The 144,179-nt window shown below is 45.7% G+C and overlaps 1 protein-coding gene, 1 long non-coding RNA gene and 1 pseudogene across 12 annotated transcripts in view; 2 read left to right on the top strand and 1 right to left on the bottom strand.

The window, feature by feature from the left end:
* The window catches only part of LOC121833763, a 5,993-nt gene extending 3,034 nt beyond the window's left edge, over window positions 1–2,959 (top strand). The window contains exons 4-5 of one of the 2 annotated variants that reach the window (XR_006076854.1): window positions 610–714; window positions 2,922–2,959. This is a non-coding gene — a long non-coding RNA (uncharacterized LOC121833763). Of the gene's footprint in view, window positions 1–609; window positions 715–2,918 lie in introns of both variants that reach the window. The other variant, XR_006076852.1, reaches the window with a different exon arrangement.
* A 12,508-nt stretch (window positions 2,960–15,467) lies between these two features.
* Window positions 15,468–19,864, top strand: LOC120836133 (annotated as a pseudogene).
* A 5,518-nt stretch (window positions 19,865–25,382) lies between these two features.
* Window positions 25,383–129,782, bottom strand: LOC8023850. 10 transcript variants are annotated; one of them, XM_040205442.3, is made up of 21 exons: window positions 129,610–129,782; window positions 114,817–115,897; window positions 112,354–112,408; window positions 99,813–100,352; window positions 97,940–98,021; window positions 86,785–86,862; window positions 85,069–85,170; window positions 84,588–84,988; window positions 80,320–80,401; window positions 69,093–69,170; window positions 67,217–67,318; window positions 66,736–67,136; window positions 58,003–58,084; window positions 56,381–56,468; window positions 55,903–56,281; window positions 51,861–51,942; window positions 49,581–49,673; window positions 37,620–37,856; window positions 34,096–34,234; window positions 31,647–31,726; window positions 25,383–25,843 (listed from the first exon to the last, which is right to left on the bottom strand). In XM_040205442.3, the coding sequence occupies exons 3-21, from the start codon at window positions 112,392–112,394 to the stop codon at window positions 25,583–25,585; spliced, it is 3,348 nt and encodes a 1,115-aa protein (XP_040061376.2). In that variant the 5' UTR covers window positions 112,395–112,408; window positions 114,817–115,897; window positions 129,610–129,782; the 3' UTR covers window positions 25,383–25,582. The 10 variants fall into 10 exon arrangements, with proteins under 10 accessions (XP_040061376.2, XP_040061379.2, XP_040061382.2 ...); XM_040205445.2 differs by lacking the exon at window positions 129,610–129,782 and having other exon boundaries at window positions 114,817–114,925; window positions 115,778–116,447; XM_040205448.3 differs by lacking the exon at window positions 129,610–129,782 and having other exon boundaries at window positions 114,853–114,925; window positions 115,778–116,447.
* Window positions 129,783–144,179: the final 14,397 nt, after the last annotated feature.

Here is a 144,179-nt window from a genome sequence, read left to right as displayed (position 1 = left end):
CACAAAACTGAAGCACTATTTTTGAAACAAATTTAGCAAAAATATGCAGAAAACTGATGGATTCCGGTGCCATAGTTATCTCAGATTTTATCTTTTGAGAGTCTTAACCTCTTTTCTGATTGGACTTTTATTGTACTGGCAATGTGGCAGAAAAAAAAAGAAGAAAACCGATTGTGTTAGCATACCTCCTAAGTTAATGTTGGGCGACGCAAGCTACCGCCTATGTGGAGCGCAAGTTTGTCTGCTTCTTGCAAAGGGGTTGCACTGCTGTAAGAATGCCAAGTTCTCATTGACTGATGGAGGTATAAGAGGCAGACCTCAATGCTAGCTGCTTTGAGGTCTAACCACCATCTTTCCAATTAGAGCCAATCGGAGCTCGGTGTTCTGACGTCACCCCTGCTCAAGGAGCAGACGAACTTGCTGTCCGCATTGCTAGGCTCACAAGCATTCCATTTCCCCATCCATTCATCATTGTTATCTCGAAATAGCAAAGTTCTGGGTGTGTCTCGTTTGTGTTGTCTTCATAGTTGTCTGGCTAGCTTCATGTGCTTGGAGGGCATGCTCACTTTCTTCTTAATTAATAAAATTGCTCTTTGCGTTTGGTCCTAGTCATCTCAAATGGTCCCATGCATCTTTCATTCGTGACCTGACAAGCCTACTTCCAAATCTGACCACATTCAGCGTTTGGAATGGAACCGACCCAGTCCTCAAGTTGTAAGTTTTTCATTTCAACCTCTTTCATTAAAAAAAAAAAAATGGGATGTGTGTATGTTTATACAGCCTAAAACTTAGTCTGCCTCAACAGGCGACTTGTCTCCCAGCTGTAGATGAGCAATTTAGCCAGTGCAGTACAACTGCTAGCCTGGGGTCTTTAACGTGCATCACACAGTAGTGATACACGACCGCACGCCGGTACGATGCTCATCCAGATTGAAACGGGCAAAGGTGGGGGATTGAACCCAGGATCCCTGCGTTCAGCAGCGCGAGCTTTCGCTCCACGTGCTCCGAGCTGGTGTGCGCTAGCGCACTCGGCCACCGATCCCCCCCTCTTTCATTAACGGAGGACAATGGCAGTGTCTAGAGTATAAGCGGTTATAGTTTAGAGCAATGCTTCTTGTTCAGCTCTCTGCGGACTCCTAGGGGTTTGTGCGGGTTCGTTGATCCTCCACCAGGGACGCGTCCTCACTCGAGCCCTGATGAAGATGTGCATGGTAATGTGGGTTGGGCTTCAAGGGAAGGAAGACTTGGAGCACAATTGAATTTTCGGGGAAGTTCATGGCAGTGGGGAACGAGTATTGGGCAATCTAAATTTTTGGGTTCCTATACATGTGAAGGTGAAGATAAGCTAGAGGAAGAGGCTTTCTGCCAGGCTCTGGGCTAATGTTGGCAACAAAGGAACAGTATAGAAGGTTAGTCATGGCATCCTCACTTTTTTTTTCCTTCATAAATAGTGTTAAAAAGTTTGATTGAAAATTTGCATTTTACACGAGCATTAGAGAAAACGTTCACTTCTCCTCCAGATGTTGTTTGTTACTTGCACAATATATTCCTGGCCATACTGTTGAAAACATTCAGGAAGGTGGAGAGCAGGAAGATCTGGAGGCCAAGTAAATGTTTCCTCTCATTTTCATACAAACTGCCAGTTTTCAATAAAGTGTTTGAGGCGTCATAGAGGTTGTTGAACGCGCTTGGGGATTTGTAGGGTTTATGTCGTTCCCGCATATATGGACCAGGCTAGTCGAACAGGCAGTCCTAAAGATGTGCCTACAATACCTTCTGCAGATTGTCATTTGTTAAAGAAACGAGTGCTCTTTTCTCCCAAGGGATCAGGAAGGCATGTCGATTCCATGTAATAAAATTTTAGGAGGTACCGCAGTTAGCACTCGACGGTGAGACTTTTAAAGTACTTGCCACTCACTGCGTGTCCTCAAAAACAAGGAAATACAATAGCCAACCGGAAATAACATAGTCCCAGCTTGGAATTTTCGCCATTATTTGTTTTTGTTTACCTCCGCACACCCTGTATATGGTATTTGGGCCACTTCCAACCGTTGTGACAGGAAGCCGAAAACACTTCCGATTCGGGTATTGTTAGTGTGCTTTTAAAGAGCGACATCACTGCTGTGTCTTGCCTGTTCTAAAATTAAATTAGTCTTTTGTCATGTTTTCCACGTCCACTGGCTCCTTTAATTTTTTGCAATGTTTTGTAATTGACTTGGCAACTTTGCTGTGGCAGATCTTCTCAAAATAAGAAGTGCAATCAGTTGCGACTCCACGGCCGTCAAGCACAAACAGTAGCTGTCATGCTCACGTCGATTTAAAACTGAGCACTAGAATCGCTTAATTTTGAAATGAAAGATGTACATACTTGACTCTTCCAGACAGCAAAGAGACTTATGGAGCAAGTCACACTTAAGTTCATAAACAAATAAAGAAATTATTGATATAATAATATTATTCGCCCAAATATAATTTTATAATTTAGCCTGAACCTAGGTTTTTATAACACGGACCACTGACAGTGACCGACTTGTTACTTTTTATTTACTTTATTCATGGTACCTCAAAAGCCCAATTAAGGGCATTACATGAGGGAGGGTTCATTCAGGGTAAACATAAATCAGAATGCAAAGAGAAAAAGAAATGCAAGTACAGAAAATAAAAATAATAATAAAAAAAAAAATTGAAAAAAAAAAATTTGGAATATAACAGGAAAAGTAAAGCAAATGCAAAGTGAAAAGATGTAGATTAAAGGTACCATGAAATGACCTTTTTACTTTTGCCAGATAACTTTTACATTAATCCGTCAATGTTCACTGAATGCCGAACAGGCATCCGTTTTCGTCTCGGTTTATTAACTTCTACACAAAACATTTATGAAATATCGACTTTTTCTTTCTCTTCAACGGACCACAAAGCAGGCTGCGGCGTAATTTTGACGGTCGTGACGTACCCCGTTTCCGGAACCGGAAGTTCTCTCGGCAGTAGAAGAATGGCAGTTTGCGGCGGCGAGTTGGCGGTGTGCCGGTAGGTTTTACTGCGCTATTGGCGCAGATGTCACCGATGTATTTTCTGAATCGGCGCCTCTCATCGCCGCGATAGCCATGGACACATCGCAGCTGAGCTAGATTCAATTAGATATGTTGCGCTACAGCGACAGCATGGGACTAGTCCCATACGCCGGCATCCCTGTTGGGAAGTGCGGCAAGTCTTCCGGTGAAGACTCCAGAAGTCAACCCAACTGTGATTGTTGGTAAAAGGCGGCCCGTGTCAGTCGTTTGCAAAGCGACGTAGATGGAAACAAATTGCCGCAGCGTTTTTTGCGGCCTCGGAGATGCAGGAGCGAGCCGACGTTAAAAAAGACACGTTTGAACTACGACAGTGTCAGCAAGAGCCACGTAAATACCTGTTCACACCCGGAGCGGACGCGTGCGTTTGGTGGAAAAGCGCTGTTGGTAAGCGCTTCGGGACCGATCTTTTACAATTGCAACTCTATACTGACGCGACACTCGGCAAAGGAAGGTTGGACCGGCATTGCACGTAGCTCCCACGAACTGTTATAGCTCGACAGTGACGTGCAGCCTGTCAATAAAAATGGCATACTAATAACAAAGTGTGCATACCGTGTGATAAAGGTAATCCATACGGCGTTTATTTGAGCTCTATTATCACACAAAACAAGAAGATAGAATCGACGAGAGTCCCTTTTCGACGACAGTGTTCGTTAACACTGCCTCGGAAACCAAGGGGAAGCGATTGACCTCACCCCTTAATCTAAAATTGAGGTCAGTGATCAAAATACGGGAAGGGTCCACAAGGGTTGCGCGGGCATATTCCATTCAGCACGCCAGCCGGTCGTGGGCAGGCGGTCTTGGCCAAGTACCGTCGAAGCAACGCTGCGCCAGAGTCGGAGTGCCTGCTTCGAAGTGCCTGCTAGGCCTATCTGCCGAGTTTGCTTATTCATGGGTCGGTGAATTCGTGGCCGTTCTGGCTTTTCTCGGGTGTTTGTGGCTCCAGCGTTCTTGTTCGTCGTGGTCTGTTTCAAGTACTTTTTTTCTTGCTGCTCTAAGTCTGGACGTGCGAGAAAAGCACGTCGCGGCCAAGTAACTGAGCCCAACGCTGTTGGCCCGTCAGCCCTACCTAGCTTTGTTTACCTCACGATAGATGGCGCTTGGCTCTCAGCATTATCGAATTTGGCAATTTTCGTCATTATGCTACAAAATGTGGATTTGAATATTATATAACAAAACTTTTAGGAAACATTCGCCGGCTATCTATTGTTTACGATCGCGGTGCTGGCTCTTACCCAATAGGTGACGTGGATTCGGCTGACGTGCTGCGTTTCCGCGGATGCATCGCAGTGAAAAGGCAGAGCTTTCGAAGGAAAGAAGTCGCAAAAGAGTCCACTTTTCTTTTAAAAGTTCTATAGCGAATAATATTTTTTTGTCTCCCTATTTTTGTGCATTTGTGTTTCTTTTCACACCTTTTACGACGTACGATGGAGGAAATTCGATTTTAAAATCATTTAATGGTCCCTTTAAAGGAAACTCATTTGGAAATGGAGTTGTTATGCTAGCATGCGCGACAAGAACCCAAGAAGTCATGATTCAAAATAAATTATTAAAAATCAAATATAAGGAAAATAACAATATGCACTTTGACGGAAAAATGGCAGTGGAGTATAAAAAGCGTCAGAACAACAAAATAGCAAAATTGGATGCAGTGGGCAATCATGGTGGAAAGAAGTGATTGGGAAGGGCATTACGAAACATTTTCTGATCAGATATGCTGACAATGGCTTCGGTAAGACCGTTCCAGTTTTTGATTGTGTTAGGAAGTGCTGAGCAATTAAATAAGGCTGTGGAACCAAAGATGTGTTTGGAGCTTTTGCTGTTATTGTGACGATGAGATATTCTATTCCGCGGTTCAAAAAGTAAAAAACCTGATTGACTGGGATTAAAATGGAACCGATGAAGTAGACAAAGTAGTGAGATTAGACGGCGAGTTTCGACGGCGTGAATGGAGTTACGCCGTTTAATGAGAGAGACACTAAAAAAATCGAGAATAAGACAATGATGTGAACCGAGCGACACGGTTTTGGACAGATTCTAGTTTATTAATTAGGTGCTTCTGATGCAGGTTAAAAAAAGGCGAAGCATACTCCAGTTTAGGGTGAACATAAGTATTATAAGCTAGGCGGCATAAATGGGCAGATGTGTGCACACTAAGGTACTTGTAAGAAGGAACAGGGGGGAGGGGAACATCATTTAAGGAAAATGTAAAAGACGAGACTGAACGCCTTCTCGTGAAAGAAAGGAGGTTACATTTAGAGAAGTCGCATTTGCCATGTGGTGCACCACTCAAAAACCCTATTAATATCGTTCTGGAGAATGTCGGGGCCATTTGAATTGTTAATGTTTGTGTACAGCACACAGTCGTCAGCAAAAAGTCGTATGGTAGATGACAGAGTAGTTGGAAGATTGTTAATATAGATAAGAAAAAGAAGGTGGCCAAAAACTGTTCCCTGTGGGACTCCAGAGGTCACTTCAGTAGTGGAAGATAGAAAGTCCCCAGTTACGGTAAATTGTTGTCTAAAAGTTAAGAAGTTGCGGATCCAGGAAAGTGTTAACGAATCTAAACAAAGCGGAGAGTTTGGATATTAGGCGACAGTGGGGAACGTCATCTAATGCTTTTGAGAAATCTAAAAAAAACGGCGTCGGTTTTAGGGACAGAGTCCACATTAGTGTGAAGGTCATGCATGGGTGAATTCAAGTAGCTGTGCCTCACATGAGTACCCTTTGTGAGATCCATACTGATATTTATAGAAAAAGTTACTTTCAAGATGACACACGGAATGGGAGAACTGTTTTTTTATTTTTTAGAAGAGAGGGCAAGCCGCAACTGAAGTACTTTTGCTTTGCTAGGGGAATGGAAGAATTGTATTCCTTTTCCCATTCTGCATATTTTACCCAGGCACGGCAGCATTAGAATTTTGGGCGAGGTGAAAAAGTCTTTTTTTTTTTTATTGTTTAATGTTTTTAGCATTTTGTTAAACCATGGTTGATCACTGTTGAAGTGAATCTGGACTAGTGGAACAAAAGTGTCAATAAGTTTGAATACTTTAGACTTAAAGAGGTGCCAATTTTCTTTGACCGTTCTAGTATGACGTCCATCAACGTAAAATCAATAAAATAGGGGAAGAGCACTGTTTATTGAATCAAAGTTGGCCTTGTTAAAATAAAGTTGCAGATTATCTTTGTCGTAACTTGTTTTTTTTCTTTTCTGTTTGAATGGCGATGGTTTGAATGGATGTAATGAGCTCTGGGATAGACGTAAGGACTAAATCCAAAATGTTATCCCCTCGTGTGGGATTACGTATTTGTACAAAGTCAGTGTTCTGACAGACATCCAAGAAGTGTTCAATCTTGCGAAGCAAGTATGGACCAATCTATTAGCGAAAAGTCACCAAATAAAAATATGTTCTCTTTAGGGAAATCTTTGCGTATGGAATAAAGTTGATCATGAAAAGTGTTAATGAACTTCGAAGTACTGTCAGGAGGGTGATAACAAACCCCCAGGATGTTTCTTTTTTCCAGAATGAGGAATAAAGACCAACCCAAGTTGTTTCTATATTGCCATCAGCTAAAGTGACTTATGACAATTTTTTTTTTTGACACAATTTGTAACATTTTTTTTATCTATTCTTTCAAGTAGGTACAAGTTAGTGAGAACTGTTAGTCAGCATTTCTTTATTTTGAATTTCTGGTTTGGGTTATGTCTCCGTATGGATCAGATCAGAATCATTATCGCAAAGGAACGATGATAATATATCGCATTTTGGAATGACACCTCATAGAATTGTGAATGATATTAAAAGTGAAAGGGTGTTAGTGACAATGCAAGAACTGGCCGATTTATTGCATGGCAGTTTTGCTGGATTGTTTACCTTTTGCTATCTTAGCAATGGCTAAACAGAGTTCAAATGACAGTTGACGACATAGGTAGTGTTATCAATCTTCAGTTTGTCGAAGCTTAGTTTAAAAGCGTACTCGATTAGTTTGCTTCTTGCATTACGGACAGGGATAGAAAAGTCCTTCTACAGAGAAGAGCTTGCCTTTCAAATTGGGACCGGAAGAAAGGATGCTCTCTTTGTCCTTAAACCTAGAGAACGTAACAATGATGGGGTGTTTTTCTCGGTGGTGTGCCACCCAATGCAATGGGCTCTTTCGATGTTATCGGGGTTAGTGCTGATACCGAAATTGCGACTACAGAGCTAAGAACCTTTCTTTCTGATAAAGCCTAGTTTCATTTGGTCCGTCTATGATTCCATAAAAGAGCAAGTTAAAACAGTGTGATCGGTTTTTGGCATCATTACATTTAGAAGCCACATTATTCAGTTTTGACGATAAAGTGACAAAATTTTCGCTGGAAGTGGGGACAATGTGCAAGGTTTCGTGTTTTGTAAGTTCAGCCTCCAGCGCGGTCACTTTTACAGATAGTTTATCTGCTTGTCTGCATTCCTTTGTTGCTCTTTCATGGTTTTCATATCTGAAAGAATTCCCCTTTGCCCTTCCTCTATTCTATTGCCAATAGTAAGTATTTGCGCTTGTACGTCATCAGAACCATCAGGCCAGGGGTCAGGGTTGGATTCAACGTCGCCTGCTACCAGCAGTCGTGAACATGACAAGCAAAAGACGAAGAATGATTCAAACAGCAAACAAGCACGCTTACAAAAAGCTAGAGTGTCGAAGAGGGATGACACTATCACTACAGAGGAACGGCTACAAAAGCGGGTGCTCATATAATTAACCTGGCACAGTAGAAGTGGTGAGCATCCCGTCTTGCCGGTGTCATGCCCCAAGAAGAAATCGTTGATGGCCTCCTTATATAGGGTCCTGCCGATTGTAGGCGATCCAGGTTGCCAGGGCATTGTTATTCATTGGTCCAGAACTGGCTGCTGTGTTGTGGCATTGGTGAAAAAGACAAAGGAAGAAGTTGTTCCATGGGCGCCAAGATGTGGCCGCTTGGTATTCTGAAAAAGAGCAGCACCTGGAACAGTAGAAGTGGTCAGTATTCCATCTTGCCGGTGTCACGCATAAAATATTTAATAATTATAATAATTGTATTGATCATTTCTATCTTAATCTTGGAGCAGAATCCTTTTTGACGTTCATTATCTGGTGCATGCAAGCTTGTACAAATTCCAGTGAAAACCGACAGATAAACTAAAAAAAAGAAAGAACAATACATTAATTTTTGGAGTTTGTGCCAGCAGAGGACTTCAGACCTTTTCACATCGAACCGAACCTAAGGTTCTGTTTCACGTCAATTTCGAAAAATTTCGCATTAGAGTTTCGAGAGCCAGGTTTTTCTTTTCAGCATGCAATAAAGCGTCTTTTTGTTATACAATTAAAGCAAGAGGGGAAACATAGCATAAAACCACTGGCACTATTTTTTCGACTTTATTACTCACCCATGCCGTCAAACACAACTGCGCTTCTGTGCGTCAGCCCAAACAGAAAAGCTTGAAAAAATTGGTATACAGTCGAACCTCGATATAACGAACTTCAATGTAACGAAATCCTCGATTTAACGAAGTATTTTATTTTTCATAATTTTTTGCCCATAGACCCCATGTATTTTTAGTCTCTATATAACGAAGTCCATTTTGCTGCTATTTCAATATAACGAAGCGCCATTGCCATAGAAGGCAATAAATAAATAAACTCTAAAAAACAACTTCGCAAAAAAAATTGTGGTTAAAAAAAAAAAAATTATGCGCAAACGCGAGCGCTTTGATAGGTTACTTCACGGGGACAGGCCTTCCAACGTTCGTAGGCTGCCCGAGGATGCGGCGCCGGTAGCGCCGGCGAGGCATGCGGCAAAGCGGATTCCGCGGGGCTGGCCAGAAAATGCCGAGCAGAAAGTTTACACGGCATAACAGCATCACCACTGACATTCACTGATCATAGTCCACTGTACCGCGGGTAGCGCGGGAGCCAACTTCAGCGGGGGAGCGACATGATGGCGCGACCCTGGCGCGACCGCACGGGCAGTGCCATCTAGGAGAAGACCGAGAGGACCAATTATCGTCTTGCGACCGTGATGTAAAGCAAAGGCGCAAGCACACTGTGGGCGCAAGGGGGCAAGTAAACTGTGCGGGCAAGAGTGCTGTGTAGGTTGGAAACATTGGCACCGCCTAAACTAAACAGCTTTATTTTTCAACCGGGCGGTTCACTCACGTGCTTGCTGCCATAAGGAAACGTAAAGTTCTTTCTTTGGATGAGAAAGCAAACGTTTTGGACGCCATCCTGAAGAAAGTGCTGAGATCACGAGCACTCGGGAAGTGCTCGACGCAATGGACGTACTGAGGAGGTACACGGCGTCGCATAGGCAGCAAGATGCCGTGCAAGCGCTCCGGGCGCTCGAACGCCGCATGACGCCGCTGCTACTGTCGGGCAAGGTGCAAGCAAAACTCGCGGACTACTTTGCCCCTAAATAAATGTCATTTTCGGTGAGTTTTCATACCCGTAAAATGTTTCAGAATTTTTTTTTTTTTTTTTGCATGCTAGAGCCAAATTTTGATTTAGCGAAATTTCAATGTAACGAAGTAAATTGCGAATTTTACCGACTTCGTTACATCGAGGTTTAACTGTATGTCCCGAGGAGTGTCACGTGATCCTGACAAGTCGGACGTGAAACTAGTTTCCTTACCGTATTACCAGGATTCTAGAATCTAAAACAGCCTCTTGATGTCTGCGACTGCAACTATATCCACGTGAATATCATTCACGGAATCGCCACGGTAGGTTGACGTCACAATCATGAGATCTCCACACGTCCTCGAAAACGCTCCGCTCGCTTTTTCTGGGGCACGATCGAGCACGAGCGGCCCAATCCTTTACACCCTCCTTCATCTACGTCTGTTAGGCGTAGTGTAGTTTAGCTTTGGTCAGCTCAAACACTTACGGCGACGACAAGGCAGTTTACAAAGCGATCTTGTGCTCGCACATGCTCTCCCGGGCACGAAAAGCACAAAACAATTACATGTCTTGGTTGATTTGTGAGCTACTAACTTCGTTGAATATCTCACGTGTACACACACAATTATCTACTAAGACATCAGGTAGAGTCACATAGCTTTTGCGAAGGAGACCAAATAAAACGAGGTGCGGTGCTTTCTCTTTCTGCCGTATGGTCCAGAAACACACATTGATCTATTCTACGTCCGGTTTTCAATATACCTTTTCTGATTTTCTGCCGGGACAAACTTAAAAGACGTGCCGCTAATTCTTGCTCATTGAAACATACACAAGAAGCTGGTCAACCGGAAGCCATCTCGGCCACAGGAAGTTCCGCTATTGCTTGTTTATGCTTATATTGGAATACTATGTGTACACCCCAACCCTCCTGGGTTAAAGTATATCAATACTTCAAACTCCTAGCAGTCCTGCTATAGGTCATTTCACTCGGACTTGTCCCTATCTAAAATACTGTTCTCAAGATAACGTAATCAAAATACTTTGGTAGTATTCTGTTTTCTTGCAAATATGTTTCATTGAGGGTATTTGCTACTTTTTCTTAATTACACTTCTCACTATCTTTTATTATCGCGAACAGTATGGGCACGAATCCTGGAGCGCGTGGCCTTCGATGTATATTCTGAACTACCTGGAGGCTGATAATACAGTATATTGGAGAAGGGAAGCTGTGAGAGTGCAATATAGATTTTCCGATTTTCTGCCGAGACAAACTTAACCCTTTGCCTACCGCAAAAATTTTGCAAAAAAACAATTTGAAAATACCAAATTTGATGTGCCCTATAAATTTAATATGCAATACAAAGGCCAAAAACAAAGGCCAAAATATTTATTATATAAGAAATCTGTGAACAGACCGCAAAAGAAAAAGGGACTAAAGTTCCGCTTCACTGCATTACCGCAGACAGGCAATGTCACCTTGCACATGGACGTTCAGGCCGGGCGTAGCAGTACTGCAGACAGTTCCCATCACCTTGCACGCAAAGTGAACGCAAAACGTGGAGGGGCTGGAGGGGGATTTTCTACATTGATTGTAGTCCAATGCCGACACGTCGTCACAATGTCCTCCTCGAAATCTGAGTCGTCTGAGCTCAAATTCAATAACTCAGTTGCATCGCTCTCGCTGTTCGATAAAAGATTCGTTTCCTCGTCTTCTGAATCTGAAGAGGCGTCACAATATCTTTGTTTTCGCCCCAATTTTGAGGCAAGATCATCACTACGAATGCAGCGACCAGGAGTTGACTGCGCCATTTTTAAATCCCCTGTTGTCTGTGTTGGAACAATTTTCTTGCAAATTGAGAAATTTGCCAGGTTTTTTTTTCCGTGAAGCGCCATCTACTTACGGCAAAGCTTACCAGAAACACGTGGACTAGCCCAGTTCGTCCATGGTAGGTATTGGAGCCCGAATCAATGTGGACGAGCCCAGCTCGTCTTCGGGAGGAGTGGTACAAACAGTGTGGACGAACCCAGGTCGCCCATGGTAGGAAAAGGGTTAAGACGCGCTGCTCATTCTTGCTCATTGAAACATACATAAGAAACTGGTCAACCGGAAGCTATCTCAGCCACAGGACGTTCCGCCATTGCTTGTTTATGTTTACCTTGGAATACCATGTATTCCAAGGTATCCCCCCCCCCCCCCCCCCCCCCCCCGTGTTAAATAAAGAGTATCAATACCAATTCTTCAAACTCCTAGCAGTCGTGCTATAGGTCGCTTCACTCAGACTTGTGCCTGTCTCAAATGCTGTTCTCAAGATAATGTAATCTAAATACTTTGGTAGTATTCTGGTTTCTTGCAAATACGTTTCATTGAGAGTATTTGCTACTCTCTCTTAATTACACTTCTCACTATCTTTTACTATTGTGAACAGTATGAACACGAATGCTGGAGCGCGCGTGTGGCCGTTGATGTATTTTGCATTACCTGGAGTTTGATAAAAGAGTATATTGGAGAGGGGACGCTGTGAGGGTGTGCACACCAGGGTAAGTGCACGTTCTTGCTGCCCCCTCTCCACTCCACAGTTTTATCAGCCCCGAGGTTGTGCAGCTTGCACTGAAGGCCACACACTCCAGGAACTCCAGCTCGTACTCTTTGCGATAGTAGTCATCTTGTAGCATTTCTGATCAACTTGCACTGGAACTGCCTCGAAACAATGTGCAGTGCTCCTCGGTGGTGGCGCGCGGAGTCTGTGCAGTTTGAAGACAAAATGCACTGTGCCGTGACGCCTTTCTTGGCATGCCGGTATGGGCAGTTGCATAATAAAAGATCATGTGACCATCCACCTAGCCCCTTCCTCAGTTTTTGAATTTATTTTCATTGTGTTCTCTCTCTTACTCCAGCATTTGTCCTCATGTTTTTAGAGCGCAGCTCTTAGGGGCCCGTTTCCAGTCTGAGCGGCGTCGCCGTCAGCGTAACCGGGGGGGGTGACATGACCCTTGGGGTCACGTGCCCCCCCCCCGAGGTCACGTGACCCCCCCTCCCCCGAGATCACGTGACCCCCTCAGTACCCTTCCCTACTCCTCCTCAAGAGCTGCGCTCCAATTCGGCGTTACAGGGATTTGTAAACGGCTTTCATTTTTAGAGCGCAGCTCTTAGGGGCCCGTTCCCGGCTTGAGCGGCGTCGGCATAACCAAGGTCACCCCAAAGTCACGCGACTCCCAAGGTCACGTGGCCCTCAGAGGTCACGTGACCTCTCGCCCAGGGTCACGTGACCCCCAAGGTCATGTGACACCCAAAGTCACGTGACCCCCGAGGTCACATGACCACCCCCCCAGGGTCATGTGACCCCCCCGCCGAAATCACGTGACCTCCCCGATGACGTCATCGTCACTGATGACGTCACCGGCATCCGCATCGTCATCGTCATCATCACTGATGACGTCATCAGTGACGTCACTGATGACCTCACCGGCATCCGCATCGTCATCATCATTGATGACGTCATCAGTGACGTCACTGATGACCTCACCGGCATCCGCATCGTCATCACCACTGATGACGTCATCAGTGACGTCACTGACATCCGCATCGTCATCATCGCTGATGACGTCATCGGAGTCCGCATCGTCATCGTCACTGATGACGTCATCGGCATCGTCACGTGACCCCCCAAGGTCACTTCACCCCCCCTCCAGTACCCTTCCCTCCTCCTCCTCAAGAGCTGCGCTCTAATTCGGTGTTACAGGGAGTTGTAAACGGCTTTCACTTTTTTGTTTGATTTTTATTTATTCTTTTTCTGGCATCTGGGCGCTGCGTGCAAATGAAGTGCATCATGTTCTTGTGCTAAAGCGCAGTTCGAACAGACACATATTTGTCTTACCTGCTTCGGATCACATAAAAAGTACAACTTCCGGCGCACATATACGGAGCAAAATTTTACGTTTTCGTTTGGACGGCCATGTTGAAAACTTGAGCGTATTCATAATACGGGCGAAGGAGGGAGAGGGTTGCAGCGTGGTGGAACCTGGCAGAGGTGCTTCAGCCACGGGTGTAGTGTGGCCGCTACTAGTGACTCAGCTGTCAAGAGGAAAATAGCACATCGTCTGCTTCGCGACATGGCCAACATGCGACATCGGCAACATTGACCGGTTTAGGCGCAAGATCTGTCGTACCATGTGTGAATAGGAGTGTCAGCCAGACAGTTTGCTTCTGTTTTCCTCCTGTGCACAGAGATTAGCAAGGTTTTCTTTTCTTACATTTTTTTCCCGGAAACCCACACTCTCAAAATTTGAGTATAAAATTCTGAGGACACCTAAGCACTCCTTACGAGTTGTGAATGCGGAAGCATAAATGTCGTTCTTTGTGCTGCGGCCGCTTCTGAACCTCGGTGCCACGGCCGCTTCTGATCCTCTCGGCGCCGTGGCCGCTTCTGATCTTTTTGGCACCTCGGGCGTTTCTGCTCCTCTCGGCGGGGGCTGCAGCGCCATGGAGTGTGGGGTGGCGTTCCTTGGAACTATGCCGCGTGAGCCAATGGGGGTTTATTTGTCAATTCGTTTTACAGACCACAGGCATCACCCCATAAGATAGGAATATTGGTGCTGCTTGGCACGGCTTCAAAAGCTGATAACGCCAGTTCGCTCCATGCGACAGTTAATGTTTTCGCATTAATAAATGAACCGCCTAAAACCCCTTTGTGATAAGTTTCACTGCATTGCGTTCATTGGCTTATTTATAAGGCATTTTCGATGTCTGCATAGCCTTTGGGAACACACTGTAATCAAGGTGTACAGTGGCCCAATTTTTTAATAATATCAAGCGAGCGTTGACTGCTGGGACGCCAGTGCTGTGCCGCGGAGTCTTGCGGCGATACGGGAGAGATTAGGCACGTGCGCACAAAGCCCTTTCTGGTGGGAGCGTCGTCTGCTAGGCTAATCCGTTGATCGCACACAGCCCCTGCTCCGTAGCGAATGACTCATGAGGGCAGGGCGCTTTCAATGTCGAAGTGCATCGCCGATACGCCAATCCTCTTGGAATGTGAATGCGTTCACTATCCTAGTTACGGTAGCCTGTATAACCCCGACTGTTGTTGCTCTATTTCTTTGAGTCATGCCGCCCATCGACATTCTCGGAACACGTTCCCGTGTTTCTCTAGGCACTCGAGGAGGCATAAAAATGTCCGTGCACCCGCTGGTCAAAGAAAAGTGTGATCACCCGGCTACATAGCTAGATGACGACAGCAACAACGCAGTTGATAACACAAAACACCAAGCGGAAACCCTATCTATGCTCCCTTTCACTTTGTGTTGTACCGCAGCTGACGCTACAAGCCATCTTGGCCAGTCCAAAGTGTGTCACGTGGCCTTCCCATTGGGTACAACTGCACAGGGAAGCACGATGTCCCGTGGATTGGTGAAAGCACTGGATTGGTTTTGATGGCTCGTAGCATTGTCTGTGGTATATAGTTTAATGATGCATTGTTGCATTCAGTTTGTCGCGTCACCATATTTTTCAATTTTTGTTGGTTCACCAAAGTAAATGCAAACATAAAATTAAAAAAAAAAGTAAATTAACTCCGAGATGACATGCGGGTGTGTCAGCTGTATCAAAAAAAAAGAGAAAGAAAGCAAGTGCTGTCCTATGCTAGCAGATAATGAACAGGGGGTGTGCGGTCAACGTAAAAATTTAGCAGACGACGCTCGCAACGGAAAGAGTTTTGTTCACACGTGCCTATTCTCTCCCGTGACACCGCATTTCTTCGCGGCACAGCGCTGGCCGTCCGGCGGTCGACGCTTGCTTGATATTATAAAAAAATAGGGCCACTGTACAGACACATGACTGTGAACTTGTATTCATCAACAGTCTTCGACACAATGCTCAGTTGATATGATGTGACATACGTGATGTAATCAGCGCTCTGTTTGTGTACATCTTCCCTGTCCATGTCTCTTTGCAATGTTTTTACCCTTTTAAAATACACATGGCCTATTTAGGTTCTTCAGGTTTCTCATCCATGGTTGTGACACATGGGAAGAGAGGGGCTGGTGACCCAGTTGACTGGAAAGCCCCATAAAATTAAACCATTGTTCGGTGCCCAGGTCTTTTTTCTTTTCGAAAGAAGGGTAACCAACAGCAGACAGTAGTGAAACCCTCGGCACGTATTTACCCATTTTTGTTCCTAAAACTAGCTGCCCATAGTCTGGACTACGAGTTTCTACATTAGTGAAGCAGATTTGAATGGAGAGGGATTAGTCCCCCCAACTTTTATCTGTATAGTAGAAAATCCATGTTAGCAGGACATCACTGCATCGCATGCTGGAATTCTTTTACTGATAACTAGAAGGAAGTCACGAAGTTATTGCCAATTAGAAAACCTCATATCTAACAGTCTCCCGAAACCTTGTTCTTGTTTCACTCTCTGATTAATGAGTTATCCAACTCTTAAAAAGTATTTATATCCAGATTCTCGACCCAAAAATACCACGTAAAAATGTTTTGTTGTCAGGAAAGAAAAATAATTCTAAAGTACAGAACTTCAAAATGAGCTTCTAAGCACCATGGGTATCAAACTTTTGATAGACCTAACTAAATAATTGTGCACACTCTGAGTGTAGTAAATAGAAGATGTGTAAACTGCATTAAAGTATATTTTTTCTTAAGATTTTCGCTTTTAAAGACTAGGGACTCCCCTTGATTAATGGTGTCAGTTCTGTTTGAAAGCTATGGCGAATTGAATTCAAAAGGGCAGCAACATACTGCATAGGTTCAGCAAGACTGCATTAGTGGCTACTCTTTTCTAAACTAATTGGCTATCTTAGTTGGGCGTAATAATGGGTGTTTGTTACAGGCCGCCGGATAATAAAAGAGATTTTGTTATTGAGCTGTATTAATGCCTTTCTGAACTCGCATGTAAATATCCTAACGCTTTAGTTACCCTTTTTGGTGATTTCAATTATCCAAATATTGACTGGTCTACTATTTGTTCTAGCTGTGCATTTTCTCAAGAGTTTATTGACCTTTGTTTAGATTTTAACCTATCTAATGTTATCACTCAACCCACTAGAATTACCAATCGCTGCAGCAACATACTCGACCTATGTTTAAGCAATGACCTTTCTCTCTTCAGCAGCGTCACATACTTACCCAGCATTAGCGACCACCTCGTCATTGAGCTAACATTCTCCATCACTACTCCTAAGAAATCACGTTATTGCAAATTCATTCACGATTATGCGAGAGCCGACTACGCATCTATCAACACCAACCTCGAAGAATTTTATCACATATTCTCAGTAAACTTCGCAGAAAGGACGGTCATTGAAAACTGGATTCTTTTCAAAGATAGACTAACATCCCTAATCAAACGTTTCGTTCCACTCACTCGAATTATATCCGATAACACTAACCCTTGGTACGATAAAACAGTTCATTGTCACTCCAACAGGAAAAAAAGAGCTTATACGAGGGCAAAGGCTCATAACACTAACGCATCTTGGAACGCCTATCACGAATGCGCTAGGGCCTACAAATCCGCGATTCATGATGCCAAATCCAAATTTTATACTCATGACCTCCCCAACATTTTAACCAATAAACCTAAAAAGTTTTGGAAAGTAATTAACCCAGCACTCTCTTCCATTACAATTCGTTGACGAGTACGGCCTTCCACTTTTTGACGAACATAGTGCTCTTGAAACTAACACCCCCTTCATCCTCCTATGAATCCTATCATGATCGATTGCTCTGGTGTACTGAAGGCCATTGATCAGCTGAAGGTGTCTTCTAGCTCTGGCGACGACCAAATAAACTCGAAAATATTAATAAATACTAAACACGTCTCTTCAACTTTCCTCTGCGACATTTTCTCGCAGTCTCTTCAGCTTTCTGAAATTCCATGCGATTGGAAAATCGCTAACGTCATCCCCGTTTACAAAGCAGGTGATCGCCAACTAATCAACAACTATCGCCCGATCTCGCTCACCAGTGTGTCGTCTAAACTCTTAGAGCATATACTCTATTCTAACATAATAAACTTTCTAGACTCCCACAGCCTTCTTTTCGAGCATCAGCACGACTTTCGCAAGTCATACTCATGCGAAACGCAACTAACAGCTTTTCTTACTGACGTTTACTCAAACTTTGATTCTAATAAGCAAACTGACGCCATATTTATTGATTTCTCCAAGGCATTTGACAGGGTCCCTCATCAACGTCTCTTACTGAAACTTAGAAATATTAATATCCATCCCTCAGTCGTCAAATGGATCTCCGAATTCCTCACAAATCGCACCCAGTACTCATCTATTAACAACACCAAATCTACCACCTGCACTGTAACCTCCGGCGTCCCCCAGGGAACCGTTCTTGGCCCCCTTCTATTTTTAATATACATTAATGATCTCTACCTCAACATCTCTTCAATACGTCTCTTCGTTGACGACTGTGTAATTTATAGACCTATTAATTCAAACCACGATAATCAAATTTTGCAGAATGACCTCGCACTTATAACTCAGTGGTGCCACAAATGGCAAATGACTTTAAACTTTAATAAATGTAAATCTCTATCATTCACCCGCAGTTCACATGTTTCATCCTTTTCTTATCACCTTTCCACTATCCCAGTAGCTACCTGTTCCTCATATAAATACCTAGGCGTTCACCTGACCTCTGATCTGTCATGGACTACTCACATAAATGCTGTCACTGCCGATGCTAACCGTACTCTCGGATTTCTTCGCCGTAACCTCAGACTAGCTACACCTTCAGTAAAACTACTAGCTTATACGACCTTGGTCAGATCTAAACTTGAATTTGCTTCATCTATATGGTCACCATGGCAATCATATCTAACTAACAACCTTGAATCCGTTCAAAACAGAGGTCTTCGTTTTATTTACTCTGACTACTCCCCATACACTAGCATATCAGGATTACGCAAATCGGCTAACCTTGACTTACTTTCTTTACGTCGAAGGGTGTCACGTCTCACTCTTCTTCACAAAATCTTTTACCACAACTACCATCTAAAAGATTCTCTACTATCACCTCCCTACCGTATTTTCCCTCGTTTTGACCACTCATGTAAACTGCGCTCAATTACTTCGTCATCTGTCTCCTATAAAATGTCGACTTTACCATCTGCTATTGACGATTGGAACTCATTACCTGACCTCATTGTAAACATGACTGATACTAACAAGTTTGCTGCAGCCATTAACCTCTTTCTTTCTGAAATACAAGTATAGATTACAGCGTGTTTTTTTATTAACTATTTTTGTTGATGTTTTTAGTGTGTTCACTCCCTTGTATAATGCCCCCTGGGGCCCTCAAGGAAAATAAATGATGATGATGATGATGATTTCTTGAGTGTGCTAATACACATGAGCTTCTTTCTTGTAGGTGATGGAGCTGCACCGTGGGGGAAAACAAGCAGACCATTGAAATTCACCAAGGTTGTCTCATTCAGTTGCTGTTCCTGCACCCATGTCACCAGAGATCAGCGTGGAATCGTGAGCCACCTGGTTGCCCATGGCGATGAACAATTTAAGAGCCAGCATCCTCCTGTGTCTTCTGGATCCAGGTCCGAAGTGCCAAGCAACACTCAAAAGCTCAAAAGTGGTCCTCGAGCCTTTGATCGGAATTCGGATCTGAGAAGGCATAACCAAACACGCACTCGTGAGAAGCCATTTAAGTGCAACCTTTGCCCAAAGTCATTTGCTCTGAATTCGAATCTGAGAATCGATAGTCAAACACACACTGGTGAGAAGCCATTTAAGTGCAGGCTTTGCCAAAAAGCCTTTGCTCGGAATGCAAATCTGAAAGTCCATAATCGGACACATACTGGTGAAAAGCCATTTAAGTGCCAGCTTTGTTTCCAAGCCTTTGTTCAGAATTCACATCTGAGAGGCCATAATCAAAGACACACTGGTGAAAAGCCATTCAAGTGCAAGCTTTGTTCCCAAGCCTTTGCTCAGAATTCACATCTGAGAGACCATAATCAAACACACACTGGTGAAAAGCCATTTAAGTGCAAGCTTTGTTCCCAAGCCTTTGCTCGGAATTCACATCTGAGAGACCATAATCAAACACACACTGGTGAAAAGCCATTTAAGTGCAAGCTTTGCCCAAAATCATTTGCTCTGAATTCAGCTCTGAGAAGGCATAATAATACACACACAGGTGAAAAACCATATAAGTGCAAGCTTTGCCCCCAAGCCTTTGCTCAGAATCATCATCTGAGAGACCATAATCAAACACACACTGGTGAAAAGCCATTCAAGTGCAAGTTTTGCCCAAAATCATTTGCCCGGAATTCGCATCTAAGAGTCCATAATGGAACACACACTGGTGAAAAGCCATTTATGTGCAAGCTTTGCCCAAAAGCCTTTGCTCGGAATTCAGATCTGAAAAGGCATAAGCCAACACACACTTGTTAAAAAAACAATTGGGCAGCACACTTTGCCCAAAAGCCTTTGCTCTGTATTCAGCTCTGAGAAAGCATAACCCAACACACACTGGTGAAATGCCATTTAAGTGCAAGCTTTGCCCTAAGCCTTTGCTTGGAATGCACATCTGAAAGACCATAGTCAAGCACACACTGGTGAAAAGCCTTTCAAGTGCAAGCTTTACCCCCAGGCCTTTTCTCGAAATTCCTATCTGACCCGCCATAGTCGAACAGGTGGAAAAACCATTTGTGCAAGCACAGCTTTCAAGCATTTTTTTCATAATTCCAGTCTGAACTGCCATATCAAACAGTGCTCAAAAACCTTACAGATGCACACATTCTGAATGCCTTTGGGCTGACCTGTAAGTTGAGCCTGCCATGCTTTATAATGTGTGTAATATTTTCACTTGTGCAGAATTATGTGCCATTTTCATTTGTCTGAGTGCAAGATAAATCTCAAGACATTGCTCAGATTAATGGTTAAAGCTCACCACACTGAAGCGCTTATGTGCACTAAGCCATACAAAGGCCAGCAGCATCCAATGTCATTTTCTAATCTGTCTTTGCTCATCAGGCAATGCCAAAAGTTGAGGTTGACAAACTCTAAGAGCATTTTTATAAATACAAAATAAAAGTAAAAGGCAGTAAATAGCCCCTTCGAATGCCAGCAATATATGGGAAGGTTCTGTTTGAAGTCCGGTGTGGTGGGTCACAGACATTGTGCATGCAGCCACATTGTCTGGAATAATGCTCCCAATTCTTTTGTCCAAATGCCATTGTTTGTCATCACATAAAGGTATTGGGGAGTAGGGAATGATTCCCTGTCGGCTGCATTCTTGAGGCTGGGCAATGTAATGTGATACTTTGTTTAACATGTTTTTCGTTCAGCTACTCGCTATGTTCTGCATCTGAATGCATATTGGGTCATGTTTAGGCGTTGTTTCGAGTCCCTTTGCACTCGCTTGAGGTATACTCCTTTGAGGTGTGGTCCATTATGTTGGAAAAAGTTTTTCTTTTGATGGAACTCTTTTTTATGTGGAAGAAACAATCCTGCACAAAGTAATTGTGATTGAATGTAAAATTCAGTTTTCTTGTAAAAAAAAAATAAAAGGTTGGCTGTTTTTAATTTTGACACTGTTGTTGCTTCTATCCTTTGTAGCTTTGAGTAAGTGTGATGGAGCTTTTTCTAAGATTTTCTTGTTTTGGTGTCTTGCACCGTGCGAAAGCAGTTTTGTTGCATTTACCTTGCTGGGGACCGATTTCCGAGTGTGCGATGCCCCGCTGCGCTTTCTTTTGCCGATTTGGACATTGCTAGTTGAATAGACATTATGCGAAATTGCTTGGTCATATGACAACACTGAGAGCGTCGCCATTTGAATGTTAACAAGCGTCGTCGGTATTGAAGCATGGTGGAGTCATCAGAGGCAACCGTACTGGCACCGTGCGATGTCGCAGAAGTTGTGTTTTTCGCCTTACGACCATGGCATGTGGACAAACAGTTTAAACAACCTACCACAACTGTCTGACGAAACTCGAAGGCCTGTGCACGCTTGCGACTACAGTGGAGCGAGTCGTACGCCTTCACTGTGGAAATCAGTGGTGGAAGCTCACACACTGCCTTCTTCGGTGCGGACGAACATCTGTGATTCAAGATACATAAACCGTGGCCTTTTTGTTTAACATTGTAGATAGGCACGGTGCTTAAAGTTTGTAATCGATTCGGTGCGGGTGTATTGTAGGTGTGTTGGACGAGCACTCTGCATGCATTTCGTAGCGCCCTCAGATGAGTTGCCTCCAAGAGTTTCATCAGACAGTTTCGGTATGTTGTTTAGACTGTTCGTCCACATTCCATGGTTGAAAGGTGGAAAACACAGCTGCCGCACCTTTGCACATTGCCTGTATGGCTGTCTCCGATGCCCCCATCGTGCTTCGGCACCGACAACGCTTGCCATCCATAAAATGGCAACGCTCTCAGTGTTCTCAGACCACCGAGCAATTTCGCATCAGGTCGATTCTTGCACTGCCAAGCAGGTTTTGCTATAACTCGACATTGTACCCATTTTCGATATTGGGCACATAAGTCCGCGCTCCTTTACTCCTACTCCGACGCTCTGAGCTTCATACTCCAAGTGCCGCAACAAAATGGAGCATGGAGTACAGGAGCGGAACACACCGAAACTGTTGACGAGCCGCCTAAGCCACTTCCAACAGCACGGTTGCGACAAACTCGGCATCCTCTGGATGCGGGTGGCAGAAGTCGGAATTATTTCTCAGGTAAATCAACTAAGGCCTCCTCAAAGCGGGAAAGTGTAAATAAAAATAATAAATAAAAACCAAAACAAAGACGACATTAGGAAGTTTTAACTAACGTTTTAATTATCATGAATGGTTTGAAGACTCGCGTCCAGTACATATGCTTAAAGGGGCCCTGCAATCATATTTAAGCGTCTACCTTTTTTGCGGTTTCCACGTCTCCTTGGGTTCGGGCAAGCCAGCGGGCACGGAGAGAGTAACTAAATATAAGTGCGTCATATTTTAACTGGACGACGCGGAAATCTCCTCCACCTACGAGGGCGACCCGTGGTACCGAAAGCGCGCAATAAGTGACATCTTTGGTCCTGAGGTCACATATTGCGCGTCAAAACTATCAAGTTTTGAAAAAAAAATTTCTAGAACGCTCGCAGAAATTAGGATTGCTTGCGTACGACACGTCCAATTGCATTGCTGAAGCTTCGGACACCGAGGCCGTCAAATCATCGTATACTCTCCAGGCTGAAGATGCTTACCGTCTCTCGGAAATGCATGCAGTGTGATCTCTTTTTCAGTTGCTGAAATACCGGGACAGTCCCTCACACAGCACCTTCTAGGCATTGTAGTTGATCACGTCAATTCACTGACTCTTCTTCTACCTTTACAGCAACATTAAGCGATGAAAAGCAAATAAAAGAAACCTTGTCTGTTTGGATATCACTCGTGGAGGTGCGGAGAATAACAAAAAATATTAAAAAAATATTACACGCGCTCGCGGTAAGCACGAGGAGGGATACAACTCACGTGACTTCCGGTGATGCCTCCCTTCTGACCGCCCCGACACCTTGCGGTACACTGTTACGTCACAGTGCACTGGCGGGAACTTTGAATTGGGCCTCGTATTTCTATTTTTTATAAAAAAAACTATGCACCTCTATAGTGGAACAATTTTTTTGTAATGTCCTAACATGCCATTTCAATGCCAAGCCAAAAAATTTTTTTTTTCTTTTTTTTTTTGCGTGTCAGAGGTTTTTTAAGAGGTGAATTTCGGTCTCCGGACTTACGGATAGGGATGACGGGGGAGATTTTCCAGTCAAGGAAAATATGACCAGAAGCAAGGGATTCACGGAAAATGTCAGACAGGAAGAGAGATGATATGCGTTTCGTGTTGAATAAAATCTTGGGATTAATGAGGTCATCCCTTGTACTTGAGGTAGGTTTCTCATTTTCAATGATTTTTAAGACACCAAACGGGTTGATAGGAATCGCCTCCGTTTGTGGGTAAATCGTCGCAACCAAGAACTTCGACAGGTTGTAAGTTGGTGAACCAACAAAAGACACGATAGGACGGAGAGGGCAACTCTTTTTATGCAGCTTAAGTAACCCATAGATCGTTGGAGTAGCCCCGTCCATAGAGTTGTTACAATAAACGCTAGAGGCTCAGCTGGCGCTAGTGTCTACGGGACTTCCGGCTGCAAATTGAAGCAGACAGCATGCAGTCTACATTTCCTGCCTCCCTGTGTATTCCTATGGGAAAACGCGCATGAATTTTGTCTCTTCGCCGGAAAATAACATGAATAACTTTTGTCATTTCGGTTGTACCGGATAGTATGCGCCTTTATTGGTATTTTGAAAGTGTAATTGCTTTAGTTACAGCATTTTTCTCTACCGCTGAACGATGTTAAACTTTGCTCTATCTCAGGTCCAAACCTCTGTTTCAAGGAAGGTATGTGAAAACGAGCCACGATTATAAGCAAACTAACGATCGAAAGGAATGTAGCGTGTTTTCAAGGTTTGCTAGCATTTCGGTGGTGCTTATATATTGTTAATATGCCCGTCCTGTCATTGGATGAAAATGACTCCGTCGTGGACCTTTACGATCGGTTAAAGAAATATTCGCATGCATTATCAGGCACCTGCACTCTGGCTCCCCCTATTTGCAAAGATTTGGAGAGTGCGGGTGACGATTTGAACCCAGAACAAATATCTTCGCAGATATTCATGAGCAGAAAGAATAAAGCAGTACTTATTTATTGCAAATCTGACTATATTACGTGGCTTTCAATTTATTTTGATCGTCTGCGTGCACAAGGAATTACTTATCCAGTGTTACTGCATAGGTCTTGCCGTCTGTCTTGGTTTTCTACATGTCCTTCAATCGTTTGGCACGTATATCCCCCATGCTGGAAAGCGTCGACGTTGTGTTCGCGCTAACAGTGTCCGACAGTGCACATAAATACACGTACAAAGCGGTTTTAACACCGTTTTTCATACCATGAATTTCAAATAAAAACACTGTAACTGACCAACTATTTCGTCTGCGTGACTGAGAAATGTTACAATGTGCCTAGTACGTACAAATTATTAGTGATATTTGCTCTAATAATCGAGTGCAGGGAGAAAATGCACTCGCTTTTTCCCATAGAAATGCATTACCGGAAGTCAATTTCTGACTGCTTGCTGTCTGCTTCAAAATGCAACAGCACACTAGCGCCAGCTGAGCCCTAGCCAGGGGTACGATAGACAGGTGGGGAAACGGCCCATAGAAGTTTACCGCAGCGCCGTGACCGGATTGCGTACTCGTCTGCTTGTGGGTACCCCCGACTTGCGACAGATGGCGCTGCGGCGAGAGGAAAAAAATCGGAATCGGATTTGCGTGGAACTCTATGGGATACTGCGCAAAATAAACCGAGAGCACGACAGTGTTTTATTTAACATCCACAAAAAACCATCTCCCTCGGTTTAGCCGGTCGCCATCGGTCGCCCACCCGGAGTGAGAGTTCGCGGTGCTCCACATAGATGGCGCCACAGAAAAAGAGAAAACCATGGGGGACACAATGCGGTCACTCATTTGGCTCTCGTTTCCCCACCTGTCTATCTTACACCCTGTCCTAGCGTTTATTGTAATATGTAACTCTATGGCTGCTATGGCCCCGTCCGAAGAAAACAGTTGGCGGTACAACGTTTCATGATAAAGGCGTCCTTCGTTACCTAGAAAAGGACTTCGAGGGTTTTCAGCATACTCTGACACCACAGTCTTAGTGCTTTTATATGTCGGTGAAAGGCGAAGATGCCATCAAATACTAATCATAGAAACTTATGTTCAGCCCTTAAGGAATGGTGTACTTTTGATATACAACAATGGATCAAAGAATGCTCCACCACTGTCTTGTCAGCAGAAAATGTAAATCGAGGTGCTGCAGGCGACATATAAAACATTTTTTTTTTATTTAGGAAGAAAACAGGAAGCTATTACAATTTTTGCGTCCTTCCCCAGCAGTAGGAAGGCCATGGCCCCCTTGGTTGCCCCCCTCTTGCCTCTTCGGGACCACTTTCGATTCGTGGGAAGGATGGGACGGTAAGCGTGCAGTCGAACATGCGTTCTAGGCACTGCAGGTCCGACCGCGTGCGTCACTCCTTCAGGAAACATGCTAACCGCTCCACCGGCTCCGTGACGTTTCCGCCGCCGAGGTCACAAAAGAAGTGTTCGATAAACTCCATGGTGCGCGCCAGGTCGGCCGGGTATTCAATGTTGAACAGGTGGTAGGCGGCCATCAGCGTCCCCACCGCCTCCGCCGTCGTTTCGATGTCGCACACAGCCTCCACGCCGTCAACGAAGATGGAAAAACAGCTTTCCTTGACTTGGATTATCGGTGTCCTTGCCGTCACCTCCTGCGAAAATGGCCAATGGGAGCAGTCGCCCAGTGAATGTCACCTCTCGGCGAGCGCGGGCATGGTGCTGGAAGCATGCTCAACGGAGTTTACTCGAATGCGTGGAGAGACTTTGAAAAATATAAAAGAGCGTGACATGTTCCAGTACTATAGTCACTTGACTGAGTGAAAATGGCAGGATGCACTTCCAGCGCACACTCTATGCCTTCTTTTATGCTTTGACTGCGCGCATGCGCATTCGGAGTGTACGAGGCGCTGAAGCTCTGTCGAGAGCAGGCAGCTTGCGCTGCAGGCGGACAACTGAAGCTTTTCCCAGCTCTACTCACCTTTTCAATACATGGCGTGCACATAACTCAGTCCGCCCCTCTTTCTGGTGGCAAGAAGTGCCTCGTTAAAGGAGCTGTGCAACGATTTCAACGTTGAAAGAATTGGCATTTTCTGCTTTTGATATTGTTCACTGTGTCACAAATGGCAGAAAACACACCTCCTTTCATCGAAATGTTGCAATTCTGCCGCATAATAGCGAGGCAAAACTTAGAATATTTCCCGACCTGCAGCCACGAGCGGCGGCCATGAGAAACAAGCGGCGTGACGTCACTAGGGTAGTTGTAAAAAAGATAGCAAGTTGTGCGAATACCTGCTCGATAAAAGGTAACTTTTCTATAAATCTTGTCGTTCCAACATATATATAAGTGCATCAAAACCCTGGTATCATCGACAAAACTTTTATTATACGGTGTTTTAGTGGCGCCATCTATCCTAGGTCCACAAAACCGCGAATAGCCGTCAGAAGCTGGAGGGGGAGGGGGACAGCGCTGGACGGGCAAGGATGGGTATGGCTGGACCCGGATGAGACTTTTCTCCTTTCACCGTATATTTCGCGGGGCGCCCGCCAGCACGTGGTCACGCGGTCGCGAGCGGATGAGTTCTCGCTGCTCGCTGATGGCTCTAAAAACATAACTTTTCCAGAACCCCGCGCCTACTCAAGTGACTTCACTGCGCACGTGACCCGAAAGACGATGTACGAAATGAGAAGCGGCAAAAACCTCAATCTTTTTCATTTTTATTAAATAAAAGCTAGGGTATCCAGGCGAAATCTGTTTTCTGTAGTTCACTGAAGAAGTGTCAGGCATCAACTTCCACAATTATTTAAGCAAAGCCCTGAAATTGTGGCACAGCTCCTTTAACGCAGCGGAATCTACCCTCTCGTGCGCCCTTTCCCCCCCTCATGTCCGACGAAGTGATGTTGGTGTAAGCTACGTAGAGTTGATGCAATTCAAATAGAAACAAAAGAAGCTTGGAATGTTCTCAAAATGTCTGATGTCACTCCAATTTAAAACAAAAAAGTTTGAAAGAAATGTTCTCAAAATGCCAAGTATTAAAGTAGGGCCAAAGCTTCAGTTTTTGTTTTGAGAAAAGAAAATTAGCTGTTGGTTTAAAGCAGCAATGTGGATGAGATAATTCATGCTCACAAAAGAAGTGCAGTGTGTCAAAAAGCTAACCTGAGGAGGAGGTAGACAAATGCATTAGTCAGACATCTGTACATCTATGTAAGACAGATATAGCATTTATCTGCACTAAATTATGTTAAATTGAATCTGTTAAAATCTGTTAAACGTCTAGGAGCTGCAATGGGACCCCCCCTCGAGCAGCTTTGGAGAAGAAAAAAAAAAATCTTCTTTAGAGCAGCTCAGGAGCCACAAAAGTAGGGTTTTGTAGCAGTCTAAGTAAATGTTGGAACTAGTCACCCAGGTCCAACATGGGGCTCTAAGTGCGGGCATGCTTTTCCAAATACAAAAATAGCACAATGCTATTCAAGTCTGCATGTGACGTCCCAGAACCATTTCCCAACATATAATTTCCTTAAAATATGATTTAGCATTTAGCATCAAAAGCGAGAGCATAATTACAATTTATGCGAAAGAAACTGTCCTGGTAGCAGGCTGGTTCCTCTGATGAACTGTCAAAGTAAGGCATAGACAACAAAAGAACACAACTTAAGCCTCACGAGGACAACATGTTTAAGAATCCAAATCTTAAACAATTCCACAAGTCTGCTAAAAACAAAAATATTTCAAGATGCAATAGTATGGATTGAAATAAACTCTAACCCTTCCTGACTACAGTTTTCATTATTAGAAAACACAATAAATTGCAATACTCCAGTTGGCAAAGTACAAATCTTCTTTATCTGATGAAACTACAAATGCAAAATACTAAAGCTTCAAGATCCCACCACTGCCCATACATACGCTGCTTAAGAGACCATGAAACTTTTTTCTAACAACAGGCAAAACTATGAGAATAGAAAAACCTTTTCATAACTTGAAGCAGAACATTCCCAATCTTCATATTGTCCTCCTGCTGGTTTGCTGTTTAGTGACCAGCTCGTATATTAATTTTTCCTCATACATCATTTATGAGAAAGTAAGTTTGCAGAACACAAAACCAATTATTGCTTTTATTGTAATGTTCACGACATGAATGATGAGTGCAAAAGTGATCCCAGCAAATACAAACACTCCAAACATGTGGCAAAAAGAATATATACCTTTTTTTTCTTCATTTTGTGGAGTAGTTGTCGCTTTCCCGAAAGATTAGATGATCGGTGAATGCATGCCAGCACGCTCTTAGGTGCGTTTATATGTGCAATGTAATGCGTGCGGTATTTTTAGTACACACAGTCGCGTTTTGGCCGCTCTGCCAAAAAGAAAAGAAAGTAAACGACGAACTGATGTCTCAGAAGTTCTGACAAAGCCAACTAGGCATGTCCCATTTTCGAAGATCAAACATCTCACGCCGTCATTGGCTGAGCTGTGGCACTGCAGACACAAAGCAACCCACTTATACAAGTGCTTAGAATGCACTGGTACGGAGTGTGGTAAGCAGGGACATGGCCTGGGAGGTCAACTTTTGAACCATTTCTTCAAACTGATTCAAACTTTCAGGGCAAATTGAACCACATTAGGATTGATGACATCTAAAGTTTCAGTCTTGTAGGTCAATTCTACAACAGTCTTTAGAAAAAAGTTACTTTATTAGGAAATGTATTTAAAAAAATAATAATTGCAATCCACAAAATTTTTGTTTTAATGTGAAGTAGAATACCCATAGTGCAAGTTAGTTATCTAGAATGCTCATGAAAGCTGCATTGGCCTAATTGGTGACAAAATTTACGACGCCATTAAATGTGCAAGACTGTCAGCTCTTTCCCACAAACGGCACAGAGTTTAACATCTTTGCCACCAAGAATTTGCAGGTGCGTCAAGCGTGCATGGCTTACCCTCAGGCGGCAAAGCAAAACATCAATAGTTTGTTCCTAGTGAAACCTCCAAGATTTCTAAATTAAGCTTGATGACACAAAATGTGTTGTTACGTTCAGTGTCCCATTCTTAGTGCCACGACTTTAAAACTGATTTCGGCAGTTTGATATTTAGTCCCATGTTCCAGGGAAGAGAAAAAACAGCTGCCGGACGGCCATAAAAACAATGCTCTTCATGTAAGGCTCATCAAAATATTAGGTGCTGGAGGGAATCAGTCATCTGCATTGAGCCCTTATTTTGAAGTCTTCTGTTCACGTTCCACCTATTGAAAATGCACGGTGAAAGTTGCCAAATACGCACTTGATCTCACCACCTCGCCGTTTCCTCGAATGTCGATAGATGCACGCACGAGCGCAGCATCTGAAGCCAGCAACACCTGCGCCAGCTCCCAAATGCCGTCTGCTTCCAACGCAGCAACATTGTGCGCGTTAAGTCGGCGCTCCTTTACTCCTACTCCGACGCTCCGAGTTTCATACTCCGAGCGCAGCAACTAAACGGCGCATAGCATACAGGAGCGCGACGCACCGAGGCCGAGTTCCAAACCTACTAGAACGGATCCGAGTTACCCTGGCGGATTATGTCACGTGACAACAAAAACAGAGAAACGCTGGACGCGGGTAGGTTTTCGATGACCACCTTTACCCTAGAGTTAGATCGAGTAGGTAAGTTTAGGAACACGGCCAGAAACTATCGACGGGCCACACGAGCTCCTTCCGACCGTGGTTACGGGTGGCAGAAGCCGAAAATATTTCAAAGATAAATATATAGGCACATGTGGAGCGGCAGAGTCTAAAGCAAAAGAGATGGCGACGTTATGAAGTTTCTACGAACGTTTTAATATTCCTGAAAGATTTGAAGACTCGCTTCGTGCAAATATGTGGAAGATTACCTTGGCCAATCTATTTATTGACCATGCATGCTGTTCCAATTTAAATTAAAGCCAACACTCTTCAACCCGCTCTTCGACGCAGGAAACCCTCAAATTTGTCAGAGATTACATGGTTCCACTGGTTCCGTCGCGCAGCAAGACGGAAGCTACGCCAATACCGGCACACCGTCGTTCGATAGCACGTCAATTCGTTTTTAGGCAGTACGCATGAACAAACCTTTCCTGCAATGCTAACTGGTGTTTCGGCTTTCCAGTCTAAGTATCTTTATTCGCTGCGGTTGGGCTGAGCATTCTAAGCAGGGCAGCGATCTGACCCTCTTTTCATCACAACTTTTCTGTCGCCAAGCTATCGGCACGTTCGTTCGACAGACCAATTCGTTGTCAGGCAAGACGCACGAACAAACCTTTTCCTTGACGCTCACTGATGTTTCGGCTTGCAAGACGCACGAACAAACCTTTTCCTTGACGCTCACTGATGTTTCGGCTTTCAAATCGAAGTATCTTTATTCGCTGGGCTAAGCATTATAAAAAAGACAGAGCGGTCCGAATGTCTTCTCATCTCGACAACTTCTCCGTTGCTGTGCTGTCGGCACGCTACTGTTCGATAGATGAATTTCCTTTTCAGGCGAGATGCACGAACAAACCTTTTTCGGAACGCGAATTGCTGTCTTGGCTTTTAAATCAAATTGTTTTTATCTGCTGGATTAAGCAGTAATCAACTGAAAAGGGGCGGCGGTCCGGCTATGCCTTTCGTCTCGATGATCTCAACAGCAGTGCAGCCATCTTGTTTGTTTACGTGATGTCATGGAGGGAGCGCGAAGAAGTCACTCGCGCTCCGAGAAATTCTGGGTGCACAACTCTCGCGCTCTGGAGCACGGACTTAACGTGCCCATTAGCTTGGCCTCCAAACTAGGCTTCCCAAAACACCTCACTTTGTGGAGGAAAACTGAATACAACATCAGGCCTGAGCATGCACCAAGCCTTGCCCGAATCACGGAGGGTTTGCCAGGAGACCACTTCTAGCTATTAGTGTCGACCTCCACAAGTGCATCCAATTTTGGCTAGGATATCCGCATTCACTTTAGCAGACGGCATTTGGAAGATGGCGTCTGCTTCTTCTGGCCTCAGGCGCTGCAATCGCGTGTTCCTTTGTAAAGACGCGTCGTTGCCTCGGTGACGCTGACCATAGCAGACGGACTTTATCACGCGGAAGGAGAAGGCGGCGCGGCAAGATTAGGTGCATGCAATGGGCTCTTTCGTCGTGCTTTTCAATGAGTGGAATGTGACCCAAAAAAAGTTAGGAATAAGAACCTAATGCAGATCACTGGCCTTCTTCAACACCTTATATTTTGACGAGCCTCACACGAAAAGTATGTTTTTTGCTCGTAATCCGGGCTAAACTACTGAGGTGCCCCAATTTCTTTCAAAATAGCGTCAGGTCCTGGCCGGACAAACCTAGAGATGCGATTATGATCCAAGGAACGTGCAGCCAGTCAATCAAATAAAATAAAGCCAAAGCGGCCTCAGTAGTACTGTGCCCGGGAGTAAAAGGACCCCAGCCTGACCGGTATCGAAAGAGGAACCAACATACCTCGTCTGTCGTGAAGAAGAACGCCCTCCTTTCGTCGAACGCCACAGGCAAGTTAAGGAGCGAAACCTTTTCCGGATCGTCTGCGAGTAAAACGTAACGGGGAGTGCCATCTGAGTGCAACTGTTTGAAGTCTTCCATATCACTTGTGGCCGAAGATGGGAACTACCAATTCTCTTCGAGTTTAATCAGTTGTAGCTATGTCCAGGCACAATCTTTAGATGTCTATCATCCGGAGACCTTCCTTCGCGCTACGCGAGAATAATTTGCCTCAAGATCTCGCCGAACGCTCAGAAAAGCTTCGCAGCTTTTCACGTGCTTCGAGAGACAGCACCAGAAATGCTTTGCAGCTTGCTTAATATTTCGAAAGATGCACCGATAGGTGCCGACTAAGTCGGCATCGCCAGAAACCCGTACGAGGCTGCTAAAGCGCAGGAAGACCACTGCAACACTTAATGGTCTAAGCAAGTGGGCACCGACAGCGGGAGTCGAGAACTGGCAGCACCGTCTATCATCGCAACACTGATATGACTAAAAAAAAAAAAAAACAATGACGACAATGAGTGGTAAAAGGAACCAGAAGTGCTACCTTATAAATACTCAGCGAAACTTGATATGTGTTAACCCCTTAACTGGGAAGCGCGTCTTTTGACGCATGACAATTTTGACCGCAGCTTGGGAGGCGTGTCTACAGACACGCTGCTTTTCAGTTGGTCTTGGGGGAGTGCGTGTTTAAACACTCTTTTTATAGCACGGGAGAAAGCGCCATCTATGGCCAAGCATTGGAAGTAATCTTGCTTGAGAAACCAATGCATAGATGGCAGCACGAAAAATAGTTTGACAAGTAAGTGTGGTACCAAAAAATATGGGCCAAATGGGGACAAAAAGTGTCCCTATTTTGCATATATTTTTTTGCTTTCGGCCATGGAGTCCACAGTTGAGGGGTGAAGTTTGGGAAGATGACCCAGAGAAAGGGTGATTCATTGATTGTATTTATGGCTGTCATTGCACTACAAATTTGTTTCGCAGAACTCTCAGCAGGTTTCACAGAATTGTCGTTTACATTGGACAGCCTAGAACACTTGGAAACCTCAAGCCACATCTTTCACACACGGATGTTACCAAAAGCCCCGATTATACAGTGTAGACCGCAAATAATGTATGTCGCGGGAGTCGCGAAAATCCGCACTATAAGCGGTACCGCGCTATAACCAAAACATCAATTTTTCAGGCCAACATACATGCCATGAGACAACTTACCTTTGTAAAAGAATTTATTTTATGTTAGATGAAAAATAAAGCTTAGTTTGAGGAAAGTCTTTATTTCACCAGACTAGTACACTTCTCTCTCAAGTGTGTCACACATTTTGAAAGAAATGAGCGACTTTTGCCTGGAGCAGCCTTTTAACGGCGTCGCGGGTTGCGGACGGACGTTGCGAGCGTTCAGGATTGCTAACCCTAATCACTTTTCTCTGGTGATGAAAACGCGTGAAAATCCACATCTTTTATACGATACGCGCCAGTAATACCTTAAACTTGAGCACAGGCATGAAATGCTCCAAATAAGAAATCCGGGCGATGTTCGAAAACACAAATGCTTAGAAAGCACCACTGTAGTCGAGGTAAACAAACACAACGACACGGGCGTTTCTGCCGTCTTGAGAGTGCCACCACGAGATCGCCGAACGAGTAGGTGGATCTTCCCTTCTAGTACGTGCTGGGTTATCAGAGCGACACGCAACGAAAATTCACAGTCAAGGATAGCGCTTTTACGCGGAACGAACGTCGTCTACGTCGATGATCACAACCGACGCGATGTTTGCGGATAGAAGCCGGCCCGCGACCGGCATGCAACGCGCGCGAACACTTCTCCTCGACCTGCGATTGGTCTGTCGTTGCGGTTGTTTCCAACACGACCAACTCTGGTCGTGGTTTTTAGCGCAGCGGAGGGACGCACGCACGTGAACGACCCGTGCATGCGTCCCTCCGTTGCTATGGCAACTGAAGCCTCTCTCTTCGCTCCTTGCCCCGCGAGTGCCGCTTGCAGCCATCGCCGTGGCGCCGTCAGGCGCCGTTATCTAGTGTCGCACAGGGAAGCGTGCTCGCTGCGCCGGTCGGCGGGCTGTTCCAGAAACCGCACTATAACCGGTATTTCCCTTTGCATGCCTGCATATTTTAAGCGGTATGTAATTACATGGAGTTCTATGGGAGGCGAACCGGTGGTTTAAAAAAGCCGCATTATACCCGGTCCTGCACTATGAGCGGTTACGTTGTAAGTGGTCTATACTGTAGTTAACATTAAAGTTTCCCATTATTTCCAGAATCTGGTTGGATTTTTCTTAAATCTGGTGACAATCCTCCGACTTCATCTTTTCCAGTTTATAAGCAGAAGATTTAAAAATTTTCTCGTTAATAAAAAAGAGAAAGCAAACACCTTTTTTATTACGCTTACCTTTAATGAGGTGTTCGAAATCTAGCACCACTTTCTTCTCCTCGAGGAAGAGCAGAGCACGTGCCTGGAACAAAGGCATCTTGTCCCGGATGGCTTCAAATATGTCGATGCCAAAGTGAAGCTTGGCATCCTGCAGCATCTGCGGAAAGATAGGTTGGCACTGTAGGTATCCCCCACCGGCTGCACACAGAAAGACTGTCTGCCAGTATTAACCCTTTGACGGTCGAGTTCTTTTTCCCCAAAAGACGTTTCCTAGTGATCGGGCTTTGTTTCCAAAGAAATAATATAAAGGGTCAATGCACCGGGTTTTTCTTAATTATCTAGAGAGAGCACATACGGTGCTTGCAAGCTGTTTAGAAGATAGGCTTAGAAGCCTCAAGTGAAAATATCGAAGGTAAAAAGCTGTCTCCTTTCTTCCATTCGATTTCAATTTGGCGCGTCCCCTTCCGCGACATTCCAGCGGCTTCAGATTTCTAACCAGAGGCACTCTACAGGACTTCTTCTTCGGACGATAAGCTCTCATCCTCTGCATTTAATTCCGAGAAGTGTTGGGAGTCTGAATCGGAAAAGCCAGAGCTCCCATAGGCCCTACCGCAAGAGCGGCCGGCATGCGAAGTGAGCATCACGCGTGCGGAGCGTCTATATTGGGAACCATAAATAGCCCAGCAGAGCGAGACACCGTAGGAATACAGTTGAACCTCGATCTAACGAAATTCGCGATTTGAGAAAATATTCTTGTCTGCCTATCTTGCTTCCATTGAGGACAATGTATTTTATCTCTCGATTTTGTAATGTACTTTTGCGCCGCAGTTTCGATTTAACAAAGTCTTGGAAAATTGCACATTCACATGTTGGCAACCTCCGCGAGAAAAAAAAATTCAGCAGAAACAAACTTTATTGTCGAAAACTAAGCATAAAAATGAGCGATTATTATCTTTTTCACAAAATGAAAAAAAAAAAAAAAACACTAGTGGTGGTGGTGGTGATGATGATGATGATGGTGAGTAGCGTGGTAGCCTCTGCCTCTTGTGGAAAAAGAAAAGTCCGCCATTACACGCACCTACGCCCAACGAACTAAAGTTCTTACGTGTCTGCAACAACAAAAATCGTTTCGTGCCTCGAGTGTTGTGCTGGAAGTGGTTGTGTTCTTCTTGGAACTGTGAGTGGCGCACCGCACAGAAGAAAAGTTCTGTCGCTCGACATCCAGGTGAAAATAATCACTGAAGTGACAAATGGCGAAAAGAAAAAGACGGTTGCCGACAAGTATGAAATATCGCAGAGTTCAATTTCGACGATTTCGAAGTTGAAAGGCAGCATTATGGCTACTGTAAGTGCCAGTGGTTCAAATACTAAAAAAAACAAAAAAACAAAAAAACTTTAAGACTGCTGCATATGTTTACGTCGAAAAGGCCTCGTTTACCTGGTTCCCCGACATGCGGGCTAAGAATGTGCCTTTGAGCACGTTTTTAGGTCGGGACATCAACAGAAAGGACTCTCTGCTTCAACAATCGCCCTGCATGCCTGCTTGGATCTGACGACAAAGTCAGCAGTGGGTGGCTGCAACGATTTAAAGAGTGCCACAGCACCGCTGGCAAGGTGGTGGGTGGCGAGTCTGCGGTGGCGAGTCTGCGGCGGTGAACGCAATCGGAACTGCTGACTGGCTACACGATTGCGTCCTGGATATTTTGGTGTGTGCTGGATGTTAGGGTGCATTACGGACTCTTATTTGTAAACGCTCACTTGCTAGATGTGAAGCAATTGGAAGGTTTGGGGAGCCTGGAAGCAGGGTTGCCAGGTTGGGCTATTAATAGCCAAATGGGGCTACTTTGTCATGCATTTGGCGTCGAAGTTTAGCGGTTGGCTATGTGGCTATTTTTGGGCTATTTCAAATCCTAGCGTGGCACATTTTTTTGTTGTTGCTTTGTTTAAAGTAGACGTACAAAAGACACTTCAGCATGGACACAAAGCGACAGTCCATCCTTTCTGGATTCCCGCTTTCAGGGATTTTCTGCGTGAAGATTCGTGGGCGTGATGCCGGAATCTATTAGCTCAAGTGAGCTACCGTGACCTAGATTCAGCTCTGACAACATCGCTTTTGTATTAATAGTGGCTTATGTTATGCTCCCAAGTTCTTTTTGCCTCCTACTGGTGTCTCTTATTTCCTCGAGTTTCCCACCATCCTCCTACAGGAAGCACCTCATCCGGGGAAAAATGATACTTAAGGCAACTCAAGACATCCTGCAGAATTTGATGTAGCCCGTAAACGCGTGCTATACTGGATATAACAAAGGAGGCTTTTCCGCGAAACATGGAAGTTTCTTAAGGTACAATGAGCCATAACAAAAGACAACACATTTGAGACAATGAATATTCCGAACAAGGCCAATATCAATGCGCAGGAGCAGCCCTGTATCCGCTGTTATCCGAGCTTGCCATCGCGCTCCCAACACTGCCCATATCGAATGCCTCCGTGGAGAGAGTATTCATTCACGTGTCCCTCACAAAGTCAGGCCTAAGGAAGAACATGCCTCTTTCAACTCTTCAAAACGTCCTCTATCTAAAGTTTGCTTTCCTTGGGAAGAACGAGCTCTGTAAGGACATCAACCCCACTGAAGAAGTTTTTGCCCGTTTTAACACGGAATCATGTGTGAGGCAAGTAAGCCGGGCACGAGCGAGTGCTTCATAACCATGTGACTGCAAAAACGCGTGTCGAAAATGTTTGTACTTTTGTGTTTGAAATAAAATGTTTGATACATTTCAAGATGTCATAGATCTTGCAAGCTGCTCCTAAACCCTGATATGCAGGCGCAGTGCTTTCGAATTCAGCTCGCACATTCGAGCGCACGATTGTTTGGGCTCTACAGAATATGGCTACTTTTAGGCTACGTAAATCTTTTGCATTTGGCTACTTTTGGGCTACGCCGTCTTGATTTTGGCGGTTTGAGCTAGAAACTACCTGGCAACCCTGCCTGGAAGACTAATTGCAACGCTCAAAAAACAAAAAATCTAGATCCAACAAAATTCGCTATTTAACAAAATTGCAAATTTCGGATTTAACAATATCGAACACAAAGAAAACTCAACCAATGAGTTACATACAGTTTCATTTGTAAAACAAATGTAGCATGTAACATATCAGTAAATGCAATGTCACATTGAAAAATTTGAAAGACAGATGTAACACGATGGACAGGTGCAATGTTGCAGACGTAATGTCACATACAGATGCAACATTGCGGATAAGATGTAACATCACAGACTTCCAACGTCACAAACAAGATGTAATGCTATAGACAAAATGCAACGTCACGCTGGCGTAACGCTACAGACGGATGGCAGGTAACGAACACGTGTAACGTCACAGACCGACGTAGTGTCAGAGGCGGGACATTTAACACGGACTGTGACGGACAGCTGTAACAACACGGACGAGACGTAACGTCACAGACGAGATGTAGTGTCACGGAAAGGTGACTTCACCGACGCAACGTCACGGCGACGTTGCAACTCGTTGGAGAGCTCACCATGCCCGGAAGCTTGAGGGCCGGGTAGTCCTGGAGGACGCTGGCCACGGAGACTCGCTTAATGAGCTCCTGCCGGACCCGCAGAGTCCTCCGCATGAGGCACTTCACGAGGGGCAGGTCCACGGGCTGCTCGGACATGGCCTCCCGCAGGGCGTCGGCGAAGCAACTATCGGTCAAAGCCTCGTCTCCGGGCTGCCCCAGTTCGGCGCTTGTCTGGAAGACAGTTGTCGTCCATTTCTGGAGAGTTTGACAGACGAGGTAAGACTTGAAACCCCTACTCATTCAGCTTCTGTACCAGTATCCGTAAAAGTTGTTGCCATGCACTCTAGTTCACGGGTGTACAAACCCTTCCATCTGAGCAATGCCAGCTGAATTTCTGTGAACTTCCGCCGCGATTTCGACTTCGTCGTATGTCTAATGCATAAAGTTTTGTCTCGAGTGCTATTCCTTCAATAATGCACGACACGATTCCACAGTAATGGTTACATAAGTCCGGAATAAGAATTAATACCGTATTTACTCGCATAATGAACCCAGCCCCCACAACAAGCATCAATATTTAAACTTTTTCTTTTTTTCTCGCGTAATGAACGCACTTTTAATTTTCGGCTCCGTGAGTTTCGAAGCCAATTTTTTTTGCCGCCAGGGCCCGTTTGCTCGAAGCTGGTTAACTAACCGCGGTTAACCGGATTTCCCTACGAGGGGGAATTTTAGGTCACGTGACCTGCAGAGTAGGGACGCCGGAGCCAAATAGTACCTAGCATCAGACAATATGGCTGCTACGGCTGCTCGTCACGCTTGGGAACATTTATTTTTACGAAGATGCGTCATCCTCGTGCCACGAAAGGAACATTTCAACACAGAGTCTACAGTCGGAGTCGACGGCAGCTCGCCCACCGCCGGACGGCGAGCGTGCTGTGGGAGCAGGGCTACGCTTGACTGGTCACGTCAAGTGCGAGTTCACGCAGCGCCCGTGGACTTGTTTCAACGAAGGGTACAGTCAGCAGGATCTTCAAAATATATTACCTAGGTGAGTGCCGCGATGTTTCACGAGAAAGTTATGAGATTGTACCGCTATCAAAATGTCATGTCAGCAGATCTTGCGTTGTAATCAACGTCCAGCTTTCTTTTTTTCACTTTTGAAACCTACCTTGAGCCGCAATCGCATGGTAGTGAAACAATTCCCTTCGAAAAACTGCCTCTACTCGCGGAGTCTGGTTTATAGTACAGTTCGCCGTGTATTGTATTTGCAGCGCATCCACAGCACCGACGACCCCCTTGCAGCGGGAGACGGTTCAACGAAGGCAAGATGTAGACTAAAAACTTTCCTCGGAGGCAAATATCCGTTACCTCAATATAAACTGCCGGCACGGATGCCGGACTTGTACAACTGGGAAATAAACAATGCTTCTATCATGAAAAAAGTGTCCACGCTTTCTCTTGTGCCTGTCTTTCGTCAATTTTTTTTGTTTGTTTTGGGATAACTAGATGTTTTGTTAGGATTATAAGGAGAGACATAATTACGTAGCAGACGATCACAACCAATCTGAAATCGAAAATGAGTCATGTGACATCAAGCATCAGCATGAAACGGCGGAGGAATTGGACATTGGATGAACAATTGCAACTAATTTGGTTAGTGGGCAAGCAAAAATATCAAATTATAGGGAAGTTCAGTGCTGCGATCACGACCCAAACAGAAAGACAGGCATAAACTGTTTGCGCACCCCAGACCAACACCAATTACAGCAGTGTTCGAAGACCCTTTTAAAGACCAGATTGCTGTACAGCTTATACAAGCACCAACAGCGCACAGGTAAGTTCATTGTGTTCTTAAGTTAAAAAAATATTGCATTGCTTTAGTGATAATATATGGACAATCAGACCTAGCAACATGCATGTGGACATTTGTATATTCGTGCACCTTTTCCCTCTGCTGGGAGTCGACTTGTCGTCTTCTAAGAACAGCAGTAAAAGCAGTGTTACAGCATCAGAAGACCATTTATTGCAGTTTATGTACAAGTTCTGCACAGGCTGTCTGGAACTCGTAAAACCGTTCTAGTGGAAGACCCAAAACTTTGGACACAATATTAACACACACTTTTAGAGCACAATGGTCTAGGCCAACCGAGGTCGACAGGCCAAACTGTAAGAAAGTAAAAATTGCATGATTACATAGTCCACAGTTTCAGCAATGTTATGTCACAGTTACTGAATGTTTAAAAGAATGCCTCATGCAGTATTTGTTTATTTTGATTTTCCCATGAAAGTTTCATTTACATACTTGTTTGAACAGTGAACCCCACCTCCTTTGTTTTTGCTCATGACTCGAGTAAGTAGTAGACGAGACGAAATTACTATGCCTTAATTCATAGGTGCTGGGCCAAACCCCCATGTCTTGACGCCCCTCGTCGAAGCCGTCCTCGAGACGATTGGCGAGGACTTTCCCAATCTGTGCGGGTTTGGTTGCCACGATAGGTGACACGGAAGAGTAGGTGACTGGTTTCTAGACCCGATTGTGTGACGAGTAAATGGTGCTAAGGAATTGGTCATAGTAAAGCAGAACTGTTGCTCCAGGCGAAGCTCTAAAAGACGAGGACAAATGTTGATAACAAGATGGGCATGTTGCCATTTGAATAGCATTACTGCCGAGTACTTTTATATAAAGACCAGAGGCCAGATTCCCGAAACATTCTTATGGCAAAAAAAGTTAGCAAATTTATCTTGCGACAAAGTTACAAACTTTTGAGTATTCCCGAAGCAAAATGTTTTTAAGTTTTGCGCACATTTCGACGAAATCTGTAACTTGCGCAAAGCTTGCGAACATTTTGCTTCAGGAATACTCAAAAGTTTGTAACTTTGTCGTCAGATAAATTTACAAGCTCTTTTGTCGTAAGAAAGTTTTGGGAATCTGGCTTCAGTTTTATTTCAACCACAAAAGTTCAAAGGCGGGTCCAAGTATAAGTCACGAAACCGTCTTCCAGAGTACACTCCAAGATTTGACAAGGCAAAGCGCTACCACATTTGTCATTATTTTCAGCAAGGCTGAAAAAGTTTTACCGAAGCTACAAATTTATGAAATAGGATGGCACGCAATGAAAAATCGGGAGGTAAAGCTGTTTACCATAATCTAATAAAAATTAAATGCAACAAAGTAGAAATGGCTTTTTTTATGCTAACTGTAACAGGTTTTCAATATGTAAATTAAAATATCACACACAGTGCAACCATCCTGTTGCTAGTTTTACCAACTTAGGAAAATTGGCTCAAACACTAACTTCCTTCCAGTTCTGAAGTTAACGACTCCCATGATGGTAACCTGTGCGAGTAAAATCAATGCCAGTGAAACTATGTGCTGTAATGTTTAAAGTTGTCCTATCAATGTGCACAGTGCAACGAGATTTAACTGGAAATGTGACCACTAATTTTATGAACTGTTAATCACATAGCTACACAGCTGCCCAACCTTTAGCAGTGAAAGTGTATGAACACATGCCTGCAAATGCTTTTCACAACCAAATGCGCATTTTCCCACACCATGCATTGGGCAATTGTGCAGAAAGTAATGACACAGTGCTCCGACATCAAGCCTGCATGTCAGTATATAAACCAACTTAGCTAGCAAACTTTGTCCTCTGCACCAACACGTATAAATACATTTTGGCCCAGCATCGGCATCTTTATCAGGCTTACAAACTATGCACAGTGTGTTCTCTTTGCCCATACTGACAAGAACAAAACCTGACCACTTTTTACACATGCATTTGTCGCAGCTCCAGGGGAATAGATCCACAGCCTGGTCCCTCTGGAAGCGGAAGTGCTGTACGAGAGTCTGCCACAGGAGGCGGTGCAGCGGGCTCCAACGAATGTGCTGTACAGCTGACGTTGGTGCCGGGAGGCTTCACAGCGGTTCCTGCAGGAGACAAAGAGGCAGCAGCAGCTAGAGGGAGCGAATCTCCTGCTGGAGAAGGGGTGTACAGAAAGGGTTAAACAAGCTGCTACGGCAATGACCGCAGCAGCAACTGCTGCAGAGGAGTTGTACCATCAGTCAAAAAATTACTAGAGGAACGAAAAAACTATAAAAATCTTTAATTGGACTGGGAACACAGCGTGCAGAATTGCAAATCAAATTGTTAAAAAAACAATTAGGAGAAGAGTAAACGTTGACATATTATGCTGTTTTTAATTTGCAATTTGAATGTATTTGTTTACATATGACAAAGCCAACACAGCTGCTGAGAAATTAAATTCATTTTACTTGCGACTGTCAATAGATTTCTGGATTCAGATCTGCTATACTCCGTCTCGTCCTACGATGGGCTAAAAAGCCCAATGCTACAGGCCGCCGGGTCCAATCATGAGCCTGTTTGAAACCATGCGGTATATTTGCTATGGGAACTAGTCCTTCCTCGGGCGAGGTGAAATATAACTAAAGCATGTACAGTGTATTAAAAACTTTATATATCAACATTGTAACACAGAGGATAAGTTCTAAAAGGTATGTTTGACGACTTTACATCATTGGGAGTACCTTGCCAGCACAGTGCACTGGCACTCAAGACCATGCAAAGCAGCATGCACAATATATTAGTATACTTACGCTCAACCGGTGAACTGGCTAATGATGGTGTACCAAGCCTCGTTGCTTTCGTCACGACCCGCTACCACGGGCTCGACGGGAACCTCTTCGGGGTGGACAGTCCTTGGCATGCTGCAAGGGTATGTCTTGGCCAGGTTGTGCAGGACACAGCAGGCGACAGTGATGTCACAGCATCTCTCTGCTGCATCCTCAACTCAGCATAGAGGCAGTGGAACCTACGCTTGAGCTGGCCTATCGTCCTGCACAGTGTATAAATAGAGCAAGATCAGTTATCCTTTCGAAGCGGTTTAACAAGGGCATCTAATGGGGTCGGCATGCGATGTCTATCATCGCTCCAGCCCATTGAAAACATGGTATTATGCCTAATATTTTATATTTTTGCTGGAATATTTCAACATAGTAATGATATGCCAATTTTGTTAAGATACCAGTGATGTGATTGGTCCGAGTCATTTTGGCGCAGCTCTTGGAGCAGTCAAAAGTCAATTTTGGAGCAACAAAAAGAACTTCTGTAGCATAAGCACACATTAATTTTTATTCATACCAATGCAAGCATTATGTCAAGCTTAATTTTTTGGCCTGTCCAACTAAAAGTCAATGTCTACATTGCCTTCTCACATACATTCAAACCTTTGTTAGCATCAACTGCACAGCAGGAGTCCCTCAGACACAAAACTATAGTGTTTAGTTGCATAGAGAAGCACCATGACAAGGTGACAAGAAGGTGAGTGATGAAGGACAACACAAACTGCTTTGAATGGTTATTTTAGGTACTGAATGCCACTGAAATAGTACAATAACATTGATCACATAAACTGATGCTTCCTTCAAGTTCTAGAGGTTGTAATAAAACTGCAATTTATAATTCAGATAAAAAGCAAAGCACTTGTCATTTGATTATCAACATGAATTACATTTTATCTCTAGAACTTCATAGCAAAAACAGCACGTGAACGAAACTTAAAAACAATCCCGCCGAACTCATTCAGGTTCTTCCCGAGATTCCATCCACTGCTCCTGACAATTTAGTTCTAATCTACTCACACCTATAGAAAATTGATAGCTAAACAAATGAGTTGGCATAAATAAATAAACGTACAAAAGAGCACATATAAATGTTCTTGCAATACCGAACTACCCTTACTAAATCTTGAAATCGAAAAAGGTACCGCTAGGATCTCACAATCTATCATATTTCCGAGCTGAAGTTGTATTCGGCAATTGTGTTGCGTCTCGCTTTGGATTAGTGCTTTCCGCTTAACACGGAGGTGCGCTGCGGCGAAGCAGGACATGCAAAATCGCGATGCCTACTCCGTGGTGTTTGCTTCTCTGCAGTACACCAGAGCGCGGTGAAAAGCGCACTCAACGACACTAGCTAACCCTCCAGAATAAACAGACGACTAAAATGAAAATTATTACGAAACTTCCAGATACTGTCTGTCATTCATACAAAATGTGATCAAATAGTATGGTATTTGAGACGATAATCAAAAGTTTTGAAAACCTGAACACTTGCGTAAGCGTATCATAATGGCCCGGCCGGGCAGTGAGGCCCGAGCTATTATATTTTCAGCATTATGAAAGTGACATTAAGTTTTGGCAGTATGTTGGAGCAAATTCCTCACATTTTGGTTAAATGTAGCAGAAGGTAGCAGGGTAATCAGTTTGGGGCAAATGGTGCAGCAATCGCATCACTGATATAATGAAAATGTTCTTCGCAAAAACCTCCAAGGAAAATGCAGTTTGAGATAAGAAGTATTTAAGAGGATATGTTTGAATATGTCTGTACTCAAACTGTCCAAAAACAAGACCTGCATAAGCCAATGTGTAATTTGTTTTTCACATCGCAAGAATTGCTCTTTTTTCTAAGAATTGCTTTACATTTAGGCATTTCTAACTGCTATTTTTTTTTTAAAGTATGAACTTCTAGTAAAAACTTGTAGGTTAATAAACCCAGTCATACAGCACCAACAGGAAGGATATGTTTCAGAGAACTTCTATTCTGGAGTACAAACAGAAAAGAGCGAATGAAATAGAATAATTAATGTGACATATAGAGTTAGCTGACAAATGGTTGAACCTTAGAATAAACAATACAGGCTATGGCAGTAGGTTATAGCCAGTAGTATAAATAAGGTGGAGTAGAGATATGCCTTCCTTTCCTTGCTTCTGAGCGGCCGTAGCCTCCTAAGCAAGAACATAAAAATGGTAACAAATGTAAAGTGCAGGCACAACCATATGAAAAAGTTTAGGTGCCTCAAGGTGCCGAAACCCTGAAGCGTCGAACAAGGACGCATAGCCTGGCTTGACCGTTCCACGATGCTCCTTGTTGTGCTATGTGACGCATTGTAGGCGACCTCCGCTGCTGATGATGGAGAGAAGAAGGGCGTCATCAGCCATAGCTTGCCAGGTGCAGCCGCTATCTCCAAGCAGTAGACCATCATAAACGCCATCGGCCAGCTTGCCTGACACCGAGCCCTCTGTGAATATCCTAGAGTCGTGGGTGCTTCCAGGCATCAACAGCACCCGCGACCGAAGGAAGGCCACCGACCTCAAAGAAGGCCTGTTGCAAGGCATGACCCTCAGCTTCACCTGGCCACCTGCATTGTAGATGAATTTGAGTCAGTCTGTATCACTATAACATTAAGAGCGATGGTATTGTCGTTGTGATCACATGCTTAAAAATAACACACCTATCATTCATCTTCATCAATAGCGGGCAATAAAAACCTTGTCTGCACAATGACAGTACTCAGTAGCCGCAAGACTAGCTCAGTAGCACCAAGTGCATAGTGGGGAGTGTAGAAACCAGGCTGTTTATAAATATGTGCACTCCTACTTTATTTGTAGTTTCGTTGCATTTGCACCTGCACCAATAATAGGTACTAAGGGAATCATTTTGTACACTCCAGTTGGTTCGTGTAATTTTACTGCTCAGTTTAATGGTCTGCATGTCACGCTCATAACCAAAAAACAAATATCGAGTGCTGAAGCAACACTATCAATGTTCCTTTAGGGAAGTACCAGTATACGGGGGGATCGATGCGCTGCCAGATATTCATGCTAGCAAGTCTACAGCTTAAGAAACAAAAACTGAAGGGCCATTGCACAGGTGGTGCGCCGTAAATAAATTGCAGAATGTGTGTGCTGAGAAGACCGCTTTCAACGAACTCAGGTATTCACGCACCAAAATTTCTATACAAACGGTTTCTGCAATAATGGTGATTGCTCACCGAGCAATCTAGGCCCAGGCTTTCTTCTTGGAAAACTGGCATGCACATGCGCCTAGTATGGGGACGCGCCCAGGAGATGCTCCAAACCACTTACCCTATGAAGTCTCGGGCACGACGTGAGAAGGCCAGAGTCTCCCGACTCACAGTCAGCGAAGCAGTGGAGACATGCACGGGGATGTAGTCCCTGCGGTGATGAGGAAGTTCTCCGTGGCGTAGAACTACAGGGCGGCAATGACCTGCTGCTCTGCAGAGAGGACGCGGCTGCGAGGCGTCGGCTGCTCCAAGTCCGGGCGCAGTGGGTCGGCGAGGAACACATTGCCCGCGCGACCGAATCGAAAGCGCTCCTGCAGTTCGTCCTCGTCGAACCCCTCCAAAGGGTTCAAGCGGTCACGGAACACACGCTGCCGTCCCCTCATCACAACAGCGTACTGGGCGAACACGCGCTCTCTTCGATGTTGGCGTCGCGTCACAGTCGACATTGCGTCCCTTATCTTCGCCAATCCGTCCGCAAATCAGTTGTCAGTCAGTCGGCGGGCGAGTCGGCGGGTCGGTTGGGAAAACGGCAGAGAAGACAAACAGTGAAAATCAGCTGATAACTAAAGCGCGGAAAACGTGCGTTGCAAGATACGTGAACAAAACAACAAATCTATAAAGACAGTTGCCAGAACCGAAATCAACGCTGCAAACTTATGCTGTGTTTGGCGAAACAATACATGCATCAAAATATTTATGATATTTTGAAGTATATATATATATTTTATGCAAAAAAAGAAACACTACGATAAGATGCCGGTTTTATTTGTTTTAATAAAGACAAAACTAGCGAAAAAGTTTCCTAAAAGGCTATTTGTTTGCTTCGACCGGCAGGTGGCGTGAGCTACCGCATAATAATAAAACACGGAGAAATTGTGCACCGGGTTTTTGTCGAACGCGGCTAGGTACTCGGAAGTACCTACGTAGGGAAACTCGGTTAACTTTTAACCGCGGTTAGAGTTAACCAGCTTCGAGCAAATGGGCCCAGGTGGCCAGGCCAAGTCAAGCTAAGCCAAGCCGCTCTTGTAACTGCTGCACATGCGTGGTTGCGGAAGTTATCAACCGTGAAATCTAGCGGCGCACACGCCTAGCGAAGCTGGGGTTGAGGAATTGCCCAGCCCTGAGCGTGCTTCGTCCACCAGAGGCATTGATGTCAACAAACACGCCGTCATTTGTGGTTTGCTTTTGGACAGTGAAATCGTGAAAGTGATTAGGCCCAAGACCGGTTGCGTCCCTTTTCGTTCTGAGTGAGCTTCCTAGGTCGCTTTTCCTTCGGCAAAAGATACGCCGAAAGCGCCCTAAAAAGGTTCGCAATTTTTAAAGCATGGGGACTGTGGTGCACCCACAATCATTTGCAGGTGTGCCTCCGTTCGTGGAGACGTGCCATAGTACATTGCCACATCATAACGGCACCTATGACACTCGTGAAAAGTGTGCAAATGCCAAAATGTTACCCCGTGTAATGAACGCACCCCCCAAATATGTGTCAATTTTTTTAGAAAAAAAGTGTGTTCATTATGCGAGTAAATACGGTACTATAATCATTTAGAACAGATTTCTGGGAATGTAAGTCAAGACATTTTCGACGAAGAGCATAAATTTAGAAAGAGTATGCGGAGTGCAAGCTTGTCTGCATCTTGCACGGGGGTTGCAATGATGTCAGAACGCCAAGCTCTTATTGGCTGACTGAAGGAAATAGTGGGTGGACCTCAAAGGCATCTAGAATTGAGGTCTACCCACTATCCTTCCAGCCAAAGCCAATCGGAACTCGGCGACGTTCTGACGTCACAGCAACCCCTGCGCAAGAAGCAGATGGCTTGCTCTCTCCATTGCTACCATTGTATTGTCCTAATTTTCAATCTTTTTGTGTACAAACAATTTGAACGCTGTCTGAGATTCACAAGTGCACCACTAAGGAGGTGTCAAGCTGTCTGCGAGTCACTTGAAATCAATAAAATCAATAAACCGCAATAGAATTACTTTCCATCGCAGGCATTGTGCATCCAACATGATCCACCAGTTCCGTCTATGGGGCGGGCTGATGGGTAGTGAACTGAGCAGACGTGCCATGAAAAGGTGCGAAATATTCTAGAAAGCTTGTCAATTGCCTTTGGTCTTGTAACGTTTCTCACCACTGCACGACCCAATTTAAAAGCACCAGGCTAGTGGTCGACCGCCACCACCGCCAATCGCAGACTTCATCATCAACCGGGTGTCTCAAATAGCGGCCAGGCCCTTTAATTCAACTGCAAAATTCAGTTTCTTCACCTATCGCACTACAATTTTCTGCGGCGTTGCCCACAGATGGTGCATTTTTTTTTCTCTAAAATTTGCAAAGAGCAAACATACCCGAGGAAAAAGTAAGGAAACAAAAAGGCTTAACTCCTATGGAAACGCAACGATGCCACCAGTCTGCAAACAACATGGCGCCGTTTCACACGGGAGACAAGTGATGGAGCAAGCAGTCGAGACGCCAACTGCCGCCAACGAATGAGGATACGATGCTGTGAGCTGGCCATCATAAGCAGACAATATTTTAGACTCAAAAGCGGCGCACGTTCCGTAGATGGCGACACTAGCCAAACCAAAAACAGGTGCGGTAACAAAGAAATGCAAAACAGACAACATCAGTACACCCCCCCCCCCCCCCCCCAAAAAAAAAAGATAAAATATCTCGACAAACTCTCTTTTTAATCGATTATGTGTCCATTCAATGTGTTTTATTAGTAAGGATGATAAAATAATGCATTGGCAACTGATATCAAAAAAGCTTGCGCCGCTTTTGAGTTGAAAAGATTGTCTGCGTTGGCTCACGGTGCCGTACGCTCTTTCGTGGGCGGCAGTTAGCGTTGCGACCGCTTGTGCCATCTCGTCTTCCGTGCGAAACAGCGCCGTATTGTTTGAAGACCGGTGGCTTCACTGCATTTCCATAGGAGTTAAGCCTTTTTCTTTCTTTACTTTTTCCTCGGATAAGTTTGCTCTTTGCAAATTTTACGAAAAAAAATGCACCATCTGTGGGCAACGCTGCACAAAATCATAGCACGTTAGGCTAAGAAACCGAATTTTGCGGTCGATTTAAAGACACTGACTGCTATTGAAGACACCGGGTGCAGTGGAGCGACCAGGCGCTTCTGCAGACTAATTTCCCACCGTCCAAACTTCCACAAAACCCATTTAAAGGGAAGCTGAAGAGGTCTTCAATATGATCAAAAACACTCAATCAGTTTTCATTCGACTCAAAGCATCACAGATATCACAAAAAAGTAGGTCATTTCATGCCCGCATAACCTGGAACAACGCCTTACAGTAGTCTCGTTGAAAATTGCAGTACAGCATACTGCTGTAGAGCGTACAGCAGTACGCTGCGCAGTCTTGTTGAAAAGAAACACGAACGACGAAGCTGCGACCAGACGACACCTGTGGCACCACATAGCAGCCATCGCAGACGGAGTTTAGAGTAACATAGCGGTTCATTCTTTTATTTTTATGGCAACATATTTTAACTTTATGCGTTAAAACCGATGGCGCTGCTTTTACACTGTGCTGTTGAGTAGTCAGATATGTGCGAAGGACAATTAACCTTCTCATGCTCATTGCATCAGAAAATCTCAGGGGAGAGAGACGCAGTAATCCTGATTGCATCAGGAAATAATCAGTTGGACTTAGATATGCGCGAAGGACAGCTAACCTTCCTTCTCATGCTCATTGCATCAGAAAATCTCAGGGGAGAGAGACGCAGTAATCCTGATTGCATCAGGAAATAATCAGTCGGACTTGAGACTTCACATGGGTCGCACCCGTGTTGTATGTTCCAAAAAAGAACAGCGGAACGGCGAGGAGCATCGGCGCGCCCAGATGCGAGAATGGGCCCAACGTGAAACCGCCGTAGCCGCTGCTCCCAGCTCAACGTAGCAAATCCCACCAGAGCGCCAGTTTAGCAAGACTTCCCTCTTCACGGGGTGCAAAGGCTCTCCCTTTTTGCTTTCTAGCTTACTTTGCTGAAAAATATTGAAATAGCACATTGAATAAAAATGAATAAAGTTGACAAGCGCTTGAGCAATTTCAACTCGTTGCAGTTAGACAAACATGCCCAACCTGCCGTCTGCCATCGGGCACCTCTTTGGAGTTGGAAACCAGCAGCTGCCTCTTCTTCTCCAGTTTGCATTGGACCGCGAACACGATCCTGCCCTGCGACAACAACAGTGCCATAAGGAATAGCTGGAGAGAGAGGGGGGACAGTACAGCGTGTGCCCGGAAAAGATGTAAGATTCTCACATTGCAAAAATAAACTACACATCGGCAAACTCTCGCTCTCCGCCCAAATGTAGAGCTTTCGGTCCAAACTAGAGGCCCAAGTTTTGGAACTAGCCATTCTCTTATTCAAAAGTCGCGAGTGATTTTCGGAAAATTAGAATAAGAAATTGGGGCCGATTCCCGGTAGCTGATGCCATTCAGCTCTATGTATATGTGGAGGTTGTTGGCCACCGATTTCCCTTTGAAGATTTCCGAAAATTACAATATTTTTTACCCGATAACGGCAAGCCTTGGAATTCTGGCATCTGGCTTGGACACCTAGCGCAATATTTAGGCAATGCATAGTTCATTCCTATGAAAAACAACAACAGCAGTAAATTGTTTTTAGGTACTATATACTTTTTTTGTTGCTTCCGAGAGATCCACAGATGGCACACTGTTGACATCCACCATGGGCTAAACCAGCCAATCGGATCTTGATTTTGTGGGATTGACTTCCGGTAAGCGGAGGGAATGGAATTCGGTACAGTGGGAACGTTCAGTGACTCTAGTTCCACACATATAGCCTTGTGGGGCAGCCAGCATCAATAAAATAAATTGGCAGCGACCTTTCCCTAATTTCAAGTTTTATAGTGCGTGAAATGCGTTATAGGACTTAGAATTTTAAACTTTACCATTAAATTTAGACAAGAAACTAAATTGGTGCACAGGTCACATGACATCAAATTTCCCGCTAAATTTTGTGGGGATTTGGATTTACCTCCTACGACAGTCCTGACCACTAAGCTGATTCTCACAAAGATGTTGCCAAGTCGTCACCTTTTCTCCTGGCTGAAGACATTGAGCGTCTTACGAACACAAATTGGTAAAAGCTTGAAAAATGCACAAACGTCAAGGACAACTGCTTGACTTTTGCGCACTTTGTGCGACAAGCGAGTTTTTCATCTGCTTCGCACAACCGTCAAGGACAACTGCTTGACTTTTCCGCACTTTGTGCGACAGGCGAGTTTTCCATCTGCTTTGCACAACCGCAAAAAAAAGGTTAAAAAAAATATAAATAAAACTTTGTCGGGTGCAGCCACATCTGGAAACTGGGTTCTGTCCAGTTTTGGTTTCGTGCTGTTGCGTTTTTTGGCTCTATTAAAAATATATGTGACGCTGTAGCAAAATATTGATTGGGTAGTCCTCTGACACCATATTAAATCGCCTGGCTAAAAATAAAAAAAAAATATTTTGGATCCGGTCATGAACAAGGCTTTGCAGTAATTACGAGATCAAATCCTAGCACTCTCTATGCCAGGTGCTCACTCGTAAGATTGTCACAATTATTTGGGTGGCTTGGCAACTTACCCAGATGCTGCGCACATTGACTCTTTTCCCGACCGTGGAAACAGTCAATAAAAAAGCAATAAATTGAGCATGCTTAAAATGTAAGCTTGGCCAGCCCAATCGCGAGGCTTCTTCATGCTCCCAAAGTTACTAGTAAACTTCTAGAGAACAAAAACAAAATCCTTTAAATTAACCAGACCCAGAGAAAAAAGCTTCAAATTATCACATATTGCCCAAAGAATAGCATGTAGGATTGCCGGGAACGCTTCCATGCTCCAAACTAACCGAAAATTTTAAAAAAGCGACTGGATTACCGAGAGTCGACTATACATAAGCCATAGAGGAGATAAGAATGCTGAAACCTCAGCAGCTCAACCAACTGAAGAGGTGCTGATTCCACCCTGATGTTGCCCACAAACAAAAAAATTAGACACTCGTGTTTATATGGCATAGGGTCAGTCTGCCTTTACGGTACGGAGACACTGGTTCGAGCTGCAAATGAGAAATTTAGCCAGTGCAGTGCCGCCTCTAGCCTAAGATATTTAGGTGCATCATGCAGTAGTGATACATGAATGCACTCCGGTACAATGCTCATTCAGGTCAAAACGGGCAAGGGTGGGGATCGAACCCAGGATTTCTGGGTTCCGCAAACTCGAGCTTTCCTTTCACGTGCTTCGAGCCGCAATGTGCTTGCGCGATCGGCCGCCAATCCCCCTTGGCAATGTTGCAGACTCTGAGCACACACAGTCACACGAGTCAAACGTGAGCAATTGTAAGGAGGAGCATACATACACATCGCCCTTTCTCCCGGAGGAAGGGAAAACGCTCTTCCAGCGCGTTCGAGACCTGGCTGTATTGGGTTTGAGTTGGGTACCTTTGAAGGAAAAGATTGAATGATAGTTACGCTCGCAAAGGTCCAGCCACAAGCAGTGTCAACTGAGGGCCTATTGGGGCAATTACATCACGCCTTCCGGATAATGTAGTATACATTGAGCAGCCAAAACATTATGACCACCCACCTAATACCGTGTCGGCCCACCTTTGGCCTGCAAAACAGTTGCAACCCCTTTCGGCACAGATTCTACGTGTCCTTGGCAATTGCCTCGAGTAAGGTTATACCAGATTTGAAAGCATGGGTCGCACAAACCCTGTAGATTACAAGAAGGTGGTTTGTGAGATCCGAACTTGCGCCCTATTACATCCCAGATGTGCTCAATGGGATTGATTTGTATGGAGTTAGGAGGCCTGGAAATCAACTGAAATTCAGTATCATGCTCTTCAATCCACATGGAGCATTGTCCTGTTAGAAGACAGAAGATTCCAGTTCGGTGGGAATAACAAGCCAGCAATGGGTGTAACTGGTCAGCAGTGATCTTGACGTCGCGATCTGCCCTTTGTCGAAGCCACTGAAATCTATGAAATGACGCCTTTTCCATAATGTGCACACCTGCTGTAAACAACTTAATTTTCCCAAAGCGAATTTCCCGAAGCGCCTACAATTCACGAAAAATAAGTCCCGCAAACAATTCCGATAAAATGTAAACACATTGGAATCTATATTGAGATCCCACCGCTTTGCGAAAATTATAACCCGCAAATTATTCCAAAACTGCAGCTTTGACCTAAATCGCAAAATATTGAGCCCGCGAAAAATAAGTCACTTACAGTAGTCGACAAAATGATGCCTCTGTATTTACAGCAGTCGTTACCTATCGTCTGCATCCGCAGATGTCAGAAGACGCGGATCGCGCATCAGCTAGATATGCTAATTCCCACAATGTACGGGTGGTCATAATCTTTTGGCTGATCAGTGTATTGACCCCCTCTGGTATATTACTCCAGGAACTTATGGTGTTCGGAAAATACACTTTTCACACTACACAAGAATGTCACGCGCACTTTCATTGCTGCACAACAAAGCAAAAACAAACGAACATGATTATTTCCTTTGATCAGCTTCTTACAAAAGTTATTGAATACTAAATTTTCGACCTTACCAGTTTGTTCGAAGTGAAGGTCTCTACTGACAAACCCAGAAAAAGTGATGCCAGTGGCATGCAGATTCACAAGTTTGATAGTATCAAATGAAGGCCAAAGAAGCTCAATTCTGCACACACATAGCACCAAAAAAACAGATATTTTGTTTTCTAGACTGCCTGCTCATGCTTGCCAGCGACGTACTGCAACTGGAAAGCACGGGGAATTTGAATGTTAACTTTGGCATTTTCCTCATTTGCGGTTTTCTCAAGAAATATTTTGAATTTAAAGATACTAAACAGCACGCCGGGAAGAACAAAGTCCAAGGTATCCAGAAAATATAACTAGTCCGGGGACCCATGATACTACGTGACACTGTGACATTCTGACGTCACATGACACCATTATGTCACATAACACCATGATGTCGCATGAACAATGACATGACACCATGATGTCTGTAATTATTTCATTTGACTGGACATGACACTGATATCATGTGACACCATCACATCATATGCTACTGACATCACATGACACCACAATGTTATGTGACACTGTGACGTCACAGAACAGCATGAGGTCACGTGAACATGACACCATGATATCAATCATTATGCCATGTGGCATCATGATGTCACGCGACACTTAGCTTCATGCGGCCGAGGCCATGAAGTCAAACCAACAGCTTCGCTCCACTGCCCACACTCCCTCCCATGGAATGCTACGGCGTGACCAACACCGACGAGTAAGGTCCGTGGAGAGATCCCACATAAAGCCAGAGCTTTAAAATTGTCAGAGTACATCTTCAAAGACACAGGGTAGTGCAGCGTGTGGAAAGCTTACAGTATGGATGGATGGTAATGGCTATACCCTTTGTGATGGGCGGCAGCTGTGCCACCTAGCCTAACATAAAATTTGTATAAATTTTGTTCTAACACAACCCTCCCTCTCTTTACATGTTCCCATTGTTTATTTTTATCTGTATTTTCACCACTCCTCAGATCTTTTCCACCAATTGTCCATTGTCCTCTCAGTTACCGCAATTCTTTCTCTATCCATTTGTCCATCCATGTCTGCAAATCCAGTTGCCCCCTCCAAATCCGTAGTCTCCCCCCCCCCCCCTTCCAAGAGGATGAGATGAACCCCCGTGCACCTTAAAATTACATGTTCTATAGCTTCCCTTTCACAGTTGCATATGTCGCACAGAATGTCTATTTTTTGGAATTTAGCCCTATATGCTTTCGTTCTTAGCACCCCCATTCTAGCACAAACAGCAATGAGCTTCCCAATGAATTATCGTACAACTGTTCCTTATTTATTTCTTGCTCTTGTGGCCTGTATATTGTTAAAGCTGATTTCCCCTGCATTCTCTCTTCCCACAATGTCCTTCAAGTTTCCTTTACTCCCTTTTCTATGGATATGCTCCGATTGGCCCCATCTCGTTTAATGTATTTAAATCCCAGCAGGCGGGTTCTGTTTGTCCACTTAGTGTTTAGACTTTTCATGTTTAGATACTTGTACACTCTCCCTGCCCACCGTGTATCCTCAATTCCAACTAGTCTTTGATCAAAGTTCACCTTACTGATCGCTTCTCTACTCTCGAAAGATGCCCAACCCATATCCCCCTGTACTCCCTCAATTGGTGTATTCCCATGTGCCCCCAATGCCAACCCACCCACACTCCTTTGCTGCATCTCTAAACCTGCCTGGATTTCTGAGCTCATACACAATACTGCATTCCCAAATGACAGTCCTGGCACCATGACTCCCTTCCTTACGGCCCTAACGACTTCATATCTACAGTAAAGTTTCGTTAGTTCGACCTCGGTTACTTCGATTTTTCGTTTAATTCGATCTTGTGCAAAAGTCCCGGCGAGCGTCCATACATTTCTATGGGAGGAAAAGTTTGATAGTTCGAACTCGGGAAGACCCTGCATCGGATAATTCCTCCCGAGCGGATGAGCGCGGGCTCGCACTGCACGGCACCACGGCAAAAAGAAACACCAACATACGGTGAAACACGGGCCCTTTGCTGCAAAGCCAAACATGCGCAAATATGCGCCTGCTCCTCTACACCGTTGAGATGGACTGTAGCGAATGACACGAGCCAGCGCAACCAATCTGGCATGGAGTAGCGGGGAGAACATAGCACGTGGTCTGGAGCGCACGAGCCAACGCGCGCTCTCAAAGCATTTTTTTTTTTTTTTTGTAACATTGTGTGTGCTTCATCTTGCGGACCGGAAAGTGCGAGTTCTCTTTTCTTTTTTTGTTGTTGTTATCTTTCTTTGTCACCGACGGTCTGGCCGCCCGGCTCCAAAGTGTTTCGCTGTAGCATCATGTGCGGTCCATCTCCGCGTCAGAAAACGCGGATTCTCTTTTCCTTTTTTTTTGTTGCCAAGTTGATTTTGGCTTGGCGCCAATCCCAATTCCTATATCTTTGTGTTCTCTTCGATACTTTCTTCCCTCATTTAACCACACTCCCAGATATTTGTATTTTTCTATCTGTTCTATCAACTGCGTCCTGTATCTCTTGTCGTTGAAAACTATTATACTAGACTTGTCCCTACTGAAGTTTAGGCCTAAACTGTCCCCTACCCTGCTGCAAATCCTAATTAGTTCCTGTATTGTCTCACGACTTTCTGATACGAGTTCAATGTCGTCTGCATACATTAACCCTGGCAATACCTGATTTACTTTATGTCCTTCCTCCATCTAAGTCAGGTCAAAACCTAGGTTGCACTGCTCTAATCTTTTTTCCATCCCCCTGAGGTATATCATAAAGAGCAGGGGAAACGATGGGCAACCCTGTCTAAGTCCTCTTTTTATTGCTGCTGGTCTTGTAGTTTTGGCTCACCCCAACCCCATATTTTTCTTGGAGATGTCCTTGGCAATGGCATTGATGAGCAACGTCTTGAGCGTCGTCCGCCCGGGCGTGTAGAAGGACGCATCCTCGTTCAACAAGGCCTTCTGCAGCCCTGGAGAAAACTGGGGCAGCGAGTAGACCTTCCCTGCAATACCAGGAGCGACCGACTTGCCCGGCTTATCCATGTCCGATCCGTGAACGGCCGGCTTGGAAACAGCAGGTTCGGAAACGGCTGGTTCTGGGGCATCTCCCTGACAAGAAACCGGTTTGGGAGAAAATCCTCTATGAAGAGCCGGCTCGGGTGAAATCCGTTGACAAGGATCCCGTTCGAGGACTGGTTCGGCAGCGTCAGGCTCGGGAAATTCCGGTTCTGGCATGCCAGGTTCCACCGTGATGAAGGGTGAAATGAATAAAATTGACAAGCGCTCGAGCAATTTCAGCTCGTCGCGGCAAGACGAACATGTCTAACCTGTCGTCTGCCAATGGGCATCTTTCTGGAGTTGGAAATCAGCAGGTGCCTCTCCTTCTCCCACTTGTACCGGACTGAGATCATGATCCTGTTCTGCAACAACAACAGTACCATAAGGAATAGGTGGAGACAGGGCGACAGCACAGCATGTGTTTGAAAAAGATGTACGATTCTAAACTCGTAAAAATAAACTGTGCATCGGCAAATTCTTACTCTCCGGCCAAATGTAGAGCTTTTGGTCCGAACCAGAGGCCGTTCTCTTATTCAAAAGTCGCGAGTGATCTTCAGAAAATTAGAATGAGATATTGGGTCCGATTCCCAGTAGCTGATGCCATTCAGCTCTATGTATTTGTGGGGGTCGTTGGCCGCTGCTTTCCCTTTGAAGATTTCCGAAAATTACAATATTTCTCACCTGATAACGGCAAGCTTTGGAACTTTGGCATCTGGTTTGGACATCTAGCGCTATATTTAGGTAATGCATAGTTAATTGTTACGAAAAACAACAACAACAGCAGTAAATTGTTTTTAGGTACCATATTTACTCGCGTAATGAACGCACCCCCCAACTCCAATGTCAAAATTTTGACCCCCTCCCCCCACGCGCGCGAAATTAACGCACTTTTCTATCCTGGTGCTGCGAGGTGGGCGAACAAAACGCCTTGCAAAAGGCGTTAGAAAAATTCGCAAAGATCCAATGGAAGCAAGAAAAAAAAAAACAACATGGAGAGGAGCTTTTTCTTTTTTTGAACAGCGCAGTCTGGACTTTGGGTTCGCGCGCCGCCGCGCGCAAGGAGGTAAAGAGAAGCGCTCTAAGCGAACGAAACAGCATACAGGTATTATAATAAACGCTAGAGGCTCAGCTGGTGCTAGTGTCTACGGGACTTCCGGTTGCAAATTGAAGCAGACAGCATGCAGTCTACATTTCCAGCCTCCCTGTGTATTCCTATGGGAAAACGCGCGTGAATTTTGTCTCGTCGCCGGAAAATAACATGAATAACGCTTGTTATTTCGGTTGTACCGGATAGTATGCACCTTTATTACTATTGTGAAGGTGTAATTGCTTTAGGTAGAGCATTTTTCTTTTACAGCTGAACGATGTTAAACTTCGCTATATTTCAGGCCCAAACATCTGTTCCATGGCAGGTATGTAGAAACGACCGACGATTCTAAGCCCGCCTGTACAAAGCTCATTCAGGTCGAAATGGGCAAAGGTGGAGATGGAGCCCAGGATTTCTGGGTTCTGCAAAGACAACCTATCGTTCCTTGAAGCCGATGCCCTGCCCCCCGCCCGCCCGCCCGCCCGCCCGCCCCGCCCCGCCCCGCCCCGCCCCGCCCCGCCCCGCCCCGCCCCGCCCCGCCCCGCCCCGCCCCGCCCCGCCCCGCCCGCCCCGCCCCGCCCCGCCCCGCCCCGCCCCACCCCGCCCCGCCTGCCCCGCCCGCCCCGCCCCGCCACGCCCGCCCCGCCCCGCCCGCCCGCCCCGCCGGCCCGCCAGCCACGCCGGCCGGCCGGCCCGCCAGCCCCCCCGCCCGCCCCGCCCCGCCCCCTTGAAGACGTTACATCCTCTGAGCACGTACAGTCACACGAGTCAAACGTGAGCAATTGTGAAGAGGAGCATACGTACGCAATGCTGTTGCTTCCGGAGGAAGGGGAAACGCTCTTTCAGCGCGCTTGAAACCTGGCTGTATTGGGTTGGGGTTGGGTACCTTTGAAGGAAAAGAATGAATGATAGTTATGCTCACAAAGGTCCAGCCACAAGCAGTGTCAACTGAGGGCCTATTGGGGCCATTACATCACGCCCTCCAAATAATGTAGTATACATTGAGCAGCCAAAACATTATGACCACCCACCTAATACCGTGTCGGCCCACCTTTGGCCTGCACAACAGTTGCAACCCCTTTCGGCGCGGATTCTACATGTCCTTGGAAATTGCCTCGAGTAAGATTGTACCAGATTTGAAAGCATGGGTCGCACAAACCCTGTAGATTACAAGAGGGTGGTTTATGAGATCCGAACTTGCGCCCTATTACATCCCAGATGTGCTCAATGGGATTGATTTGTATGGAGGTAGGAGGCCTGGAAATCAACTGAAATTCAGTATCATGCTCTTCAATCCACATGGAGCATTGTCCTGTTAGAAGATAGAAGATTCCAGTTCGGTGGGTATAACAAGCCAGCAATGGGTGTAACTGGTCAGCAGTGATCTTGATGTTGCGATCTGCCCTTTGTCGAAGTCACTGAAATCTATGAAATGATGCCTTTTCCATAATGTGCACACCTACTGTAATTGACTTAATTTTCGCAAAAACCTAATTTTAGCGAATTTCCCGAATCGCCTGAAATTCGCGAAAAATGAAATCTATATTGAGATCCCACTGCAACGCAAAAATTATAACCTGCAATTTATTCCAAAACTTCAGCTTCGACCTAAATTGCAAAATAGTGAGCCCGCGAAAAATAAGTTGTTTACAGTGGTCGACAAAGTGCTGCCTCTGTATTTACAGCAGTCGTTATCTATCATCTGCACCCAAAGATGGCAGAAGACGCGTATGGTGCATCAGCTAGGTGCACTAATTCCCACAAAGTAGGGGTGGTCATAATCTTTCGGCTGATCAGTGTATTGTCCCCATCTGGTATACTACTCCAGGAACTTGCAACGTTCGGAAAATACAAAGGGGAAAAAAATACACACTTCGCACAACACAAGTTAGTCACGCGCACCTCCATTGCACAACGAAGCAAAAACAAACAAACCGGATTACTAAATACTAAAAATTTTGGACCTCATCATTTTGTTCAAATGGAAAGCCTCTACTCGAAAACCCAGAAAACGTGATGCATCACGTGATGCCAGTGGCATCACAATATCACTACTATCAAATGAATGCCGGAAAAGCTCACTTCAGCACTCGCTTAGCAGCAAAAACAAATATTTTGTTTTCTAGACAGCCTGTTTACGCCTGCCAGTGACGTAATGCAACTGGAAAGCACGGGGAATTTGAATGTTCCCTTTGGCATTTTCCTCATTTGCCGTTTTCTCAAGAGATATTTCAAATTTAAAGATACTAAACAGCATGCCAGGAAGAACAAAGTCCAAGGTATCCAGAAAATGTAACTAGTTCGGGAAACCATGATTTTACTTGACACTGACATTCTGACGTCACATGACACCATTATGTCACAACAGCATGACGTCGTGTGAACAATGACATGACATCATGATTTCATTTGACATTATATCGCATGAGAGGTCAGGTGACACCGTGACAGGATGACACCACGACATTGTGACGTCACATGACACCATGATGTCACATGAACAATGACATAACACCATGGTCAATAATTATGTCATTGGACTTAACATGACACTGATGTCATGTGACACCATGACATCATATGCCACTGACATCACACAACACCATGATGTTCTGTGACGTCACAGAACATGACACCATGATATCAATCATTATAGCATGTGATACATGATGTCACGAGACACTAAAGGCCCGTTCACACTCTTGCGACCGAGTACGACTGAGAGAGACGAGATCTCTTACAACTTCTTAAATGTTTTTAGAATGAGGGAACACACTGACATTGTGGCGCCATCTATGCGGTGACCCTGGAACTGCATTTCACAAGAACGAAGGTTTTGCGGGATTTTCGAGGTCAAATGTGCGTAATACCCATAGAAAGGCTCGTTTATAACATTGACAAAAGTGTTTCGAGCCAAGAAAGAAAGGATAATGCGCGAGAAATAAAAAAAATATGCCGGACCGCCGAGTTTACATTGCTTCCCAATAGATGGCGCCAGTGTGTTCTCTGGTTTAAGAAGTTTTAAGGAACCCAGGTTTAAGAGGTCGCAAGAGTGTGAACGGGCCTTTAGCTTCATGTGGCAGAGGCCATGAGGTCAAACCAACAGCTTCACTCCACTGCCCACACTCCCTCCCATGGAATGCTACGGCGTGACCAACACCAACGAGTAAGGTCCGTGGAGAGATCCCACATAAAGTCAGAGCTTTAAAATCGTCAGAGTACATCTTCAAAGACACAGGGTAGTGCAGCATGCGGGAAGCTTACAGTATGGATGGATGGTAATGGCTATACCCTTTGTGATGGGCGGCAGCTGTGCCACCTAGCCTAACATAAAATTTGTATAAATTTTGTTCTAACACAACCCTCCCTCTCTTTATATGTTCCCATTGTTTATTTTTATCTGTATTTTCACCACTCCCCAGATCCTTTCCACCAATTGTCTATTGTCCTCTCAGTTACCGCAATTCTTTCTCTATCCATTCGTCCATCCATGTCTGCAAATCCAGTTGCCCCCCCTAAATCTGCAGTCATCCCCCCTAAGAGGATGGAATGAACCCCCATAAGCACCTTAAAATTACATGTTCTATAGTTTCCCTTTCGCGGTAGCATATGTCGCATAGAATGTCAATTTCCTGGAATTTAGCCCTATATGCTTTTGTTCTTAGCACCCCCATTCTAGCATAAACAGCAATGAGCTTCCCAATGAATTATCGTACAACTGTTCCTTCTTTATTTCTTGCTTTTGTGGCCTGTATATTGTTAAAGCTGATTTCCCCTGCATTCTCTCTTCCCACAATGTCCTTCAAGTTTCCTTTCCTCCCTTTTCTATGGATATGCTCTGACTGGCCCCATCTCGTTGAATGTAAATAAATCCCAGCTGGCGGGTTCTGTTTGTCCACCTACCTTTTAGACTTTTCATATATAGATACTTGTACACTTTCGCTGCCCACCGTGTATCCTCAATTTCAGCTAGTATTTGTTCAAATTTTACTTTACTGATCGCTTCTCTACTCTCGAAAGATGCCCAACCCATATCCCCCTGTACTCCCTCATTTGGTGTATTCCCATGTGCCCCCAAAGCCAACCCACCCACACTCCTTTGCTGTATCTCTAAACCTGCCTGGATTTCTGACCTCATACACAATACTGCATTCCCAAATGACAGTCCTGGCACCATGGCTCCCTTCCTTACGGCCCCAACGACTTCATATCTATTATAGTTCCAGAGCGCCCCGCATTTCATAATAGCTGAATCCCGTTTGCCCTTCTTTATTACATTATCTTTGTGTCCTCTTCAATACTTTCTTCCCTCATTTAACCACACTCCCAGATATTTGTATTTTTCTATCTGTTCTACCAACTGTGTCCTGTATCTCCAGGGGTTCCCCCTTCCTGTCGTTGAAAACTATTATACTTGACTTGTCCCTACTGAAGTTCAGGTCTACACTGTCCCCTACCCCGCTGCAAATTCTAATGGACCTTTTCCGAGAAGCGTTCTGCGTACACACGAGTGCCCGATGCCAAGCAGCGGATGTCGGCACGAGAAATCGAGGAAATTCGGAAGGAGGCTGTAGATCAGCAAGTATAACACGCAATTGCAGCATATATATTGTAACGATTCGTAAACACGTCAAGATTAAAACTGGTGTTTTTATTTTATCCACCTCTTCATCCTCCTCTTCTTGATATATCCTGGCCTATTGTCGTCTTCCTTCTTGTCTCCCTCTTGGAACACTACACACGCTGGGGCTTTTGTCCTCAACCCGCCTGGGGTGATATGGAATTATATTCTTAATAGATGCCATTTCGGTGGTGTTGTTGGGTCCCATGTAGTACAGTGTCTTGAGGATGCCTTGTTGACTGCCCGTCTTGGTAACCATGTAAGGACCAGAAAAGGCAGCCTTGGATCCTTGTAGGCCTTTTCGCACTAAAATCATGTCGCCGGGTTGAATCTCTGGGACTGCACTTAGGTGCCGTGTGTCGTCATTTCTTTTCATTGACGATCAATATTTTTTCTGCAGCTGTGGAGGTCGTTTCTGTTCTTGTAGCATGATTTTCTCGGTGAGGCCCAAGAGATGATCGGCAGGTAGCCATGGGCTCTCTCCGCGTGCTGCGAAATGCGGACTACATCCCAATCCAGCGGTGTGGGAACGATTGTGGTGTGCAATGGCTGCCTCAAGCGCATTTCCATCCACCTGTGAGCTCGGGGTACATTTTTATGAATTGTTTGATGTCGCGTATCGCCCGTTCAGCTAACGCGTTGCCTTCCGGGTGATAAGGAGCTGGAAATCGAAGTGTGATTCCTTTTTCCTGTCCCCATCTTTGGAACTTCTTGCTGCGGAAGGCCGGTCCATTGTCTGAAACAATGACTTTCGTGTTCTCGAAGACCTCTCGTTCCATCAATGAAATGACAGGGTTAGTGTCTTCTCTGCCAGCTCTTGCAGCTACGATGCGCGTGCATTCATCGATGGCAATTAGAAAAGCTTGCGTTTTCTTCACTCCTCCCTTCTTTTTGATTTCTGCAAAATCGAGATGAATAGTCTCGAAGGGAACATCAGAGTATTGAGGGGTCACCATTTCGTCTCCCCGAGGTCGGTATTTGGCCTTATGAATTTGGCACTCGTGGCACGTACGCACATAGTTGGCGATATCATGTTTCATGTTCTTCCATGTGAATCTCCTTGTCAGCTTCCAGTAAGTCCTCCAAAATCCGTCATGTCCTCCTGATTCAGGACTGTCGTGATAGAGTTGTAACACCCTGGGAATCATGGACTCTGGCACATGGAATTTCCCATCTTGTAATTCCAAGTGCTGGGTACCTTCCCAAATTCGGGCATGGTTTATGCTCCCGTTGAGTGTATCTCTTGGAATAAGAAGTCTGGAGAGGGCGTCAGCGTCAGGAAGCTTCTCCCCGGGTCGGTGAGCAACTTCAAATGAAAATTGTTGTATTTCAGTCACCCATCTGGCCATTCGTCCCTTCGGTTGGGTTAAGCTCAAGAGGTAAGTAAGAGCTTGGTTGTCTGTGAAAAGCTTAAACTGACGGCCTTCGAGGTAACTTCGAAAGTACCTCAAAGCCATCACCACAGCTAAGGCTTCTTTTTCTGTCGTGGCATAGTTTTCTTGGCTTTTCGAGAATGTGTAGGAGTAGTAGCCAACGACTTTCAACTGTCGGTTAGGAGGCTCTGTTGCGTGTCTCTGATAGAGGACAGCTCCTGTGCCGTAGCCTGACGCGTCAGTGCAGAGTTCGAATGGCAGTTGGAAGTCAGGCAGTACCAATACCGGGTCAGAAGAGATGACCTTGACAAGGTAGTCGTACACACTCTCGCACTCTTCAGTCCAGACAAACGGGGTGTCTTTCTGAGTCAAAGCGGTCAAGCACTTTGTTTTCGTAGCATAATCTTTTATGAATGCCCGAAAATGTCCGGCCAGGCCTAGAAAAACACGTAATGAGTGTAGGTCATAGGGCTTGGTCAGCTTTGATATTCTTTGCACTGATTCTTCTTTCGTGCTTTTCGTTTTTCCGTCAAAAACTCGTCCCAGGAAAACTACTGTTCTTTGGAAGAATTTGCTTTTCTTGGTGTTGATTTTCAACCTGGCAGTACTCAGTGCTTCAAGCACCTGAGACAAGTGGTCCATGTGTTCTTCTTTTGTTCGGGAATAGATGATAACGTCGTCGACATAAGCGTTGCAGAAATTACCCAAAAAGTAAAACATATAAAATAGCGCAACAGAAACAAGGACAAGAAGTTTCTGTTGCGCCATTTTATATGTTTTACTAAGATGAACCAACTAGCCCAACAACGTACCTTACTATACCCAAAAAGTTCTTGAGTATTTCATTTATCATCTTCTGAAACCAGGCTCCAGAGTTCTTCCACCCAAATGGTAGTCGGTTATATTCGTACACGTCGAATGGTGTTACAAAGGCAGTAAAGCGCTTGGTGTCTTCTTGTAGAGGGACCTGCCAATACCCTTTGCATAGATCGATCCTGGAGAACCAGGAGCACCCTCCTGTCTCGCTGATGATGTCATCGACGCGTGGCATAGGGAAAGGGAAAAGATCGGTCTGGGAATTGATTTGGCGATAATCAGTGCAGAGACGAAACGTGCCCTCTTCCTTCGGTACTATGGTGATTGGGGATGCGAACGTGGACGTCGAAAATCTGATGATCCCGGCATCTAGCATTCCCTGCAGCTCCCGCTTAAGCTATAATTTCTTTTCGTGGGACATGCTGTAGGTTTTTTTTCGCACTACAGAAGTGTCGCGTAGTTTGAATGGAACCTCAATAACCGAGGTTGCTGGTGGATATGATTCTACACATATCAACTCTGGGAATGATGTTGGTACGTCCTCAGACCTCTTCACAGTTCTGAGCATTTGAACTGGAGTAGCAGGTGGGCTATCCGCATCGTGGTCCAGCGTTACTTCGTCCTTCCAGGATATGTTCATTTGGAAGCGCTTCATATCGGGTCGTGATAATATGAACACGAACTCGACATCTGCGACGAGTGCCTTGACCGGGATTTTCTTTCCCTTAAACTCGACTTCCAACGTCGTCCAGTTTTGCATCAGCTTAACATTGTCATCATAGCTGTGAACCTCGATGGGTTGCCCACTTCGTATGTTTTCTGGGTCCACGATATTCTTGTTGACAAGACTGATGGATGCTCCAGTGTCAACTAAGGCATCCACGTGTCTCCCACTGACGATAACAGGGGCGTAAAGGATGTTGTATTTAACCAAGTAGACAGTCGCTTTCTTCGTCATCGGGAGGGACTGTGCTCCCTCTTTTATTAGTTTTTCGGCTGGTCGTTAGCACCGCTGTTCACGATGCAGTGGCATGTATCGTAGCACGCGCACTGAGGCCCTTCCACGATGTGGTGGCAAGCGCGTGCATTCGCACGTGTTTCGTGGCTGCCTGAATTGGGTCTTGCGTTCATCCAAGGCTTGTTACTTGCCTGGTTTACTGGAAGCTTTTGGCCGCTGTGGGTGTCGACGATTGCGCTTCTGGGGTTCGTTAGTGGCCGTTGTTGTCCGTAGGGAATAGAGTGGTCCACGAACACACCCTTCAGTGAATACAGGAGGTCCTCGATGGTCTTTGGAGAGTGCGCTTGCACTTGTCTTTGTGCATGTCTGCTCATCCCGTGGATGACGAGTGGGACGATCAATGTTTCGGGTAAATTAGGATCGGCGAGCTGTAGAAGTCTCCGCTTCTCATAAAAGTAATCTAGTAGGCTGCCTCCTCTATGTTTGTAAAATATTGCCTCATCTCATCGTTCAACCGCACTTTTGTCAAAAGATGTCGTGAAGCTCTCCTTCCACATATCCCACGAATCGTTGGTGTGCTCAGCCACACGAAGTTCGTACCACTTTTTCGCATTCCCCGCGAGGAAGAGTCTTAAATTCTTGATCCGCTCGCTGTTTTCAGTCCAGCGGTTTTTCTCACAGGCATATTCGTAGAAGTCCAGCCACGTAGAAGCAGCTGAAAATTCACCGTCGAACATATCTGGCTTTACGGTCTCTTCACGCCTACGTTCTTGCACTCTCATAGTTTCTAACATGGTGGTCATGAACTGCCTCTGCTGTTCCATTTGAGATACTTGCATCTGTAGCAGCTGAGCAACAACCGATGTCATGTCTCCACCAGCCGAAATCACTTGACCAGAAGTAGTGGTCGGCTTCTGAAACCACTCCTGGAATTCCTGCACTCTGATGTTTAGTTTCACCGTGCGTTTTAGAAGAAGCTCTTTCGGCGACAATTTCGCTTTCCCGGCGATGAAGGAGATAAGTTCCATGTTGTTAGCTTCCCGGGCCATTGGAACTGTTTCCTCACCGTCCAGTTGATAGCTCTCCAGTATTGGCTGTCCTTCTTCGCCAACCGTCAGAATTAAGTAAATCCACATCTTTCAAGTAATCCTGCCGGCTGCGCCAAGTGTAACGATTCGTAAACACGTCAAGATTAAAACTGGTGTTTTTATTCTATCCACCTCTTCATCCTCCTCTTCTTGATATATCCTGGCCTATCGTCGTCTTCCTTCTTGTCTCCCTCTTGGAACACTACATATATAATTGTGCTACACAAAAAAAAGAGAGTGGACTGAAAGAAAAACAGAACGTTTAGGTGGACGCCACCAATGCCCCTCTTTAAAGTCGCGTTGGGCATGCGTCGCAGCTCAGAGCGAAGAAACTGGTAGCGTAGCTCCCATTATCGATTGGTAGCGCAGGCAAGTCACTTCCTCGATTCTTAGTTTGTGTAGCCACCGCATGGTGCCATCGGTATGTGGAAAAGGTCCATTAGTTCCTGTATTATCTCAAGACTTTCTGATACGAGTACAATGTCGTCTACATATATTAACCCTGGCAATACCTGATTTACTTTATGTCCCTCCTCCATCAAAGTCAGGTCAAAACTTAGGGTGCACCGCTTTTATCTTTTTTCCATCCCCCATAGGTATATCATAAAGAGCAGGGGAAACAATGGGCAACCCTGTCTAAGTCCTCTTTTTATTGCTGCTGGTCTTGTAGTTTCGACTTACCCCAACCCCCCATCGTACTTGGAGATGTCCCTCACGATGGCATCGATGATCTGCGTCTTGAGCCTCGTCCGCCCGCGCTTGTAGAAGGACGCGTCCCCACTCAACAGGGCATTGTGCAGCTCTGGAGAAAACTGGGGCAGCGAGTATACCTTCGGCCACCTCTTGGAACTCCCCGCAACACCAGGAGCAACCGGCTTGCCCAGCTTATCCATGTCCGATCCGTGAACGGCTGGCTTGGAAACGGCCGGTTCTGGGGCAATTCCCGGACAAGAAACCGGTTTGGGAGACAATCCCCTATGAAGAGCCGGCTCGGGCGAAGTCCGTTGAAAAGGATCTTGTTCGAAGACTGGTTCGGCAGCGTCAGGCTCGGGAAATTCCGGTTCTGGCACGCCCGGTTCCACCTTGATGAAGGGTGAAATGAATAAAGTTGACAAGCACTCGAGCAATTTCAGCTCGTCGCGGCAAGACGAACATGCCTAACCTGTCGTCTGCTTTCTTTCTCCGCCTTTTTGTCGCTCTTCCCCTTGGGACCACCGATCCCGGCACTCAGGATTTGGCGCGCTCTGCTCCCGCTTTCACTCCCCTGCTTGGCACATATGGATATGTGTCGAAGGATGGCCCAGATCTTCTAAAACACTGCCTTAACTGGAAGAACAGTTCACTCAGGGCAGGAGTGGCTGAGGAAATTTAGTGGCTTGAGGAGCCCTTGAAGGAACTCTGGGGAACCCCCGAGGTTCCCGTGAGCCCGATTTGAGAATCCATGGGCCAGCCCAAACTGAGGGTCACAAGAACGAAATTGCGCGGACGATTACGGGTCGTGACGCGAATGAACAGTGTCAGCTGGTGGGACATTTCAAAGGTATTGCGTCGTGATTGACTGACAACTCCGGCGATTTTGTGGCACGTGGCATCCCGTGTAAACTACAACCGATCACACGTGGTACTGCTATAGTCGGTTACAGGTTGAGAAGGTAGTGGCAAATGCCCCTCAAAGGCAATGATATATCCCTCCGCCACCTCCGCATCCAATAGCTTTCCATCGTTTCCATGACTTCGCGGCCAATGCATGAGGAGGGTCTTGCCTTTTTGTACATACAGTAAAACCTCGTTATAACAAAATGGGATATAACAAACTAATGGATATAACAAAGCAATCGTAATTCCCCTTGCTTGCTAATAGTGAAGAAATGGACATTGGCTATAACAAACTAATGGTTATAACAAAATAATTACGACCACTCCCTCAACTTTGTTATAACGAGGTTTTACTGTATTTGCTTCATCTTTCGACTTTGACTTAGCATTGTGGAAGCCACGAGAGGGAGATTAGAGTTTTCCACCTCCGATGAAAACACAAATACGACTTTCGGGGATTAGCTTCCCCTCCGATGGATACAAAGGCTGCTTTGAGGGGCTCGGTTCCCCCTCCAAAGTAAACAAAGGTTGCTTTCTTAAAAAGGGGGATCGGAGACAAGTTGGAATCCATTGAAGCGGAACAAGGGGCGTTTCCAGTGAACTCTTCTTTCGACTGCGGAGAGGTTTGAAATGGGTGCATCACGCTTGTGGGAGGAGCTTCTCCTACCTTCTTGAGTTGTAACCGACTATGGCACCAAACACGTTCTCCAAACGCGCCGCACAAATTACTTGTTCGCAACGGTGTGTCCATTCTTTGCTCATTAACGCTTTCTTCTACGTCAGGGGTTCTCAAACTGGGTTCCGGGGAACACGGGTTCCACGAGCTGGTCTCATGGGTTCCGCGAACACTTATATTGCAACCCCCTCCCCCTCCCCCTCCCCTCCCCTCCCCCTCCCCCCCCCATGCCGCAGGCTGCGAGGCAGGACCATGCAAAGCACCTTCATCTCACTTTGCACTGACATCGCGATTGATATGGTGGACATATATGGGAAACAACACAAGCAAAATTGCCTACAAATGTGCATCTGTTGCTTGTCGGTCGGAAAATATGGAGGGGGGGGGGGGGAGAGTGTTCCGTGGCAGTTTTTGAGGCTCCCTGGGGTTTTGTGAGACCAAAAAGTTTGAGAACCCCTGTTCTACGTGCCGCTCGACGTTTGAGCGCAGCATAATCTTGACGTCGAATGCGTTCCCTCCTAACACACAGGTGAGAACGTCGGCGCCTACAAGACGACAACATCCTCTCTCACGGGCACGTTTACGCCATCGTATGCTTTGCTTGCGCGCAAAGGCTCAGAGCGCCGAAGCAGACACCAGAAGGCGAGAAAGAGCAGGTGGCAAGAAGCGCGATCGCACGACCCCCAGCGCAATCGCTATCGGCCAAACGCGCTGTGCCTCAACCGCGACTGCTTTCAGCGAAATGGCGAGGTTATTGCTGTCGTACTTGCGCCTTCCCAGAGGTGGAAACCAGCAGCAGCCTCTCCTTCTTCACTTTGTGTTTGACCGCCTTGCTGATCCCGAACTGCAACAACAGTACCGAAAGGAACAGCTGGAGAGAGAGGGGGACAGTACAGCATGCACTTCAAAAAGATGTATGATTCTCATATTGCAAAAATAAACTGCACATCGGCAAACTCTCACTCTCCGACCAAATGTAGAGCTTTTGGTCCGAACCAGCGGCCGAAGTTTCGGGCCTAACCGTCCTCTTATTCCAAAGTCGCGAGTGATTTTCGGATAATTAGAATGAGAAATTGGGGCCGATTCCCAATAGTAGACGCCATTCAGCTCTACGTATTTGTGGGGGTCGTTGGCCGCTGCTTTCCCTTTGAAGATTTCCAGAAATTACAATATTTTTCACCAGATAACGGCAAGCTCTAGAATTTTGGCATCTGGTGGACAGCTAGCGCTATATTTAGCAATGAATAGTTTATTTTTACGAAAAACAACAACAGCAGTAAATTGTTTTTAGGGGACAACCTGTATACTCTTGGGTAGAGGACACTAATAAGGAAGGTCAACTTTTAAGTTCCTGCTTTAAAATGAATACGCGACTGACAGTATTTGTGTGGGAAGGGGGGGGAGCGTTAAAAAGCATGACACGCTTTAAAAGTTTAGAGCTCGACTTGACTGATGGTTTAGGGATTCAGGACTCCAAGAAGGACTTCAAGGATCCCAAAGGACCCCCATTTGCAAACCATTGGTCTATTGTTAGAAAAATATTACGGCGTCCATTTCTTTTTTTTTTTTTTTTTGTTAGGTGCAAAGCAGAATGTTTGAAAAGTGAAACTGTGAAGAATATTTTGTAAAAAGTAGTTTATTTCTACAGTAACCATGTTCTGCAAAATCAAACAGCTATTACGCCTTCTGTGTATTTAATAGTTGAAAAATATTTGATTAAATATATTAATAAAGTAAAAAAAACAACCAAAGGTGCATTCCTAATTAAGTTTTAGTCAGGAAAAACAAAGATAGAGCGTTTTCATTAGGCTCATTTTCAAATGATAGGTTAATTAAACTTATACTAAAAAAGCAGAAGGAAGAAAATTACATTTCAAGCATCCAGTGTGACAGTATGTAGCACCCCTCCAGCCCGCCCGTCTGTGGCCGGCAGGCTCGGCGGGCAACATTGGTCACCGCGCCGAATAAATGCCGTGGAGCGCACGCCGCCCCGGTCAGTCATCGTCTACCCTCACAACCAGGCTGCATGTCGTCTCTTCTTGGCGGGTGCTTCGGCCCCCTTCGTCCACGTTCTCGAAGGATCGCGACACTGGCGGCGAGGAAACGTGGCACTGGAGGCGACCAACGTGCACGGTTCGGCCCACGTCGCCGAGAGAGTCGGATCTCCGCCCCCCGCTCCTGTCGCCATGCCGCTGTACGAAAGGCTGGAGCCGTTCGAGGGAGATGGGTCCACCTGGCCAGTCTAGGAAGAACAAGTCCATGTGTTCTTCTGGGCAAACGACACGCCCGAGGCGAAACAGCGGGACATCTTCTTGGCCAGCCGCAGAACTCGCGTCTTCAGTCTCCTGCTCGACCTCCTCAAGCTGGCCACACCACACGTGAACACGCTGGGAGAGCTGCTCGCCACGCTGCGCTCGCCTTTCAGCCCGGCACCGTCCACGCTTATGAAGCGGTTCCGTTTCAACAACCGGAGCCACCGGGACGGGGAGACTCTCGGGCAGTTCGACGCTGCGCTACGAGGTGACCAGTTGGACTCGCTACTCCGGGACCGGTTCGTCTGTGGCATCAACAACCCCGCCATGCAGACGCGACTCCTGGAGCTCCCCGACCCCTCGCTGGACGACGCAGTGAAGGCAGCGCAGGCGATGGAAGCAGCAGCTAAGGACGCCAGCGAGATTGCGCGTGCGGCCAGCTCACCGTCAACGAAAGCGGCGGTAAACAAGATCGCGGCAAGGAGCGGTGCCTGCAGCCGCTGCAGTGCTGCCCACTCCCCCTCACAGCGCCAGTTCGTCCAAGCAAAATGCTTCACGTGCGGGAGAACTGGGCACCTCGCACGTGTCTGCCAAGGGAGAAGGACGAGCGGCAGCCAACAGCAGCAGCAGGAGCCTGCTTCAAGCCCGGGTTCCAGCCAAGCCCACGGCCAGGGTGGCCGTCGCAAGACAAAACAACAAAACGCTGCAACAGATGATGCGAATCACCACCTCATCTGGAGAGAATTGGGCTGATGTTTCGCCCTATATAGTGTTCTGCTATAACACAAGATATCAGGACACAATTCATACTTCTCCTTTTTTCCTTCTGTATGAACGTGACCCTGTTTTCCCCTTAGATGTGGCTTATAAAAGGAAAGAGCTGCAAGAACTGCAAGCAAGCTCCGAATCATAGTGCTCGTGTGTGAGCGCTTGAACGAAGCGCGTAGATTGGCTGCACGACACATCACGTTGGCTCAGGAGAAGCACAAGAGACTATTTGACGAACACCGGACTGACATAACGTTAGAACAAGACCAGTTGGTGCTGTTGAGGACCCCGCCAGTGGGGCCTAAAAAACGGACAATGTACACTGCGCCTCATTGAGTTGTGGCCAAGCTATCGCCGGTGAATTATGAAATAGAGTTCGGTGATGGTTCAGGGCGGGACATCGTGCACATAGAAAAACTGAAACCGTATCTAGAGTCTGTTGCGGAATTTTCACTCTCCTAAAACTGTTCAATAGAAGACTGTTTTATACTTGTACAGGAGTTGCAATTATCACGTGGGACGATTGTGTCGTGTGTGTACTTGAATGTTGTATTATATGTAAACAGGACTTGCAATTAACGCTTCGGACAATTGTGTTTTGCATGGACTTGAATACAGTATAGACCACTTACAACGTAACCGCTTATAGTGCAGGACCGGGTATAACGCGGCTTTTTTAAACCACCGGTTCGCCTCCCATAGAACTCCATGTAATTACATACCGCCTAAAATGCAGGCGCGCGAAGGGAAATACCGGTTATAGTGCGGTTTCTGGAACAACCCGCCGACCGCACGTTTCCCTGCGCGACACTAGATAACAGCGCTAGCCGCAAGCGGCACTCGCGGGGCAGGGAGGTTGCTCGAAGAAGCGAAGAGGGAGGCTTCAGTTGCCATAGCAACGGAGGGACGCATGCACGTGTCGTTCACGTATGTGCGTCCCTCCGCTGCATTGGAAACAACCGCAACGACAGACCAATCGCAGGTCGAGAAGTGTTCATGCGCGTTGCATGCCGGTTGCGGGCCGGCTGCTTCTATTCGCAAACATGGCGTCGGTTATGATCGTCGCTCATCGTTTCGCGTAAAAGCGCCATCCTTGACAGTGAATTTTCGTTGTGTGTCGCTATGATAACCCAGCACGTACTAGACGGGAAGATCCACCTACTCGTGCGGCGATGTTGTGGCAAACGCCCGTGTCGTCGTGTTTGTTTACTTCGACTACAGTGGAGCTTTTTAAGCATTTGTGTTTTAAAACATCGCCCAAATTTCTTATTTGGAGCATTTCGTGCCTGTGCTCAAGTTGAAGGTATTACAGGCGCGTACCGTATAAAGGATGCGAAGTTTCACGCGTTTTCATCGCCGGAGAAGAGTGATTAGGGTTAGCAATCCTGACGTTAGCAACGTCCGTCCGCAACCCGCGACGCCGTTAAAAGGCTGTGCCAGGCGAAAGTCGCTCATTTCATTCAAAATGTGTGACATACTTGAGAGAGAAGTGTACTAGTCTGGTGAAATAAAGACTTTCCTCAAACTAAGCTTTATTTTTCATCTAACATAAAATAAATTGTTTTACAAAGGTTAGTTGCCTGATGGCATGTATTTTGGCCTGAAAAAATGATGTTTTGGTTATAGCGCGGTACCGCTTATAGTGCGGATTTTCGCGACTCCCGCGACATACGTTATATGCGGTCTACACTGTACTGTTTTATACGTATACAGCACTTGCAAGTATAGCGTGTTTTGTGTGTGCTTTAAGTGTCTTCATAACACCAGTTTCTTTACGTATTGTGCGCGTCAGGTCGACGCATTTTGAGGCGGCGGCATGTGAAGGTGTCGCGTGAACGCTGGGAGAAAAGGGAAGGAAGAAAAAGATTGAGCATGAAAAGAAAAAGAATGTCACCACGCCTCAACGGAGCCAGGCATTAAAAGAGATATTTCGACTACCAATCAAGCTTCGTCGCATACAGCATTCCTCAAAATCAACATTTTTAAAAAAAAAAATTTCCTAGGCCTCTTTCCCTAACGGTGGTTTCACACGTTTTCATTTGATCGTGACTGACTGGTTCACAATCACTTGTGACTATAAAAGAAGGTGCCCCTGGAGACGGCATGCAAATAGCCCTTAAAAAGACAGTGACAGGCTATTTATGCCTGCCACGGTTTTTATTTGTACAGTCGAAGCTCGTTAATTCGACTCTGACGGTTCCTCGAAAATAGATCGAATTATCGAAGAGTCGAATTATCGAATATCGATCAAAAACGAGTAACGACGTACGTCACGAGAAGCAGCGAAAAGCCAACCGCGACGACGGATTTTTATTTCGAAAAAAAACGCCGATATTTTCTGCTACCGCATTCCCGACAGACGCTTCGAAAAACAAATTTCCGCATATCCTCAATGTGCGGCCACATCGTCCCTTCGGTGTCTTCAAACGTTGCGAAGTTCGCAAGTACATCGAGCGCAGCGGATGCTTCGGCAGGAGATGGGCGTGGCGGCGGCTCTTCGGCGTCACTCTCGCAGCTGTCGTCCTCCTGACCCTCGGGATGCTGAACCGATGCGATGATTTCGTCGTCAGTCAATTGACCGTACACAAGCACTCCATCATCTATCGCAACGTAATCATCGAAACTAACGTTTTCGGGTAGAGCGGACATTAGAGCACTGCACTTTTCGTCAAAGTTTTCATCTTCAATTGTGGTTGCCGATGTTGTAGCCGATGCAGTTGCCGATGTACACGTAGTAGCCGATGCAGTCGTCGAACTCACGGTATTTCCATCACACGAGAAACCACAGTGACGAAAGCAGTTCGCGATGACCTGGCTTGGCATGTCCGTCCAAGCTTTAACAAGCATATGAATCCCCGCCAACAGAGTGACTTCATAGCGCTTACCCTGGTTGAGACGGAGCAATATTCTTGCCATGAGATGCTTGCGGTACAAGCCTTTCAGGTGTTTGATTATTCCTTGATCCATTGGTTGCAAGAGTGAGGTGGTTGCGGGTGGAAGGAAAATCAGGCGGATCATAGACAGCTCTGGCATTTTTGTGTGCGCACTGCAGTTGTCCGCTACTAACACGACCTTGCGCCCCTTGGACGCGAACTGGCGGTTCAATTTTTGAAGCCAATCTTGAAAGATCTCACGTGTCATCCACGCTTTTTTGTTGAAACGGTAGTCCATTAGAGCCGCGGGATGTTCCGAAAGCATTGTGGCGTCTTGGATTTCCCGATCACCAAAAGAGGCAGACGTTCCGTGCCTGTCATGTTGGCTGCCACGAGCACGGTCACCCGCTCTTTACTGCGTTTTCCCCCAGTGCAAGGATCCCCTTTGAACGTTATCGTTTTGTCGGGGAGAGCTTTGAAAAACAACGCCGTTTCGTCGCAATTGAATATGTCCTCGGGCGCATACTCCGCAAGAATACGTGCGAGCTCCGACGTCTTCCAGTTTTCACAGAAATCTCCATCCACATCGGCTCTTTCACCACACACGTGCTTAAAAATAAGAGAGTGCCTCTTTCTGAATCTTGCGAGCCATCCCTCGGAAGCACGGAATCCCTCGATGCCCAAACGTTCGCTGAACTGTTGAGCCTTTGCGCGAATCATGTCTCCAGTCATCGGAAGGTTGTGCGTTCTTACTTCTGTCACCCATTTGTAAACGGCTTCTTCGAGTTCTGGATGGGCTGCACTGCGAAGGCGTTTTCTTGAATTCACAAATTGCTCTTCTTCAAAAGCTTTCACGATTGCTGCTTCATTCCTAATGTAGGTAGCAAGCGTGCTTTTCTTGAGGTCATACTTTTCGGCAATTTCTTTTCTGGACAATTTTCCCTACCTAACTTCGTTGAGTATGTGAACTTTTGTTTTTAAATCATCCGAAGAGTACTTTCCTCGCTTTTCTTTCGACATTTTCCGGTATGAGCGTTAAATGCCGCGCACTCCAAAGAACAGAAACCAGAAACCGCGTAACAGCACGGTTCCTCTTCATCGCTCGCTCATTTTTCTCCAGTCTCCTTCTCCATCCTCCCGACGTTCTTTCTCACTTCATCGCTCACTCATTTCCATCTCGTTGCTCCCGTCTCCTTCCGCGCGCCTCCCCACGTGATCGGGCCGGTGCGCTCTGACTGGGTCTTACCTCGACTAATCAAATCGGCCCTTTCCTTTCTCCGGCGCGAGGCTGGCGAGGCGCCGGCGAAAGGGCGCCTGTCTGCGCGGGCGCTCTTTCGCGGAGCGCGCCCGGCTCGAGGCGCTGGGGGCGCCAACGGGCATCGCGCGTCTGTGGAGGTGGGGAGGCACTCACTTGATCGAATGACGTTTTAGCGAACGCCCACGTTTCATCGAACGACACTTTAGCGAATAGTCGGACGTTGCGAAGCGGCGTTTTCGGGTGGGCCAAGTGAGTTCATATTTTTGTAATGAGTTGCCGCAGACTGTCGCCGCGAAGCGGCGTAAAGTGCAGCGCGACGGATGGGTTAACGCGCGCCCCCGTTATTCGCTAAAACGACCATTCGCTCAAATGTCGCCGTTCGGTAAATGTCATTCGCTCTTGTGATATGGACCCGAGGCGCCGTTTTAACCTTGGCTTAAAAAATATTTCCTGGTTACGAAGATGCTGGCTCCCGGGACGAATTATCGGGTTGGGGATATTTATCAGATCGAAATACCGGGGTTTTCTGCCTATTGAAGCCTGTACATTTCTGACGTTGCTAAACGGAAGGATCGAATTAACGCGATGATCGAAATAACGGGAGTCGAACTAACGAGCTTCGACTGTACATGATACAGGAGAGCCCAACTACCCAGAACACAATTTTCCGCTCGAAATTTTTTCTTTCCGCCCAAAAACCGTCGATAGAAAACTGGCCGGTTTGAGTCATGCTCACTCTCTTCTCCAAGGTCACGAGCCATTTTACATGGTCTAGACACACACACCAAATATAATCAAACTTCAGGGTCATCGAAGGCACACACTCAATATTAAAAATAGAAAAAAATACGATATTACGTTTTTGTGGCTTCTAGAAAGCTAGATAGGTTGATTAAAAAAAAAAAAAGTTGCATTGAGAACTGGAAGCACTTTCTGCATTCTCTGCGTAATTCTGAACATGGCGTCGTGTCGCGGGAGTAGAGGGCTGGACGGTTTAACAAAGTGGAGTATGGGATGGAGGACGGGAATGGTACCTCTACTTCAGAACTGTTGTTCACGTACCGGCAAATCTGTCTACCTTCGAAAGAGAAATCGTTTACCAATAAGAGCAATTCGGATTTACCTCCTACGACACGCCCGACCACCAAGTTGATTCGCACAAAGATGTCGCCGAGTCGTCGCCCCTTCTCCCGGCTGAAGACATTGCATGCGCGGAAGTCTAGCACAAAGTGCTTGAATTCAACGTATTCTGCGCGACATGCCAGATTCTCGTCTGCTTCACACAACCGGAAAAACAAACGTTAAAAAAAAAGAAAAATACAACTCAGTCGGGTGCAGCCACATCCAGAAACCCTCTCCTCCTCTACATTTCTGCTTCGGCCCAGTTTCGGTTTCAAGCAGTTGCGTTTTTTGACTCTATTAAAAATATATGCGACGCTGTAGAAAAATATTGATTGGGTAGTCTCCTGACACCCTAATTATATCGCCTGGCTAAAAATAAAAAAAAAAATATTTTGGCTCCGGTCATGAACAAGGCTTTGCAGCACTAGCAAGATCAAATCTATGCATTGTCTGTGCCAGGTGCTCACTCATAACATTGTCACAATTACAGTCGCCAGCCGTTTTTTCGGACTCCGTTATTTCGGACTTGTTCTATATTTCGGACCTAAAGGCGGAACCGTGATTTACCCCATAGAAATAGTGTATATTCACGACCAATGTTTCGGACAGCTTGAAGTCAGAAAGTTGGATTATTCGGACGAAATCGTCGCGAGCGATCAGCTAGATCAGCGGAAAATACCATCCAGAAGTGGCCATTTTCAATTCTATGCTGGCTGCCAATGGATTGGCTTGGTTTGGCGGCGCTACTTGAGCACTCCCGAGTCCTACCGCTAGGTGACGCTATGCTAGCCCTTTTTTTTTTCCCCATTTAGCTGCACGTCATCATCATCATCATTATCATTTTGCTTTGTTTTTCGTTCCTTTGCATCGCCAGTCGCCATTTTGCGCCCGTGGATTTGCGCCTCTGATCTCGTTCGGACAACGCTGGCTTGGATGTCATGGCCCCATTTGTTCTTCTGCTACTTGACCATAACGCTAGAAAAGAAGGCAGCGATTCTCAAGCTAGCAGAAAGCTGTCGAACGGAAACGTAGGCGTAACCTGAACCAAGGCACAATTTACGGCTTTCCCACTTAGAAGTAATACAGGGTGAAACAAGGAGACGGCAGGCTCTTTAAATCGACCGGAAAATTCGGTTTCTTAACCCATCGCGCTACAACTTTCTGCAGCGTTGCCCATAGATGGTGCATTTTTGTTGTAAAATTTGCGAAGAGCGAACTTACCTGAGGAAAAAGTAAAGAAAGAAAAAGGCTTAGCTCCTATGGAAACGCAGCGACGCCACCGGTCTGCAAACAACGCGGCGCCGTTTCACACGGGAGAGAAGAGATGGCGCAACAAACGCCGCCAACGAACGAGCATACGGCACCGAGAGCAGGCCTTTTTAGCAGACAATCTTTTCGACTCAAAAGCGGCGCGCGTTCCGCAGGCGGCGACAGCCGCAGAAACAAAAAAGACAGGCGCGGTAACAGCAAGGAACTGCAGTTCCTTGTCTGCTAAAGAGCCGGCTCTCGGCGTCGTCTGCTCGTTCGTTGGCGGCAGTCGGCGTCGCGACCGCTTGCGCCATCTCTTGTCTCCCGTGCAAAACGGCGCCGCATTGTTTGCAGACCGGTGGCGTCGCTGCGCTTCCATAGGAGCTAAGCCTTTTTCTTTCTTTACTTTTTCCTCAGGTAAGTTCGCTCTTCGCAAATTTTACGAAAAAAATGCACCATCTGTGGGCAACGCTGCACAAAGTCGTAGCGCGATAGGTTAAGAAACCGAATTTTCCGGTCGATTTAAAGAGCCTGCCGTCTCCTTGTTTCACCCTGTAAAGGCAAGGTTTTCAATCTGCCGATTTTTCGGACTGCTCTATTATTCATACGTTTTTTCAGTCCCAGCGAAATCCGAATAATCGGTCGGCGACTGTAATTGGGTGGCTTGGCATTTTACCCACACGCTGCGCACATTGACTCTTTTCCCGACCGTGGAAACAGTAGATAAAAAAGCAATAAATTGAGCATGCTTAGAATGTAAGCTTGGCCAGCCCAATCGCGACGCTTCTTCATGCTCCCAAAGTTACTAGTAAATGTCTGTAGAACAAAAACAAAATCCTTTAAATTAACCAGACCCAGGGAAAAAAGCTTCAAATTATCACATATTGCCCACAGAATAGCGTGTAGGATTGCCGGGAATGCGCCCATGCTCCGAGCTAACCAAAAATTAAGATAAAGCAACTGGATTACCGAGAGTCAGTCATAGGTAGTAATGCGTTACTAGTAAAGGCCGGTTGACACTCTTGCGACCGAGAAAGACAGAGAGAGACCAGACCGGTTTCTAAGCCTCTTGCAATCTCTTAGGACCAGCTCCTCTGCGGCGCATCCGGTCCCAAGAAGTTGCAAGAGGCTTAAAAACCGGTCTGGTCTATCTCGGTCTTTCTTGGTCGCAAGAGTGTGAACGGCGCTTAACACGTTACTGTGATTTCGTTACTTTTTTGGTAACTTGCAACTGTAACGAGTTACTTCTTCAAAATGTAACTTGTAACTGTAGTTCTATTACTTTTTTGAGGTAACGATGAAAGTAACAATGTTATTTTTGTCGTTACTTTAAAGTTTTTTTTTAATAATATATTAATGAACGCGTACAATCTAGCTATTCATTGCACTTTCCAAATTGTCTGTTCCGACATTTTGAATGTCAAGTTGGCCTTTTCACAAACTTGTGAATACGTTCATTCTCACGAGGGACAACCTGAATATAGCCACGTGTCGATTTGATGGAAAAAAAAAATCTACTAGTTATCTTTATGCACGCGATTGTACTTTGTGACTGAACACTTGCATCATAGTAACTTCAAGCACTATCTATGTTGCAGTTTCTCTTTTTTCTGTGCAAACACTTTTTAATCGGGTGTATCAATTGCGAAACAAGAATACACGCAGAGGGAACTGCACATATTTCTTATTTTGATTAGCGTCATTACTCCGTACTGCGCATGTTTCGTGTTCGCCATCAAACGAAGGAAACAGAAGCAACTGCTGCTAGGCTACAATATAAAGTAAAAAGCATACTTTTTAATGTTACCCAATAAAACTTGGTGAGGGGTGTTTTCTAGTTTTTCCTAAATTTTTTTGTGTTGTAGAAAATTAACTGAAAAGTAACGTCGTTACTTTTTAAAAGTAACTGTAACGAGTTACTCTTTTTTTGCGATAACTGTAATGGAAACTTTGCTACTTTTTTCTGAAAGTAACTGAACTTACGCAAGACTGCCAAGAATCGACTATACATAAGCCATAGAGGAGAGAAGAATGCTGAAACCTCAGCAGCTGAACCAACTGAAGAGGTGCTGAATCCACCGCAATGTTCCCAGCAACCAAGCAAATTAGACACTCGTGTTTATATGGCGTAGGGTCAGTCTGCCTTTATGGTACGGCGACACTGGTTCGAGCTGCAAATGAGAAATTTAGCCAGTCCAGTACCGCTGCTAGCCTAAGATTTTTCACGTGCAACATGCAGTAGCGATACATGAATGCACACCGCTACGATGCTCATTCAGGTCGAAACGGGCGGAGGTGGGGATAGAATCCAGGATTTCTGGGTTCTGCAAAGACGAGCTCTCGTTCCACGAGCTCTGAGCCGCAACGTGCTCGCGCGATCGGCCACCGATCCCTCCCGACGACATTGCAGCTTCCAAGCACATACAGTCACACAAGTCAAACGTGAGCAATTGTGAGAAGGAGCATACATACCCATCGCAGTTTCTCCCGGAGGAAGGGGAAACATTCTCTCAGCGCTTTGAAGACCTGGCAGTATTGGGATGGACTTGGCAACCTTTGCAGGAAAAGAACGAAGGATGGTTACGCTTGCAAAGGTCCAGCCCCAAGCAGTGTCAACTGAGGGCCACTGGGGCCATTACATCACTCCCTGCAGGTAATGTAGTATACATTGATTAGCCAAAACATTATGACCACCCATCTAGCGTCGCCCACCTTTGGCATGCAAAACAGTTGCAACCCCTCCCGGCATGGATTCTACGAGTCCTTGGCAATTGCCTCGAGCAAGGTTGTACGAAATTTGCAAGCACAAGTCGCACAATCCCCGTAGATTACGAGAGGGTGGTTTGTGAGATTTGAACTGGCACCCTTATTACCTCCAAGATGTGCTCAATGGGATTGATTTCTAAGGAGTTAGGAGGCCTGGAAATCAACTGAAATTCAGTATCATGTTCTTCAATCCACATGGAGCATTGTCCTGTTAGAAGATAGAAGATTCCAGTTCGGTGGGTATAACAAGCCAGCAATGGGTGTAACTGGTCAGCAGTGATCCTGACGTCGCGATCTGCCCTTTGTCGAAGTCACTGAAATCTATGAAATGATGCCTTTTCCATAATGTGCACACCTACTGTAATTGACTTGATTTTCGCAAAAACCTAATTTTAGTGAATTTCCCGAATCGCCTGAAATACGCGAAAAATGAAATCTATATTGAGATCCCACCGCAACGCAAAAATTATAACCCGCAATTTATTCCAAAACTTCAGCTTCGACCTAAATTGCAAAATAGTGAGCCCGCGGAAAATAAGTTGTTTACAGTGGTCGACAAAGTGCTGCCTCTGTATTTACAGCAGTCGTTATCTATCATCTCCACCCAAAGATGGCAGAAGACGCGTATGGTGCATCAGCTAGGTGCACTAATTCCCACAAAGTAGGGGTGGTCATAATCTTTCGGCTGATCAGTGTATTGACCCCATCTGGTATACTACTCCAGGAACTTGCAACGTTCGGAAAATACAAAGGGGAAAAAAATACACACTTCGCACAACACAAGTTAGTCACGTGCACCTCCATTGCACAACAAAGCAAAAACAAACAAACCGGATTACTAAGTACTAAAAATTTTGGACCTCATCATTTTGTTCAAACGGAAAGCCTCTACTGGAAAACCCAGAAAACGTGATGCATCACGTGATGCCAGTGGCATCACAAAATCACTAGTATCAAATGAATGCCGGAAAAGCTCACTTCAGCACTCGCTTAGCAGCAAAAACAAATATTTTGTTTTCTAGACAGCCTGTTTACGCCTGCCAGTGACGTAATGCAACTGGAAAGCACGGGGAATTTGAATGTTCCCTTTGGCATTTTCCTCATTTGCCGTTTTCTCAAGAGATATTTCAAATTTAAAGATACTAAACAGCATGCCAGGAAGAACAAAGTCCAAGGTATCCAGAAAATGTAACTAGTTCGGGAAACCATGATTTTACTTGACACTGACATTCTGACGTCACATGACACCATTATGTCACATAACAGCATGACGTCGTGTGAACAATGACATGACATCATGATTTCATTTGACATTATATCGCATGAGAGGTGAGGTGACACCGCGACAGGACGACACCACGACATTGTGACGTCACATGACACCATGATGTCACATGAACAATGACATAACACCATGATGTCAATAATTATGTCATTGGACTTAACATGACACTGATGTCATATGACACCATGACATCATATGCCACTGACATCACACAACACCATGATGTTCTGTGACGTCACAGAACATGACACCATGATATCAATCATTATAGCATGTGATACATGATGTCACGAGACACTAAAGGCCCGTTCACACTCTTGCGACCGAGTACGACTGAGAGAGACGAGATCTCTTAGAACTTCTTAAATGTTTTTAGAATGAGGGAACACACTGACATTGTGGCGCCATCTATGCGGTGACCCTGGAACTGCATTTCACAAGAGCGAAGGTTTTGCGGGATTTTCGAGGTCAAATGTGCGTAAAACCCATAGAAAGGCTCGTTTATAACATTGACAAAAGTGTTTCGAGCCAAGAAAGAAAGGATAATGCGCGAGAAATAAAAAAAATATGCCGGACCGCCGAGTTTACACTGCTTCCCAATACATGGCGCCAGTGTGTTCTCTGGTTTAAGAAGTTTTAAGGAACCCAGGTTTAAGAGGTCGCAAGAGTGTGAACGGGCCTTTAGCTTCATGTGGCAGAGGCCATGAGGTCAAACCAACAGCTTCGCTCCACTGCCCACACTCCCTCCCATGGAATGCTACGGCGTGACCAACACACACGAGTAAGGTCCGTGGAGAGATCCCACATAAAGCCAGAACTTTAAAATCGTCAGAGTACATCTTCAAAGACACAGGGTAGTGCAGCATGTGGGAAGCTTACAGTATGGATGGATGGTAATGGCTATACCCTTTGTGATGGGCGGCAGCTGTGCCACCTAGCCTAACATAAAATTTGTATAAATTTTGTTCTAACACAACCCTCCCTCTCTTTACATGTTCCCATTGTTTATTTTTATCTGTATTTTCACCACTCCCCAGATCTTTTCCACCAATTGTCCATTGTCCTCTCAGTTACCGCAATTCTTTCTCTATCCATTCGTCCATCCACGTCTGGAAATCCAGTTGCCCCCCCCCAAATCCGCAGTCATCCCCCCTAAGAGGATGGAATGAACCCCCACAAGCACCTTAAAATTATATGTTCTATAGTTTCCCTTTCGCGGTAGCATATGTCGCATAGAATGTCAATTTCCTGGAATTTATGCTTTTGTTCTTAGCACCCCCATTCTAGCATAAACAGCAATGAGCTTCCCAATGAATTATTGTACAACTGTTCCTTATTTATTTCTTGCTTTTGTGGCCTGTATATTGTTAAAGCTGATTTCCCCTGCGATCTCTCTTCCCACAATGTCCTTCAAGTTTCCTTTACTCCCTTTTCTATGGATATGCTCCGATTGGCCCCATCTCGTTGAATGTAAATAAATCCCAGCTGGCGGGTTCTGTTTGTCCACCTACCTTTTAGACTTTTCATATATAGATACTTGTACACTTTCGCTGCCCACCGTGTATCCTCAATTTCAGCTAGTATTTGTTCAAATTTTGCTTTACTGATCGCTTCTCTACTCTCGAAAGATGCCCAACCCATATCCCCCTGTACTCCCTCATTTGGTGAATTCCCATGTGCCCCCAATGCCAACCCACCCACACTCCTTTGCTGTATCTCTAAACCTACCTGGATTTCTGACCTCATACACAATACTGCATTCCCAAATGACAGTCCTGGCACCATGACTCCCTTCCTTACGGCCCCAACGACTTCATATCTATTATAGTTCCAGAGCGCCCCGCATTTCATAATAGCTGAATCCCGTTTGCCCTTCTTTATTACATTATCTTTGTGTCCTCTTCAATACTTTCTTCCCTCATTTAACCACACTCCCAGATATTTGTATTTTTCTATCTGTTCTACCAACTGTGTCCTGTATCTCCAGGGGTTCCCCCTTCCTGTCGTTGAAAACTATTATACTTGACTTGTCGCTACTGAAGTTCAGGTCTACACTGTCCCCTACCCCGCTGCAAATCCTAATGGACCTTTTCCGAGAAGCGTTCTGCGTACGCACGAGTGCCCGATGCCAAGCAGCGGATGTCGGCACGAGAAATCGAGGAAATTCGGAAGGAGGCTGTGGATCAGCAAGTATAACACGCAATTGCAGCATATATATAATTGTGCTACACAAAAAAAAGAGAGTGGACTGAAAGAAAAACAGAACGTTTAGGTGGACGCCACCAATGCCCCTCTTTAAAGTCGCGTTGGGCATGCGTCGCAGCTCAGAGAGCGAAGAAACTGGTAGCGTAGCTTCCATTATCGATTGGTAGCGCAGGCAAGTCACTTCCTCGATTCTTAGTTTGTGTAGCCACCGCATGGTGCCATTGGTATGTGGAAAAGGTCCATTAGTTCCTGTATTATCTCAAGACTTTCTGATAGGAGTACAATGTCGTCTACATATATTAACCCTGGCAATATCTGATTTACTTTATGTCCCTCCTCCATCAAAGTCAGGTCAAAACTTACTGTGCACCCCTTTTATCTTTTTTCCATCCCCCTGAGGTATATCATAAAGAGCAGGGGAAACAATGGGCAACCCTGTCTAAGTCCTCTTTTTATTGCTGCTGGTCTTGTAGTTTCGGCTTACCCCAACCCCCCATCGTACTTGGAGATGTCCCTCACGATGGCATCGATGATCTGCGTCTTGAGCGTCGTCCGCCCGCGCTTGTAGAAGGACGGGTCCTCCCTCAACAGGGCATTGTGCAGCTCTGGAGAAAACTGGGGCAGCGAGTATACCTTCGGCCACCCCTTGGACCTCCCCGCAACACCAGGAGCAACCGGCTTGCCCAGCTTATCCATGTCCGATCTGTGAACGGCTGGCTTGGAAACGCCCGATTCTGGGGCAATTCCCGGACAAGAAACCGGTTTGGGAGAAAATCCTCTATGAAGAGCCGGCTCGGGCGAAGTCCGTTGAGAAAGATCCCGTTCGAAGACTGGTTCGGCAGCGTCAGGCTCGGGAAATTCCGGTTCTGGCACGCCCGGTTCCACCTTGATGAAGGGTGAAATGAATAAAGTTGACAAGCACTCGAGCAATTTGAGCTCGTCGCGGCAAGACGAACATGCCTAACCTGTCGTCTGCTTTCTTTCTCCGTTTTTTTGTCGCTCTTCCCCTTGGGACCACCGATCCCGGCATTCAGGATTTGGCGCGCTCTGCTCCCGCTTTCACTCCCCTGCTTGGCACATATGGATATGTGTCGAAGGATGGCCCAGATCTTCTAAAACACTGCCTTAACTGGAAGAACAGTTCACTCAGGGCAGGAGTGGCTGAGGAAATTTAGTGGCTTGAGGAGCCCTCGAAGGAACTCTGGGGAACCCCCGGGGTTCCCGTGAGCCCGATTTGAGAATCCATGGACCAGCCCAAACTGAGGGTCACAAGAACGAAATTGCGCGGACGATTACGGGTCGTGACGCGAATGAACGGTGTCAGCTGGTGGGACATTTCAAAGGTATTGCGTCGTGATTGACTGACAACTCCGGCGATTTTGTAGCACGTGGCATCCAGTGTAAACTACAACCGATCACACGTGGTACTGCTATAGTCCGTTACAGGTTGAGAAGGTAGTGGCAAATGCCCCTCAAAGGCAATGATATATCCCTCCGCCACCTCCGCATCCAATAGCTTTCCATCGTTTCCGTGACTTCGCGGCCAATGCATGAGGAGGGTCTTGCCTTTTTGTACATATTTGCTTCATCTTTCGACTTTGACTTAGCATTGTGGAAGCCACGAGAGGGAGATTAGAGTTTTCCACCTCCGATGAAAACACAAATACGACTTTCGGGGATTAGCTTCCCCTCCGATGGATACAAAGGCTGCTTTGAGGGGCTCGGTTCCCCCTCCAAAGAAAACAAAGGTTGCTTTCTTAAAAAGGGGGATCGGAGACAAGTTGGAATCCATTGAAGCGGAACAAGGGGCGTTTCCAGTGAACTCTTCTTTCGACTGCGGAGAGGTTTGAAATGGGTGCATCACGCTTGTGGGAGGAGCTTCTCCTACCTTCTTGAGTTGTAACCGACTATGGCACCAAACACGTTCTCCAAACGCGCCGCACAAATTACTTGTTCGCAACGGTGTGTCCATTCTTTGCTCATTAACGCTTTCTTCTACGTCAGGGGTTCTCAAACTGGGTTCCGGGGAACACGGGTTCCACGAGCTGGTCTCATGGGTTCCGCGAACACTTATATTGCAACCCCCTCCCCCTCTCCCTCCCCTCCCCCTCTCCCTCCCCTCCCCCTCCCCCCCCCCCATGCCGCAGGCTGCGAGGCAGGACCATGCAAAGCACCTTCATCTCACTTTGCACTGACATCGCGATTGATATGGTGGACATATATGGGAAACAACACAAGCAAAATTGCCTACAAATGTGCATCTGTTGCTTGTCGGTCGGAAAATATGGAGGGGGGGGGGGGGGAGAGTGTTCCGTGGCAGTTTTTGAGGCTTCCTGGGGTTTTGTGAGACCAAAAGGTTTGAGAACCCCTGTTCTACGTGCCGCTCGACGTTTGAGCGCAGCATAATCTTGACGTCGAATGCGTTCCCTCCTAACACACAGGTGAGAACGTCGTCGGCGCCTACACGACGACAACATCCTCTCTCACGGGCACGTTTACGCCATCGTATGCTTTGCTTGCGCGCAAAGGCTCAGAGCGCCGAAGCAGACACCAGAAGGAGAGAAAGAGCAGGTGGCAAGAAGCGCGATCGCACGACCCCCAGCGCAATCGCTATCGGCCAAACGCGCTGTGCCTCAACCGCGACTGCTTTCAGCGAAATGGCGAGGTTATTGCTGTCGTACTTGCGCCTTCCCAGAGGTGGAAACCAGCAGCAGCCTCTCCTTCTTCACTTTGTGTTTGACCGCCTTGCTGATCCCGAACTGCAACAACAGTACCGAAAGGAACAGCTGGAGAGAGAGGGGGACAGTACAGCATGCACTTCAAAAAGATGTATGATTCTCATATTGCAAAAATAAACTGCACATCGGCAAACTCTCACTCTCCGACCAAATGTAGAGCTTTTGGTCCGAACCAGCGGCCGAAGTTTCGGGCCTAACCGTCCTCTTATTCCAAAGTCGCGAGTGATTTTCGGATAATTAGAATGAGAAATTGGGGCCGATTCCCAATAGTAGACGCCATTCAGCTCTACGTATTTGTGGGGGTCGTTGGCCGCTGCTTTCCCTTTGAAGATTTCCAGAAATTACAATATTTTTCACCAGATAACGGCAAGCTCTGGAATTTTGGCATCTGGTGGACAGCTAGCGCTATATTTAGCAATGAATAGTTTATTTTTACGAAAAACAACAACAACAACAGCAGTAAATTGTTTTTAGGGGACAACCTGTATACTCTTGGGTAGAGGACACTAATTAGGAAGGTCAACTTTTAAGTTCCTGCTTTAAAATGAATACGCGACAGACAGTATTTGTGTGGGAAGGGGGGGGAGCGTTAAAAAGCATGACACGCTTTGAAAGTTTAGAGCTCGACTTGACTGATGGTTTAGGGATTCAGGACTCCAAGAAGGACTTCAAGGATCCCAAAGGACCCCCATTTGCAAACCATTGGTCTATTGTTAGAAAAATATTACGGCGTCCATTTCTTTTTTTTTTTTTTTTGTTAGGTGCAAAGCAGAATGTTTGAAAAGTGAAACTGTGAAGAATATTTTGTAAAAAGTAGTTTATTTCTACAGTAACCATGTTCTGCAAAATCAAACAGCTATTACGCCTTCTGTGTATTTAATAGTTGAAAAATATTTAATTAAATATATTGATAAAGTAAAAAAAACAACCAAAGGTGCATTCCTAATTAAGTTTTAGTCAGGAAAAACAAAGATTGAGTGTTTTCTTTAGGCCCATTTTCAAATGATAGGTTAATTAAACTTATACTAAAAAAGCAGAAGGAAGAAAATTACATTCCAAGCATCCAGTGTGACAGTATGTAGCACCCCTCCAGCCCGCCCGTCTGTGGCCGGCAGGCTCGGCGGGCAACATTGGTCACCGCGCCGAATAAATGCCGTGGAGCGCACGCCGCCCCGGTCAGTCATCGTCTACCCTCACAACCAGGCTGCATGTCGTCTCTTCTTGGCGGGTGCTTCGGCCCCCTTCGTCCACGTTCTAGAAGGATCGTGACACTGGCGGCGAGGAAACGTGGCACTGGAGGCGACCAACGTGCACGGTTCGGCCCACGCCGCCGAGAGAGTCGGATCTCCGCCCCCCGCTCCTGTCGCCATGCCGCTGTACGAAAGGCTGGAGCCGTTCGAGGGAGATGGGTCCACCTGGCCAGTCTAGGAAGAACAAGTCCATGTGTTCTTCTGGGCAAACGACACGCCCGAGGCGAAACAGCGGGACATCTTCTTGGCCAGCCGCAGAACTCGCGTCTTCAGTCTCCTGCTCGACCTCCTCAAGCTGGCCACACCGCACGTGAACACGCTGGGAGAGCTGCTCGCCACGCTGCGCTCGCCCTTCAGCCCGGCACCGTCCACGCTTATGAAGCGGTTCCATTTCAACAACCGGAGCCACCGGGACGGGGAGACCCTCGGGCAGTTCGACGCTGCGCTACGAGGTGACCAGTTGGACTCGCTACTCCGGGACCGGTTCGTCTGTGGCATCAACAACCCCGCCATGCAGACGCGACTCCTGGAGCTCCCCGACCCCTCGCTGGACGACGCAGTGAAGGCAGCGCAGGCGATGGAAGCAGCAGCTAAGGACGCCAGCGAGATTGCGCGTGCGGCCAGCTCACCGTCAACGGAAGCGGCGGTAAACAAGATGGCGGCAAGGAGCGGTGCCTGCAGCCGCTGCGGTGCTGCCCACTCCCCCTCACAGCGCCAGTTCGTCCAAGCACAATGCTTCACGTGCGGGAGAACTGGGCACCTCGCACGTGTCTGCCGAGGGAGGAGGACGAGCGGCAGCCAAGAGCAGCAGCAGGAGCCTGGTTCAAGCCCGGGTTCCAGCCAAGCCCACGGCCAATGTGGCCGTCGCAAGACAAAACAACAAAACGCTGAAACAGATGATGCGAATCACCACCTCATCTGGAGAGAATTGGGCTGATGTTTCGCCCCATATAATGTTCTGCTACAGTATAGACCACTTACAACGTAACCGCTTATAGTGCAGGACCGGGTGTAACGCGGTTTTTTTAAACCACCGGTTCGCCTCCCATAGAACTCCATGTAATTACATACCGCTTAAAACGCAGGCGCGCGAAGGGAAATACCGGTTATAGTGCGGTTTCTGGCACAGCCCGCCGACCGCGCCAACGACCGGAGCAGCGAGCACGCTTGCCTGCGCGACACTAGATAACGACGCTGACGGCGCGAGCCGCAAGCGTTGCGCAAGCGGCACTCGCGGTGCAAGGAGGTTGCTTGAAGAAGCGGGAGAAGCGAATAGCATCTTCGATCAACTCGCACCGGAATCGCCCTGAAACCAGCACAGTGCACAGCGCTCCTCGGTCGTGCAGCGCGATGTCGGTGCATCATCGAGGACAAACTGCGCCGCGCCGGTGTACCGCGGCGAGCTCCACCTTGCGTCACTTTGCGTTTTGTTCGTTTATTTTGCGTAGGTCAGCGCACGGTGCCCGTCTGCTGTCAATTTCTTTTATTTTTTTACTCGCGGATTTGACGGTCCCACAGAAATAAACATCGTGGACGTGATTGTCGATGGGGTCACGAAGCGGGTGACAATTCCACATGTATATGTTGGCCATCATTATTAGTTCAAGAAAACGAAACACCAGATAATAGCCGTACCTCGCTGTCATTGAAACGCCTCGCGCCGCTTTCCACGAAGTTCGTGCTTTTCGGGCGCTCCTTGCCACCGCAGCAATCGCCAGTAATCGCGGCGATGGTGAGAAGCTCGTCGTCTCGCCGTCAGAAGACCCGAGGAAATCATCTAGTGCAGCTGCGAGGAGTGTTCGTTTTTGCAAGATCGCCATCTCGATAGTCTGCGCGTCTGCTACTCCCGCCATCTTCTCGATTCCCGCTCCTGGCCGCAATGCCTGATGGGACTGCCCCCCGGCGCACCGCCGATTTTCTTGGTGCACGTTGGGGCAACGAAAAGCCGCGCCGGGAGGGTGCGCTTCGTTGATCGAGGATGTACGGTGCGCACCGGTGCACTTGATCGAAGATGAAGGGGCGCACCTCAGTGCCCCGGTGCGCACCGGTGCGGATGATCGAGGATGCTAGAAGAGAGAGGCTTCAGTTGCCCTAACGACGGAGGGACGCACGCACGTGTCATTCACGTGCGTGCGTCCCTCCGCTGCGTTAGAAACCAACAACCGCAACGACAGACCCTAGTGTAGAGATCAGTGCGACAGACCAATAGCAGGTCGAGGAGAAGTGTTCGCGCGCGTTGCATGCCCGTCGCGGGCCGGCCAGGCCGGCTGCTTCTATCCGCGAACATGGCGACGGTTGTGATCAACGTTGTGATCGTCGTCGTAGACGGCGTTCATCTCATCGTTCCGCGTAAAAGCGCTATCCTTGACTGTGAATTTTCGTTGTGTGTCGCTATGATAACCCAGCACGTACTGGAAGGGAAGATCCACCTACTCGAGCGGCGATGTCGTGGCGGCGCTCTCAAGACGGCAGAAACGCCCGTGTCGTCGTGTTTGTTTACTTCGACTACAGTGGTGATTTCTAAGCATTTGTGTCCTCGAACATCGCCCGGATTTCTTATTTGGCGCATTTCATGCGTGTGCTAAAGTTGAAGGTATTACTGGCGCGTACCGTATGAAGGATCCGAATTTTCACGCGTTTTCATCTCCGGAGGAAAGTGATTAGGGTTAGCAACCCTGAACGCTCGCAACATCCGTCCGCAATTCGCGACGCCGCTAAGAGGCTGCGCCAGGCAAAAGCCGCTCATTTCTTTCAAAATGTGTGACACACTTGAGAGAGAAGTGTACTAGTCTGGTGAAATAAAGACTTTCCTCAAACTAAGCTTTATTTTTCATCTAACATAAAATAAATTCTTTTACAAAGGTAAGTTGTCACATGGCATGTATTTTGGCCTGAAAAATTGATGTTTCGGTTATAACGCGGTACCGCTTATAGTGCGGATTTTCGCGACTCCCGTGACATACGTTATATGCGGTCTACACTGTATAACACAAGATATCAGGACACAATTCATACTTCTCCTTTTTTCCTTCTGTATGAACGTGACCCTGTTTTCCCCTTAGATGTGGCTTATAAAAGGAAAGAGGTGCAAGAACTGCAAGCAAGCTCCGAATCATGGTGCTCGTGCGTGAGTGCTTGAACGAAGCGCGTAGATTGGCTGCACGACACATCACGTTGGCTCAGGAGAAGCACAAGAGACTATTTGACGAACATTGGACTGACATAACGTTAGAACAAGACCAGTTGGTGCTGTTGAGGACCTTGCCAGTGGGGCCTAAAAAACGGACAATGTACACTGCGCCTCATTGAGTTGTGGCCAAGCTATCGCCGGTGAATTATGAAATAGAGTTCGGTGATGGTTCAGGGCGGGACATCGTGCACATAGAAAAACTGAAACCGTATCTAGAGTCTGTTGCGGAATTTTCACTCTCCTAAAACTGTTCAATAGAAGACTGTTTTATACTTGTACAGGAGTTGCAATTATCACGTGGGACGATTGTGTCGTGTGTGTACTTGAATGTTGTATTATATGTAAACAGGACTTGCAATTACCGCTTCGGACAATTGTGTTTTGCGTGGACTTGAATACAGTATAGACCACTTACAACGTAACCGCGTAAAAGTTTCGCGTAAAAGCGCTATCCTTAACAGTGAATTTTCGTTGTGTGTCGCTATGATAACCCAGCACGTACTAGACGGGAAGATCCACCTACTCGTGCGGCGATGTTGTGGCAAACGCCCGTGTCGTCGTGTTTGTTTACTTCGACTACAGTGGTGCTTTTTAAGCATTTGTGTTTTCAAACATCGCCCGGATTTTTTATTTGGAGGATTTCGTGCCTGTGCTCAAGTTGAAGGTATTACAGGCGCGTACCATATAAAGGATGCGAATTTTCACGCGTTTTCATCGCCGGAGAAGAGTGATTAGGGTTAGCAATCCTAGGGTTAGCAATCCTGACGTTAGCAACGTCCGTCCGCAACCCGCGACCCCGTTAAAAGGCTGTGCCAGGCGAAAGTCGCTCATTTCATTCAAAATGTGTGACATACTTGAGAGAGAAGTGTGCTAGTCTGGTGAAATAAAGACTTTCCTCAAACTAAGCTTTATTTTTCATCTAAAATAAAATAAATTGTTTTACAAAGGTAAGTTGCCTGATGGCATGTACCGTATTTGCACGAATATAACGCGACCACGAATATAACGCGACCACGAATATAACGCGAGGGCAGGTTTTGATGCCATCAAAAAGAAAAAAAAAAAATTATTACTATTAAAACGCGAACCGAGGCCGCGTCAATTTCTCGCAATCGGGGGGCATAGCAGATGTGAAAAGTCAATGGAAATAGAAGAAATATCAGTTTATGTTTTGACTGCACTCATCCTCACTGCTCAGTTCCTTCCGTGTACAATCCACTTGGCGACTACGCAGATAAGCAGCAGCATGGCACCTGCTTGTCTGGTAGTTATTTTTTCTTCCGTGCGAGCTCCTCGGCAGCCCACAATCCAAACAAGGCACGAAGCAGAAGCACCAACACACAAACACCAGATCACTCTGGAGCAGAAACTAAACAATGCGCAGGCAGAAAAAAGACTGCTGAATCCGATACACGATCACACTTCTTGTTCTGGTCCCTCTGCATAAACAAATGCCTCGTGTTGCACGATTGCGTAAACGCGGTTGGTAGTCTTGGCCAGTCTTAGCTGGGCTTGTGTTGACTCGACTTGGCCCAGCTTGGCTTGGCTCGAATTGGCCAATGCCCGCATTCTCGCACGGCGCGCGCGCCGAGTTTCTGCAGCGTGCGCGCGTTGTACAAACACAAAAGCGATAAAAATGCTTTTTAATGTTTTTTATTCGCCCCTTTACGTGACCCAATAGCTAATGAATTCCCTTCCACATCCCCACTTCTTTTCCCACCGGATCTCCTGGATTGAGCCGGAGGGATGGCTTTCTCCAGACTTGCGTGCCTTGTGGCTGAACTCGATTCCGAATATAACGCGAGGTGCGTTTTGGAGCACGTAATTTCGAAAAAAAAACTCGCGTTATATTCATGCAAATACGGTATTTTGGCCTGAAAAAAATGATGTTTTGGTTATAGCGCGGTACCGCTTATAGTGCGGATTTTCGCAACTCCCGCGACATACGTTATATGCGGTCTACACTGTACTATTTTATACGTATACAGCACTTGCAAGTATAGCGTGTTTTGTGTGTGCTTTAAGTGTCTTCATAACACCAGTTTCTTTGCGTATTGTGTGCGTCAGGTCGACGCATTTTGAGGCGGCGGCATGTGAAGGTGTCGCGTAAACACTGGGAGAAAAGGGAAGGAAGAAAAAGATTGAGCATGAAAAGAAAAAGAATGTCACCACGCCTCAACGGAGCCGGGCATTAAAAGAGATATTTCGACTACCAATCAAGCTTCGTCGCATACAGCATTCCTCAAAATCAACATTTGTTTTAAAAAAAATTTCCTAGGCCTCTTTCCCTAAGGGTGGTTTCACATGTTTTCATTTGATTGTGACTGACTGGTTCACAATAACTTGTGACTATAAAAGAAGGTGCCCCTGGAGACGGCATGCAAATAGCCCTTAAAAAGACACTGACAGGCTATTTATGCCTGCCACGGTTTTTATTTGTACATGACACAGGAGAGCCCAACTACCCAGAACACAATTTTCCGCTCGAAATTTTTTCTTTCCGCCCAAAAACCGTCGATAGAAAACTGGCCGGTTTGAGTCATGCTCACTCTCTTCTCCAAAATCACGAGCCATTTTACATGGTCTAGACACACACACCAAATATAATCAAACTTCTGGGTCATCGAAGGCACACACTCAATATTAAAAATAGAAAAAAATACGATATTACGTTTTTGTGGCTTCTAGAAAGCTAGATAGGTTGATTAAAAAAAAAAAAAGTTGCATTGAGAACTGGAAGCACTTTGTGCATTCTCTGCGTAATTCTGAACATGGCGTCGTGTCGCGGGAGTAGAGGGCTGGACGGTTTAACAAAGTGGAGTATGGGATGGAGGACGGGAATGGTACCTCTACTTCAGAACTGTTGTTCACGTACCGGCAAATCTGTCTACCTTCGAAAGAGAAATCGTTTACCAATCAGAGCAATTCGGATGTACCTCCTGCGACACGCCCGACATCCAAGTTGATTCGCACAAAGATGTCGCCGAGTCGTCGCCCCTTCTCCCGGCTGAAGACATTGCATGCGCGGAAGTCTAGCACAAAGTGCTTGAATTCAACGTATTCTGCGCGACATGCCAGCTTCTCGTCTGCTTCACACAACCGGAAAAACAAACGTTAAAAAAAAAGAAAAATACAACTCAGTCGGGTGCAGCCACATCCAGAAACCCTCTCCTCCTCTACATTTCTGCTTCGGCCCAGTTTCGGTTTCAAGCAGTTGCGTTTTTTGACTCTATTAAAAATATATGTGACGCTGTAGAAAAATATTGATTGGGTAGTCTCCTGACACCCTAATTATATCGCCTGGCTAAAAATAAAAAAAAAAATATTTTGGCTCCGGTCATGAACAAGGCTTTGCAGCACTAGCAAGATCAAATCTATGCATTGTCTATGCCAGGTGCTCACTCATAACATTGTCACAATTACAGTCGCCAGCCGTTTTTTCGGACTCCGTTATTTCGGACTTGTTCTATATTTCGCACCTAAAGGCGGAACCGTGACTTACCCCATAGAAATAGTGTATATTCACGACCAATGTTTCGGACAGCTTGAAGTCAGAAAGTTGGATTATTCGGACGAAATCGTCGCGAGCGATCAGCTAGATCAGCGGAAAATACCATCCAGAAGCGGCCATTTTCAATTCTATGCTGGCTGCCAATGGATTGGCTTGGTTTGGCGGCGCTACTTGAGCACTCCGGAGTCCTACCGCTACGTGACGCTATGCTAGCCCTTTTTTTTTCCCCATTTAGCTGCACGTCATCATCATCATCATTATTATCATTTTGCTTTGTTTTTCGTTCCTTCGCATCGCCAGTCGCCATTTTGCGCCCGTGGATTTGCGCCTCTGATCTCGTTCGGACAACGCTGGCTTGGATGTCATGGCCCCATTTGTTCTTCTGCTACTTGACCATAACGCTAGAAAAGAAGGCAGCGATTCTCAAGCTAGCAGAAAGCTGTCGAACGGAAACGTAGGCGTAACCTGAACCAAGGCACAATTTACGGCTTTCCCACTTAGAAGTAATACAGGGTGAAACAAGGAGACGGCAGGCTCTTTAAATCGACCGGAAAATTCGGTTTCTTAACCCATCGTGCTACAACTTTCTGCAGCGTTGCCCATAGATGGTGCATTTTTGTTGTAAAATTTGCGAAGCGCGAACTTACCCGAGGAAAAAGTAAAGAAAGAAAAAGGCTTAGCTCCTATTGAAACGCAGCGACGCCACCGGTCTACAAACAACGCGGCGCCGTTTCGCACGGGAGACAAGAGATGGCGCAACAAACGCCGCCAACGAACGAGCATACGGCACCGAGAGCAGGCCTTTTTAGCAGACAATCTTTTCGACTCAAAAGCGGCGCGCGTTCCGCAGGCAGCGACAGCCGCAGAAACAAAAAAGACAGGCGCGGTAACAGCAAGGAACTGCAGTTCCTTGTCTGCTAAAGAGCCGGCTCTCGGCGTCGTCTGCTCGTTCGTTGGCGGCAGTCGGCGTCGCGACCGCTTGCGCCATCTCTTGTCTCCCGTGCAAAACGGCGCCGCATTGTTTGCAGACCGGTGGCGTCGCTGCGCTTCCATAGGAGCTAAGCCTTTTTCTTTCTTTACTTTTTCCTCAGGTAAGTTCGCTCTTCGCAAATTTTACGAAAAAAATGCACCATCTGTGGGCAACGCTGCACAAAGTCGTAGCGCAATAGGTTAAGAAACCGAATTTTCCGGTCGATTTAAAGAGCCTGCCGTCTCCTTGTTTCACCCTGTAAAGGCAAGGTTTTCAATCTGCCGATTTTTCGGACTGCTCTATTATTCGTACGTTTTTTCAGTCCCAGCGAAGTCCGAATAATCGGTCGGCGACTGTATTTGGGTGGCTTGGCATTTTACCCACACGCTGCGCGCATTGACTCCTTTCCCGACCGTGGAAATAGTAGATAAAAAAGCAATAAATTGAGCATGCTTAGAATGTAAGCTTGGCCAGCCCAATCGCGACGCTTCTTCATGCTCCCAAAGTTACTAGTAAACGTCTGTAGAACAAAAACAAAATCCTTTAAATTAACTAGACCCAGGGAAAAAAGCTTCAAATTATCACATATTGCCCACAGAATAGCATGTAGGATTGCCGGGAATGCGCCCATGCTCCGAGCTAACCAAAAATTAAGATAAAGCAACTGGATTACCGAGAGTCAGTCATAGGTAGTAATGCGTTACTAGTAAAGGCCGGTTGACACTCTCTCGACCGAGAAAGACAGAGAGAGACCAGACCGGTTTCTAAGCCTCTTGCAATCTCTTAGGACCAGCTCCTCTGCGGCGCATCCGGTCCCAAGAAGTTGCAAGAGGCTTAAAAACCGGTCTGGTCTATCTCGGTCTTTCTTGGTCGCAAGAGTGTGAACGGCGCTTAACACGTTACTGTGATTTCGTTACTTTTTTGGTAACTTGCAACTGTAACGAGTTACTTCTTCAAAATGTAACTTGTAACTGTAGTTCTATTACTTTTTTTGAGGTAACGATGAAAGTAACAATGTTATTTTTGTCGTTACTTTAAAGTTTTTTTTTAATAATATATTAATGAACGCGTACAATCTAGCTATTCATTGCACTTTCCAAATTGTCTGTTCCGACATTTTGAATGTCAAGTTGGCCTTTTCACAAACTTGTGAATACGTTCATTCTCACGAGGGACAACCTGAATATAGCCACGTGTAGATTTGATGGAAAAAAAAATCTACTAGTTATCTTTACGCACGCGATTGTACTTTGTGACTAAACACTTGCATCATAGTAACTTCAAGCACTATCTATGTTGCAGTTTCTCTTTTTTCTGTGCAAACACTTTTTAATCGGGTGTATCAATTGTGAAACAACAATACACGCAGAGGGTACTGCACATATTTCTTATTTTGATTAGCGTCATTACTCCGTACTGCGCATGTTTCGTGCTCGCCATCAAGCGCGGAAAACAGAAGCAACTGCTGCTAGGCTACAATATAAAGTAAAAAGCATACTTTTTGATGTTACCCAATAAAACTTGGTGAGGGGTGTTTTCTAGTTTTTCCTAAATGTTTTTGTGTTGTAGAAAATTAACTGAAAAGTAACGTCGTTACTTTTTAAAAGTAACTGTTAACAAGTTACTCTTTTTTTGCGGTAACTGTAATGGAAACTTTGCTACTTTTTTCTGAAAGTAACTGAATTTACGCAAGACTGCAAAGAATCGACTATACACAAGCCATAGAGGAGAGAAGAATGCTGAAACCTCAGCAGCTGAACCAACTGAAGAGGTGCTGAATCCACCGCAATGTTGCCAGCAACCAAGCAAATTAGACACTCGTGTTTATATGGCGTAGGGTCAGTCTGCCTTTATGGTACGGCGACGCTGGTTCGAGCTGCAAATGAGAAATTTAGCCAGTCCAGTACCGCTGCTAGCCTAAGATTTTTCGCGTGCAACATGCAGTAGCGATACATGAATGCACACCGCTACGATGCTCATTCAGGTCGAAACGGGCGGAGGTGGGGATCGAATCCAGGATTTCTGGGTTCTGCAAAGACGAGCTCTCGTTCCACGAGCTCCGAGCCGCAACGTGCTCGCGCGATCGGCCACCGATCCCTCCCGACGACATTGCAGCTTCCAAGCACATACAGTCACACAAGTCAAACGTGAGCAATTGTAAGAAGGAGCATACATACCCATCGCCGTTTCTCCCGGAGGAAGGGGAACCGTTCTCTCAGCGCTTTGAACACCTGGCAGTATTGGGATGGACTTGGTAACCTTTGCAGGAAAAGAACGAAGGATGGTTACGCTCGCAAAGGTCCAGCCCCAAGCAGTGTCAACTGAGGGCCACTGGGGCCATTACATCACTCCCTGCAGGTAATGTAATATACATTGATTAGCCAAAACATTATGACCACCCATCTAGCGTCGCTCACCTTTGGCATGCAAAACAGTTGCAACCCCTCCCGGCATGGATTCTACGAGTCCTTGGCAATTGCCTCGAGCAAGGTTGTACGAAATTTGCAAGCACAAGTCGCACAATCCCCGTAGATTACGAGAGGGTGGTTTGTGAGATTTTAACTGGCACCCTAATTACCTCCAAGATGTGCTCAATGGGATTGATTTCTAAGGAGTTAGGAGGCCTGGACATCAACTGAAATTCAGTATCATGCTCTTCAATCCACATAGAGCATTGTCCTGTTAGAAGATAGAAGATTCCAGTTCCAGTGGGAATAACAAGCCATGAATGGGTGTAACTGGTCAGCAGTGATCCTGACGTCGCGATCTGCCCTTTGTCGAAGTCACTGAAATCTATGAAACGACGCCTTCCCCATAACGTGCACACATAGTCGACAAAATGATGCCTCTGTATTTCCAGCAGTCGTTAGCTATCATCTGCATACGAAGATGGCAGAAGACGCGGATGGCGCATCAGCTAGGTGCGCTAATTCCCACAATGTAGGGGTGGTCATAATCCCTTGGCTGATCAGTGTATTGACCCCATCTGGTGTCAATACACTCCAGGAACTTGCGGTGTTCGGAAAATACAAAGGGGGAAAAAATACACACTTCGCACAACACAAGAAAGTTATGCGCACCTCCATTTAGCAATGAAGCAAAAACAAGCAGGACTATTTCCTTTGATCGGCTTTTCGCGCAAAGTTATTAAATACAAAATTTTGGGCCTCACCATTTTGTTCAAACTGAAAGCCTCTACTGCAAAACCCAGAAAACGTGATGCCAGTGGCATGCACAGATTCACAAGTTCAATAGTATCAAATGAATGCCGGAAAAGCTCACTTCTGCACTCGCTTAGCAGCAAAAAAAAATTTTGTTTTCTAGACTGCCTGTTCACGCCTGCCAGCGACGTATTGCAACTGGAAAGCATGGGAAATTTGAATGTTACCTTTGGCATTTTCCTCATTTGCCGTTTTCTCAAGAGATATTTCAAATTTAAAGATACTAAACAGCATGCCGGGAAGAACAAAGTCCAAGGTATCCAGAAAATGTAAATAGTTCGGGAAACCATGATGTTACTTGACACTGCGACATTCTGACGTCACATGACAGCATTATGTCACATAATGGCATGACATTGTGTGTACAATGATATGACATCATGATTTCAAACATTATGCCATTGGACATTATATCGGACGACACCATGACATTGTGATGTCACATGAACAATGACATGACAAGATGATGTCCGTAATTATGTCATTTGACTTGACATGACACTGATATCATGTGACACCATCACATCATATGCACCTGACGTCATGACACCATGATGTTACGCGACATTGTAATGTCACATAACAGCATGAAGTCATGTGAACAACGACATGACACCATGAAGTCAATCATTATGCCATGTGACAACATGATGTCACGTGACACTTAGCTTGATGTGGCAGGGGCCATGATGTCAAACCACGGAAGGCTACGGAGTGACCAACACCAACAAGTGAGGTGCATTGAGAGTTCCCACATAAAGCCATAGCTTTAATATTGTCGGAGCACAACTTCAAAAATATAGGATAGTGCAGCATATGGGAAACTTACAACTTGTACTTGGCGAGGTCCCTGGCAATGGCATTGATAAGCAGTGTCTTGAGCCTCGTCCGCCCAGATGTGTAAAAGGATGCGTCCTCCATCAACAGGGCCTTGTGCAGCCCTGGAGAAAACTGGGGCAGCCAGTACACCTTCGGCCACCTCTTGTACCCCCATGCAACACGAGAAGCGACCGGCTTCCCAGGCTTATCCGTGCCAGATCCATGAACGGCCGACTCGGAAACAACAGGTTCGGAAGCGGCTGGTTCTGGGGCAATTTCTTGACACGAAACCAGTTCAGGAACAGTCTGTTGACCAAAATCCGGTCCAGGGACAACCCGTTGATGGGGATCTGGCCTGAAGAAGACTCCTTCAGGGACAGCCGGTTCAGAGGCAGTTTTTTGATAAAAAGCCAGTTCGGGAGCAAATCCTGTATGAAAAGCCGGCTTGGGCGAAATCCGCTGACAAGGATCCGGTTCGAAGACTGGTTCGGCAGCGTCAGGCTCGGGGAATTCCAGTTCTGGCACGCCCGAAGTGCGCAAATGGGGAAGCCTGTGCAATTCGATAAACGTCGTAGCTAGTGCATCCGGTATATTTTTTCACAAGAATCCATGCAGCAAGCCAGAATCACTATTTTTCAGAATGCATTCTCTAAAATAAGTGCATGAGTTCTATTTGCCAAAGACAATTAGAAGGGCCGATCACTCTGACCTACGAATCACAAGGCCAAAAAACAGGCTAGAGATAGTAAGGTCTCTATCATCACAGAAGAATCATTTAGTTTTTTTGTGCAAAGCGCTAGATCTTGGTGTCTCGACATTATTCAATTTGCAACTCAGCTACCTAAAGGGGTTGCCACTCATGGGCAAATATGGCGGTCAAAAACAAGCCGTGCCGTGCCATGTGCCAGCTCAAAGCACAACGCTCAGGCTTCAGCAGACAAGCATTGGGCTCAAAAAGGTTCACCACAAGTATTATCAAGTATGTTCCAAACCTCTGGCAATCTGTTGGCATAAGCGAGCTTCCAGAGGCTTGGCCTTCTTTGGGGAAGTGATGAAAGGACTACCTACTGTCCTTTTACTGTGCTGATGAACGTTGATAAACGCAAAATGTCTGGTTAATGCGCTTGCATAGGTTGCATTCCAAGCCACCTAGGCAACATGCTGATACGACGGTAATGACAAGGGTCACCGGGACAACTGCTCGCCCTACGCAACAAGAGAAGCAACGCAAGGCGCCAACTGCCGACTACATGCAACCACAGAAGCCACAAGAGACGAGCAGAAATTGTGAAAGGACCTATTCCGGCTAGTTCAGCGTTTTCCTGCTAGGTGCCATCTGTTTCGCAGGGGTCACAAATAGCCAATGAGCAAAACCGGAGCACCCCTACACTTTGTTCACCCCCAGGCTGACAGAGCGGTGGAAGCTATGAGCTTGTTGGAACAGTGACAGGCCTACCGTTTGTTACATGATCATGCTCTCACTCATACCCGCAGAAAACTAGGTCGTGCGATGAAAGGGAGGCAGCTGAATGATCCGACAGGTGCCACACTGTTAGCTTAGGGGCTGAACGTAGCATAACGAATGAGGCATACTCTGGGAAACGATTGCCAATGAAGAGCCGAGTTCCAATTTCCGACGTTGTACCATGACCAGTCGTGGGGACCACTGCCTGAACTTGAGCAGCCTGAGAGGTGCTTGGTGTTGTGGATGAGAAGCTCGGAACAAGAGCATTCCCATCAGCGGACCTCTAATTTGCGTGAAAGCGGAAGAATTTGTTTTGCGATTCGGGATTGAAGGCTTCACCTGCAGCGAAGGTCGGTCCAGGTTTGAGAGGGGACACTACCTTGAATTGCACCTTTTTTCTCAAAAAGATTCATATTCAGAACTGCAGAGTTTTGGCATGTATGGAGAACAAGGAACACCCTCACAAAGTCTCATCAATGTGCACTGACAAACCATGTCAAAACTAATTATTCTTTATATGTTGGTGAGGTGTGCTCCACTGCATAGCACTTGTCATCCACAAGTGAAAATAGCTGAAAGCAATGTCAGTACAGTGTAAGCTCATTCCAACAGACCTAGTTACAAGAGACGTTTGGATGTAAAATACAGAGGCCAGATTCACGAAACGATCTTACGCCAAAAATGTGCGTAAGACAAAACTTAAAGAGAGCATGAAATGATTTTAAAATCGAATTTCATCCACCGCACGTCGTAAAAGGTGTGAAAAGGAACACAAAAACACAAGACTAGGGAGCCAAAAAAAATTATTTGCTATAGAACTTTTAAAAGAAAACTGGACTCTTTTGCGACTTCTTTCCTTCGAAAGCTCTGCCTTTTCACTACGATGCATACGCAGAATTGGTGCACGTCAGCCGAATCCACATCGCCTGTTGGGTAAGAGCCTACCTCACCAGCACCGCGATCGTAAACAATAAATAGCCGGCGAATGTTTCCTAAAAGTTTTGTTAAATAATATTCAGATCCACATTTTGTAGCATAATTAGAGATGTGTGGCGAAAATTGCCAAATTTGATAATGCTGAGAGCCAAGCGCCATCTATCGTGTGGTAAACGAAGCAACTACTGCGCGTGCGCAGTAGGGCAGGGCCAAGTTCAGAACGGTTATTTCCTTTGGTTTCCTTCCTCTCAAAACTCTGACTGACTGAACGTTTATTTTTCTACGTGTTCATCTCGCGCGTGCCGACTTCAAGCAGCAAGAAAGAAATGTACTTAAAACAAACCACGACGAACAAGAACGCTGGATCCACAAACACCCGAGAAGAGCGACAACAGCCGCGACTCCCGCTCCGACGAAACTCTCAGAATATAGGCCTAGCAGGCACTCCGACTCGACGCAGCGTTGCTTCGTCGCAAGACCGTCTGCCTATGACCGGCTGGCGTACTGAATGGAATATGCCCGCGCTACCCTTGTGGACCCTTCCGTATTATAGTTTGATCGCTGACCTCAATTTTAGGTTAAGAGGTGAGGTCAATCTCTTCCCCTTGTTTTCCGAGGCAGTGTTGACGAACACTCGTCGAAAAGGGACCCTCGTCGATCCTCTCCTTGTTTTGTGTGATATAGAGCTGAAATAAACGCCGTATGGATTACCTTCGTAGCACGGTATGTACACTTTGTTATTGGTATGCCATTTTTATTCTGACAGACTGCACGTCACTGTCGAGCTGTAACAGTTCGTGGGAGGTATACCGGGGTATACGTGCAATACCGGTCCAACCTTTCTTTGCCGAGTGTCGCGTCAGTATCGAGTTGCAAATGTAAAAGATCGGTCCCGAAGCGCTTACCAACAGCGCGAATACAGCACTTCATCAAACGCGCGCGTCCGCTCCGAGTGTGAACAGGTATTTACGTGGCTCTTGCTAACAGTTCAAACGTATCTTTTTTAACGTCGGCTCGCTCCTGCATCTCCGAGACCGCGAAAAACGCCGCGGCAAATTGTTCCCATCTGCACTTCCCAACAGGCATACCGGCGTATGGGACTAGTCCCATGCTGTCGCTGTAGCGCAACGTATCTCAATGAATTTCGTTCAGCTGCGATGCGGCGATGAGAGGCGCCGATTCAGAAAATACGTCGGTGACATCGGCGCAGTAAAACCCACCGGCGCACCCCAACTCGCTAACGCTCCCATCTCCTACTGCAGAGAGAACTTCCGGTTCCGGAAACATCGTACGTCACGGCTTGTTTTGCGGTCAAGAAAAAGTCGATATTTCATTAATTTTTTGTGTAGAAGTTAATAAACCGAGACGAAAACGGATGCCTGTTCGGCATTCAGTGAACATTGACGGTTTATTGTAAAAGTTATGTGGAAAAAGTAAAAAAGTCATTTCATGGTCCCTTTAAGAACAAATCCGTATTCACGAAACGAAATTTTCGTAAGTTTTGCGCAGGTTACGACGAACTCCTACGACAGCTCCGGAGCTGTCTTACGCACTTCTTACGATCAAATCAGCATGGCCGACACATCGCTCAGTTGGTCGCGACAACCAACGGATGTTTATTTTTCTACGAGCGCTTCTCACGCGTCCCGACTTCAAGCAGCAAGAAACAAGTAAAAAGTACTTGAAACAGACCACGACGAACGAACAAGAGCGCTGGATCCACAGACACCCGGGAAAAACTCCAAGGGCCACGAGTACGGACTCTGACCGATTGGCAGATAGGCCTAGCAGGCACTCCGACTCGGCGCAGCGATGATCTGACGGTCCTTGGCGAAGACCGTCTGCAGCCCACGACCGGCTGGCGTGCTGAGTGGAATATGCCCGCGCGACCCTTGTGAACCCTTCCCGTATTATAGTTTGATCGCTGACCTCAATTCTAGATTAAGAGGTCAATCTCTTCCTCTTGTCATCTCCTTGTTTTCCGAGGCAACGGTGACGAACGCTGTCGTCGAAAAGGGGCTCTCATCGATTCTATCTCTGTTTTGTGTGATATTAAGCTCAAATAAACGCCGTATGGATTACCTTCGCAACATGGTATGTACACTTTGTTATTAGAATTCCATTTTATTCTGACACGACTGCACCTCACTGTCGATCGCTGTAACAGTTCGTGGGTCGCAATGCCGGTCCAACCTTTCTTCGCCGGGTGTCACGTCAGGATCGAGTTGCGATCGTAAAGGATCGGTCCCGAAGCGCTTATCAATTCGCGGTCCAACAGCGCAAATCCAGCACTTCGATCAAACACGCGCGTCCGCTCCGTAGTGTGAACAGGCATTTACGTGGCTCTTGCTTACGCTGTCGTAGTTCAAACGTATCTTTTTTTAACGTCAGCTCGCTCCCGCCTCTCCGAGGCCGCAAAAAACGCCGCGGCGATTTGTTCCCATCTACGTCACTTTGCAAACGACTGCGGGCCGTCTTTTACCAACCATGACAGTTGTGTTGACTTGATAGCGATCGAGTTCGTAGCAGTCAGAGGGGGCGGTTACTCACCCCGGCCTCGGCATTCGGGCGAGTTTAAATCGTGTTAGCGTCGACATATCACTGCACGGATACGAACCCCAGACAAGCGGTGGCAGAAAGGCCGCCTGTGTTATGAAAAATCCACGTGCTCCGAACGGCTCCGAACAAATGCCGAGCTCTCCGATTGGTTGTTCGTGCTGCCGAAGACGCCGTCGCCATAGCAACAGCACCGGTAAGTTTTAGTTTTTCCGTACGACAACGTCGCTTTCCTCCTCTCACTTAAGAACGCGTTCGTGAATACCGATTTCTCCTCTTCTTACGATGTTCTTAACTTACGAACTTCTTAGCTAAGTTCTCATAAACTAAGAAGCTCTTCGTGAATCTGGCCTCTGATTTGTGAAGTTTGGTTCGTTTTCCTCTACATACCATTGACTCAACTTCATATCTGCATACAACATACTCTTTTTACAAAAGACCAAAATCTTGGTCAAAATCAAGGTCTGTTATAACGAGCTTAGACTGTATATCAGAAGTTTGAAGAAGACATTACCTCCCCTGCTTGAAAGAATTTCTGACATTTAAGACGCAAAAAAAAAGTTCTAAAATGTTGTCTTAAAACTTCAAGTGCATTTATCTCGACTTCTCTTTTTGGCAGCAAATCCCACTTAATAAAACTATTGTTTCAGTATGAAACTAAGGAGAGATGTAATATTTGCGGATTGTATGTTGAAATTTTATCGAGCCGGTTACTATGAACTTATATTTTGCATTTTCATGTTCCTTTATTAGGAATAATTGTAATTTACAAAACTTGGGAAATGTAAAAACAAATATATATATATTTCATAAATTTTATTTTTTCCCGAAAAAATGCACATTTTTAAAAAAATTTGTTTTCCTAGTAACCGGCAACAAGTATTCCAGTATGCATTCCACCAGAAAAATATGTGGTGATCAACACCATTTCTCAATGATAGATTCATAGAGCTGATTCCATGCAAAGCTATGCTTTACTTCGTTTGGGGGGGGGGGGAGGGGGGTATAGAACCTCATAAAATTGGTTCACAGGGCTGAAACTTTGCATGCCCTCCCTCTATATGGCTACAAACTCCACCTGCAAATTTCACGCCGATTGAGTGAGCGGTTCAGAAGTAGACATGCTCAGGTAGTGTCCCCCCCCCTAAAAAATGAAAGGGTCTTGCTATTTGCGTCACGTCAAAAGAAAGGGCGGCTGCCTCTGCTGCTGTGTGCAAAGACTGGCAGGTGCGCGGGTTCCCGGAGATTCTCTGCCAGTTTGAACCAGATGATATGCACAGGGATGGAACTGGGCAACGCAGCTTTGGAGCAGTACTGAGAGCAGAGAATACAGTCTACGCTCATTACAACAGACCTGGTTACAACAGACATTTGGATATAACATACCGATTTCTGAAGTTCTGTTGATTATCCTCTACATATCATTGACTCAACTTCATATCTGCGTACAACATACTCCTCTTACAACAGACCGAAATCTTGATCAAAATCAAGGTCTGTTATAACGAGCTTAGACTGTATCTACAGTTTGGCGCAGGCTGGGAGCAGCAAAAACGAGGTCTTGGAGCAAGTTGGAAGCAGCGTACGAGTTTCAAGAATGTTAAAATAGAAACTAAATGTCACCTGGTTTTCAAAATTCTAGGAAATATGGCATGCAGATAACTTCATGGGAACTTAACGGTAGTTTCAATTAACATTTTATTTGAAACATTTTTTACAAAATTATATGAAAATTACACAAATCGTATAAAGTAAAACTGCAGAACAGTGTGACATGTGATGGAACCGACTTGCAAAGAAGTAAATATAAACCAACAGGTAGAAATAGCTTTCAACTCATACCTTGCTCTGCCATACACCTCAGTGCTCCCTTGCCTTCCTTATGTTCCCAAGTTCTCTGCGCACGATTTCGAGGTGGGCCAACGTCGGCTCTGGGCTTTGCAATACACCTTTCCATAAAAGCATATGAGGAAGCATTCATTGCTGTGTTTGTGTGTCATGTACGCACAGTTTCTGGCTGGCCGTAATTGTCAGCGAGCGCTGGCTGGACAGTGATTTTTGTAAACAGTGGAAACGTCTATAGTCACGCAAGTAGAGCCAAGGGAAAGGCGTGCCAACTGAAATACATTTGAGTGTATCTCAATATGGCGGTGCTGTTTGCTCCACCATTTGGATGAAGTGACTCCAGAACTCCAGAAAAACACACAGCAATGGCAGCTATGCTTCATTTCAGCTTGTGTCCAGACGCAGCCGATGCTAGAAGCGCCAGCATGTGGCCTTGAACAGTGCTTGCACTGCACGAGCGAGCATTCTTGGCAGGGACGCTAAAAGTCCAGAGCTCGCACTTGTAGCATCATCTGCGTGTGGACTCAGACCAACGAGCTAGAGAGCCTTAGAGCAATATACTGGCAGCTGAAAGTGACCCACAGTTGGCCACTGCCCTGCTGTACATTTTTTGCCACTAGAGACGTGACATTATAGTTTTTTGTCTAGATTTTAAGTACCGCTCACAAATAATCGTTTATTGACCTTTAATAATAGTAAACAAATAATTGTTTATTGACCCAAAATGTGTTTTTACGATAAAAACTCGGGCAGCTTTGCAAGGCCTCCGCTAGATCCCGTCAGTCGCGGTGCTGTACTTTGGGTTTTTATCGGAGCTAGACACTGATCTCTGGTGATTGAGATACCAGTTTATCGCTCCAAGCCCCTCAACCTCGTTGACGACGAAGCAGAGCGACAAAGAATGGCTTCAAAAGGGGTCAGGTAGCAGAAGCATCGCGATGAGGGGTGCTGTAACAACTGTTATTAGCTGAAACGAAGTACAGTCGAATCTCATTAATTTTAACTCAAGGGGGACCGAAAATTTGTTTGAATACCGCAAAAGTTTGAATTACCGGGAGTTTTCTCCCATAGAGACACGTAGGACGGGACCTGCATGTTAGTTTGAATTATCCAGAAGTTTGAATTAAGAGATTTTGAATTAACGAGATTCGACTGTATAACTATGGTGCCTGGAGGACGTCTCCGACTGGTGTGTTTAGCATCCTATCTCGCCCATACATCAAAAGTGGTCTTGAAGTGGCAACAGATGACGTCACAGGAGCCGTAATGTTGTCGGATGTCACAACCCTGGCGGTTGGTCTCAAAAATGCTGGCGAAAATCATGAGTGAATGAATGTCACTGTTGCCGCGGCGTCCCAACTTCTGGCTGCCAAACTTTCTGTGGACTGCCACACAGGAAGCGATCTGCAGCGGAATAGACATCTGCCACACACATCACCACTGCTGGGATGCCGCGAGGATCGCGACAGGCGACAGCGCGACGCTTTCATGGTGGGCAGAAATGGAGGGACCGCTTTTTTGGACGCGGTAAGCGCACCGGTCGGAGACCAGGCACCGTGGTAGAACCGTGGTGGCGACCTTTGGATACAGGGCCTCAGATCCACCGGCGTTCCCTTTGGGCAGCAAGTTCCGACATGAACGTTGCCAACAGAAACTGAGAGACAGCTAATTTTGTTGAGGCTCGTTTATAATTTCAGTGTGGGTGTACCTTGGCGTAACTTCATTCTTATTTGTACTTTTGCATCAGTGTGGCACGTGAAAAGTCATTAGGCACACAACGGCGCAATGGGTGCAGCAGTTCCATCCCTCTGTCTATAACAATGTGGACCAAACAGCACTCTCTAAGATTTTGTACTGACGGAATCCCTTTCCTTCAAACGTGAGCACCGGGGGGAGACAGCGCAAGAAAAGGCCAAGCATTCTCGTTGGCACTAACATCACTCGGAGCTATAGGCTCGGGTCTTGAGTCATTTTCAATTTGAAGCGTCCTCGTTGTTTCGAAAACGTTGCGACTTTGCCCGTTTTATCCGAATGAAACTGCGAAGCGTAGATGATGCAAACTACCTCGATAAAGTGGACTCATAGAAAGGCATACCTGCCAATCTGTGTGAACTTTCAAATTCGTAAAACTCCAGTGGTGGCGGGGGAGGAGCAGGGGGGGGGGGGGTAGTAGTAAGATTTGACTGGTTATCCGCGGCTCGCACATATCCCTGGTTTTTATGCGAACCGACGTGGAGCTTAGTGTCAGACTTGCCACCATGCGAAAGGCTTCCATCACATGTCCACGTAGTACAGAATCCAAACTTTTCTCCCTTCTTGGATGGCACAAAGCACAGGAATTCCAACGGGAGTTCCGACATGCAGGCTTTCAGGAATACCTAAAAGTACCTCTTTTGAGGTTTGGAGTTTGCCATTGTGCAGCGAAACCACCATGACTAGGGGAATGTGAGAACATTACACGCGCAACAAATACAGATGCCTGACTGCTCGCCACGAAACTGGCCAAAGCAGCGAGGACGAACTACGGCTGAACACGTCGAACCAAAATACACCACTGGACACACGAACAAAGGCTTTAGGTTTTGGATTGGTTATTGATCCGCGACCATCAGAAAGACGGATAGTAGAAACCACGATGCTGCCAAAGACGGCACCTATCACTCTCTTGTGGCGGTGCAAGGTACTACCAGCAGCACTCCTCCTTCTAGCATTTTTTCGTAAAATTCAAAGCAAGATTTGTAACATGTAAACTTAGTCCCAACTCCTACATTTCTTAGAATTTTCGGAAGAGTTGGCAGTTTTGGAGGATGCTACAATCTTTGGGGAGAATAGGAAGGTTATTTTCTTCGCAGATAATTGCCCTGGACATGGAGCTATTCAAGGTCTGAAGTCCCTATAGGAACAGAACAATGCTACTGCAGCCCATGAACCAGTGAGTAGTTCAAGTTATCAAGTCGCACTTCCGCAACAACCCCCAGTAGGGGATGCTTACATGCGTGGATCGAGGGAAACACTACAAGGGGGACATTCTTCGTGCTGTGCTCCAAGCTTGGAGTCAGGCCAAGGATAGCACAACAGCCAACTGCTTCAGTCGTGCACGACACAAGGACTCCATTGAGGGGAAGGCGCCTATTGGAGGCATTTTAAACGAGTTCCATTTGACTGATGAACATGCACAGATTGACGGCAACGTTGCGACATGTTCTGAGAATACCGTGGCTGAAATTTGCAATGAGGAGAGTAAAGAGAATCAGAGAGACCCGGCGACAAGACAGCCGGAGGTGTTGTGACCCTTTGACAGGCAGACCCAGCGCTGCAAACACTGAAGGCCTTTGTCCAACAAGGGCGGGGTTCAGAACTTGTTACGGATAATTTCTAGGCCATGGACAACACAAGTCAAAAGGAGCGGTTGGAAGAGCTAAAATAAGCAGATTTTTTTTTTTGTTTTCTTTTACGGCCCAGTAAGTGGTCATATGTAAGGCTCCGTGTTTTCGGATAAATCCAAAAAGCTCCGAAAAACACACGCCGGTAAAGTTTTGGTAAATTCGATAAACTCCGAAAGTTTATGTGCCAATGCCACCCCCCCCCTCCCCCCCCACAAAAAAAAAGTAAAATACTTTTTTTTTCACAATTTGATTAGCATGGATTCAATGGTCCTGGGAAAATGGCACCATTATTATCTTTCAAATCTCAGACCGTTGTCAAAATGAGTCTTGCCGCTTGTCTCGTCGAGGTTGATTCAGGGCAACAGGTCATCATACTTTCGGGTCACGACAAAAGCCACTCTTGGTTTCCAGGTTGGGCCATGGGATTTGTGATTTAGAGAAAGGAGAAGGGAAGGTATGTTTTTGTAACAGTGAAAACTATGGACCATAGAGATTGTACCGGCTGCTAAAAAACGCAAGCTCTCTGCCAGCAAGCCTCAAGATGATGTGCGGTGTGATGGAGTTGGCCACATGCCGATGTGGGGTGTTAGCAGGCTCCGACGCAAATCCTGCCCACCAGGACTGAACAATTTTTCATATACATACTGCTATAAGTGCAATGTTCACCTTTGTTACAACAAAGATAGAAATTGTTTTATCGCATACCATAGCTGGAATGTTTGGCAGTAATGCCCAGTGTATCACATATGATACAATCTGTATTATATGCAAATAATGTTTGGAAAAAATAGAACTTTGTTCTGTTTGACTTCTGGAAGTGTTTTAAAAACCATCTTCCAGTAATTTTTTTCCATACTTAGTCACGTTGTGGGCATTACAGGGTTAATTTGTCCCACGACACAAGTTGCACACAAGTATTGCTTCGATAAACGTCGATACCTTAAAATCAATAAACTCCCGGGGGCAGTCGCTACGAAGCTCGTAGCCATCCCATCCTATTCCATCAATCTAGCCCGTGGCCGCGCGAGGTAGACTGGTTAAGGATGTAATAGAGAGTTTCAAATGTCACTTTTCTCTATTTAATATTGCCAACGGCAATGGCACGCTTGTCAAATTCAATTGAAGAAATTTTAATCGATACAAGCGCATTTTATTTTTTATCTGGCACACGTTTACATCCGGTTATTATTTACATATTTCTTTTCAATAGGAAACACTGCAAAATTAAACTCAGAATTTCGGAGAATTGGGAATCAAACATATCTAAACTCCGAATCTTCGAAAAAAAAAAAAAAAAAAACTCCGAAAAACACTTTCCGAATCTGACGAAAAATAAACTCCGAAAACCCGGAGCCCTAGTTATATGTTTTTTAATAAGGGTCTGCAAATACACAAATGCAGTAATCTTAAGTTTTTGTCATTGTTTCCCTTGTTTTGTAAACTGTATTTGCTACATTATCTAGCTGGCATTACATGCTGTGTGCTTGTCGACAGAGCCTCCAAGATGGCATTTAGCATTTCCAGTGCATCATATACATTTTCCAATAGAGTCGCCGACCGATTTTTCGAACAGATCATTTGAACCTGCTGGATATTTTGGACTTAAGGAGGAACCGTGGCCTACCCGATACAAATAGTGCATATTCCCGACCAATGTTTCGGACAGTTCGAAGAGAGATTTTTCGGACAAAATCGTTGGAAACGATCAGCGGGAAACACCACCAAGTGGCCATTTTGGATTTTATGTTGGCTGCAGATGAAAGGGCTTGGTTTGGCGGCGCTACTCGAGTACTACTAAGTCCTACCGTTAAGTGACGCTGCACAGCTTTTTATTTCTCTAGCTGCACGTCATTATCATCATCATTGTTACCATTTTGCTTTGTTCATGAAACATTGCAGTCGTGGACTTGCGCCTCTCATCTCGATTTCGGTAAATCGTGTTTTCGGACTACACTGGCTTGGATATCATTGCCCCATGTGCTCTTCCATCGCTGCAATGTGTCGCTAAGAAGTGCAAAACATACTTGACCATAACGCTACAAAAGAAAGGAGCAATTGTCAAGTTAATAAAAAGTAACAGAAACAGAGGCGTAACCAAAAACAAGGCGGACAGGCGTAACATGAAGCAAGGCACTATCTACTGCTTTTTTAAGCCCGCATAGACTTGATCACGGCAAGTTTTTTAATCTGGTGATTTTTCAGACTGCTGTATATTTGGACGTTTTTTTCGCTCCCTGCCAAGTCCGAAAAATTGGTCGGCGACTGTACATGCAACTCCCGATGAATGGAACACATTTCCCCAAATTCTTCGGGTTCCCTTTAAAGTGATTTAATTGTATAAGCAAACATGAACTGGTGCTTACCCCATGAGTATGGACTGCTCCCAGGCTTCTTCAGAATACATCGGAGGGTCATTTCCTGCATGCAAGAGAAGTTGGGATGTGCAGTGTTTAGGTATTGGTCATAAAATTAGACATAATAAACCATTTAACTAGATAACTCTATTAGAGGAAGGGAACTAGAAGGAAAAGCAGAGGCACATGCACCTTTGCTAGGGTGACCGTGATCCTCGGAGTAAAAAAGGGTACATAAGAGGGTGGGGGGCGAGGTAGAAAACAAAAAGCTCTGCCTCACGGAAACATAAACACGCATATTTTTACAAAGTTTTTTCATTCAGGACGCAAGTGGTTTTCTCCCACATCTTGTTTTTCCTGACGAAGAAATGTTGCCAACCGGAGCACATCAAATTCCGTAATGCAGAAAAGTCTCCCACACACGTTTACGTGAACAAAATGTGTTAGGAGATGCAACTACACTATGTTTCATAGTATGTTCATTTTTATAGCATTATGTCTATAACAAGTAAACACCCCTTCAGTTTTCTTTTATTTTCTTACTACTGATACTGCAACTGCTATGCATGTTCCTACGAAAACGAGAAATGAGGCTTCGTTGGACTAAAAAGACGGGACGGCCAAAATGAACCACTAAAACAGGACTGTCCCAGCTAAAACAAGACGTCTGTTCACCCTAACCCTAGTGCAAAAGCTCCAAGTTTACATAAATATTTCTGACCCAAATTAGGTTTGAAGCAGATGAACACATATCTAATAGGGCACAACTTGCAAAATGTGACATGCAGGCAACTGATTAACAAGACAACCTGACACACCACAGAGGTCAAAGGATCTACACATCACATCTACACACCAAAAAATGCAACAACTAAACAAAATGAAGCAAATAAAAGCATTGCTTTCACCTAGCTGCAACTTCATGGATGATAAATGCAACGAGAAAAATGTGCTCACCCGCTGACTATTTCTATATCTACATGTCTTGAACTGGCACACTTTGTCAAATGTTAGCTTTCAAGCTTTGTTTAGGACTTCGTTGTAATTACATACATATGAGGCATTTTAACGAACTAAGGAGCACTGTATTGTCAAGTCACACAGATTTTTAGCAATAAAGACACGTCTAACTGCATGGTCAAAGAGCTGGCTCGAGGACTGTGCTAGGACCAAAGGGGCTTTCTAACAAGAAAGAAATGTTTCAAGAGCAAACTGACAAACATATTTGACTCCTTTCAGAACAAAGTTTTTAGAATCACACCACTCTTCAGAGACCTACAGCTAGTGAAACAAGTTATGGGAATGCAGAAGACAGAAGGAAAAAAGGTGCACCCTGCAATGGCAATTTCTGTTCCATGATCATTGAACCCAAATTGAATGAGCAAAGTGCAAAGCATTGAACCCCATTAAAAAAAACTTTAAAAAGTAAAACCTCCTGTATAGACCTTTTCCACAAGGGCGCCGCCATCTTCAATTGTCGTCACCTCCAGTATGGGCGAAAACGTAAATTTGCCGTTGCCACGCCAACAGAAGACATTTAGGATATAAGCCTAACCGTCACACATTCTCGTTTTGGCTCCGCTCTATTTTTTTACTGGTTACAGGTTGAAACGTTTTACTATTTTGTCGTCGCCCATACTGGAAGTGACGACGATTCAAGATGGCGGCGCCCCTGTGGAAAACGTCTATAGTGGGAATAAACAGCTTTTTGTCTGGCATCCCTCCAGTTTTATGGAAACAAAGATTTGATTTTATTTGATTTGAAAAGAAAAAAAAAAAAAAAATTAACCCATCTAGTTTTAGTCTTGAGAATGGTTTACTACCTGTTTTTGGTGGGGAAACTGGTAAGAGGAACACATTTCTTATCAAAGCGATAAAGCAAATTAAAATAAAAACAAAAACTAATATATGACAAGCTCCCTCTTCCCCAGAAAACCAATAAGGATTTCACTGCAGTATTTATATTGATCATGCAAAGAAATAGATTTTATCAGAAACAGATCTTGGAAGAACCGCTAGAATAAATGAATTGATCACATATCCCAAGAGGATCAACAACTGCAGCAATTATGTCAGATCTGCAGCATTCTAGTTGTGGGAGCAGAAAGCAACCTTCTGGTTTCCTGAAAGGCAAAAATGTTAAAACATTTTCATCAGTTTTCCAAAGACCCTAGTCTTTTAAAGACAAATAGTGAATACGGCCTTCAGACATGTCACACATATCTGGTTCTCTCTTTTACATTTGAGAACTGCAACTGGCAACAAAACATGCTTGAAACAAAACAATCCAGCTAAAGGTTGAACGAGATGCCAAAAAGCTGCTTTTGTTATGCCAACCAGCAGTGTAGGCCATTCGCTTGATTTTGTGCAAGTGCAAGAAACTAAATAGGTCTTCACAATGCATGCCGTACAACTCGCATCTCTCCCACTAGCGACCCTTCCCAGCATTAGCACAATGCAAGCAATGCATACACAAACTGATGTACTTCGCACAGTCCACAGACTCACTGCAAAATTATTAATGAGGGCCGATTTGTCCGAACCATCATTTACTGCCCGAGGCAAGGGCATTCTTCCAGACCTGTAAAGATGGGAACAATGTCACAGACAAGGGGCAAGACCCCCCTCCCAGCCATTCATTCGGCCATTTCACAAAGAATCTGCAAGATACCAAAATGCAGCAACCTACTGCTTATGCTCGATATCAATGCTTTCGTGCTACACAATTGAGGTTAGCTCAGTTTCCGCACAGTATGCAGCGTGGGACTCGAGAAGTGTGGAAACTAAGCTAGCCTCAACAACCTGGCACAGAAAAGGTGACGCCGAGCATAGGGCTCTCGTATCACATTAATCGATCGAGTTCATTAATGAATACTACGAGGATGTCAACCTGTTTTGATAAGCTAACACCAAACTTAAAAAAAGAAAAGAAGACAAGACATTTTGAGGCACTCTTTAGAAACGTTCATGTTTCACAACACTTAAAGAAGGTGCTATGCAGTTTCTTGTCCACGCCGAAGACATTTTTACGCCGAAATATCAAGACCTGAAAAGCACAGTTTTCCTGGTGTTCTCCACAAACAAAGAATATTTCACTTCAAGCAGAAGAGAGACACGATGTAACAAGATGCGGCATCGACAGATGTACAGGCAAAACAGGCACAATCATGGACGATACGAGCTGAAACAGCCCTTCATGCTTTTTTGGCCTACCTGCCAATTTTTGAGAGATATGGTCTAAATTACGAATGAAGTCAAAAGCTGGGGTCTCAATCTTCAAACTACTTGACAAATTGAGAGATGATAGAGCCTCTGGGCACCGCAAGTACCAAAAAAAGGCTGGGATGTTTTAGCTCATATTGTCTGAGAGGGTTCAAATAGGGTGCGCATGGAAGTGTAAATTTTTGGCTTCAGGATCCTTGCTCTCCCATACCCCGTGAGCGCCAAAAAAATTTGAGCATTGGCGCATGAGTGTTTTCTGTAGCACCGAGACTCCGGGGAATCGGCTCAGGACTGCTTCTCTCTCGCAGGCGTCACAAAGGTCTCTTCGGTCCTAGAAAAAGAGCAACGTCGTTATATCTTTCGTTCGACATATATTACTTTCGAGCAACTTTGCCATCTTTCGAACGAGATAACAACACTTCTGGTATATGCTCAACACAGCCAAAAAGGGAAAGTGTGTAACTGACACAGATAAAATTGCTGCCTTTGAAACCACTTTCCTTTCTGCTTTATCTGACTAATTACTTTTACTGCGTAAAATTGCGCGCAAAAGTGTTTGATTAAAAAAAAAAAAAGGAAGTACTGTTTCCTCGTGTAATGCCCATAAGGGCCTTCGAGGAAAATAAATGATGGTGATGATGATGATGATGATGACAATATCCTGAGAGGTAGCACAACAGTTTCCTGCCCCATTTTTTGCTTCTGCAAAAGCACAGAAAGAGGTCATGCACAGTTAAACATGTCAACAAGTTTGTGGATTGCGTGGCGGGTGTCATCTACAAATTCCCGTTGTCATGCGGCCGGGTTTATATGGGAGAATTGAGACGCTGCGTCAGTGAGAAAATGCGTGAACATGCCCTTTCCCTGCGGTCAATGATGAGAAAATGCGTGAACATGCCCTTTCCCTGCGGTCAATGACAGGAGGGCACTTATGCGTACACTGCAGAGACTGCTTGTGTCACCCCGTCTTCAAAGATACCATAATCATTGGCAGGGGGCACACAGAAGTGGAAAGAGAGGTGCTGGAGGCCAGGGCCGTACCCAGAAAAAAATTTCGGGGGGGGTTTTCGGGGACAACGGTGGCCATTTTGAAAGTGTCTATTGTCTTATTTTCGCCTATGAATCATGTGCATCGGTGGCATATAATGGAGAGTTACAGGAAACCGGAGATCCGGTCCCGGTTTGGTACCCGGTAGCCGACCGGCGCCACTGCGCGTGCGCAGAGGTGGAGATTAAAATCGGCTGGCTGCCAGTGCACCGACCAGGGCCGTACACAGAAAAAAATTTCGGGGGGGGTCAGAACCCCCTATCCCCCCCCCTGGTTACGGCCCTGCTGGAGGCGCATGCTATCGAAAAAGCTGGCTCGGGGCACTGCGTCAGCCAGCCTTCTGTTTATCTTCACAAAAAAGAGATTGATTTTATAGATGCATGATGAGCGACACGCCATTGGTTGTTTCAGCATTGGTTGGCTCTGTAGTGTTTTCTTGTTTGGGCCGTTTTTAATAAAACTTCAGCTGACAGTCAGCACTTGTCCTGTGCTCTACTCTCATTGTCCTCATCTTTTTTGCGCGCTGTTCCCAATGTCTTAAGTCACGAACCAACTCGCCTGCATCGCCACCGTAATTCAGAAAGACAGCCCACTTTCTAAAATCACGTCACCCGAGTTCAGCTGGTTCGTGCAATAGGTTAGGGTGCGATTTCTTAAACCAACAGCGACTCTTCCTTGGATAACCTAGGCAGCAAATTAAAAAATTCTTCCCTTGTCTTTCCAAGCTTGTTTTGCTCGCAGTATGGTTTAGGGCAGGTAATGCGGACACGAGCAAACCAAGAATGAAGTCAATCGTTTTATTCCCTGTACTTTCAGGTTCGTGCACCAAACAGAAGGCCATCCTATTCCAAATGTTCCACAAAATAATACAATTTACTTTCTTCGACTGACGTGAAAAGAAGCAAGTGGTGCAAGGCACAAGCACAGAGAGCGTGCTATATAACATCTTTATAGATAGGCTAGTAAAAAAACTATACATTTGCAGCTGGTGTTGAAAACTGTAGCGCTTTATTTTTGGGAGGAGAAAGCAGATGTCTGGTTAGTAGAAAACAAAAATGTAAAAGAACTTGGCTAGTTTTTCCAAGGGCTAGTCCACACAGGCCAAGAGCTTTTCCAAGGTTTTCCAAGGGCTAGTCCACACAGACCAAAGGGAACAGACAAAAGACAGTCATAACCATGTCGCACAGGCCTGGATCGCAGCCGACACAGGGTAATTTCGGTTGAAAACATAGTAAGTTTTTCCTTAGATGGTGCCAGTGATGTTCCATACCATGTCTAAGAATTCCCCTTCTTGGGTACAAAAATTCTCCTTTGATGTTAAAGTAGGCAGGCAAGCTGGTTAAGGATAGACATAGTAACCTTGGAGGAAAGGGACAAAAAAAGACGGACAGACCCGAAGCTCCGTTTCATCTCAGTTCTTCCTTTTAGTGACCCCTCGCTCCAAGGTTACTATGTCGAAAAATTCCCTATTTGAGGTACTCTTTTCCTGTAAAATTTTAAAATATCCCTGCATTCTTTTACTTTCAATTTCATAGCAGCTGCGAAATTTAACTTTGCAAGCATTTTGCCACAGAAGCCACATGAAATTGCATGTTTAAGGAAAAGAAAATGTTACTGGTCAGTTTATATTTTTATTACCTCAATGATATAACTTTTAGACGTGGCTGTTTCCCTGCACCTAAAAGCCATTCAAACACCTTTGTTTCCTACACCGTGACTTTCTCACTTTTTCTTAAAACTTTTGGACCACAAGGTGTTTTTAATAATTAGTTCTCTCTAAAGTTTTTCTCGGGTTTTCTCGTTAAGATTTCAAATTCTTGCTAGTAATCGCATTAAAATTCCTATTCCCCTTTTCACTGAAACAGAGAACGAAAATTCTCTGATAATGGAAAAATTTCTCGCGTGGAACATCACTGGATAGTAAACACCTTGCACCAGGTCTGCACCCGACGCATGGTCCGCACATAAAACATACTCACACAAAGCACACCTCGACAAATGCCGGCATTATTAAAATGAAGCTCGCATTATATATAAATCATTGTTAACATGCTCCATCATCTACAAAATCTGCCATGTCTTGCCTCAATAAACAAACTAGAAAGGAATTAATAAGAGAAACCTTGGTTATTCTGCACCTGAAGATAATCCGTATTGCATAAAATATCAACTCTCGAAAATGTAAAGTCTGCTGACTATACAATATTTCAAACTTGGGCGTTGCCAGCTGGCAAGAAAGTCACCTTTGTACTTGACCACCAGAGTGCCAGTGCATTCACAAATGTGACCATTTTTTGTTTCCTGTTCGCCTTACGACACTGTTACTCGTCTTATTCCAACGCAAATGTGAAGCGTACGTTTCACATTCAGCCACTACGAGTTCAGGTGTCCACCATCGAGGTAGCCGTTGCTCCGAAATAAACGGACCATTACCGCGAGTTTATGGCCCTCACTATCAAGCGACGTGCATCACTCAGTCGTGTAGTTGAGGAAGCATTAGACGTAAAGACGTCGCAAAATACCGAGCATGCGCTCCCCACTTGTGTAAGCGCCCCCTCCCATTTTACGAAAACTTAACACTTTTGTGGCCGCCATCTTGAATATCATTTCCAAACCGAATAAGGGCCTCCTCCCTGTTTTGATCAGATGATCTCTAAATTTAAAGGGCGCGCTCGCTCGGTGTCTCGCGGTAGTTCGATAGCACCTGCGTCGAGCATCGTAGTTTGGTTGCGACTTGCGTTTTCATGCCAAACGCCGAAGCAGAGCCCGTGCCCGACCGGTGGTGCTCGACCGGTGCTTGGAATGCCATTCCGAGCAGTGTGTTTAGCGTCCTATTTCACCCGTGTGTCAAAAGCGGTCCCAAAATGGCAACGAACGACGTCCCAAATGCCGGAGTGGCGGATGTCGAGACCCTGGTGGTTGGTACTAGAAGTACTGGGAAAAAGCAGGAACGAACGCGGAGTCCCAACTCTCTGCTGTCGAAGCTTCCGTGGACTGCCACACTGGAGAGCGAGCAGCGGCAGAACGGGCGCCTGCCACCTCCACCACAGTCGCAGAAGCGTCGCGACGGCAACGGCGCGACGCTCATGCGACGTCGTAGGGGGGAATTCGAGGCACCACTTTTTTGGATGTGGTAAACGCTGAACTTCTGTGGGTGACAGAAAATTCAACGCTACGACCTTGGTATTGGATGAATGAATGTTAATGGCTGTGCCCTTTATAATGGCCACCTAGCCTCCAAACTAAAAAAAAAACATGATTTTTTTTTTTTTTAAGTTAGTTTTTTTTTATTTGTACTTCGGTGAATCCGGGAGGCGTCGAGCACAGCTGCTTGCCTGCCCTCGCCCGTTAGCCTCTGCTGTCTGCTACAGGTCGTTTTATACGGCAGTTTCCCAGAATACCCTTTGGTGCCCATGAAGGGTGCTGCACACTTTGCAAAAGGTCTATTAGTCCCGCAAAATATTCTTATACCTTCGAACGAAAGGAGGCTAATGCGAGATATCGATTTTTTGTATGAAGTTGCTAATGGCCCGTTACGTGTGCCTTTGCCCCTCCTTGAAAAGGTTAGGACACATCAGGAATAAACTACCAGACAACTATGCTGTTAGGATTCTCTCTATGTTCTTATATTTTCGCTAAATTTGTATTGAAAATGGCTCGGTAGTTTCGTGGATAATCCGATTTATATGTGGGAGGCTCCGATCCACCTTATTTGGGAAGGCCACCATTAGAGCCACTAAACAAGCTACGCTTCAGAGTAACGACACTTACCTATCGTGTGGCTTAAAATTATGGTTTGAAGCTATCTGAAACCACGAGAAATGCTTTTCCGTCCTCCGCTAATGTTTATAAAGTTTGCGACAGAGCAAAGCAATATTACGCCAGCTTCCTGACATTAAATCTGATGCTGAGGAAGTTGCACTATTGGAACAGGTCGACCGGCAGTTGAGTCTGCTCTGCACAAGCACCAATATGGTGGCACCCACAACAATATCGGAGAGCAGAGTGCTGACACTCTAAGCGTAGCTCATTTAGTGGCTCTAGCTGCCAGGTTTGTTGGGCCGTCCCTCACCCAAAGTGCGGCGTCCCCTAATGCTCGCCCGCAGACTTAGCTCTCTTAACGCCTCGCAACTCCTCTTTCTCCTTCACTTTCTGCGTTTCGAGCCCGCGGTTTCGAGACGACCTCCTCTATGACGTCGCTCGCTTCGTCGGAGACTTCGACACTGATCGCAATGGATACAAGAGTGATTACTATCGAGGGATGGTGGAAGACGGTAATTCCGACTTAGGACCTGCTGGCAACCAGCTCCAGCTCCAGCGACGACGACGAGAACATCGTGGACAAACTCGCCGCCGTCCGCTAGGATCTCGCACGTGCATGCAGGGTGGAAGGTCAAAGAGCGAGGAGGCGAGAGCGACAGTGCTGTTGGAGTAGCCGAGTAGCGTCAGAGTGTGCAAACGTACCGTGACAAGCCGAGAGAGCGTTGAACTAAATATCATGATAACGTGGTTTATGGGCACCACGATATGGATAACTTGGGCAGCGTTGCCTGGTCGCTAAATGAAAATTACCAACATCCGTAAATTGATTATTGTAATTACTAGAAGCCTTAAAACACTGAACTTTGGTGCATACAATAAGTAGCCTATGAGTGCTCTCTTTAAAGAATAATAAAGCCATTTATTGTTTGTGTGTTCAACAAAAAAATTAATTTTTTTTTTCTTGTTTTACTTTCCTAATTGTTGATATCTTGCATTTAATGACATGTCGACAGCTTCTTTATAACCGCAAAAAGAGTGACTTAGACCTATTTTGTCTCCTCATAACATTTAAAAGACACTCGTTGGCATCTTGATGACATGTCTTTGGTTCATCCCGTTTTAGAATAGTAAACATTTTTTTTAAATATGTCGTTTTTTTGGTGCGAGTGTGTGTAATGCATACACTTTTAAGAGCTGTGCGTGTCGACAGCGAAGGGAACAGTAAACGAATATTGGTATGCTTGACTGTCATAATGTAAATTTGGGCGTCACAGCCCATTAAACTTGGAAATAGCAAGGTTCGACCGTAGCTTCTTCGAAATAATACACTAAGAAACACAGATAAAGTGAACGTGGAAGGATACTGGTTGGAAAAGCACAGGATTCTTGGCTTTCCGGGTGTCTTATAAACGTCTTTTCCGCCGTCTGTCTGCGCTGCAATTTGTCCGGTGGGGCCTGAAAATAGTGCAAAAAAAAGGAAAGAAATAAGAAGAAAAAGAGGTGACCTTCAAAGACTAACGAAAAGAAAATGAGTGTGCAGGCTAAAATTATTACTGAGCATTATTCATGGCGATAATAGAATTAACTATGATAATTCTGTAACATTCTCCCAGGGCTACTCGAAAAGACAAAAACATAGATTCTCCACAATTCCATTTAAGTATCGTAAAAATAAGTTCAAATTCTTTTCTTTTTTTCTTTTCACTAACGGTGAAGGAGGGGAACAGGCTTCTTCGTGATACAGTTCAGCAGGCATTGCTGGATATACTTATTCTGAATCTCGTTTAAACTGTACTTCTTTTTTTTTTTTTATGACATTTTTGTTTATGCTATTGTGTTTTGTGGGTTTTCGTCACTTTGTTGCTGTATACCGCCTGCTAAAATCTCATGAGAGTACCAGTACCCCTAAATAAATAATAAGAGCAAGTCATAAGTTACATATTCACCAGTGTTATATCCATACTAGTCACCTCAGGTTATCCGTGGTATTGCAGTGGATAAATTGCTCATCTACAGCGTGAAAGTGTAACCATGCCTCCAGAGGCAGACCAATCACTTGCTGCCTAAAACATTTAGTGTGCCATTTATGCTTTTCTTTGTTTAACTTTAAATACTCAGAGCTACTTAAATAAAGAGTTATACCCCTGTCAGGGGCTGTTTCTGCCGCGGTGGCACTAGGTACAGCGCAGAAAAACCACCATCGTCTGGCTTAAAAATGTGCGCGTTTGCAAGAATTACGCACACTGCTTCTCACCACAACACAGAATTACGCACACTGCTTCTCAAGTAAGAGATAGGTTGAAATCCGAGTGTTCTTCACTATCTGTGTTTCTTTTATTCTACCCATTGTTTCGGTTCTGTCATTTTTCGTGTTTCTCTGAAGTGTTCCTTTGCTATCGGCTGAACTTTGACGGTTTCGGCCTTTTTGCCACAGTAGAATTTTCTGCGTCAATCTCTCCCACCGTTTACTGACGTTTAGGGCCGGCTCGCTAGAAGCCGCGTCCTAGCAAAGGCAGAGGGAAAGAAAGCACTGGCAGAGCCCGCACGCGAGCTGAGCAGCACTTGAATCACGTTGATGCCGGCTCTGTATCAGCACCGTCTTGTAGAGCTCCAGGGAAGCTGTGATATACGTTCCCTCTGCTGGGCACATGAGTGTTTGGAAGGGCAGGAAAAGAGCTATGTGCGCCAAGAATCCCGGAGGCCATGGTCTATAGGGCTGTGCGGCTGACACAGCACCACTCCTCCCCCCGGTGAGGCGCGCCCATACTAGTTAGGCGTAAAAGGGGAGCAGACGACGCGGGCACCTGGTGTGCTTGTCCTGCTGGCCTCGCGCTTCGTAAAGTAAGGTACTAAAGGCAAAAGGGCAGGGCACCAGGTCTTGCTGCGTCATGGCCACTTGACGAACTCATCAAGCGGCCGTGAGTGTGCAGTCAAGTGCCACAGCATCATATAAAACAGAAAGAGATATGCGTCTCCAGAAAAATTCTATTCGTTTCCAGGTGGGTGATTCCAGAAAGAGCACCAGAAGCACGAATTAGGGCAATGCAAAGGACGGAGTTATTGTTTTGCAGTCTCGTCGCATGATTCGGTAGTGCAACTACGCTTACTTGTCACATTAATAGACTTTTCGTAGATCACACACAAGAGCATGTAAGAGTTTTCATTGCTTAGGGGAACTTGTGCCACCACTTTGAAGGTGGACTACCATTGTGTCTGCAGAGCCCGCAATTCACAGCTAATGATCTACGAGTGGTCCCTTACATAATAGCTACAATGGTTCCCTGTGGCCAGGGTGTTGGAACGAAATGTTTTTCGTTCCGTTTTCATTTTCGTTCCATACAAAAAAGTTCCGTTCCGTTTCCGCTCCGGAACAAAAAAATAATGCTCCGTAACAGTTTGCAACGGTTTCTTTCTATGAAAAAAAAAATCGCAGCAAAAATTAAAAGGAACGTAACATTTATTTTTACACAAAAATAGATAATTCAGGCGCTCTAAAGGAATCCGCGGAAACGACATTGCTTCTCAGATCATGTTCATTGCCTTAAGAATGAGATCATGATCAAGGCACCGAGCATGATCTCAGAAGCAGCACGTCATCAAGTGTGCTCGGTGAAAGGCAAGACCTCTGGTGCGATAAAATAAATTTCAGCACCGAGAAGGCCCTGAAAGCCCATAGGGATGAAGAAGTACACTTTTGCAACAGAGTCTCAGACTGCCGTATCCGTAGAAAAACAAAAGATGGACTTCTACAACGCCGGGTCACAAACTTCCCACGCTTGCCTTGATCTGTTGTCTGTCTGTGTCGTCCGAAGAAAGCATGGAGGGAAAGGGCGCAAGAGCCAAGGAGAGCATTGTGAGCGTATGGAGGCGTCGCGCCACCGCGCTCTCATTGGTGGGAAGCAATAGCGCCTTGCGTCATGTTTTTTGTTTCTCGTTGTATTTTTTGTCTTTGTTTTTGCTATGCTTGTTCGCCCGGAGTTTAGACGTGGGGGCGATGGCTTGCTTGTCTTTAATTATGGTACAAACCAACGGCAGTCTCTTCGCTTCGTGAAACGAATTACTGAAATACCTGATATTTTCCCTTGAACCGAAAACCGATAAGAAAATTTTTCGGTTTCACTCCGGAACAAAATAATAAATAACGTTTCGATTACGTTTCCGTTCCGCCAAAAAATATCGTTTTTTTCGTTTTTCGTTTTTGGTTTGTTCCGATACCCTGCCTGTGGCTGCCAACAAAAAGAAAACCCTAAATATGCAGTTAACATTTTTTAAACAACTTTAAAATTGAGAACAAAGCTCCCTTAGCTTACCTGCCAATTTTGTTCCCCAAAACTTACAAGAGAAAGCGAGAAAGAGGCAAATGACATAAGAGGTAAAATGAGGAAGATAATCGTAGCCCGCATCGCGCATTGATCCGATCGCGTAGTTGAAAAAAAATTGGCACTAATGGCAGTACTCTATCTTTTTATATATATTAATAAAATGATGTAAGCCACCGGGAACAGTAATTTTCCAAAGAACACTAAAAAGTGCACTAGAACAGTCCTAGGCTGACCAGTTACAGTGATGGAAGCGGCATTGGACATTTTGTAGCAGGTCTTGTAGCAGGCAAAATATATGTTTGGAGCAGTGACTGGAATTCTGGGAGCAGACGCCAACGTCCGTTAGCCCGTCACTTCAACATGAAAGTGGGATTGTATAGCAAAACGTGTTCATATCTGATAATGATTGAGTGCTCCTTTTTGATACTGAAGCATATTATTTATTATCCTTTGTAGTGAGAGTAGATACGACACAAAAAAGAAAACACAGCCTCCTTTAGAAATGAGGTCTAGGTTAGAGTTGTGCTGAAAAATGAAGCCTAGCACAACAGTTCAGCTGAGTTCCTTATTGAGGGTATTAATTCACTGGCTGTCTGCTATAACGCCAAAGTTTTGGCGCTGGAGTTTTTTTTGTAAATAAAAAAAGGATAGAGTTTTTCTCACCCTCCCGCTTTTACTCTCGTTAGTTAATTTAGCCTAACAATATAATCACAGTAATAATCCAACAAAAGTGAGCATATGCACTAAAATGTCTATCAATAACCCCCTCCCCCTTTTCCCTTCCAAGGTTTATGAAAAACAACCACCAGCAAATATTGTGAAAACATACATTTGTCATTTAAAATTGACATTGCACTTCAGCGGATCTCGAACCAGAGTTTAGTCCAAGTTCGCTGACCTTACGATTGACAGCTGCAGGGACCTACCTTGACTAAAGTATTTATGCAAATATGGATCCGCATTGTTTTATCCTTTCTCGGCACAGCAATTTTAAAACTAGAGGTCAACTTACAGTCAGTACCAGAGAAAGGTGACCTGTAATAGCACTGCGCATAATTTTCGAACCAACTGCATTAAAGGGAAGTTACGGAGCTTCTTGAAAATAATGAGTTAGAAGTGAATTCTAGTGTATTTTTACCCCGTGAACCCGAATACCCAAACCATTTGCTGCGCGAAAACGCGAAAGGCAGTCGCTGTCCGTGATGTCATCGACAGTTCTTTTGGCTGCCCAAGGCTAGGGAGGCGGGGCTTCAGCCCTATTTCGAAATTGCTCCGATTGCTCTCCGGTGCGTCGCATCGAAACATAATTGTGATATCTGTTATTCAAAGTGCCAAATGAATGCAATTCAAGATTTTTTTTTTCTCAAATGCAGAAGTGCCGCATCTTGCCTTTAACTTTTGCACTCCCCCAGGTCAGCTGCTGCTCCTAGCACTCCAGTGCAAAGCGGTGAAGCTTGACGCGCGCATGCTGGCGCGAGACCGTGAAAGCTGAAAGAGTGGCACACATAGTCACGGCATGAAGGCATCTGGCAGACACAACAATCGAGTGATATCTTCAGAAGTAAAAGACCTTGGTTCTGTCTTAGTACAGTAGCCGCTATCCCACTATTTAGCCCATTTTTTCCTCCCGACATCGAAGACATTGCCTGGAAATGGAGACGATAACGGGGCATGCGCGGTTGACGAGCAATCTCAGCACTTCAGTTGCATCTTGAGTCAAGACATGGGTGATGCTACGAGCCAATGGGACGAATCAAACGGCGACATCAGGGCATTCGTCATTTATCTGTGCACGCTCTTTCATTAATTAAACCAACCAAGTGCAGCGAATGCCCTAGAATTGTGCCTTTATTATGTCTTTGTGATAGTACGTGTTTGAGCCTTTGACTGTGCTCCGACCCAAGATGAGACAAGCTATACGGCGGGTAGCGTAGACATCGTGAAATACATATTTGTACCATTTTCGTCGTCTTCTACTTTTCTGAATAGAATCGAGCTACGTATAATAAAATATTTTTATTTTGTGCTTTGTTTAAGGCTGCTTCGGCGCAGATGTGGCAAAATTTAATTACATTTCTCACAGAGAAAGATAAGTAATGTTAAGGTCATTTGCTCGTGCAGACTTTCTATATACAGGGTGTTTCATGAAAGGTGGACAAATTCAATATTGCGAAAACTATGCGTCGCAAAAAAAAAAGGCTTGTGTCGTTTTGGTCTTGGGCCAGGGACTATTAAGAAAATTATAAAAGTCTGGGATAATTAAGTTTTTAACTATTTTTGCATAATTAACTTTTATAGTGTAAATAGTGCAACCAGCCTCTGCTGCGTAGCACGAGGACAGCGCAGTAGAGGTTGAACTATTTCTCCCAGGGGCGCAGTGCCGTCGGGGCCGAGATGCGCTCCGATAGCAAACCGAAACTTAAAAACCTGTTGAATTTGTATGGTTTTTCAAAAAGCCGTAAAATGCTCCGTGTGCCTTCTATCGTTCTTCCATTTGTTGATTTTGTGTTTTTTGATGATGCTCAGCAATTTTCTAATTGAAACTATGTCCTCAAACACAATATTAAAAAGTTAATTACACAAAAATAATTAACAGTCTAATTATCCTGGACTTCAATAATTTTCCTAAATAAGCCCCTCGCCCAGGACCAAAACGAAACACGTCTTTTTTTTTTTGTTGCGAAGCGTAGTTTTCGCAATATCGAATTTGTCCACCTTTCGTGAAACACCCTGTATAGCTAGTATAACTGTGCCTAAACAGCAAAATGGACCTTTTCCCCATACCAACAGCACAAGGCGGTGGCTGCACAACCAAAAAATTGAGGAAGTGACGTACCTGCGCTTCCAATTGATAATGGGAGCTACACTACCAGTTTCTATGCTCTCAGTGCTGCAGCGAGCACCCAACGCGACTTCAAAGAGGGGCATCCGTGGCGTCCACCTAAACATTGTTTTTTTTTTTTCGTCCACTTTCTTTTTTTGTATAACACAATTATATATATGCTGCAATTACGTGTTCTACTCGCTGATCCACAGACTCCTTCCGAATTTCCTCGATTTTTCGCGCAGACTTCTGCCGCTTGGCATTGGGTGCTCGCGCATGCGCAGAACGCTTCTCGGAAAATGTCTATTGTCATACTCTGGTCACAAAAAAAAAAAGAATGTTAAAAATAAAGAAGGTGACATTATTGGCTCGACTTTCGAGCCAATAATGTTGCCATCTTTTCGTTGATTGGCGATCACACGTTTTACTCAAAAGTATGACAGGGTTACTCGACCGCATACATAAATTACGATTCTATAGCTTTGATGACAGTGGTACGTGTGCAAAGACACAGCAAGTGTCGCGGTGTGTAATAAAAATGTTATTTTGACATTCAACCCACTCAGAATACTTGGGAACAGATGAGCGGTGGTCGTATTCACGTCCTACATTGGTTTTTCGGACAACTTGGCCTACTTTTGCGTTTTGGCTGTATATGTCTCATCATAGATATCATTCACATGAATTAAAACAGCCGCGGCATGCTTCCAACTGCCGTTAACTCTGATTTTGCGAGAGCACTTGCCCGAGCTCAAGGACTGTGTGCGACTGCGCAGCTGTTGCATTGCCCATATGAATAGTTGCATTGCTCATAGTTGCATTGCCCATATGAATATTTCCAATACACGAAGAAAATGTAGCAGACACCTTTGACCACGCCAGAGAACGACAGGGTGTCTACCTTTCAGGCGCCCAGCCTCCACTACGCGCTCGAGGTTCGAGAGACGCCTATACTACTTCGTCGCACCCTAGCATGGACTAACCGCGAAGGCTGTGCTAGCGCGAGCGGCCAGCCTTGACTGCCTTGACTATAGCACTTGCTGCGTGAGCACTCGTGCAGCCGCCGCGGCTTCATTTAAAGCGGCTAGCTCGCGCTTTTAGCACGCGCGACTAACAATAGTCCATACTGAGGTGAGACGAAGTATAAGCTGCAACCAAAGCTACAGGCGCGAGCTAATCCGTGCTTCTGGCTTTGAGACGTGCATTTGTAGCGCGGGTGCTCGGTCTGCAAGTGCTTCAAAGCGGGTCCATATCACAAGAGCGAATGACATTTTAGCGAACGGCGACATTTGAGCGAATGGTCGTTTTAGCGAATAACGGGGGCGCGCGTTAACCCATCCGTCGCGCTGCGCTTTACGCCGCTTCGCGGCGACAGTCTACGGCAACTCATTACAAAAATATGAACTCACTTGGCCCACCCGAAAACGCCGCTTCGCGGCGTCCGACTATTCGCTAAAGTGTCGTTCGATGAAACGTGGGCGTTCGCTAAAACGTCATTCGATCAACTGAGTGCCTCCCCTTCAAAGCAGTGACCTCGGGCTCTCGTGCTTGTCTCAACTGGGAGGCACTCATTTGATCGAATGACGTTTGAGCGAACGCCCACGTTTCATCGAATGACACTTTAGCGAATAGTCGGACGCCGCGAAGCGGCGTTTTCGGGTGGGCCAAGTGAGTTCATATTTTACTAATGAGTTGCCGCAGACTGTCGCCGCGAAGCGGCGTAAAGCGCAGCGCGACGGATGGGTTAACGCGCGCCCCCGTTATTCGCTAAAACGACCATTCGCTCAAATGTCACCGTTCGCTAAAATGTCATTCGCTCTTGTGATATGGACCCGTCTCAACTACACAGTTGAAACTGCTCCTTGCAGTTGTCATCCTGTCATTGCACTGGTTTTACAGGCGCAGTTTTGGTTCGATGTCCGAGAAGGAAGGTCTAAGCCAGAGGCAACATCATTTCATGCCCGTATCATAGTCCCGCGCAAAACCGTAACCCTGTGTGCTTCTTTTTTTTTTGTTTTTGCTTTGTTTTGGCGGTTACAACAGTTACAACGTGGTCACAACTTTCGTATTGTTCTCGGGATGCTCACCTTGCTGCTGTGGCGTGTCTCCGCTTCCTTCAACGCGTACGGATATTCGCAGATTCCAACGCTTCATGAGTATCTAGGGTATACTCCGGGAAAAATGATTAACTTTTATCGGGAAATTAAATTTGCACCCCCGAAGAGGTCCTGAACGAAGGAAGCACTTGGCGACATCGGCCATTGTGCGCGTTCAATTATTCGCGAGAGTGGGTCACGTGATCAAGCAAACTGGTTTAAAAACATTTTCTGGCGTTTTGGTAGCGTTACGTTACAGCTGACAAAAGAGTATTTATTTAAATATAAATACTCATGGAGTAAATTAAGATTCGTTCAGTTGCTTTCTGCTATTTTGAGTTTACACCTTCTTCACTTCCGAAAAACTGACAACGGCGCTCAGAATGGTTCCGATTTGAAAACGTTGAAAAGGAGCAGTGGAGGAGTTCTTTGAAACGTTTGAAACGACGCCAACGACGCTGTGATGTCGCGTGGTGGAAAGCGTTCCTCTGTCACTGCGGTTTTGATGGGTGCTTTGTCGCTTGCTTGTCTGCCAGTGCTTAAACAAGTTTCATTGGCCGCTCATGGCAAGATGGATAGCCGTCGACGAACAGCGTGAGTTCTCGTGTCCCTCGAAAGTGCGTGTGCCTCGCTCTCGCAACGCTCGCGACCATGATTTCACTGTGCTCGCGACGGGGTGAAACAAGTGACCACAAGGACAGCAGCGGCGCGGCCCCTCCTTCATAACACGGGTGAGCAGCGGAACAGAAGCGTGCGTGCAGTGAAAGCACCGTTCAGGGCCACATGCTGGCGCGTGTAGCATCGGCTGCGTCTGGACGTAAGCTGAACGTGATTGCGAAGACCGCTTGACACACTTCGACCGAAGCCCAGGTAAGTGTGTGTGGCACTGTGGATGGCCACCTTAAATCATTTACGACGTCATTTACATACATTGCAGTCTAGTTGCGCTCGTGTAATCATTGTGATGTCCTGCCTCTACTGTTCCACTGCACAAAAAACAGGGCGACGAACTCGGCGTTCGTGGAGGTTTTTCAGACCTTGTTTACTGTTGCAGCCGTCCAAAGGCTTGCGGTCCCTCAGTATGCTCGGAGTCCAAATACCGGCGCTGCATTTGGTCGACGTGTTTGCACAGTTCCCGGTCGTCCGGTATGACAATGGCGCCACCACTTCGGCAACAACTGCGGGAAACCAGCGGGGCCCAGGAGTGTAGTTCATGATGAAAAATGGCGCGAAACACAAGGACACAGAGGAGAAAATTACACACAGGACAGGGTGCTGACTGTGTAATTATCTCCTCTGTGTCCTTGGGTTTTGCACTGTTTTTCATCATGAACGTATACCAACTAGCCCAACTGTCCATTCTAGTGAGCGTAGTTCCTCACATACACTGCATTGCCTGATGAAAAACTCTGTGCTGGCCTGTGCTCTTTATTGTGGATGGTCTGGTCATGGTCTCTCTGATCCTGCCTGGTTGTAGTCTGCCAAGGAATGTGGGATGGCGACTAAAGAGTAGCTCTGCAGGGTTCCTTCCTATACAGGGTGTCACAAAAGAAAATTTACACAGTCTTTTTAACCGCAAAAATAAACTAGGAATCGCCGAACGCCCATTCTCCGCCCAAAGGTAGCGCTAGAGGTCACAACCAGATGGCAAAGTTTCAGCCTGATCCGATAACTTAATCAAAAGTTATAACTGATTTTCTGAAAATTTCAATGGAAAAATGGCGGCCGACGGAGTTTTTGAACACATGGGGCTCTATGGCACCAGAAACCGAAAACGGGCAAAAATGGGCTCCATTTTCCCATTGAACTTTTCAGAAAATCATTTATAACTTTTGATTAAGTTAACGGATCGGGCTGAAACTTTGGCATCTGGTTGTGACCTCTAGCTCTACCTTTGGGCGGAGAATGAGCGTTCGGCGATGCCTAGTTTATTTTTGCGGTAAAAAAGATTCTGTAAATTTTCTTTTGTGACACCTTGTACTTGTGTATGGGGTGGTATACTGCTGGAGAAGGAAACTCGTCGGACGTTGGTCCCAGCCGCCCTGGATGATTCATTTCAAAGCATTCTTACTTGTTCTGACCATGTGCTCTGCCTGCCCTTTGGTAGCTGGATGAAATGGGGCAGATGTCACGTGGTGATTCAGGCCGCTTGCTAAGAACTGTTAAAACTTCTCAGAACAAAACTGTGCCGCATCTTCCGATACAGTAGAGTCAGGTAGTTTGTGAGTCGCAAAAAGACGACAGAGGCACTCGATGACGTTGTACTGGTCATGGAAAACACTGAGATCACCTCCAGCCACTTAGCGAAAGAGTCCACAGTGATGAAGAAAACTCGCCCCTGAAAAGGCCTGTCGAAGTCTAGGTGAATACGCTACCACGGCGTCCCCGTTCTCGTCCAATGGTGCACGGGGACCTGAGGGGGATCTGATCTCGATGTCTGGCATGCACCGCACACATTCAACTTGTGCTCAACGTCAAAGTCCATCTTCGGCCACCACATGCAACTATGGCCGAGGGATTTCGTGCGGACGATCCCTGGATGCGCACTATGCAGTGCCTTCAGTACCTGAGCTTGAGCTTCACTGGGGATCGCAACTCTGTTGGCCTACAGGGCTCACCCCCTGTACACAGATCTCATGCTGTCACTGCTCATAGGCCTGAAACTCACCACCCAGTCGCTCTACCCCCAAGTGCCCAGCTGAGGGCACAGGACAGCACAGGGTCTCGCCGAGTCAAAGCAGCAATCTCCATTTCCTGCATAGGAGGCTTTGTAGACACTTCCAGCATGAAAACTTTTAGGGTGGTGCACAGACAGTAACAGGTGAATGCAGTCCGCTGAGTGCGTCAGCATCGAGTGCCTCAAGTCCGTTCTCTTTACTCCTTCTTCGAGTTTCATACCCTGAGCGCAGCAACTACACGGAGCATAGCATACAGGAGAGCGACACACCACAACTACCTACGAGCCACATAAACCACTTTCAGCCACACGGTTCACAACGGACCGGGCTTCTTGCAAATTGGCAGAAGGTGAAATTATTTAGAAGATAAATTAAGGACTCGGTAATGCGACAGAGAGTAAAGTATAAAAAAAAAAAGAAAATAAGACAGGGAAGTTTTTATGAATGTTTTAATGTTTTTGAAAGGTTTGAAAACTTTGCTACTTGGCCTCGAGCAGAGCCGTATAAAGAGAGAGTTTGGTCATTCATTGGGAAGTGTAGGAGGCAAACGAGGAGGTGCCATTGGCTGAAAGCGGGCTGGGCGTGTTCCTGGCCATCCTCACAAATTCCAATGTGCTCAACCATAAGCCACAAATACAGTCCAGCCTGCTTACAACGAACCCTTTTACGACACGAAATGCGTTCGCTATAACAGAAGTTTAATATACAGTTGAATGTCGTTAATTCGAACTCGAGGGGGACCGAAAATTTGTTTGAATAAAGCAAAGTTTGAATTACAGGGAGTTTCCACACATTGAGATGCGACCTGCATGTTAGTTTTAATTAAGAGAGTTCGAATTAACAAGATTTGACTGTAATTGGATTTGCCTTAAAATTCATAATAAATAAATAAGCACCGCGCAGATTTAAAACGCGCCACCAGCTATCAACGCGCGCAGCATTTATCCAAGGAAGTTTGTAATCACGGTCTGTTTCAATAGTGCAGACCCAATGATAGTGCTCTCCAGGTGGCTCAGCTGATCAATATAGACATTGCTCAGTCCCTGTGTATACACCAACTCAACTCTCCTACGTCACGCCGCGGTGGTGGCGCGCCGGACGCACTTCCGGTCTGGGGCGGTGGGCAGAAGTCGCCGTGCCAGACATGCATTCCTGTGTTCCTTTGGAAGAAACGAGACAAAAAACCTGCCTTCTCGTCAAAATGCTGCGATGGGGGCTTTACCAAGAGAGTTTGGAAAGGTTTGAAGATCAGTTTTCATGTGTTTTTGTACCCTCCGTTCGTCCGAGAACGTGGATAGTAGCCGTGAAAAGGGCAAACCAGACGCTGTCGAACTACGATTGCGTGTGCGGGCCACAATTTGTGGTTGCCAGATGTATTTGCTTTGTTCCAACATGAACGAGAGAAAACCCCCAAGTTGTCCGGACCACCCACGGGTTCAGTGCGTCTTCAAATTCCCACGGCCGCCTGATCGTTCGAACTTTCGTCTGCTCTTTCAAAGTTGTCTGCTTTTTGTCGTCTGCTCGTTCAAACAAAAGCGGCCCGTAGACCAAACTTTGACCCGGTGATTGCAATAAGAAGTAATTGCAGGCCTCAAAAGGCTTAAGTAGGCTCGGTGTAAACAGTAGATACAAGATGTTAATTATTGGTACCGGTGGCCATCACCTACTTGTTACGCTTGGTCTGTTCCCGCTTCCGATTTTCAGTATCGACGTCAATCTTCGCCGCTACCTTTTACACTTTTGCAGCACGAGCGACGTCGCGACCGAAAATAGCTACAAGAATCTCACCATGGTTTTGGCGTCCATTCTGCAGCGTTCATGCGAATGAATCGCCGCACATCAAATTATTTACGGAAAGTTTAGCGGTGTAACGAGCCTTGATAATTTCGCTAAGGCGATTCAAGTGGTAAGACATTGCAATGAGGACGTAGAATCGACAACTCCAACGCGAAAAAGAGTATGCAGACTAGAGCACTGCACGGGCCGCTTTTGTCAGCCCGGACCCGGCCCGGGCCCGGCATCATGGTAAGCTACCCGCCCGAGCCCGGCCCGAGAGTTTCCAAGCGGGGCCCAGGCCCGGCCTGGGCCCGAGCATTATCTATGTTACCCGGCCCGGCCCGGCCCGCCTGTGTTATAACAGGCCCGGGCCCGGCCCAGGCCCGAAATTTAGTAAAGTGTGAATTTACTGAGCAAGGCGTTTGCATTTCAGTACCGGATGGCTCTACGAATAACCCGCGTAAATTATTAAAATCGTGACACCAGAGTGTGACATCGGCCTAACATATATGGAGATAACAAAGGCGACAGGCCTATATTGCAAAATCCCTAATATTTGCGAGCCCCTGCTTTTCAATTAAAAATTCACGAAACATAAGAATGCGCGAAAGTGTCCGTCTTCAAGAGGTCAAAATCGTGACCTTCTAGAATTCGTTCAATGAACGCGCATATGTCCCTTGTACTGCCTGATATGCGAAAATTTGAGGCTGCGTAAATAAAGGTTTTTACAGTAGATGACTTGACCGCCATCGACTCAATCAACAGACACAACCTGGACCTCGTTTTTTTTTATTATTCACAAGAAAAATGAACGGCAATAACAAAGGTGTGATGAACTATTTGTACACTGAAGTTGTTAGCGTACATGCACTACATGTTTTTGTGCAAGAACAGGAGGTTATCTAATGTGTCTGGTTTTAAGCACGTTCTCCTCTCTTGGATAATGTATCCCGCGGCGCTGAAATTTCGTTCACTAGTAGCACTCGTTGCAGGAATACAGAGAATCTTCCTTGCAAGGAAAGAAAGACGTGGATATTTCTTGCATTGGGACTTCCACCATTTCAGGAGGCCATCGATGCCCTCGCACGAACCTCCGGCATGGAGGTAGCTGTCTAGTTCATCGTCGTCAATGTCCGTCTCAGCGTGGTCGTGCCAGTCTTGAAACTCATCAAGGAGTCTCCGTTTTGGTGGCTTTGTACTGGTGCATTCTTCACCGGTCTCCTGTTCAGAAGGAACCTCCGGAACACCGAGCATCATTTGTCGCACCGTGCTGAAAACAGCGGTTCTCTCCGCTTCTTTCAGGGCCCGCAACTGGCGGAAGGGGGGCCATAACAGTGTGGCAACGTAGTGTATCTCTTCAAGCTGCAGCTTAGCTTCCAGGAACTGTGCCGCACGTTTCTTGAGCTGGGAAATAGTCCTTGTGTCTGCAGCCACTGGGGTCAGATGTCCTTTGAGCTTCCGCTGGTATAGCAATACCAGGGGCAGCGTTGGTTGCTTGTCTTGCTCAAGCTTCTCGCTGGCCTCCTTGAATGGCTCCAAAAAGTTGACGACGTCCTTTAGAGCTGCTTTGTTAAGATCCTCCATCAAGGTATTGCCCCTGCTGTCAAGAAGAGATTCAATGTCTTCATACTGTGTGACCAGAGACTTTATCATAGCCGCCTTGGAATTCCATCTGGTGCTTACCTCTTGACACACACCATGGGGCAGCTGATTGCACAGTCCGCTTTGCTTTAGAAATGTGACAATGGCTTTTACCTTCTTCAGGCTCTTCTGCAATTCAGGCAGCTGCTCGGCGAGGTACTCATCGTCGAAAGTATGCCGGAGAACAGTATTCAATATATGGGCAGTGCAGCTCATTCTGGTGTAAGGACGAAGTGCGTTAATAATGTTCGCACCTTGGTCCGTCACAAATACTACATTTTCCAAGATGGCCTCCTCGTAGCCCAACTTCGCGCACCTACGCACAAGCTCTTTCCTTATGTTATCTCCAGTTTTCTTCTCGGGAGGAAAATCACATGTAAATAGGACCAAGCTGATTAGTTCCCACTCGTCGTTCACGTAGTGAGCAGTGGCAGTTATGTACGCCACTTTCTTGTAGTCGTCAGTCTACATGTCCACAGTGAAAGCGCAACGGCCCTCCTCTATAGCTTGCCGAACCGCTGGTTTTATCGCTTCTCGGAGTTCTTCACCGACTTCAGCTACCTTGCGAGATAGTGTCGTGGGGTGTAAAAGAACATCTTTTGCGGCTATGATTCCGTGCCGCGCCCCAATAGAAATTAGCTCATCGGCTAACTTCAAAAACCCTTCGTCACATACGACGTCAAATGGCCTCATATCCTTGGCGCACCAACGAACGCAGGCCGTCGTCACATTCTGCTTGACGCTTGCAGTTATACTAGGTTTCTTCTCGCTAAAGAAGGACGTTATAGGAGTGCATTCGGCCGGCACCTTGCATTTGTGGCGATTCAAGTGAGATGTTCCTGTTTTCCCACCATCGTAGCTGAGAAAGCCTTTGAAGTCTTTGTACTGCACGTACCCCGCCGGCGACAAAGTATTGGCGTCAACAAGTTGAAGAAATTTTTTCCAGACTTCACTCTTCTGGGCCACCCTCGGGATGAGTTTGAGTTTTCCGGAAGCAAGGTCGGTTTTTACGCGTACAGATTCTACAGAGCTCATTTCAGCAAAGGGCAAAAAATAAACGGTAGCTAAGACGTGAAATAGCACTAATGTAGCTCTACACCATGTAGCTTCGTGGGCAAAGTATATCTCTTGTGCAACCCACCTGCAGTTTGATCCGCTGAATGTGAAGTCTCATTCCGGCAAAAATGAAATGCAGTCTCGATTAAGCAAAACGTGAACAATCCGCATACAGAACTAGGCAAGATACAAATCTGACAAAACGCGCACGGGCAATGCTGGCAACGTAGCAAAAGTCCCAAACAAAAGGAAACAAATTCTCAAAAGTAAAGCTTCTACCTAAGTAGCCATGCAGTGTCATATAATATTCACTGGTGCTTAGTGGCAGTCCGTTAACCACGACGCAAAGTTGCGGCAACTCTCGAAGGTAAGTTCTTCTGGAGAAGCAGGCGTCCAAGTGTCCCGATCGACCTTCAACGCGACGACAGCGGCAGCAAAAGCATGCTCCCGGGAATCGCACGGCAGTCAGACTGAAGACGCGACAGTCTACATTCCCTTGAAAATACAACCTCCAACACTAACTAACCGGAGCGCGACGCGGTTTTCTATACCGAGCGCAGCGGCGTCTGTCTGTACTTTCCGCCTGCAAAGCGGTAAAGAACAACAAAATAGACACCTCCCGCACGGGCGAAGCCGCGGCCGCTCATCGATGCTTCTCTCCTCCCCCGCCGCTGTCTGCTCAGGGCGCCAGACGCCAAGGCGCCAGAGGCCAGGGCATGGCTATAGTAGCTCAGGAGTCAGGAGCTCTCTCGTTGTGCTCGTTACTTCCCGATCTTTATGTTCTAGTAGGTTCTATCCTAGTTGAGAGGGTTGGCTCTCGCCTCGTTGCTCGCTCGGGATAAACGCGCGTCAATCGTGGCTTCGCGGGTGCGTTCGTTTCCGCGCCGCTTTTTGAGACATCTTGTATTTTCCGAGCGAGTCATGTGGCCGCTCACAGTTACGTGCAGATAAAGGGATAAAAAAATTTAAGACGCTCTGCCAACTGTACGCTAAGCGGGATGAAACTTTGAACGGCTGCGTGCTCGCCTTACCGCCTGCCCATGTTGCTGGGATCACCGAGCGCGAAATTCAACGGACGCCGTCGGCATCACTGACACGTACAGCGGGCCCGAGCCCGAACTAGGCCCGAGCAGGTGCTGACCCGAGCCCGGCCCGGGCCCGCCGTCAAAAGCCCGGGCCCGGCCCGAGCCCGCCAGAAAACCGCCTTACCCGGCCCGGCCCGTCCCGCGGGCCGGGCCGGGCCCGGGCTTTCGGGTAGGCCCGAGCCCGTGCAGTGCTCTAATGCAGACTCACACAGACGCCGACAACGTGACATTCGAATGGTTTGTTGACGCGGGACGCGGTGCTTCTTGCCCGTACTCCATTGCGCGTGCGTTCGAACTGTCGTCTGCTCTTTCAAACTTGGCTGCTTTTTGTTGTCAGCTCGTTCAAACGACAGCGGCCCGTAAACCAAACGTTGACCCTGTAATTGCGATAAGAACTAAGTGCAGGCCTCAAAACACTTTTGAAGGTTGGTTGGGGTAAGTCGGCTAAGTGCAAACAGATACAAGAAGTTGTTGATCATTGTTACCAGTGGCCATCACCGACTTGTAATGCCCGATTCTACTTGCGGTTTTCAGTATCGATGTCCACCATCTTAGCTACGGTCCACGCTTTTGCAGTCCGAGCGACGTCGCGACTGAAAATAGCGAGCAGAATCTCATCGTGGGAATCAGGCTTTAGCGCAATTCTGCGGCGTCCACGTGAAACGAATCGCCGCACGTCACATCATTCACGCAAAGTTTTGCCTCGATAGTTTTGCTGAAGCCGCTCAAGTAGTCAGATATTGTTAGGAGGACGTAGAATCAACAATTCCAACGCGAAAAAGAGCATGGGGACTCCCACCGACGCCAACAACAACGCAATTCAATGGTTTGTTTATGGGCGACGGCGGGCTTCTTGCCCACCATCCACCGCGCATGCGCGGCGCCGGTGGCGTCCGCTAGGGGCGCTCCGGTTTGTTTGTAAACATGAGTTGGTGTATAGACCAGCTGCTTCAACGAACCTATGTTCCCCAAAGCTGGCGTCGTCAAGACCGGAGGTGAGGGAGCAACCCCATCGCCGCCGTCGTCTTCGTCATCACCCTTGTCGTCGGATGCCGCAATGTCCTAAATGGTCGGCTGTACCTCCTGTACGATAGCTTCGTCGGAGGTGCTCTTTGAGACGACCTCATCTTTGTCGGCGTCTATGCTTTTTGTGTCGTCTTGGCTTGCTTCCGCGGGAGAAAACAAAATCCCAGCTTTCTGATAGCATTTCTTGATGCTCCCAGCTCTTCTCTCCATCCACGAAGCTTCAGCATATCCACCGCATTCATGAGGGAGATCCTCAGATGAGGCCTTGGTGCACTCTGTCAGGCGATTGCGATGTGCAGCTTTCGATGACGCGGCGGCGGTACCACACTTTAAAATTCCTTATGATCCCCATTTCAAGCTGTTGGAGCTTGGCAGTGGCATTTGGAGGGAAGAACGTCAGTGACAGCATTCAGCTGCTGGTCCACGTGATGCACCGAGCAATTATCCAGGGTCAAGAAAATCTTCCTCTTTTAATAATAATAATAGCTTTATTTACCATGTATAAGCATGGTGTGGGTACTGGGGAATAAAGCTGTCCAAGCAGCTTGATTGGTCCTCAGCCCCCCTCAGGTAAATACAGTGGCGAGAAAGACATTTAAAAGAACACAAGAAATTATATAATAATGCAAGGTACTTTCATCATAACAATGAACAACAGACAACTAGCAGCAATACATCAAAAAAGAATAGCACTGCCTATAAAAGAAATTGGGAAGTTGTACACAAGAAAGGGAAAACTATCCAAAATATTCAAGATGCTTCAACAGAATATATATATATATATATACATACATGGCATACATACACATACATGCATACATACACATATATAAACACACATATACACATACGCACAGACATAAATGTGTTTTTATGCTTCGTACATTGCGCGAAGTTCACTATATCTGCAAGTGTACAGATCAAAATGAACGTCGTGGTAGTTGTTTAAAAGGGATGGTAAAAGATAACTGAGACATTCTTTTCCGGAGTTTAGTTGAGTTGTAGGGACTACCCAGCTCTTTTTGTGTCTTGTACAGTAAATAGAGGTTTTTATTTGCAGTTGGGAAAGATTGCATATATTACTTATATTTCTGTGTTTCTAATCTATAGCGGGCATTCAAACGATATCTGTATAGGTTGCGTGCCCTGATAACGTGAGAACGACAAAAGAAAATTGAACTTGGTGTTCCATAAGGGGTGTTATAGATGTGGCAAACATATTTCTTTTGTAATAAATGAATACACTGTAGGTTTGAAGATGTAGTTGTCCCCCACACTAGTTGACAATAGTTTAAGTGTGAGTAAAACAGTGAATTATAAAGAAGCAATTTAACTTGTGCGGGAAGGAGGTATCGAATGCGTCCAATTATCCCAGTAATTTGCGCTATTTTTGTTAGCAAGTAGTTTACATGAGCGTCCCATAGCATGTCGGCGGAAAATATGATACCGAGACACCTGAAATTATCTACCTCTTCTATACGACGTGAATTAAGGAAGATTTCTGGATGTGTAGGAACGGGCTTGTTTTTGGGTCTGAATATAACCAACCGCCTTTGTTTTTCTTTAATTTACTTGCATAGCATTAGCTGCCGACCAGTTCTCGAGTGTTTTCATTGTATTATTACATCGATCTATAAGTTCATGAATGTCATGGCCAGAGAAAAATATGCTAGTGTCATCCGCATATACTATAAATTTGGCTGTGGGGCTAATATTTACAATATCGTTAAGATAAACGTTGAAGAGTAGTGCCCCTAATATGCTGCCCTGTGGCGCACCACAAAGTACTGGTTGCGCCTTTGAGCGCATATTGTTAATCTGGACAACCTGTTTTCGATTAGATAAATAAGATTTTAGAAGCAATAAAACACGTCCTCGGATACTGTAGCAGTTCAGCTTTTCAAGCAAAATGTCATGATTTACTAAGTTAAAAGCCTTTGAAAAATCTATGAATACACCAAGAACGATGGCTTTGTTTTCAAATTGTGTGAGTATATATTCTTTTTGTTCAAGTAATGCTAGTACACTTGATTTGTTTTTACAAAAGCCGAATTGGTGTGGCGTCAACAAGTTATACTTATCATTAAATCCCGAAAGTCTCGAGTGCAAAAGTTTTTCAAATACCTTTGAAAAAACTGGCAGGATGGAAATTGGCCTATAATTTCCCAGATCATTTCTATCTCCCTTTTTGTAAAGTACTGTAATCTTTGCTTTTTTCATATTTGATGGGAAGACAGCTGTCTCTAAAGAGGTGTTAAATATATCAGTGAGGATAGGCGCGATTATATCAGCTACATGCTTTACCGGCCGTATCTGGAGACCATCAATATCACAGCTACTACTATTATTTAGACTTTTGATTACTGATATCACCTCAGGCGCGGTGACCGGTTGTAGAAACATTGATTTGTCATTTCGGATGCTCACATATTCGAGAGCAGTCGACGAGTTACCACGTGTAGTCAGATTTGCGAAGAAATCATTAAAAGCGTCAGCTAATTCGGCTCCAGACAATTCCCTTCCATTCACTCGTAGTTTCGAGATAGGAGCATGTGGAGAACCACGATTTAATAGTTTGTTTAGTCTGGACCGTAACACGTCATGGCGATTGCTTTTATTGTTCAAAGCAGAGGAATGGTATTTTGTCCGCGCAGATCGCAGCTTCTTTGTCAATTTATTTCGGTACTGTTTAAACGTCTTCAAATCATCAGGTGCGCGAGTATTCAGGAAGCATCTGTATAGCTTGTCTCTAATTTTCATTTCTTTACGCAGCTCTGGCGTAATCCACGGCTTCCTTGTTTTTCAACTTTGTTTACGTTCTTTAATAGGGAAGTGGTCGGTATATAGCTTTTTGAAAATGTCAATAAACTTATCGTAAGCATCATACGCCTCACTGAAAGTGTCTGTTCTGTTCCAATTTTCCCGCAGCAATGCAACGCGGAAAGAATCGAGGGCTTTCTCCGTAATTGATTGGTATAGAATTGTAGGGCTTTTGTTAGCTGCTAGTTGAGTTCTTTCCACACAAAGGAACACTTTGAGATGGTCACTAATGCTGCAGGTTATAACTCCAGCCTTAGCGTACGACTGCAATGAATTTGTAATAAACAGATCGAGGACGGATTGGCATTCGGCTGTGACTCTAGTCGGAACAATAATCATGTTGACAAAACCATTAGATGTTTTTACAGTGTTAAAATTCCTGGCAGATTGGCTATTGTTACTCATGTCGATGTTGAAATCTCCTCCAGCAATTAAGGTCTTTTTGTTTTCACCAACGAAGGCCAGAAATTGATCGTAGAATTTTAAAAATATCGAGATGTCTCCATTAGGTGGCCGGTAACAAACAGAATATACTGTCTTATTTAAACACAAAGAGAGTATCTCATAGTCAGGCGTAATCAAACTGTAACAATCAAGTAACTGACATTCAGCATTCTCACAGAGCAGTAACGCAATTCCACCACCTCGTCCATTGTTTAAGTAGTAAGTCGTATAGTTTGGTAACCTGAGCACATCATCTTCACTCGTGCTCCAAGTCTCAGTTAACATAATGGCAGAAAGTTTAAATGAAAATTCAGTAAAGAATTCTTCCACACAAATTACCTTGTTCTTTACAGACCTTGTATTTAAATGAATACATTTCTAAAGTTGAGGCTTGGCCGAGTTGGTACATACTTCGGAATTAAAAACAGCGCGGAAAGACGAGGACCAGACAAAGAAGTGACACGGACGTAGCGCTGTGCGCAAAATCGCAATATATATTTGCGGTGTCACGAACAAAAGAGAAGAAAGAAATTCAGCCCATGTGATGCACCGCCAATAAACATAAAACAATGATAAAAAAATATGTATATACATATGTATAAAAAAAAAAGGAAATAAAAAATAAAAATGCGCCATGACACAGCCGTAAAGTGTATGTGCTAAAAAACGAGCAAGTCAGAGAACCAGTAAATTGATCTCTTTGCCTGATAGGGCCACAGAAGGACTGCTTACACATGCTGCATCCAACCTTGCTATCTCTACAGCCTCTAGAATTTCCCGAGTAAGCTGGTCCCTATGACGCTTAACAACCTCACACCGTTGGAAGTCGGGTAGGCAACCACAGTCGCGGCAATGAATGCCCAGATGACCGGACGCGGTTGTGGAGACACTGTAAGCGTGCTCTCTTAACCTGTCGTTGAGACAGCGGCCCGTCTGGCCAACGTAGCGCCTGCCACACGTCAGAGGGAGAGAATAAACAACCCCCTCAGAGCACGAGACGAAGCGATCTCGATGCCTCGTACTGCAAGTCGTGGCTGCCCTCGAAGAAGGATTAACAGCTCTGCACAACCTGGACAACTTGTCCGGGGCAGAAAATAAAACAGCGACGTCACATCTGCCAGCAATGCGTTTTAGGTTGTGGGACAGGCCGTGTATGTAGGGAATGACCGCAAACTTTCTTCTTTCCCTTCCCTTTCTGTTGTCGGCCTCTTCTTCACTTGTCATAGGGCTGCTCTTGATATCTTTCAGCAAAGACTCGGCGACCGTTGTTAACACGTGGGAGGGAAATTCTGCATCTGCGAGGCATTCAGTTTGCCTGTCAAAGCTATGTTTAATTTTATGATAACAAGACCTACGCAGCGCATGTGTATAGCAAGTCCTAGCAATCGCCCGCTTGACAGTTTTTGAGTGAGCGGACTCGAATGGCAACAGTGGCTTCCCAGCATGGGGCTCATAGCTCCAACAAACATGACCTGGACAAATAGTTAAATTCAAATCCAAAAAACGGACGCATCCTGCCTCAGGCACTTCATGAGTCAGAACAAGTGGCGAAAGGCAATCACTAAAAATGCCTAAAACTTGAGTCATTGACGAAAGAAAGGATAAGTCATCAGCATGAAACAAAATCAGAAAATCATCTATATATCGGAAGACCTTTGCAACTTTGGTTCCCCCAAGCCGTTCAAAGATGATGCGGTCAAGGCTCGCCAAAAACAAGTCGCTAAGCACTGGGGCATTGCAAGAACCAATACATACCCCTTGCCGTTGCAAATAGATGTTACCCTCCCAAGTCGCAAAGGTCGACCTCAGATACATATCATGGCATTCCATGAAGCCTTCAACTGAATGTCCTGCGGCATTTTGAAAGCCAACTGCACCAAACACATCGATGCAGTCACGAATGCAGGCAAGGAGTCCATTGTGTGGCAAGGAGTAATACAAATCCGTAATATCGAACGAACAGGCCATAAAGCTAGTACGCTGGTTGTCTTTAAGAAAAGAAATGACATTATCAGAACTCTTCACGAGAAAAGGA

Source organism: Ixodes scapularis, unplaced genomic scaffold, assembly GCF_016920785.2.
Source record: "Ixodes scapularis isolate PalLabHiFi unplaced genomic scaffold, ASM1692078v2 PGA_scaffold10__122_contigs__length_95168666, whole genome shotgun sequence".
NCBI lineage: Eukaryota > Metazoa > Arthropoda > Arachnida > Ixodida > Ixodidae > Ixodes > Ixodes scapularis.
Note: the sequence above shows the minus strand (reverse complement) of the source record. Positions and strands in the feature narration are given on the sequence as shown.

What these genes read in the sequence shown, in the direction of transcription:
- LOC8023850 (XM_040205442.3), bottom strand. Translation starts at nt 112,394, where the DNA reads ATGTATTCTGAAGAAGCCTGGGAGCAGTCCATACTCATGGG. An exon ending in GACCTCGCCAAGTACAAGTT is followed by an intron (nt 98,022 to 99,812) that starts GTAAGTTTCCCA and finishes TTTCCTGCAAAG; the next exon opens with GTTACCAAGTCCATCCCAAT. An exon ending in CCCTCAAGCTTCCGGGCATG is followed by an intron (nt 34,235 to 37,619) that starts GTGAGCTCTCCA and finishes ATCTTTCCGCAG; the next exon opens with ATGCTGCAGGATGCCAAGCT.